The sequence below is a fragment of the Erpetoichthys calabaricus genome, chromosome 1 (assembly GCF_900747795.2).
Source record: "Erpetoichthys calabaricus chromosome 1, fErpCal1.3, whole genome shotgun sequence".
Lineage (NCBI taxonomy): Eukaryota > Metazoa > Chordata > Cladistia > Polypteriformes > Polypteridae > Erpetoichthys > Erpetoichthys calabaricus.
The window spans coordinates 33,879,840-34,021,360 of NC_041394.2; the positions used below are offsets into that span (position 1 = coordinate 33,879,840).

The following is a 141,521-nucleotide window of genomic DNA, read 5'->3' on the forward strand; positions in this document are numbered from 1 at the left end:
GATGATTTTTCATTGAATAAATTATTGCAAAGTCATATTTTCAGTTTTGTTTTCAGTTGTGTCTCCTTTATCTATAGCTACCATTTAAAGAGAGATCAAATCATGTGATATGTCCACATATGACAAAAAAACAGAAACCATTTCATGGGGTGTACTTACTTTTTCACATAACTGTACCTTATCATAAGACAGCTTTTCTTCCAAATATTCCAGATGTCTGTTTGGTTATTTGAAGAGTCTAAATCGGTTCCTTCCTTCTTCAAGCGCTGCCTGAGTCTGAACCATTGCGACCCTGAACTGGATTAAGCAGATTTGAGAGTATTATGTTGTGTTAAATGCTAATTATGTTTAAATAGTCAGAATGAATCCTTTCCAGGTTGATAAAGCTTCATACATTTTTTATTAAGTTTGGTCAATGACTCACTTTAGCATGCTTAAATTAATTCTTTTGTAAAGAAAGGAGTGCACATCAATTCCCTTGTGTCGGTCTGAAACATGCATACTGATGACAGCTAGATGGCGCAGACTCACAGACAATTGCCACTGAACTTGACGCTATATTAGACTTGACTGCAGTGCTTCTTCACCCAGTTTCCATAGCAACTGCATAATCATCCTTTTTGTCTGATCTTTCATTGTCCTGCTAAATTAATCCATTTGACCTTCACAATGCAGGACAATGGCAAAAAAATAACACAAGAACAAAAAAAAAAGAAAAAGCTGTCTCAAATTTTGCCAAACCAAAGTGTACTATCCAGCTGATGGAAAGAAAATGTAGTGTTTTTTTGAAAAAAAAAACAGTATTATCTTAAATAGATTAATTAATTAAAGAAATAAAAGTGTTTTCTTGACAGTATTTCTTGATAGTCATCGTAAAAGGAAGCTCAAGAATGGTTGCAAAAATCTAGCAATTTATGCAAAAGATTTGGGCCTGCTACTCTACACTCCAAAGACAGTAGTTGAATACATTTTTTGGTAAACTGCAAATCATTTTGCAGATTGTTTTCTTGTTTAACTATTCTGACAAATTTAAGCTCGAATCATTCAGTTTGACATATGCCATAAATGACAAAACTATTTAATAAAGTAGTGTTCTGCAGTGGATATCAAGAGTCTATGCACCTTTAATGGAATTTCCAGCTTTGCTGATAGTGAGAAGTCAAACAAAATGACACCTTTTATTGGCTAACTAAAAAGATTACAATATGCAAGCTTTCCAGGCAACTCAGGCCTCTTCTTCAGGCAAAATATAATACAGAGACTCGAGTTCCCTGTGTTTATAAAGACACCAGGACAGATACAGCATTGAAAAATCTTTAAGTGAGACATCTTAGATGTAAAAAAATAATAGACCTCTCCAGACTAAGATTCATTTAGCCAGAGAGGAGAATAATGGATAGTCAAGATCTTTCGATGAGTTTAAAGTTTTAAAGTTTTTGATGAGTGTTCCATACAATGTGGATCTGTAGACAGGTGGGTCAGTCCGAGAGATGTAAACAATCTTCATATCTGGCCATAAAACTTTTATCTCTATTTACAGTATCTCACAAAAGTGAGTACACCCCTCACATTTTTGTAAATATTTTATTATATCTTTTCATGGGAAAACAATTTTGTGAATTTCCCCTTAATAAAGTATCTATCTATCTAACAACACTGAAGATATGACACTTTGATCCAAGGTAAAGTAGTCGGTGTACAGCTTGTATCACAGTGTAAATTTGCTGTCCCCTCAAAATAACTCAACACACAGCCATTAATGTCTAAACCGCTGGCAACAAAAGTGAGTACAACCCTAAGTGAAAAATGTTCAAATTGTGCCCAATTTGCCATTTTCCCTCCCCGGTGTCATGTGACTCGTTAGTGTTACAAGGTCTCAGGTGTGAATGGCGAGCAGGTGTGTTAAATTTGGTGTTATCGATCTCTCACACTATCTCATACTGGTCACTGGAAGTTCAACATGGCACCTCATGGCAAAGAACTCTCTGAGGATCTGAAAAAAAGAATTGTTGCTCTACATAAAGATGGCCTCGGCGATAAGAAGATTGCCAACACCCTGAAACTGAGCTGCAGCACGGTGACCATACAGCGGTTTAACAAGACAGGTTCCACTCAGAACAGGCCTTGCCACGGTTGACCAAAGAAGTTGAGTGCACGTGCTCAGCGTCATATCCAGAGGTTGTCTTTTAAACATAGACGTATGAGTGCTGCCAGCATTGCTGCAGAGGTTGAAGGGGTGGGGGGTCAGCCTGTCAGTGCTCAGACCATACGCCGCACACTACATCAAATTGGTCTGCATGGCTGTCATTCCGGAAGGAAGCCTCTTCTAAAGATGATGCACAAGAAAGCCCACAAACAGTTTGCTGAAGACAAGAAGACTAAGGACATGGATTACTGGAACCATGTCCTGTGGTCTGATGAGACCAAGATAAACTTATTTGGTTCAGATGGTGTCAAGCATGTGTGGCAGCAACTAGGTGAGGAGTACAAAGACCAGTGTGTCTTGCCTACAGTCAAGCATGGTGGTGGGAGTGTCATGGTTTGGGGCTGCATGAGTGCTGCCGGCACTGGGAAGCTACAGTTCATTGAGGGAACCATGAATGCCAACATGTACTGTGACATACTGAAGCAGAGCATGATCCCCTCCCTTCGGAAACTGGGCCACAGGGTGGTATTCCAACATGATAACGACCCCAAACACACCTCCAAGATGACCACTGCCTTGCTAAAGAAACTGAGGGTAAAGGTGCTGGACTGGCCAAGCATGTCTCCAGACCTAAACCCTATTGAGCATCTGTGGGGCATCCTCAAATGGAAGGTGGAGGAGCACAAGGTCTCTAACATCCACCAGCTCTGTGATGTCATCATGGAGGAGTGGAAGAGGATTCCAGTGGCAACCTGTGAAGCTCTAGTGAACTCCATGTCCAATAGAGTTAAGGCAGTACTGGTGGCCACACAAAATATTGACACTTTGGGCACAATTTGGACATTTTTTCACTTAGGGGTGTACTCACGTTTGTGTTGCCAGCGGTTTAGACATTAATGGCTGTGTGTTGAGTTATTTTGAAGGGACAGCAAATTTACACTGTTATACAAGCTGTACACGGACTACTTTAAATTGGATCAAAGTGTCATATCTTCAGTGTTGTCCCATGAAAACATATAATCAAATATTTTCAAAAATGTGAGGGGTGTACTCACTTTTGTGAGATACTGTAAACCATGTTGTAATGTGTTCAATTTTAGCATGAGTTTAATTTCACATTCTTTTTTCTCTTCCTGTGTTCTGAAGTTGCCCATAAGCACTGGGACTTTAAAGTCCTTCTCACAGTGTAAATGGCTGTTGAAGTGAGCTGTGATATTCTAGTTGACAGTGTGGTATAACTCCACGGTCTGTGTCATAAATGTGAGCACACATTTTACATCTGTTCTGTAGGCAGAGAGACGTGCCATTATCTGTCGGTTCACTCAGGGAGCTTTGGACAGTTAGTTGCTGCAGGTTTGGTGGTTGTCTGTATGCCAGGAGGGGTGGTTCTGGGAATACATTTTTCAGCGTTTCATCATTGTTTAGCATTGGCTGAAGTTCTTTTATAATTTTTCGAAGTGCTTCAAGATGTGGGTTATAGGTGACGACAAGGGGGATGTGGTTCTTGTTGTCTTTGTTTTTATATTCCAGAAGAAAGGAGGTAAACCTAATGAACTTCAGCCAATGCTAAACAATGACAATACATTTATGATACAGATTGTGCAGTTATACCACGCTGCCGACAAGAAAATCACATAAAGAGATCATTTTCCTGCAGACCATCTAATGTGGTGTACCTAATTCTCTTTATGAACCGTCCCAACACTACACTCTATGTGGGAGAAACTGAACAGACACTCCGCCAAAGTACGAACTTACACAGGTTCCACATTAAACATGGCAACAGAGATGTTGCTGTAGCAGCTGTAGCAGCTCAAATCAACAGACATGGACACTGTGAGAGGGACTTTAAAGTCCCAGTGCTTATGGGCAACTTCAAGACACAGCAGGAGAGAAAAGAATGGGAAGTTAAACTCATGCTAAAATGTAATACTTTACAACATGGTTTAAATAGAGATAAGAGTTTTATGGCATGATATGAAGATTGTTTGCATCTCTCGAACTGACCCAGACAACCTGACTACAGATCCACATTGTATGGAAAAAAAAAAACTAATAAAAGGTGTCATTTTGCTTGGCTTTTCTCCAGAAACAGAAACAAACTCATCAGGGGCAATCAGAAACTGATTACATCTTTGCCTGAAGAAGGGGCCTGAGTTGCCTCGAAAGCTTGCATATTGTAATCTTTTTAGTTAGCCAATAAAAGGTGTCATTCTACTTGACTTCTCACTATCAACAAAGCTGGAAATTCTGTTAAAGGTGCATAGACTCCTGATATCCATTGTAGAACACTACTTTATTAAATAGTTTTGACATTTATGGCATATGTCAGACTGAATGACTCAAACTTAATTTTGGCACAATAGCTTGACTTCTCATTCCATCCATAATGGCTAACACAGTACAATACCCTATACTATACCTTTGTTGATGTAAAGGCTGTAATCAAGACTAATCACATCACCCCAAATTGTTATGGCAAAGAAACAAACAGTTAATTTTTAAGACAAAAAAGTGATGTCATGTCCTTCTCATTCATGTTCAATCTACAGTGCCTAAAGAAAGTATCCTGGCTTTTTACACATTTTGTTATGTGGCATAATTAACAGGACATAAAAGAAATTAAATGAATAACAGTATTAAAGTTAAAAAAAAATGAACACAACAAGCATAAAAGGGGCATTTGAACCCCAGCTAGGGGCAGAAGTCTGGCTGAAACATAACATGTGCCAACCGTTCTACTTCTTTAGGAAATGAGGTCGCAAAGTTTTATTTTTGGTTTCTTCAGGCAAAACACATTTTTCTACAGCTACTTGCAAGATTTAATGTATCATTATATGATGAATGGCTTTAATGTTGCCTCCATTCTTCTCTGTTCAAAATGGTTTTAATATGCAGTTATTACCATGAATTTCAGTAGCTCCTTTAAAGCTGCAGTGCCTCTCAGATGAGTGGTCTCCTTGTCAGGTCATTTATGTTTGAGGACAGCAAAGTTCTTGTGGTGCCTTCTGTCTTTTACAGTGTTTTATGCTATTTGCCATTTTTGTCCATCATTCAAAGTGAAAGGTTTGGAAACTTAGAATCACAAAACTGAAATCATTCATTTCAGTAAGTATTTAGACCCTTTGCTGTGGTGAGGTGCATTCTGTTTGCTTTAGTTATCTTTTAGATGTGTCTAGAACTTAACTGGAGTCCACCTGTGGCAAGTTCTATTGATTGGACATTATTCTGAAAGGTACAGACCAGTGTATAGAAGATCCCACAATTCAGACCAAACGGTAGGACAAAAACCAAGCCATGAAGTCCAAGGAACTTAAACAGAGCTACCAGAAGTTCCCTGCTGCAATGGGAGTACCTGTCAGAAGCAATCCAGCAACACTCCATAAATCAGACATTTTTGGTAGAGTAGCGAGACAGAAGCAACTCTTGAGTAAAAGGCAAACAGCATTTAATGGACTCTGGTCTGATGAGACAAAAATGTAACTCTTTGGGAAGAATTTCCAAGCAATGTCTGGCAAACTCCAGGCACTGCTCATCACAACATGCCTAATACCATTCCTATGAAACTGATCAGAATTGAAGAAAGGATGTATGCAGCCAAATACAGAGTGGACCTTGAAGAAAACCTGCTCCAGCATGCACACAACCTCAGACTGAGGCGACTGTTCACCTTTGAGTATGACACTGGCCAGGAGCATACAGCCAAGACAACACTGGAGTGTTTTCAAGACAAGTCTCTGACTTGTCACTGAGTAGCCCTGCCAAAGCCCAAACTTAAACCCCAGAGAGCATCATTGGAGAGACCAGGAGGTGGCAGTTTACAGGCATTTTCCATCCAATCTAATGGACCTTGAGAGGATCTGCCAGGAAAAATGGGATAAACTGTCCAGATCCAGGTGTGCAAAGCTTGTGGTAAAAGCTTCAAAAGTTCAAAATATATTTTAAATCCTCCAAGAAAAGACCAAAATACACAAAGGTTCCCCACAACTTAGAGGAACCATGACAATCCAAATCAAAATCTTTATAATAACGATGCTTAAAAACATAATATGAAGGCAACAATGCAACACCAAAAAGGGTTTGTCTAACAAAGCAATTCACAGCATCAAATTAAGATCTGCAATCCAATAATCCAAATCCAAAAACAGAAGCAAAAAGTATAAGAATACTCACAAGAATAGCACTCTCTTCCTAACATCAATCAGTGAACCTCTAAAGGAACGGCACCCTAACCTCAAATATATAGGCCGAGGATGGCCCTTCAGGACCATTCCACCCATTAAGTGCAAGAAGCACGGGCTAACAGGACAAAATTCATAGAAACTCTGTAATAAATAAGTAGAACAATATAAACAAAATGTACAAAATGAATGAAAACGCTTAAGAAAAATGCATCAGAAATAACATAAAGGACAACAGAGATGAAAATCAACATAAGCACACCCTAGCTGAAACATAACATATGGAGTCAGTTTACAATGGCCGGTTGTTATTGATGTGGGCCTACAAAACTTAGGAAGGCCTGAATGCAAAACTAGGTCTAAAATCTTGTTATGTTCTGGAAGTTCCTCCAAACGAAATCCTAAAATGAGGCCTCCAAGGTTTGACTTTCGGTGACAACCCTAGCTTGCCTTTTGATGTACTATTTCCTGGCCCTCTGCATTAAAAAATGCACCATCTCACCTTGAGTCAGTATATGCATATCTTCTGTTCCTTTTCCTCAAAAATATACTGTCTCCCTTCAAGTCAGTAAAGTTGTATGCTACAGCATTATTTTGGACACCCATCCCCAATTCAGATGTCATAAGTTTCACGTTATCCATGGAATAATGGGACTGTTCCTATGAATACAAAAGACACAAACTAGTGGAACCTGTCTGGCTCCAAGAGTCATTGCTATAAACAAAAAATGAATAATCAACTTTTAAATGAACAGTTAATATTGGTGGAAATTTCAGAATCCTTGATCTAAAAAACCAAAACTATGTATAGATCATGCCTTAGGATGTTAAAAAGCTAGAGAACAATAAACAAAAATAACCAACATGACAACTGTAATCTTTACTATCCTCTTTAATAAAAGGATAAGTGTCTGCTGTTCCAAAAGACGGCACATCACAAACATTTTTAGTAATAAAATGCATTGCATTTGTTATTCCAACAGATGGCCCATCGTAAACATTAACACTGCTTTAATGAATCTCATACCAAATGGCATGTAAAAGAAACATGTTGTGGCAAGTGGCTGGGGGTGGCACCCAGCCGGGATGCCCAGAAGGACCAGAGGAGGGATTACGCCTCCTCCAGACCATGAGGGGGCAACTGCCCTGGTGGCTTTGGGGACCATGGGAACTGAGCTTGGAAGCTCAACCCTATAGGGGCCCATGGTCGCCACCAGGAGGCGCTCCGATGCCTGGAGAATCCTGGTCCTCAGCACTTCCACCACACCCAGAAGTGCTGGAGGGAAGACGACCAGGGACACCTGGAGTGCTTCCGGGTGTGCGGCCGGTACTTCCACCACACTGGGGAGTGCCGGCGGGAGGCACCTGGAGCACACCTGGGTGATTATAAAAGGGGCCGCCTCCCTCCATTCATTGGCTTGAGTTGGGAATAGAGAAGGACGGAGCTCGGGAGGAGAGGAAAGGAGGCGGCCTGAAGAGAGAGGCATCATTGTGTATAGAGCCCGGGACTTTGGGGGTGAAAGTGGGTTGTGTGCTGTGTTTCACTATACTGTACATAGTTGTAAATAAACGTGTTGTGGTGCTGATAACAATGTCTACCTGTCTGTGTCCAGGCTATGATCCACTGCAAATATTAATACTGAGGTCTACATTGATTATTTACATTTCAACCCATTTTAGATGGATAGCACAGCTAGTAAACCGTAAATGTGAACAACACCAAAATCCTAGAAACAATAATAAAAGTCAAGAACAACAACGTAAAGTCCAAAACTTACAAAAATATTTCCAAGAGAAGAATCCAGAATGAGGTGTCAAACATGACAAGCAGGACAACTAATGTCTCCGCCCTTTTAATTGGCTTACCCAGGCAGTGTGCACAGTACTGCAGTAACAGCAGGCCCCGCCCCTTTGAGCTTGTCAAATAAGTAACTACTTAAACAATAAAAGACATTGACATAATAGGCAATTTCAAAAAAAGAATTATTAACAAATATATTTTAAAAAATCTGAAAAAATGATAATCAAACAATAATCTCAGAAAAAAAAAAACCTTGAGAGGAATCCTTGGACACTCAATAATAAGAATAAACTGCCTGATGAATTTTGGAGTATCCAGTGAAAAATACATTTAGTCATGAGGAGATCATGCACACAGACGGTACTTGGGCTGAGATTCAGACCCAGTGTTACCCTTCCTTGTATGTTTTAACAAAATATATTTATGGCTCTTTTCTTCACTAATTACTTTGTAAGAGCAGTGACATTGTTTTGATGCCATAATTAACATTCAGTAAGTTATTTACTGCTGAAGCAGATCTTATTCAGCAGACCTTCCTTCAACACACAAATGCTGCCCCTGACAGAAGTAAATAATTGCTCTTTAGAGAAATGCTGATTGCTTACATTGTAACACATTTGTTTTTTTCAGACTGCAGGCAAAGTCTGAGTTATACAAAATGTATTGATTATGGAAAATGAATTAATATTTAACATATTTGAATTATATTTTTTCATTTATAGATAGATAGATAGATAGATAGATAGATAGATAGATAGATAGATAGATAGATAGATAGATAGATAGATAGATAGATAGATAGATAGATAGATAGATACTTTATTAATCCAAAGGGGAAATTCACATACTCCAGCAGCAGCATACTGATAAAGACAATATTAAATTAAAGAGTGATAAAAAATGCAGGTAAAATAGTCAATAACATTGTATAATGTTAACGTTTACCCCCTGGGAGGAACTGAAGAGTCTCATAGTGTGGGGGAGGAATGATCTCCTCAGTCTGTCAGTGGAGCAGGACAGTGACAGCAGTCTGTCGCTGAAGCTGCTCCTCTTGAGCAAATTCAGTTTGCTGAACTTAACCATCATGACATTATAAAGTCCTTTAACATTATCATTGTGAAATGCCCTTTGAGAACAGAGGAGGGGGAAACAAACTCCAGCTGACAAAATTCTGGCCAGTTCATAGTCAGTTATAACAAAGTCCTACACAGTCAAAATTCTGGTGATTTACTGATAATTTAGAAGATATCCAGACGCCTCCACTTTCTGTACAATTTATTGAATTGTAGATTTAATGTTAAATGGATATATTTGCTATTTTTAAAAGTTGATCTGCAGGCAATAACATAATGACAAAGTGAAAACATGTTTCATGACATAATTCCTGGCTTGCCTCAGGCTTTGGAATCCCAAAAATGGGATTACACCTCAAAAATAAACTTAAATTTCCCAAAAATATAACAGAAGAACCACAAGGGGAGGGATTACCATAAAACCCTTGCATGTAAAAGAAAGGCCAAACAAAACAATCTATATAAATAAAGAATCTATTAACAACAATGGCAAAAAAGCAGGTATTAGGCTGTACAAGATAGCAAGTGAATAATGTGGGACAAGTGAAAGTTGATAATGAAAGCAAGTGTCAGAATCAGAAGATCGAGCACATGAAATAATGAAACCAAATCAAGAGACAAGGCAAGGTCAAACACCAGTAGAGGTAAGAAAATAAACAAAATAAGATTTAAAAGTAACAAAAGCCTTTTTGGTCTGCAAACTCATATAGTGAACAGTGCATGAGGATGAACTTTTAACCAATCTCATTGTTAAAGTTAGGGTCAGAAACTCTGTGCCCCCACCCCTGACAGTGATGGTGATGTCTTACGAATGGGAGCTCAAAATGGTGATGCCCATCAAAACTAAAATGCCAGTGGAACAATATGAAAAAATTATGAAGATCTACAGTAAAGAATTTATGAAATAAATGAATTCCTTCTCTTCAAAAACCCGAAATGGAAGGTCTCAAAATCATTAACTCTAATAACAAATAAGCAAAAAATGAAATAATTAATCTCTCTATTATAATAAACAAATTCTTGAGACAAGACGAGACTTTTTAGCCTGGGACGAGACATGACGTTTTCAGAGAGATACTTTTCTGTCCCGTGAGACAAGACTTTGTGCCAAGAGATTTAACCATGCCTGGGGCCAGAAATAAAAGACAAAGAGTAGATGACAAAGTAGAACATCGTAAAGAATTCAAAAGCGTTGGGGCGATACACATGATACACATTTCATAGAGATTATGAAAGTACTAAAATTCGAAAGTCTCAAAAAAATGATAGTAAAGATCACATTAGTGAAAACAAATGGAAATTATTATGAATAAGGGGACAGTGAAAAGAAATTGAATATATAGATTTAAACTTTAAGTCAGAGACTTGTAGATCGTCTAATTCATGTTAGCATCAGGGAAAAGTAGTGCTTCTTCCCAATGAAGAGGCCTATCCGTGAGAATTAAAAGATTTGTTGTTTGGTGAAAGTGAAATCCACATACGCGAGCGGCAGAGACACGAAGTGCCTGGCACGTAGCACAGGCCTCGTTGGCGAGCAAGACAAGCAGAGGGCGAAGCCCCCTAGTACTTCATAAAAACAAGTAAGTGCTCAAATTATCAAAAAGATGCAAAAAGGGATTTACCAAAAAAAAAGCAATACAAGGCAAACAAGTTCCAGAAGCATGATCTAAGAACACAAGGCAAGAATAAATAAAAAGAACAGAAACGTCCAACAAGAAAACAATACTCACAAGAACTCCACTGTAAATGAAATGATCTTTCTCTCCTGGGCCTTCCCAGCAGACCTGTATAACCAGAGGGAGGGCTCAATGGTGTGGTGATGTCAATATGGCCCCGCCTCTTTCGGCTACACCCATAAGGTACAAGGAACAAGGGGCAGTACAAAATTTTAATATTACAAATATTATATATAAAGACAAAATTTACTAAAACAACACTACAACATAAAATTCACATAAATTCAAACTGATACATAACATTGTCACCCTATGGTCTTTGGTCCCAACCCTGCTTGACCCTTTAATATATCCCTTGAGATTGTAAACCTAAAAAAAAATCAGAATCCAAAGCAAATTAAAAGGTAATCAGTTTTATCTTATTTAAGAAAAATGAAAATACAATAAAAGAGGGTTGTAATGACTGTAAAATAAAATACAATATGTTAATGCATCTGCGGTGGGTTGGCACCCTGCCCAGGATTGGTTCCTGCCTTGTGCCCTGTGTTGGCTGGGATTGGCTCCAGCAGACCCCCGTGACCCTGTGTTCGGATTCAGCGGGTTAGAAAATGGATGGATGGATGGATGTTAATGCATTTCCTATCTAACATTTAGCCGATATATAAGTTTAAGGGAATGACAAGACAACGATTAAGAGCTGGAGTAACAGCCAGGTCACCCCATATAACTGGAGAGATCAAAAATAAGAAAAACACATAATAGTGGTGGAAATGTCTTTACAGACAGGAGTTCATATTAGAACTAACTAAGATGGCAGATATTCTTCCTGCAGGAAGAGGCGGGTCCAAGTGGATGGACACTGGATTGGCGTCAGTGGTGTTATAGCTGTCAATCGTGCAGCCTGCAGAGGGAGGAGGAAAAAAGGCATTAGGATACAGCGCCAACCCCTGGAGTGGCATTAGAATTACAGTCAATAGAGCTCTTAAGCTATCTCATAGGTGCACACACATGACAACAGTTAAAGGGTAAGTATTGCCCAAAATTAAAGGGTAAGAATTGCCTAATAGCATCGACACAGAGTCTTATATTCCAGCAGCAGTGACACAGAGACACAGAACTGCTGTTTCGAAAAACGGAATGCCTGACTCAGTGAGTCTTCCACAATTTGTTTAATCTAAATCAGTTTCCTAACTAGTCTGTTCTGGGATGATTCGGTAGTCATTCTCAGTACTCCCCTTTTTCCTTATCCTTAGATAGCAAGGATACCCTTCACTACCCATGGTGGAATAAACTTCAGCACCAAACACTAAATAAATTACACAGAGAAAACAACTTTGGTCCCAAACCACAATTTCACTTACTAAACCCACTATGAGCAGCAACTTTGCCTACCTGTGCCAAGACACAAAGGTTTACATTTATGGCTGACGCTGTTATCCGAGGCCACTTAGAATATCTGAGATGCAACTGATTACATGTCTTCTGTTTTTCCATTTGGAGCACAGGCAGGTGAAGTGATTTGCTCGTGGTCACACAGTTTCAATTGCAGGTTCTGAATCCACAACCTCATGGTTTGAAAGCTGCGCTTCTGTAATAAAGCACAAGAGCTGCTAAGTAAATAAAGTTCTCTAAGGGGAAAATTTTATGAAGTAAACATAGCCAGTGGTCTTCTCCTGTTCGGATCTTTGCCAAATGTGGTGAAAATTAGTTCAGTGTTGTGGATTTGCTTACCAGACGTACAAACAATTAGTATTATATATAAGATGTTACTATATATCACATATAAAATACATAAAATAGGCACTCTTCGTATAACTAGCCTTCTTAATTACATTACTTTGTTTCTTACCCTAATTTTACTTAAATTTGCCAAAGGTCCATCCATCCATCCATTATCCAACCCGCTATATCCTAACTACAGGGTCACAGGGGTCTGCTGGAGCAACTCCCAGCCATCACAGGGTGCAAGGCAGGAAACAAACCCCGGGCAGGCTGCCAGCCCACCACAGGGCTTGCCAAAGGTCTTGATCTTGCAATTTGAAATGCATACCTATTTATTGTACCTTAGTTAATATTACTTGTTTATCACAAAATTTTTTTGGCAACTGCAGCGGTATCCATGCTGTAGTATTCATGTCCAGACCAGGAACTTTGTGGAGAATGTGAGCTGTTCCCATCGGGGTGATCTACTTTGGCTGTGTGGTATTCTGACAGCTCCTGTAAATTCATATTGAATCCTTTCTGGATGGCACCAAGAGCCCTGACCACCACAGGCACATCTCTAGTTCTGATGGCCCACATCCTGCTGATCTTGATCTCCACATCTTTATATTTATTCTGCTTTTCAGTTTCATTAAGTGCATTTATATGCTGTTTAATAATACATTTATTCACTGAAAGCTGGGAGAGAAACTGGGTTATTGGTCTCTGAGAAACCTGATTAACACACGTATAGTAAATTCCATTGTTATTAACCCAGTTCTGTGGGCACTTTGTCAGCCTGTGCATGTGTCAGCTTTGCATACACTTTCAGTGATTGGTGATGAAATGTCCAAGTAACATAAATTTCTTGAGACAAATGCACAAACAATCACATTATTCCTCTGTCTGGTTGAAATAATCTGTCTCAATATTTCAGAAATCACTAAATATGTGCTGATGAGTTGAATGTACAATCTTGGCAGCAGCAGCAGGGTAACACATTAAATGTAACCTCTGCTACGTAATCTGATTACTTTTTAAAGTATCAAGTAACCTAACACAATACTTTTATTGAAGTACAAAATATCTGCATTCAGGTCTGGCTCTAGGCATAGGCTGAGTAGGCTCCGGCCTAGGGGTGCCATGCCTTGGGAGGCACCAAAACGTCAATTTCATATGCAATCATGAGAGTGCCAATCTCCAAGAGGGACTCTTCCATCCATCCATCCATTTTCCAACCCACTATACCCTAACACAGGGTCACGGGGGTCTGCTGGAGGCAATCCCAGCCAACACAGGGCGCATGATCACGCATGAGCTGATCTACAAGGTGGACCACCTCCTCCTCATCCTCCTTCATCAATTTCAGTTACAACCATGCAGATCTTAATAGGGATTCTCTTTTGAAATTCTTTTTTTGGACACTTGCAACCAACTCCACTGAAACAGGCAATGTACCCTTGATCCAGGTCTTCCCGCATTATTATTATCCCAGAAGCACTGGGTATAAGACAAGGAGCACACGTAGAGGTATGCCGGTCCTTTAAAGGGTACAGTCACACATCCAAGAAGAAAAGAGTGTGCGTCATGCAATCTGGGAACAGAAGCATATTAACAAAGTGTCAGAAATCTTCATTTTAAAACAAGCTACTTGCTATAGATTTGTTGAAACAGTGTGGTCTGGTGACGCAGTGGCCAATGTTCATTGGTGGCTCAGGTTGAGGATGTAAAAAGTGTTAGATGATCACATGAAGGACTAAACATAATTATAAAATGGTAAAAAAAAATTACCACAGGCTTCATGTTTGTTTTTTGACTCACAGCAGCCGATGATGTTGTTTAACTCTTTTTTTGCGCAGTTTAATGGCGTTGGAGTGTTTAAGAAACCAGGTTTCTGCCTTAACTGGGTTATGTAACTCACCTTATCCCAGTTTTGTGTGTGTATGTAAACAAATTGAGCGTAATGATGTTGTCACCTGCTTCTCCTTCTTGTGATGACCACCATATTATTATTATTATTATATTTATTGAACCTATTTAGTATCTACCTATCCGTCCCTCCATTTTCTAAATTCGCTTATCCTGATCAAGGTCGCAGGGCAAGCTGAAGCAAGCATGAGCAGGAAAAGTTCCTGGACAGGGCATCGAATCATGGCAGGGAGAACACACTCACACATAAACACACACTGGAGACAATTCAGCACAGCCTCCTTCTTCTTCTTCTTTCAGCTGCTTCCGTTAGGGTTGCCACAGCGGATCATCTTCTTCCATATCTTCCTGTCCTTTGCATTTTGTTCTGTTACACCCATCACTTGCATGTCCTCTCTCACCTTACCTGGCAGCTCTATCCTTAGCACCCTTCTCCCAATATCCAGCATCTCTCCTCTGCACGTGTCCAAACCAACGCAATCTCGCCTCTCTGACTTTGTCTCCCAACCGTCCAATTTGAGCTGACCCTCTAATGTCCTCATTTCTAATCTTATCCATCCTTGTCACACCCAATGTAAATCTTAACATCTTTAACTCTGCCACCTCCAGCTCTGTCTCCTGCTTTCTGGTCAGTGGCACCATCTCCAACCCATTTAACATATCTGGTCTCACTGCCGTCCTGGAGACCATCCCTTTCACTCTTGCTGATACCTGTCTGTCACAAATCACTCCTAACACTCTTCTCCACCCATTCCACCCTGCCTGCACTCTCTTTTTCACCTCTCTTCCACAATCCCTTTTACTCTGTACTGTTGATCCCAAGTATTTAAACTCATCCATCTTGCCTCTCTGATTTTATCTCCCAACCGTCCAACCTGAGCTGACCCTCTAATGTACTCATTTCTAATCCTATCCATCCTCGTCACACCCAATGCAAATCTTAACATCTTTAACTCTGCCACCTCCAGCTCTGTCTCCTGGTTTCTGGTCAGTGTCACCATCTTTGGACTGTGGGAAAGAACCGTAGCACCAGGAGGAAACTCACGCAGACACAAGGAGTACATGCAAACTCAATGCAGGGAGCATCAACACTCTTAAAAAGGACGGTCCTGTAATGGCACTCTGTGGTTCTTTATTGGGTTGTGTGGTTGCTTATTTGGTTGTGTGGTCCCTTATATCTTCATTGCTTGATGAAACACCGCTTCATTCTGGGAAGGGTTCTTTGCATATGAAGTTAGTTCCTTGTGCTTTGAAAAACTTCCTAATATGCAGAAAAAAAATGAACTCTTTAATGTATGGTAGGCTACCTAGAAGGACACCAGCAGATTAAGAATACCTGGACTTAGCCTGTGTTATTGTATGCAGCGAGTGAGGTGAGGTGAGGTGAGGTTGGGAACATGCGCTGATAGTGAGTTGCCACACCCACCACACTGCACACCACCTGGATTGGGACCCCGAGTGCAGCGGGTGGCACCTCAGCACCACTGAGTTTTCCCTGTAAGTGGGGGGCCCTGCTTGCATACCCAGGATGGAGCAATTGGAGGTTAAGGGCATTCTTTTAAAATCACAAATCCATTGGTACTTCACAAATCTGTTACCATCTATTCAGGGTTTTTTTTACTATATGGAACCTATTACAGAAGTAAATAAACAAAGGTTCTTTTTGGAACCTTCAAGTGGATGGGTGTTCAGGGAACCACACTGGCACCTTTATTTTTAAGAGTGTAGGATGCAAAGCCATGAGTCGTGACAGGAGGATCAGATTATTTAACACAGTTTTCTTGTTGTGAGGTAACAGATCTACCACTGCGCCATCCCCAATTTATTATTTAATCAAATATTTTGCAGTGCAGCACTTTGACTATGACACATCTTAGCTCAAAAGGTTACTTAAGCTCCATATGTGGTTAAGTGCTTTTTCAATCTTTTCTGCGTAGATCTGATTTCTATTATTTAACTGAACTGTCAAAATTCTGTTGTAATTCTTTATTTTTAAGCATTCAGTAAAATTGAAAATTTTGACCCAAATTGGATCTCAGGATGAGCATTTGCTATACGGCCATGGCTGTTTGTATTCTTGACAGAGCTGAGTCTTTTATGAAGGACGTATAAGGTATTCACAGCAGATAGAGGCTTTTGCTATATACAGGTCTGAATATGTGTAGTATATACTGTAGACTCTTTAGATGTGCATGCGGAGATCGCTTATTCATCATGTTTATGCAGGCGATCATTGAAGCAGAAATGCTCCCCAAGTACATGGAAGGTTAACTGGCAAAGCTCAGCTTGTTCTGAGTGAATCATGGTGACTGTGTGCATGAGTGTGCCAAGCAATAGACTGGACACCCTTTCCAGTCTGATTCCTGCCTTATGCCCAGCAGTAGCAGGAAAGCCTGTAGTATTCCAACCCCCTGGCAGTTTCAGACAATACAAGAATATGAATCTGTGAAATAGTACATACTAACTAAATGTTAGGCCTGTAGTCTTCCAGTTTCAGTGATGTTGCTGGTGGTGATGATGACTCAGCCGCTAGTCACTGTGCTAGTGTAGAATTTGTGCTGATCAGAACTGATGCATATTCAGATTTGGTTATCATTCAAGCTGTCTTGAACAAATGTTTTGTTGCCGACCAATGCTTAGCAACAGATTTCGACAAGTAACATCGGGTTTTAAAGATTCATTAAAATGCAGGAACACTCATCAGAACATTATTTTGCAAAAAAGAGATTGCTGTGTGCTTTGCATTTACATTTACATTTATTGTATTAGCTGTAGTGACACAGTGGCGCAGTGGTAGCGCTGCTGCCTCGCAGTAAGGAGACCTGAGTTCGCTTCCCAGGTCCCCCCTATGTGGAGTTTGCATGCTCTCCCCGTGTCTGTGTGGTTTCCTCCGGGTGCTTTGGTTTCCTCCCACAGTCCAAAGACATGCAGGTTAGGTGCATTGGCGATCTTAAATTGTCGTGTGTGTGGGTGCTCTGCGGTGGGCTGGCACCCTGCCCGGGATTTGTTCCTGGCCTGTACTGGCTGGGATTGTGTTAGGATATAATGACTGATTAGCTGTGATTTTTATTCAAAGTGACTTACTGTACAAAGGAAGTCAACATAATCGAGTAAGCATCAACCTGGGGGACTGTTTGGGAACAAGTGTTACAGGACAAGGGTACAATACGGATCAGCACAGGTGAAGAGGTCAAAACAAAACACAAGCAAGTTGCACTTCCTTGGTTATAAAAGCCTAACAGCTCATATCAGTTATACAGAAATGCACCAAACGGGAGTCTGCAAACACTTCTTACACACACTGAGGGGTGAGAATTTCAAGTGGAGGTGGGCAGCTTCTTCCACAAACTCAGAATTACACATGAAGAAGTGTAAACTGAGATCTGATGCCACACAGAGGCGGCATCACCAGACACCCATTCATCAGCAGATCTGAATGGCTGAGGAGCACAGGACCTCATGAGTACCTAAATTTATATATAGATGGTGAACCATTGACTACTCTGTAGGCAAACGTCAAGGATTTGAACTTAATACATGCCTCTACAAGAAGGCAATGTAGTGATCTGAACAGAGGAGTGACGTGTGTGGCCTGCAGGGGGCGCAAAGCTCCCCAAACCCGACACAGACAAATGCAGGACACAAGTTCAGCACACATGTTTTTTATTTTTCTTTGTGGAAGACTCCACTGGCTCCCAAAATGGAGTGAGGCTGCGTCTTTTATAGGCCACCTGGAAGTGCCCCTGGTGTCCTGGAATCTGCTTCTGGGTGTGGAGGAAGTGCTGCAATAAAGAGTTCAGCCATTCCTGCAGCACACCCTGGCAGCACCCACAGAACCTAACAGGGCTGTGCCGAATTTCAACTCCCATGTTGCCCTGTGGGAATCCAAGGCACCATTGTAACTCAAGGAGACAGCCATTTAGCACTCTGGGGAAAATAATACCCTGTGTGTGTTCTCTCCCCCAGTCCTTCTATTATATACAGTAGGTGCCATAGCCTGGTAAGTGCCCTGGCTATACACCATACATATGTCTGCCTCAGCTGGTTGAACATCAGATGTGTCGCTGCATTTTAAATCATCTGCAGAGGCTTGGTGACACATGCCAGTACTCCTGCCAGCAGAGAGCTGCAGTAGTCCAGACATGACAAGACCAAAGCCTGGACCTGGAGCTGTACTGCATACCCTGCTAGATATGGTCTGATCTTGCAGACATTGTACAGGGTGAATCTGCCAGAATGAGAAACCATATCAAAATGGTCAGTGAAGGACAGCTGGTCATCGATCACCACCCCAAGGTTGTGTACGGACTTGGTGGGTGTTAGTGATAGTGAGACGAACTGATAGGGTGAACGGATGAACGGGCATAACAAGAAGGTCCATCTTGGCCAGGCTGAGCTGGAGATGGTGCTCCTTCATTCAAGTTGCAGTATCACCAAGTCTTGCAGAGTTTCTAGCTGATACGTGGTTGTCCTCGGGAGGGAATGGCATGAGCAGCTGCATATCATTGGCACAGCACTGATAAGAGAGTCCATGGGATTAGACATTTGGGCCTAGTGAAATGGTGTATAAGAGGAGAGGACCCAAAAATGATCCCACAGGCACCCCAACCCAACCCCCCAATGATTGTCTGGTGCACCCTTGACATTTCTTCACACCAGGACACACGACAGGATCTGCCCAAGAGGTGGGACTCAAACCTCCTAAGGGCAGGCCCATTGATGCTGAGGTCACAGAGTGTGGCAAAGAGGATCCGGTGGTTGAGGCAGAGGAGAGATCTAGCAGGATGAGGACAGATGACATGTTGGTAGTTATAGCCAGCTGTAATGTGTCTACAATGGTAGAGAGAATGGACCCTCTTGAAAGCCTGACTGATTAGCTTTAAAAACTGAATTGAATTGAAAATATAATATTGTGTCTTCAGAAGCGCATTCAAACATACATAACATGAAAAGACGAGAACATGAAGTTTAGCAGAGATATTAACAGTTGTTTGACTTAATATTGCACAAAAACATTTTCATCCATCTTCTAACCTACTTGTCCAATTCAGGTGCCACATCTTATTCTAGAAATATTAGGGGCTAATTGTAAGACACACTTGCACACACTAAGGAAAACTGCTTTATCCTGAGGAAACCCGTTTAGGCATGGCAAGAACATGCAAAGTTCACAGGGGGAGTACTCAAGTGAGGAACTGAATCCAGGACTTTCAAATTGTGAGGGTGTAACCAGTCAGTCACCCACAGCTAAAATATTCAGTTCTAGTTACTGATGGAAAGCAGAAAATGGAATAAAGAAAATCATTTGATGCTCCTGTTATGACTCTTGGGTTCACATCATGCACGCCTAAAAATGCTGGTTCTTTAACGGTACTTTATGGTTCTTTACTGTCTGCTGTGGTTCCCATTGCTTGTTAAAATGCCACTTCATTCTGGGAAGGATTTCCGCATATGAAGTTGGTTCATTGTGGTTTTGAAAAACATTCGAATGTGTGGGGAAGAAGCATGGTACGTCATCTTGCAGGACACTAACAGATAAAGAAAACTTAGCCTGTGTTACATACATGTGCAGCGAGGGTCCTTTTGAAATCACAACCCTTTGGAATTTCACAACTCTGTTACCGTCTGGTCATGGTTATTCACCGTATGGAGCTTCTTATGGATCTAAATAAATAAAGGTTCTTTCTGGAACTTTCATGTTGGTAGATATTTTGAGAACCAAATATGGTTCCCCTATGACATTGCTCTGACAGACCACTCTGGCACATTTAGTTTTAAGAGTGTGGGTGGTCCGTGCATGGAGTTTGCATGTTCTCCTCATGTTCTTGAAGGTTCTCCAGTTTCCTTCCACAATCCAAAGACATGTAGATTAGATGAACTGGTGATGCTACATTGGCCCCTGCTGTGTGTGCAGTGTGTGTGTAGGTGTGTGTGTGTTCACCCTGTGATGGGCTGGTGGCCCTGGCCGGGAATTGTTCCTGCTTTGCACCTATTGCTTGCTAGATAGGCTCCAGCTTCCCTGCTCAGGAAATTCGAGTTTAGAAAAGAATGGATGGATGGATGGATGGATGGATGGATTACAGCTCATCATTTGTTTGTGCAATAAGGAGTCAACATTTGTGATCAATTTGCTTTATTCTTAAAATTTTGATTATATAATCAAATATAATATATAACAAATATAAAAGAGTTATAGTCACCTAAAAATATAGAAAAAATGTTAGTATTATATAATATTTGTTGCAATAAATTGCTATAGGTAAAACTGCATTTAGCTACATTTAATTATGAAAATGATGGTGGAAATTAAAAAAAATCGTAAAATTAAATGTATTACCAGGAACACAACGTGGACGTAGCAGCTTATTGTTCCCATTACATCTTTATATTTACATGGCATGTTCAATGTTTCCACATTATTGTTAAACTGATGATAGTTATTGAAAGAATATGCATTATTGAATATTTTAATATCGTGTACACATTTATTTTTCCATGATACAGAAAATTCAGATGGTTGTTTAAATAAAATACTACTTCCGGTTGAGCAATGTTTCTCAAATTTCATTTGCTTTTTATCATTATAAATATCTCTACAAAATTTGAATCATCTATCTGTAATTATAACCATAGCTTACTTGAAAATGCGTGAAAGTATTCAATTCAAGTACCACTTTCCATTGGCAGAAGTTTCCCAAATGTTGATAAGATTCCTTATTTTTGATATAAAGCAGGTGTACAAAGTCTCACTGACCGAGGTCAAAGTGTTTTTGAGTTATTGTTTTTACAAACAGACACACAGACAGACATCATTTCAAAAATGGTATTTTCTGCACGTCAAGATTCACCAAATCTCGAGGTCGAACTTTTTCACGATTCCTATACTTTCTCTATACTATGTATACAAAAAAGTAATAACACTTGAATAAGTAAGTTTTAAGAGCCCTTGGTAGAGTGAGATGGAGGTTGGTCCATCAACAGGTAAGGACTTAGATGGAGGAGCTGCATGTCAGTAGAGTGATGAGGATGCACCTACATGGAGCATCAGCAAGATGGGATCAGACATTGGACCACCAAATTTCTTGAGCAGATCCATGGAAGGCTGAACCCCATCTCATAAAATTCCTCCTCCAGTCAAGTCTATGACATTCTTCCCAGTCCAGCAAAACTCTACTAGTGGTGCAAAATGGAAACACTGACGTGTTACTTATTGTATGCTCCAGGATGGGGACACTGGAGTATATTCATAGCAGTTGCAAGAGGCATCAGTTGCACCATAATCAAGTACTGAAGACAGCAGTGGACAGCATCAGCTCAGTCATCATTCAGCTTACCACTGGCCAGTCCAGCGAATGATTCACTTTGTTAAAGTGGAGAGAAGACCCAGGCTCAATCAGGGGTGTAGACAAAGCTTCTTAAACCTGCCAAGGACTACCAATCGAAGACTGACCTAGGGAAGCAGCTCCGGTTCCCTGAGTCATTCACTGCAGCCATCCTCAGGCCACACAAAGTCCTACTATCAAAGTCATCAAAACTGGTGGTCATACTGGACCTCACAGTCCCCTGGGTAGACAGGATGGAGGAGACCACACAGAGGAAGCAAACCAGGTATTCACACTTGGTGGAGGAGTGCCACAGATAAGGGTGGAAGATATGGTGTTTGTCCATGGAGGTGGTTTGTAGAAGGTTTGCTGGTCAATCCTTCTCCAAGGCATTCCATCCCCTGGGCATCAAGAGGGACGCAAAGAAAGCAGGCCATCAGGAAAAGCACAGTGGCAGTGGAGAGGGCCTCAAGATGGCTGTGGTTAAGGAGAAATGAGTCATGGTCTAATGCTACTCAGACACAGGTGAGGTTCTGATTAGCCTCTCTTTGGTCACCCAGTTGAAGGTGTACGTTCTTGAAAGACCCAAAGATCCTGGGCTACATCACAGATGATGTGTCTGAGTGCAATGTAAGATGTATGTATGAAATACATTAAAAATATATTATTTTTCATTCTTATTGTAGGATCAGTAGTGGGATTTCACTGAAAAGTGCCTTTATCTATCAGATATTTAGGGATTTTTCTTGGGCTTGCAGAAAAAAAGGATGATTGGCCCTGATATTGAAGAATGCACACCATTTTAGCAACATAATTCTTAATTTGATTGAAGCTATAAAACATCCCTTTCTCTGGCATCTCTCTCTGTATCTTTGTGTCCTCTACTATTTGAATTCAAGTCCTTTTCAGGTTTACCAACTGTTTCCTCCAGTAGACCAGAGTCCACTATTTCTGATTCCCGCCTTGTACCAGATGTCATACACGAGGCTTCTCATCGCATCTAAGTGCGGGTGCAGAAAATGGATGGAGGTCGAGTCTACATGGCATTACAGCGCAGACTGATATCGGAACAACTGACTGAACAAGCAATGAAGCTCTGCAGCGCCGACGCAATTCCAAACAATCTGAATAAAAAAGCTGACCCAAATACGCCGCCCAAAGGAAGGTTTAGACGTAGGATTGAACAGTCCGACTTACCTCCTCCAGTCATTGACATTAATTGCAGATCCGCGCAGTCAGCCAGCTTCGAATCTCGGGAAACACAAAGGCTCTGCATTTGGTAGAAAAAGGCAGAAAACAGCGAGGATCAGGCAAATTAACGGAATTTGAAGAAGCGGCGATTAGTCTATCGACAGGGGCACACGGGGCATTTCACTTAACAGAGGTAAGGGACGTATTGATCATTCATATACAGTTCACTCCATCTATGCATATACGGGCTAAGTATGCTTAAGGTGTACGCTTGTTAGACAGACGCGTTTATAAGCTAAACAACGCATAAAATTGAAGATGCGGCACTGGTTCCCGTAAGGGAACAGGCGATCTTTAAAAATGCATGGCGATTTTATACATGACGTATAATATTTGTGCAGTACATCGACCAATTGTCTATTCATTATACGTACTCTTTTCACAGTATTTGTTGAATTAACCAAATTATACCTTTATCTGCCTTTTCAGTCTGTAAGGCTGAAATAAACATGAATTAAACATCATTCGACAGCGAACAAAAAAAATTTGTTTTGGTAAAAAATATCGATCTGGATTTTATAATAGATTAAAGGATGAACTGACAAGTTACAATATTTTATTCGACACGGTTTTAAAATTGTGCGTAAGGCTCTTCTCTGATGTAACACATTAGGTGTAGTGGGCGTTCGAATGCGTCCTTTGGAAAGGGCGATCTCGACTCGGGTCTGCGTGTCTCTCAGGCTTTGCTTCTTCTTATTCAGCACATATCAGCTGATTTAAAACGATCGTGGTGAAAGAAAGAAAGAAAGAAAGAAAGAAAGAAAGAAAGAAAGAAAGAAAGAAAGAAAGAAAGAAAGAAAGAAAGAAAGAAAGAAAGACGTTTGTGTGTGTGTGTGTGTGTGTGTGTGTGTGTGTGTCCGCTCAATCCTACGATGGAGCTTAACTTAACATAATCAACCTGCGGTCATTTAAACAACGCAGAACTGACCACAGACAGGAAGAGACTGCACAGCGTCCTTCTTCACCAGCAATCACCCGGTGCACAGAGCGCATACGGCGGTGCACGTTCATTCATTTATCTATCTGAAATGGCCACGTCCTGTCGTTAGGAACTGATGTAATTATTTAATTTTGTCTTTTGATTCTGAAAATAGTAATGAAGAAAACAATCGAGAAAGAATTATGTATAGGACATTGTTAACTGTAAATGTAAGTAAAGACACGCAGAACTCTCTCTATATATTTATAGTGCCTTAGTGCTTTATCTATTTATCCATAGTGCCTATCATATCTATCTGTCCATCTATCATTTATTGCTTTCATATTTTTCTATCAGTTATATAGTGTCTTTCATATCTTTCTTTTATCACTAATATAGTGTCTCTATCTATCTATCTATCTATCTATCTATCTATCTATCTATCTATCTATCTATCTATCTATCTATCTATCTATCTACAGTTCCTTTCATATCTATCTGTCCGTCTATCATTTAGTGCCTTCACATCTTTCTTCTATCACTTAATATAGTGTCTTTACAGCTATCTATACTGTTTTCATAGCTATCTGTCAAACCTATCACTTAGTGATTTCATATTTTCTTCTATCAGTTAAATAGTGCCTTTTATGTCTATTATCTCTCATTTAGCACCTTCAAATCTTTCCTCTTATACTTATATAGTGCCTTTCCTATCTATCTATCTATCTATCTATCTATCTATCTATCTATCTATCTATCTATCTATCTATCTATCTATCTATCTATCTATCTATTATATAGTGCCTTTCCTATCTATCTATCTATCTATCTATCTATCTATCTATCTATCTATCTATCTATCTATCTATCTATCTATTATATAGTGCCTTTCCTATCTATCTATCTATCTATCTATCTATCTATCTATCTATCTATCTATCTATCTATCTATCTATCTATCTATCTATCTATCTATCTATCTATCTATCTATGATATAGTGCCTTTCACAGTTATATGTTCATGTACCTTCAATTTTTTCCTGTATCAGTTATATAGTGTCATTCACATCCATCTATCCATCTCTCATTCAAAACCGTAATCTTTCTGTCTATCATTTATGTCGTTCCTTTCACATCTACCTATCTATTTATCATTTATTTCTTTTCTACCTTTCTCTCTATTAATTATAGAGCTTTTTTCAGATCTCTCTGTCCATCTATCATTTAGTGCCTTCACATCTTTTTGTCTATCAGTTATATTTTGCCTTTCATGTCGCTCTATCAATCTGACCCTGATGTAATACTGACCCTGATGTTTGACCTAGTGTGTAGGTGTATCCCGTATATTTAAGGTGACCCTTCTGTTTTCTGTTGGCTGTGCCTTTATGTGCCAGTCTGTGTTGTCCATGTTGTACTCTTTTTGCCAGTCCATGTGTATCCAGTACATCTGTGATGACCCTTGGTTTTCAATTTCAATGCATCTACACTCTTAAAAGTCAAAGAGCAAAGCCATAGTGGAAACATTTTTGGTTCCCAAAAGACTCATCCACATGAAGGTTCCAGAAAGAATTTTTATTTAATTAGATCTTTAATGGACTCAATACAGTAAATGACCATGAATAGATGGTGACAGATTTGTGAAATCCCAATGGAGTCATGATTTTAAAAAGTTTCTCGCTGCAAACACTAACACAGGCTAAGTCCAGGTTTTCTTAATCCTGCACCCTACCATACAGTAAAGATTATAAATTTTTTTCTGGATTTTAGGAAGTTTTTCAAAGCAAAAACAACCAACTTCATATGCAAAGATCCCGTCCCAGAATGAAATGGTGCTTTGCCAAGCAAATGTACTACGAGGAATGACAGAAACCAATAAAGAACCATAAAGTGCCATTAAAGAATCATTATTTAAAAGAGTGTACAGTATATTTGAGGTGACCCTTCTATTTCCTGTTGGCTCTATGTGCCACTCCATGTCATTCAGGTTGTCTTGTATTTGCCAGTCTGTGTGCACTCAGGATATTTGAGATCATCCTGTGTTTTCTATTTCAATGCATCTACAGTACATTTGAGGCAGGATGGTCTTAACAGCATTATAGGCCCCCGGGCAAAGCAGTGCACTGGGGTCCCTACCTACACAACCACTCAGCATGTCACAACATACATAGATTAGCATGGGGCCCCTATGCTCGTGGGGTCCCTGGGCACTGCCATGCGTTAAGATGGCTCTGATTTGAGGTGACCCTTCTGTTTTCTGTTGGCTGTGCCATTATATGCCAGTCCATGTCCTTCACTTTGTCCTGTCTGTGTGCACCCAGTATATCTGAGGTGACTCTTACGTTTTCTATTTTTATGTGTACCCTGTTTTCTGTGCTTTTAGGTGCCAGTTTATGTTACTTCTCTTCATTTGCATTTCCATCTGTTAGCTCTTCTTAGGGCCTGCCCCATACACCACAACACAAACACATTTAATTAGATATTATTTTTCTTTCCCGTTAGCGTAACACAAACTAGGCCAGTTTGCCTGGTGGCACATCACACTGGGGATCCTTGTCAGTCCTTGCATCAGAGGCGCAGGCGTTGGTTGCTCGACTTGGTTTGCATACATATGCATATCCGGCGGGAGCCATGCTTAATCAGTTAATTCTGTTTTCATCTTCCAGCTGCAGAGAGCCATCTCATCTTCTCACAGTGGGGGAATTCCAACCACAGCTTTAAAAAAGGGAAAATGAATCGGCTGTTGTGACCAGAAGGGTCAGACGACGGGCTCTGTTACACAGACATCTGAGAACCTCTTTTGATGGACAAGACAGATACAAAGGAAAGTTGATCTTTTTATAGACTTGGATTGTTAAAATCGAATCTATCTTTCCCTCTACCAGCAGATGCCATTTTTGTGCTTGTTCCTATGTGTCACTCACTTTGCACCTTTGAGACTGTGGACATGCTCCAGCAGAACAATAACAACAATTACTTGTGCTTCGAAGCGGGGCTTAGTAGGAGGAAAATTATCTTAGCGAGCTGCAGTCGAGGCAGCGGTGGAAAAGGAGGAGGAGGAGGAGGAGGAGGAGGAGATGGCAGCACCCATCACCGGGATAATCCGCTGCAGGCCGTGTTTAAGAACAGTTTTGGTTTTCAGTACCAGGCTCACAAGATAAAGGCTTTCAGAAGCAAGGGGGGTAATAATATCTACAACAATGGAAAGAACAAGACAGGAGCTCAAAAGAAACAACGTCAGCCCTGCTTGTCAGCTCCAGATAGGATTACAACCGGAAAGACAGGTTCTGTTTCAGATTCTTTAGCGAAGGTACCCGCAAATCAGAAAATTAGTATCAGCAAGTCCCAGGAAGGAGAGAATGGCACAAGTCTGAGAACAGATCTTGGCGTGTGGAGAAGAACAGGAAACGCCAACCAGACGGGGTCAGCGGTAACTATAGCAACTTTACAAACTTCCGCACTGAGCCAACTGCAGTCGGGGAAAACAGAAGAGAACTCCAGACTGCATTCCAAGGATGGATATGAACACATGACTGGGAAAGAGGACAGCAGGACTGTTGTGTCTCCCACTTCAGTTCTGACACTAGAGAAGGAAAGAGGAGACGGCTTACCTGAAACAAAGGGGACTCTCTCAGAACTTCGCAGAAATGCAGAGATTTCTCCAAAGGACAACAAGGCAGGCACAGAGAAACTGAAACCTGATCTCCATCCTTCTGGAAACGTAGATATGAATGAACTGGACGTTACCTGTGATGTGCTTCAAAACAACAAAATGCATTTTGAAGGAAGAAGGTGGGCTGACACTTCTGGGTCACCGACAGATGACTTGTACAATGCAGTTAAAAGTGAAATTGAAGGATCTGCATGTCCTGAAGGTATATGCTATCAGTGTGACAAGGGCTCGGCTCCTGACCCTGAGGAAATGACTGACAAAACAATACATGCCTCCCAACTGCATGTCGAAGCTGAAATGGCCTCCGCAGTGCAGAGGAAGACAAGCAAAGAAGGTGGACAAATGCGATCAAAAGCAGAGGAACCAACAAGTAAGCTTGTGGAGCTTTGGACGCACACAGGAATGATACGTGAAGCTGCCGAGAAGCACATCGAGGATCATCAAAGCACTGATAGGCAGAGCTGGACAGAAAAGGCCTGTGTGAGTCCAGTGGGCACAAAACAATGTCCAGAGACGTGCTGTAGCCTGACCCCACATTGCAAGGCTGGAAATCAGATTGCAGTACCAACTAGTAGTGGTGGAGCTAAACTGTCTGATGTCATTGCCAAAGACATAATAGAGCCGGGTGAAGCCAAGAGTAAAACGGGGTGGCAGGCAATTTTTAATCAGTTTACCACCACAGAGCAAAGCGTGGAAGAGAAAACCAGCATTGCTGCAGTGCCAAATGATTCCCATTGTTTTGCACCTGCTTGGAAAGGCTCATTGACAAGAGAAGGGCCAGCGGAATTCATTTCGGGAGCCAGAGGTGAAGTACCGGACGCTGCGTCTGCACAGGAGCAACATGATGAAGGAACACACACAGACTTCCTTTCAGTATCTTTACAAAATCAGAGTTTCGACGGTCCCACTGCGGCGCCGCTGAATCTGGCAGGCCATGTAACTATGGCAACTCTTCCATCTCAGAAAGACCTGCCAACGGAGGTGAAAGGTCATGTTGCACTTGGCACGGAGCTGGAGATTAGTAATCAGGGAAGTTCCTGGTCTAATGATGGGGTAAGCCCGAGTATTGATCTGTCGGAGGAAGATGATGAATTCGGCCTTTTCGAAAAGGCAGGGAATCGCCAGCACTGGGATGAATGTTTTGCGGAATTTAACCAAATGCCTTATGGGAAGAAAAGTGATGGTGAGTGATTTTCAAGTGTTGTTGTTTTTTTCTATTTTTTATTTGCCCGTCTGAAACATTAAAGGTGTCTCCTTTGAAATATAGAATTATATTCTGAGGTGGCGATCCCATTTGGACCAAAATATGAGTGGCCCATTATGGGACCCATTAGAGTGTGCACTGAAGGGTCATATGGATGGTCCATATGGGTTAACACACTGTCACTGATTGCCTGGTAGAGGTGTGCTGGGAGCTAAACGGTTTGGGGTGGTCCATGAGGACTGGGTTGGGAAACCCCTGACTTAGATAACATGTACCTAAGCTTGAAGCAATCATTGAAAAGACTTATTAACCTATTGGGCTGACACCTTTATCCAAAGCAACTTACAACATCTGAGATGCAACTGGTTACATTTGATTTACTTTTCCAAATTCTTTGCTCTTGGTCACACAGTGTCAGTAGGGCGATTTGAACTCACAACCTCACAGGATGAACTCCAAAGCCTTAACCACTAGGCCACAATGCTAGCCTTCAAATAAGCACATCAAAACATCTTTTTTACATCTAACTGTTCTCAAATGTCAAACTTCATTTAAACTGCACCACATCTTATGCCATTAAAGTCACTCAAGTTAAAGTTTCATTTCCTGCAAATTCAATCCTGCACGAATGAAATCTGAGGTTGACAAAAGTTAAACGTAAAAAATCACAAGGGTGGTTGGTCAAATCCCACTTCTGACACTCTATAACTTCACCTGCTTTTGCTCCAATTGAAAAATGAAATATAATGATTGTATCTGAAATTCTGTAAGTCACCTTGGAGAAAGGTATCAACCAAATAAGCTAATGAATCTTTCACTATTTTAATTTATTGCTTCAAGTTTAAATGCATGTTATCTAAGACCGGCAAATCCCAAGCAAGTCCTTAGGGACCCCCAAACTGCTTGCTCCCAGCACACTTCTACCAGGCAATCAGTAACAGGCCCCATATTATCCTTGGGTTCACAATTTGACGAGTCCCGTTTGGGCCGCCGGTATGAAACCCATATTTCAGCCCATATGGGACACATTTGTAGCTCATAGGGGCTTGTTACCTGGGTTAATATAAATCTTAACATCCCCAAACTCTCCTAATCCAATTCAAGGTTGTGGTGGCTGAAGTGTACAGCAGCAGCTTCAGGTGTAAGGCAGGAAACCATCCCGAACAGGGTGCCAGTCCATTAACACCTCAGAGGCACCAGTTAGCATAACATGGATGTCTGGGAGATGAGAGAGTAGACACAAGGAGAACATGCAAACCTCATATAGCCAGTGAGCAGGCTGAGGATTCAAAGTCAGGATGCTGAAAAACAAATATGAGTTGCATATCTCATCTCTTCATAGAATTTCATTGACCTAAAATAATAAAAAATATAATTGCTGTTATATTTGTATACATATAAGAATGCTTAAAAGTTAATCCTAGTATGTTATGTCCTAGATTAAACCATAAAATATAACCTTACCTGTTTGGAGTACTATGTTTAAAAAAGAAAGCAATTACTCATATAAAGCAATGGATTTGGTCTTTATTATCTTAAACTTATCATGATAAATTTAATTTTTGCCAAGTACCAGTTTCTGTCAGAAAAGGAAAGATTTGTCTTTAGTTTATTGGTCCATTTTGAGAGCCATCTGTTCTGTGTGCTTGGGAAATGTAATGACGGCCTAAGGTAGCCTCTCTGCTTGTGCCTTTTTGTATACGGTATGTAAAAAATGTTTCCCAAAATCATAAATATGCCTAAAAGAAATAAAGTATTGCCATTTTTTTAAATTTTGGGTACTCTTGAAAACATAATATAAGAATATGGGATCATTACTTTATGTTACCCACTCATTCATGTATACATTTTTTACCACACTTCTTTAGCATTCAGCTGTAAGAGGCCAGAGCGGCAGCAGCATCAAGAGGCAACCCTGTAGTGATGGGAACTCCGGCTCTTTTCAAAGCTTCGGCTCTTTTGGATCGGCTCCCTTTAAAGAGCCGGCTCTTACGGCTCCCGAATGGCTCTTCGTTTAGTATCACTTCGATGCTTATATTTTAGCCTAATTAAGCAATTATGAATGGTTTCCATCCATCCATCCATCCATTTTCCAACCCGCTGAATCCGAACACAGGGTCACGGGGGTCTGCTGGAGCCAATCCCAGCCAACACAGGGCACAAGTCAGGGAACCAATCCCGGGCAGGGTGCCAACCCACCGCAGTATGAATGGTTTGTGTATAAGCAATTTCTTATTCATTGCTTTCAGACATTACATATTTTTATGCATTTTTTCATTACAATAAATACACAGTTACTATTGTTTAACATTTTAATAAAAGCTTTAAATGAACAACTTAACACAGCAAACAAATTAAATAAAGGCCAAACTCAACAACAACAACATAACACTATGACTCTTTGAATAAAAGTTTTTAGGCCAGGTTGGCATTCTGAAATGCCAGATGCCTCAGCTTAGATGGGCTGATGCAATTTCTCCTCTCCGTGATTATTTGTCCTGTTTTTGAGAAGACTCTTTCTGAAGGGACCGATGTAGCGACAATGCAAAGTCTTCCTAACATTACCTTAACCAGGCGTGGGTAGACTGCAGCCTTGGCCTCCCAGCAGCTCAGTGGGTCTTCAGATCTTTGGATGAGGGGCTCCTCAAGATAGGACCTCAACTCCAGCATAGCATCAGCTGTGTTGATTTCTCCTTGCAGTGTCTCCTGTTGCTCTTTCGTCAAAGAGCCTCCACACAGCAGAAGCTTGTGATTCCTGTGAACATGCCCCTGCTCCAATTTCTTCCTCTTGGCCCTCTGATGGAGGAGCAGACAGACTGCTGCTGCTGCACTTATTCTTTGAAATGCCTCATCCACAGCTCTGTTGTCATTAAATGCTACCTTTTTTCCAGAACAGTGGTTTCGGAAAGCACAGTGTTGTACTCCATCCTCAGATATATAGTTATGGAATAATTGTTTGGGACAAAGTTTTTCTGCTAGGGAGAACATACATGGGGTTTAAGGCCTGTACAAAGGTTGTAAATCATCTGTCCTCCACAATGGAAAATGGTTAAAAGTCGCTAGCTATCATTTTAGCCAGCTCCTCATCGACACTTATTTGTTTGTTTGGCGTCATTTGTTTTGGAATAAATGTGCTTATTTTGGTTTGAACTGAAGACCGTGTTATACCTGCAGTTTTCAGTAAGACAGTGGATGCTGCAGCAGAAGTACTTGGCTCTTTTCCAGGGTCAGTGGATGGCAGGAGAGAGGGCACGCTCTCCTCCAGTTGCACGGATGGGTGGGTGGTTCTTATATGTCTGTGCAGGTTTGTTGTTGACCCTGCTCTAACGGATATTTTCATATTACAAATTCTGCACTTAGCTTTGCAGTCTCCAATATCACTGAAATGCAGCCAGATGCTGCTTCTTTTTCGGCTTTCACTCATTTCTTCACTCTTCTTTTTTTCTTCACGATGCGCTTGCATTTAAATCTGGCTCCTCATCTGTCGCTGCGACAGATACACAGAGCGACAGTGTCGCTCTGTGTACCTGGCCTGTACCAACACTCGCTGTCTTCGGAGTGTCTGCCCCCCTTCCTTCTTTTACATAATGGCACGATCCTTGTCCGATGTGTTGTTCGTGAACGAGTCGGCATTATGATCCAATGTTCTGTGCGTCCATATAAGTCCCGCCCCTGCCGAATGGATTTTCAGCAGAGCGGAGCAGGAGCGGCTGAAGCTTCAGCTCTGCTAGACAGGCATCAGCTCCTCTCGTTCGCTTCAAAGCATCGGCTCTTAGAGCCGGCTCGTTTGCGAACGACACATCACTACAACCCTGGACGGCATGGCATTAAGTCAGTCACAGGGCATATTTGTAAATACACCAAGCTCACTCACACTGGGCCAATTCTGAATTGCCTTTCATTTACTAGTAGGTCCTTAGAGTGTGGGAGGGAGGCACTGTAACATCTGGAGGACATGCAGTCTCCACAAAGAAGGCACGTACCCCATATGGGAAATGGGGCCTACAAGACGGAAGCTTTACCTATTGGCAGGTTCTGTTTGGTTATAGAATAGAATAGAAGACAACATAAAATCTAGTATATAATAAAACAAAAAGGTCCGTGTGTCCAGTTCTTTAGAACAATCTGATTGGTTACTTTGGCTTTGGCTTTGGTATGGTTGGTCAGTTTGAAGAAGTGAGGAAAAGTGAAGGTGCGCACTGACAGAGTCATCTTCTTCTTTTTTTTTTTTTTTAATTTTATTTATTCATTTTATTGTAATCATTCCATACAAATAGGTCAATTTATACAAAAAAGAAGTGAAGACAAATCAAACCCCACCCTTGAGAAGGAGAGCATGGCCAAAGGAGAATTGCATTAGGGCTTTTTAATAGGGCAAAAATAAACAAAAGAAAGGAAAAAATATATATAGGTAAATTAAAAAAAATGGAGAAGGGAAAGAAATGCGGAAATAATTATTTATTCTTATTCTAAAATATTCATCTTCAAAGACAGAAAGTATTAAACTGGACAGGAGCTGAGAAAAGCGTCTCAAAGATCATTCCAGAGTCAGAGAACGAGGCTTTATGGGAACAAGCTGAAGGAAAAGAGCGCCGGTGAAAACAGGTTCAGACACACGTGAATACAGATGAAAGGCACTGAAAGTACGCATAGGACAAGAGGTAGCAAATATTTTTACATTATTTTATTACCTCTCTTTGGGAAGTTAAGCAAAATTACACCTTTTATTGGCTAACTAGAAAGATTATAATATGTACGTTTTCGTAGGCAACTCTGTCCCCTTCTTCAGGCAAGATGTGATTACATTGCCTCGAAAGCTTACATAATGTAATTTTTCTAGTTAGCCAATAAAAGGTGTCATTTTGCTTAACTTCTCACTACATCCATAATGGCTGACATGGTAAAACACCCTGTTACCTGAGTTTGAAAGGTGCCATGGATAGTAAAACATAATATTCTATTCTATTCTATTCTGTTCTTTCTAGATAGATAGATAGATAGATAGATAGATAGATAGATAGATAGATAGATAGATAGATAGATAGATAGATAGATAGATAGATAGATAGATAGATAGATAGATAGATAGATAGATAGAGTCTATTCTAATATCCATCCATCCATCGATCCATCTTCCCAACCTACTTATCCAGGTACACTATTTTCAAATATGTGTGTAGTCTTAGGACTTGAATCAATACTCAATAATATTTTTGGCTTGAAAAATAGGCATTTGTTTTTACGTTTATCCTTGTTATTATATTTCTGCTGCTGTATATGCATGTGAATTTTCTCTTGAGATTAATAAAGTTCATCTAATCTAATCTAATCTTTGGTAAATTGTAAGGTGTTTTTTACAATGGGACTCCATTATCTATTATTATTATAAAACAGAAGAGCGGCCTCTGCATTTTTTTAAATTTATAAAATGAACTTCACTTTAGAATGCAGTTTCATGTGACAAGGTAATATATGTGAAGAAATAACTTATCCTTCAAACATTTTGCAACCACCCATGACCGGCCCGGCATGAATAAGTAATTGCTTAAGCAAGGGTCCACAGTGAAGGCTCCTGACTTGCTCCTGGTGCTGTGTAGGATAGGCTTTGATACCCAGCAACCCATATTAGATTTTTTGTTGAATTAAATAACTAATGAATGGATAGATTGGTTCAGAAATGAATGAATGAATGAATGAATGAACTTTTTAATGTATATAAAGGGTTATATTTTAGTGTGAAGCAGCTTTTTTGTGATCAGACTTTTATTGATAAAATGAAAAAGGAATACAGTAAAACAAACCCACCAATAATAGCTGAGTTTTGTGATACTGCATGTAAGAAAGTACCTACAAACACTCCCAAGCCCATCTATCCCACCCTACGACAATCTGACCACGACCCAGCTAAGAAAGCTAATTAAACAGAAACACAATAAAAGAGTTGGCAAGTGAACTGGCAAACACATGGGTGCCATGCAGGAGTGCAAGATGACGTAAGGGGAAATACCAAAAAAGGTGGTCAGGAGAAACTGCCTCATGGAGCAGCCCCCTAACCAGCTCTTTACTAACTCAACAGCATGAAGCCAGTTGTGGATAGCAGAGCTAGAAGAGCTGTTGAGCCAGGGTACAGAACGTTCAAGATAAGGGTTAGATTGTAAAATGAAGATTTCCAGATTGCAGGAAAGACAAGAGCAGGAGATGAAACTAAGAGGAACTTAGCTAAAATGGTGGGAGCAGCGTTCTAAAAAAATTTAAAAAGTATTCTTAAAATAAACTTAAAAAAATCTGCAATATGTCCATTGATACTTTCTAGTTATCTTAGAGTGTCTCAAGTGTTGCAGTGTGTGTGCTTCTTCTTTACAAACTTCCAGGCTCTTTGATTTCATTTTATTGGGTCATTACATAGACATTATGGACATTATGGGGTCATTATATGGACATTATTGTTATGTGTACAGAGTACAGTTATATTTTTACTTTGTAAAAGTAATAGCAGGACAATTATATTATAATGGGTTGTGTCCAACCCAATATAATTCTGAACAATAAATGTGAAGAAAACACGTGTTATAACGCAAAATCAAGTTGTCTCGACTTCCATCTTAGGTGGACTGATTAGGACAGTGGCTCTTCTGCATTTAGGGCATTTTGGGAGGAAGGGGCGGGTCCAGGTGGATGAACCCCGGAGGTAACGTCATAAAGAACGGTGTCAATCATCCTATCTGCAGACGGGGAAGAAGAGAGGTTGTTAGTACAGAGTGCCACCTCCTGTCGTGGAGGAGAATTACCGTTACCCAAGCCTTCAAGTTGTTTCCCGTTAACACGCGAGTGAGAACTTGCATGTACTAATCAAAGATACAGAACAGTAGTATGTGTATTTTCTGTTCCTCTTGCGGTGCTTTGCTTTCACCTATCAGTTTTATTCTAACCGTTTGGCTGGTGTCTCATTGTCTTAAAGATAAATCTTCATTTGTGGCAGATCACATCCATCAAGTCTTTGAAGTAACTACGTAATCACAGCAGATGGCACACAACTTTTTAAATGACTAACAGTGCATTGTTGGCTGCTTATTACAATGTAAACACATGTTACGTGACTATAATGTGTTTTATTTTTGCTATTATAAGGTAAACACATGCTCCGTTACCATAACTTGTCACATTACCATAATGTGTTGTATTTTTAACAGACTGTCTGTATTTAGCAGTTCAAAATTGGGATGGGTTCAGTTTCGCCAGCTTTGGCAAGTTGCCTTTATCACTCAATAAAGCACAACTGCTGCAGAACTGAAGTGCTGTAACTAACTAAAGAGGAATAAATGAGTGAGAGGTAATTTGGTCTTGTGGGTTGGATATCCTCCACCATTCTTTCCAGATGGCTTTCTAAATGTGCATGTTTACATGTTTGACCCCGCGTTCCATTCTGGATAGATTCCTTCTTTGTTGACTGCATCAATACATGATTGGCCTGTGTTGGCCTTCTGCCTTTAGTTGTTTCCTGGAGAAGATGGTCGGAACTGTTTAAAGCCTGCCATCTCTCTCTGTATATAAAATCCAACGTCTGTCTGTCTGTCCGCTTTTCATGAGAGAACTACTTAACGGATTTAGATTGGATTTTTTTTTCTATAATTTGCTTGAACATTCCGGTTGATTTTATGATCTCTCTCATCGCATTAAGTATCATACTTCATTTGCGGTACCAATCTATTTGCGCGAATCCGAAAGAGACGCAGCAGGCCGAGGGGAGGGGGGCAGGGCCCTCCTCACTCACGTGCCAGCTTTGGGGCGTATCTTACATCTAGCGAACGAGAGAACTACTTAACAGATTTAGATGGGGCTCTTTTCTAGAATTTGCTTGAACATTCCGTTTGATTTTGCGACCTCTCTCATCGTTCTAAGAATCACAGTTTGCTTGCAGGAGCGATATATTCGTGCTAATCCGAGACAGAGGCTGCGGGTCAAGGGGAGGGAGAAGCATGACGTCAGGAGTCCTGTGGATAGCAGAGATGTCCTGTTTCACTTCTACATGGGGGAAGCCACGGGGGACGGCTAGTAGTGTATAAAAGCAAAACATTAGGAATGATCTTTTACCGAACCATGTTTGTTACACAGATCACCCTTAGGTAGGTAGTAGTCTTGTGTGATGAATAGTGGAAAAATCTGCCACTGAAAAGGTTCTGCTGATGGGGTTTATTCCTAAAAACTCACCAAGATTTCCTCTAGTCCGTGCATTTTAAACAGCCGTGGTGGCAGGGAGACAGCAAAAGAACCTGAAAAAAAGACTTGACTCTGAGAGAAAATAGAAAGCTAAAATTGTTGTTATCCATTCAGGAGCTCAGAAGCACAAGGTAACTGAAGCTTAATGATTCATTTGTACATCATATTGAGCGCAGCAGCAGAGAAGATAAACGGACACACAGTCACATAGACCACTGCAAGTGCTTGGCTGCACGCATTTGAGAAATGCTTCTGTCTGCTATCGTATCTTTCTGTCTCTTTGACTGTTGATAGCATAACAACAGCAAATAGTTTAGATAAGCATTGTGGTCTTCGTATATGCTACACATTAAAATGGCACGGCTATATTCTGGCATGGCATGTTTTTATTTCTAATTAGACAGTAATGTTCACTTACTTTAGTTATTTACTTGTGCGGTTAGAAGGTGGACACAGAATTTTTTATTATTATTAATCAATAAGACTCCCACCCAGGAGGACGCCAGAATTTTAACTTGGTTAATTAATTATCAGTGTTGTCTTCAGCAATACTGGTAATTAATCCAATAATTAATCAAGGCTTTTACTTCATTTGCCTAACTTTTGTCTGATGTAGGAGGTGGGTCTCCAGCCTTTAGACTTATACCTGTTCAAGAAACAGAATAATGCAATTTATTAATAAATACAAGGATTATAAAAGTATGATACATGCTGTGATGGACGGCCGGCAGCTCATCCCGGCCGACACATCCAGGACACTAGATGGTGTCTTCCCTGCAGCCTAGAGGTGCCCCGGATTCCCGCGGGGCATCATGGAAAATGGAGTTTGGTTTCACAATGCTGCTGGGTACCCTGGGGGCCACCGTGTGACACTGCAGAGAGACGAGGGGATTTTTGTTTCCCATATAGTCCAGAAGTTCTCCCAAGTCACAGGGACGGAGGAACAGAAGTACTTCCGGGCTGAAGAAAAATAAAAGTCTCCATCTGACCCAGAAGTGCTAATGAATTACATGGACAGAAGGACAAGACCACTTCTGGGTCAAGGACTATATAAAGGACTATGGGAGATCCAGCGAGTGAGCCGGAGTTGGGAGGGAGTGTGACAGAGCTGCTGGGAGGAGAGGAGGAATATTATTGTATTATTGATTATTGATTTGTTTATTGTGGTGGTGGAGGTGCTTGAAAAGCACATTATACCAAGAAATTAAAATATTCCTGGCGCTTTTACTTGGTGTCCTGGACATTTGTCTGCGGTGTTTGAGGAGCGACAGCGCCCTCTAGTGTCACAATGCATACAGACTAGACAGACATGTAACATATAGGCTGGCTGCTTACAGATATTTGGACTTCTGAATATCCAGCAGCCATACCATATGCACTTCAGAACAGGTCATCCACCTGAAGCTAAGCAAGTTCAGGCCCAGCCAATACTTGGATGAGAGACCATCTTGAGTAGAGGTGTTGGTGAGGCCAACAGGGGGCGTTAACCCCGCACTCTGAATATGGATCTCAAGGCCACAGTGCAGTGATTTGGACACTGTGCTGTAAAAATGGTGCTGTCCTTTGGATGAGATGTAAAACTGAAGTCCTGGATCTCTGTGGTCATTAGAGATCCCTGGGAATCCTTTTGAAAGAGTAAGGCATACCCTGATGTCCAGGCTAAATTGCCCCCATGGCCTAGTCATTCTGGCCCCCTAATCATTCTCTGTCTCGCTCTCACCCCTTCACCACCAAACAGCTAATGTGTGGTGAGTATGGTGGCACAATAATGGCTGCAGTCACAACATCCAGGTGGATGCTGCACATTAGTGGTGGTTGAAGTGGCTCCCCACTCACGAAAGTGCTTTGAGTAGTGAGAAAATGTGAAGAGTTGTTATTATTATTACTTTATCTCGGCACAGGTAAATAGTTATACGATACCAAGTCTTTAAAGATGATATCTGATTTTTTGTGGAAGGTCATTTTGCCTACTTCTTCCTCCCCATGAGAATCCATGAACTTCTCTCAACTTGCCATTCTCTTTTCTCTTTCTTCATTCCCTTCATTGAGAGATGGGGCACATGTGGTTTTAAAGGAAGGTTGAACCTTCTCCCGATTGGATTGGTGTCTCTTCAAGGCAAGTTCCTCTGTCCATCAAAGTTGTCATTCTTTGAATTACGGGTCTTTGTTCTTGCTTGAGTCCATTTTGTGCCTTCTGGCTCAAGAGTGATATCAGGTCACCTCTGATTTATGTTTGTTATCAGACGAAGTTCACACAGATTCTGGTGCAAGACGGAGTTCAGTCACTTAGTTTGGAATACAAGTGGGATGTTTTATGCAGCTGGATATCTGCACCCCAGTTAAATCTGCTTTCTTAACAAACTTAAGTGCCACTAAAGCCTAGCAGAATAGGCAATGCCCACATTGTCCTGCACTGTGTAGCTTTGACCGTAGTTCTGCTGGAGTGGTGTCAGTGTTGCTGGGCACATTTATTGATCTGGGAGTTTTGAGTACTGAAATCTGCATCTCCTGTGGCTCTTCATTATCAGCTTTCTAAACAGCAGTCCTTTTTATATTTTTGTGAATGTACCTGACAATTATTTCAGCTTCACATCGACTACGACACTCGTCCTAACTGTGGACAACAGAGCATGCACACGACAACTGCAACAATGTATCATTGACTTCTACCACTAGTCTATTGATGTTTTCGAATGCCAATGTATAATTCGATTTTACAGAAAGGTTTTTATGATTAACTTTAACACATTCAGTGTTCTCTCTGCACCCGCATCACATATTTATATGTTTAATAGTTGTCTTTTTAGGAGTCTTTTCAGTTGTAAACAGTTGATCATAATCTTAAACTTGCTCCCTCTCAGACCAGATTAAGAAGAGCTTCAGATTTCAAAAATCACCACCATTAGTTTAAGCACCGCCTTCATGTGGCATTGGATTGGTTTATAAATGTGATGCTCTGTAATTATGCCCACCCACGTCACTCATGGTGGTCCCCAAATGTACTGTACAGTATATATATTACATGTCTAGGCAGGAAATTCACGGCTAACTCACAGTTAAGATTACTTTTACATGTAAAAATCACAGTGCAAGAGGACTACGAGTGTGAAAAAAATAAATTAACCAGCTAAGGACACGCTTTTAAAGGTAGAAACCAAAGGAATCATTACTTCTCAAGTAGGACTCTGTTAATATGTTTGTCAAATAAGCCAATCACCAAATCCAAAACAAAGTTTGTCACCAAGCAAAGATCAATGAGCCCCCTCTTAGCCTTTCCCTGTCTGACTTAGTCTTCTTAGATTTTGCCAGTCTTCAATCTAAAGATTGAAGAAGTTTGTTAGGTACCCACCATCTTATTTAATTTGAGCATTATGATGTTATGTGCCATACCCAGCATGACATCACTACCAACACACAGATGATCTGTGATAGACATCACAACGAACAATAATTAGGAAAAACTGCCATCAAGATGGCCACATGGTGACATCACTGAGATAGCATTAACAATAAATTGTGACAAATGATAATATTGGTAATCCTTGACTTGATTTGTTCTTTTCTTGGATTTTTTCCATGTGTCAGCTTGTTTATTAATTCTAATGTTATTTTGGTTATGCCATTTTGCATTCTCCTTTTTAGTTGGTCACTGCTGTTTTGTTGACTGTTGTTGCTTAGCCAAGGCCATGTTGTTGTGGCTGTGATGCTGACCTTTGGCTGCTGAGAGAAAGAAATTATGGGGGGATGGCCAGGGATAGAAGACTTGAAGGAAAGGTGTCTGAAATGACCTCTGACCATTATGAGAATATGTCTGAAGTCATTTCTCTAGCAACTGAAGTTAACGTACATTAAGAGAAAATAGGACACCGAAGGAAACTAAATGTGTTACTGGGAATAAAAACAGATATTAGCTATAGACCAAACCCAGCGACATATCTGCCTTGATTTTCTGATTACTGGCTATTGAATCAAGGTTCTGCCTTTTGACTCTGATTTTTGGTTTTGATGACTCTCTTTTTTTTTTTTATTAAAGTGTAGGCAATCAGATGTACAGAGGAAAACAGCACTGTAACATTATATATCACATAATCACAAAACAGTGAGATTATCTCTACTTATCAATGTTACCCAAAACATTAATTAAAAGGAAAGTTAATACATGGAAATTACATAGAATAGTGAACTGTGAACTAAAAGAGAAAACTCTTCCTTAATATTAACATATACAGTTACAGTAGCAAAGGAACAACAAAAGAAAAGGAAAAAAGGGGTTAGCCTCACCTCTTCTAACCCATTGAATACTTGTTAATGTGTGCAATCATAAAGTTTAGTTTACAGTAGCTAATGAAAGTAACATCTTTATTTAATATATGGGTCTTTATTCTAGTATAATTCATATTTAGGGAAAGTATCATTTTTAATTGCAATCATTATTTCAAAAGAAACATAGAGGTCTATTTCTTCCAAGACGTCAGATATTTTTAAGGCAATAGATGATTTCCAGTGTCAAGCTATAAGCAGTCTTGCTGCAAAAAACATTTGGTTGATAGTTGTCTATCCCCATGATGACTCTCTTTTTGACTTCCAGTTTTGACCTTTGATTCCTCTTTGACTTCATTGTTTCTCCTCATCCTCACTCAGCAGTTTTTCTGGTCTGACTGCTGCAATTCAGGAGCTCTGCTGGAGAGCCAATTGGGCTACATGTTCCTGCCACATCACTTAGATAGTGAAAGTGTGGCCCAAAGCACTACACAAAACTCCTACCACATGCTATGAGAGAGACATCTGGGAGACAGTAGAATTGTTTATGGAAGGAGAAAGGCAAGAAAACCAAAGAGCAAGCTGAGGTCGGTTTTGGCAAACTCCAGGCGGGCTGCCATGTGCCTTTTACTAAGGAGTGGCTTCCATCTGGCCACTCTACCATACAGGCCTGATTGGTGGATTGCTGCAGAGATGGTTGTCCTTCTGGAAGGTTCTCTTCTCTCCACAGAGGACCTCTGGAGCTCTGACAGAGTGATCACTGGGTTCTTGGTCACCTCCCTGACTAAGGCCCTTCTCGTCCGATCGCTCAGTTTAAATGGCCGGCCAGCTCTAGGAAGAGCCCTGGTGGTTTCGAACTTCTTCCACTTATGGATGATGGAGGCCACTGTGCTCATTGGGACCTTCAAAGCAACAGAAATTTTTCTGTAACCTTCCCCAGATTTGTGCCTCGAGACAATCCTGTCTCAGAGGTCTACAGACAATTCCTTTGACTTCATGCTTGGTTTGTGCTCTGACATGAACTGTCAACTGTGGGACCTTATATAGACAGGTGTGTGCCTTTCCAAATCATGTCCAGTCAACTGAATTTACCACAGGTGGACTCCAATTAAGCTGCAGAAACATCTCAAAGATGATCAGGGGAAACAGGATGCACCTGAACTCAATTTCGAGCTTCATGGCAAAGGCTGTGAATACTTATGTACATGTGCTTTCTCAATTTTTGTATTTTTAATAAATTTGCAAAAATCTCAAGTAAACTTTTTTCATGTTGTCATTATGCGGTGTTGTGTGTAGAATTCTGAGGAAAAAAATGAATTTAATCCATTTTGCAATAAGGCTGTAATATAACAAAATGTGGAAAAAGTGATGCGCTGTGAATACTTTCCGGATGCACTGTATAAAATGTAAAGAATACTCACAATCATAAACAAAACAAACAGTAACACATACAAATACATTTAAAATGTGCAACAGGACACAAAACAAGCATTTGAACCCTGGACAGGGGAGGCACCCTGGCCGAGATATCGCACTCCCTGGGCCTGTGTGAGTTTTCTCTCTAGATATTCAGGTTTCCACTCACTGACCCAAGTGAGGGTGGCATTGTTCCGTGTCCCGTGATGGAGTGGCATTTCATCTGGGGCTAATTTATGTCTTCCGCCAGAGAGATCTTAGATAAGTTTTCTTCAGAAACGCAACAAATGCATGAACATTCCTTATGCTGTAGAAACCTTATTGATTATTTTGTAAACCAGACAATGAAAATGGATCAAATCAGCAAATGCGGAATATTTGAAGGTGCCATCTAAATGAAGCCCTTATTATGACTTGACAAAAAAACAGATCCAACCCTGATACACAAGAGCAAATCAATTTTGCAGTGCAAACAAATACATTAAAAGCTGAGGGTTTGTTGGCAGATATTTTTGAAGACATGATGTAATAGTCACTGAATCGACTAAGCATGCTCAGAGGTGGCAGGGCTTGACCTTGAAACGTAATTGTTAAAATGACACTTGCACCAACAATTCCTTGCAAGTACCTATACATCAAGCAGCTTCCTCGCTCTGGGCTTTTAGATTTGTATCACCTGTCACGAGAACCATAAAAAGTCATCCATGTATTTCACACTGACATGCATTTAATAGTCTCACGCTGTGACCCAATGCAGCCTTAGTTATCTCCCTTCCGGACTCTCTGCAGTCCAGTGTAAGCAGATTGCACTCCTTAATGTCAGCTTATGTGACTCTGATACATCTGAGTTCCTTTATTATGCGTTATTTACAGGTTCATCAATTTCTTAAACAGTTTAGAAGTCAAATCACTGATTTTGAAGATCCATCTGGCATTCTCTCTGCATAGCCACTACATTTCAGTGTAGTCACTTGTTTGTTCAAAACTACATAAGTTTTTGTTTTGTCATGGTAAGATCCTAGGGAGACCTTATACTCCTTATTACATAGACCTCAACAGAATGGCCCCAATCCCACGCTCTTATCACTCTGTCAGGGTTTACTGCTACAGTACTTGTAGTTCAGAACCTCCCGCTTTCTTTGCATCTGTAACTCCAGGCAATTAGAAGAAGAAGAGCCGGAATAGGTGGGAGAAAAGTTACACATTTATTCAAGTTTTATAGATAACATGTCTAAAAATAAAGAAGTAGAGTTGGCAATACAACAATAATATGACCTGGTTAATGCTAAATATTCAATATGCTCAGATTACTAGGTGGCTGTCTGTCTTAGTCTCTAGTCTGACTGTCATATTGCAGACAGCATGGGTTCAAAGTGGTGTTTCTGGTCTGTTGCATCTCATTTTATGCCATTTATTTGTATTTATGTTTCTTTTATGTATTATGTGCATTTTCCTTTGTGTTCTATTGTAAGTGGTAATGACCTTGGTTGTGTCCCTTGTGTTTTGTGGGTGGTTCCCCAAGGGGCGGGGCCACCTGCCCATCACCATTCATTTGGAACACGCCAGGGAGAGGAGAGTTCCTAGTGAGTATCTCTGCCTTTGTTATTGCCTTAGGATTTTACAGATTTTTGGACCTGTGGTCGGTTTTTGACGACGCCTTTGGATTTTGTATTGGGACTTTGTTTGCTGTGATTGCCTTGCCCTTTCCGACAACTCCACTGAGTTCTTCGGAACCTTCTGTATTGCAGAGCCTTTGATTAAATAAACCTTTTCATTTTTAAAGATTTTTCAAGGCTCTTTCTTGTGTCTATTTGGGGGTTTGACAGTATGTCCCTTCCTAGAGGGCAATTGTGAAAGTGTTTATGGAGCTTTTATGCCTTTGGGACTCCCCAGTCACAACACTAACGTGGTCAGGCATGGCCCTTAATCCAGCATGGCGCCTGCATAGGGTATTAATTGTAGTTCAGTCTTGTCACTTTGGATGTACCTCTTGGTCAGACAGACTTATTCACCATCCAGTTATGGCCTTTTATTTTAGACACCTGTATTCCCCCACATTAGCTGTCCAGCGGGTGGCATGTTGGTGCAGCGGATAGCACTGCTGCCTCGCAGTTAGGAGATTTGGGTTCACTTCCCGGGTCCTCCCTGCGTGGAGTTTGCATGTTCTCCCCGTGTCTGTACGGGTGCTCCGGTTTCCTCCCACAGCCCAAAGACATGCAGGTTAGGTGGATTGCCGATTCTAAATTGTCCCTAGTGTGTCTTGGTGTGTGGGTGTGTGTGTGTCCTGCTGGCGCCTTGTCCGGGTTTTGTTTCCTGCCTTGCACCCTGTGTTGGCTGGGATTGGCTCCAGCAGACCTCCATGACCCTGTAGTTAGGATATGGGTTGGATAATGGATGGATGGATAGCTGTCCAGCTTCAAAGAAAGCCCAAATGTATTTTCAAACAAAGACAAAAAGAAAGCATATTCAAGTAATTAAATCATAAGCTGCCTTCTCAAACCTGCTTCGATCTCAGACATAAATGCACTTATCCCTTCCTTGGCTCAAAGACTATGAAGTGTTCCTGGTGAACTCTCCCTCTAACAAAAGGTTTGATGTGATCTGGTAAGTCATGCAGTAAATGTCCCTGAGCAAGTTTGGCTCAAACAGCTTCTCTGCATTGCTAGACATTAACAAATGGTAACCTATATGCTAGATATTATTCTGCACTACAGTTTTGAAATAATGACCTGCAAGTAATTACCCCGATGGAACCAATTGGCTAGAACAGTCTTTACAGAGCACTGCTGCACATTTTGGACGACAGACATCCTGAGAGTCCATTATGGATGAATTGGGTTTAGGAATACAGGAATACCTGGGGGAGCTGCCACAGTTTTAATGCTAGGGGGGGTGTAATGTTTGGATTGTGGGCCACTGTGTTTGTACCAAATCTTGTTCTGGGTAACAATATCTATCCACTTTAATAAAAGTCTGTGTGTCTGTCCGGTTGCAGTATCTCTGTCATTCCTAAAGATGATGCATTTAATTAGATAGATAGATAGATAGATAGATAGATAGATAGATAGATAGATAGATAGATAGATAGATAGATAGATAGATAGATAGATAGATAGATAGATAGATAGATAGATACTTTATTAATCCCAAGGGGAAATTCACATTATATTATTATTCACATTATACAGTAATGGAGAATTTTGCCACTTTTGTCTATCAAAAGTCTATCTGTGAATTTCCCCTTGGGATTAATAAAGTATCTATCTATCTATCTATCTATCTATCTATCTATCTATCTATCTATCTATCTATCTATCTATCTATCTATCTATCTATCTATCTATACTCACTAACCCATAATGTGAAAGTGAAAATGTATTACAAATTAAAATTTGATTAAAAAATCTCATTCGTGTAAGACTCACCCTTAATTCAGTACTTTGTAAAAACCCTTTGGCAGAAATGTCTCCTTGGGTAAGTCTCAACAAGCTTTGCGCACCTGGATTTGCGCCACTGGGTCTTGTTCAAAAAGCGGACGCCATCAGTATACACCAGGGTTCAACTTTAAGATTAGGCACCCTTACACGATTTTAAGATTAGGCACCTAATCTAAATTTTAAGATTATGGACCCTGGTGTATCTGGCCTTACCCCCACGAACCTTAAGTTCACGGTTTGTAGTAGGGGCTTTTGGCGTCCGCTTTTTGAACAAGACCCACACCATTTATCTCGTGTGTTCTACTGACGGCACAACATGGGTCGTGTGCCTAGCAACCAATCCACCAATTTAGGAAGCCAAGAAGTCAAAATGGCAGTGCCCGTGGAAATCCACAATAGTGTTGCAGGACAAATGACAAAATAAATGAACAAACTAGATTGACCACAAATAACATTGCATTGAGAATCGTGACAGATGGCAGGTAACACCCAGACGTGGCACATTCCTGTAAGTCTGGTAAAGTGTTTCAAGATGATGCAGGAGTGAGCTGGTAAGTACTGCTCTGAAATGTTATAAGTCTTAATAATGAGAAGTGACTGACGCCTCATAAAGATTGCAGGCCTTCACCTCTGAAGTAAGCCAGCAAATTAAACAAAATTTCTTTTTAAAAGTAGAGCTATGCATATTGATTGAACAGTCTCACTGGGCTCTACTTCATGACAGCTCTTAATAAAGCATCTAACGGGGTCATGATGACAAGGAGTAGACCAGATGATTTTCAAATGCGTCACACAACCATTCCTCTACCCAGCCTATGCCGCCTGTGCGTATCTCAGCAGGGAGTTAAAAACGGGAGAGAGGGAGAGAGGAAGAATGATCACAAGCTTTAAGAGCACCACAACGCCGTAAAAGCAATTTCATGTTGAGTTCCCTTCTAAAAATCGGTGCCATCTTTAAACTGTACATTCTGAAATAATTGCTTTCTTGCTGTGCCTTCAGTCTCTTCTAAAAGCGATGACTCAGAAGCTTTTGAGCAAATTCATGTCAGCTAAGCACATTGTAAGTAAAAAGGATTTGACGCAGACAGAGACAGGATTTTTTTTTTTTAAGTACACAGTATTGCCTTTAGTTGATATTTCATATGTTGTGCTGATAGGGGAACAGAAATACCTCATGGATACACTCTGCATTTACAGTGTGAAATAGTACGGCCCGGACACAGACAGGCAGACACATTTAAAGCCATCACCACACGTTTATTATTTACAGTCTCTAAGTGCACCGCCACCAACAAACCCCCACAGTCTCCCAACAGTCCAGGCTTCTTCCACAGCCATCTCTCTCTTTTCTCACACACTCCAGGCCTCTCCCTGCAGCCTCCTCTCCGACCTCGTCCACTTCCTCACCCGACTCCAGCCTTGATTGAAGGGAGGCGGCCCCTTAAATAGGCAGGCGGCTGATGACCACACCCGACCACCTGCCACAACAGTAAATGTGAGAACTCTCCATTCATGCACGTTTTCAGCATGCTTAATCCAGGAAAGTAGGTAGATATCTCAGAAACATAAAGCGTCAGGCAGGAGCCAACCCTGGGTGGGACGCCACTCCATCAAAAGTCGCACTCACATCCACAGAGTTGCTTACTAACCTAATTGGCACACATGATACCCTGTATAGTGGAAAAAGGGCATCAAACTATGCTTGGAACAGGACCAGAGGGAGAGATTGAGACATTGTGCAAAAACAGTGGTGCAGTTTATTAAACAAGAGTGCGAGTAAAAATAATTGAGTGTCATGCAGGTGTTAAGACACAGTCCATCTGCAATAACACACTAAGAAAATGAGAAAGTGATTCTATACAGCTTTTACAGTGCACTTCTCAACAGCCCACCTCAACTGCTTCTCAGACAAGCTGCGAACTTGAGAAATGTCACACGGTGAGCGTAAAAGAGCTGATGGCTGCCAACATCTATGACATCAGAGAATACTGAAGACTCTAAATCAGCGTAAAGTGGGGTGTATTAAACATTCCCCTATTTACTTGTAGCACTGCGTTCAATGCCACCTAAAAGAGCCCTGTTACGCGCTATCGGAAGAGCTGCTTGTCCGTGGATGAAGTTGGGCAAAGGGGCGAATGTCTGGAGCAAGGATGGCAGTTGCAGGCAGCGTCTACAGATGGAAGAGCTGAAAATCCTAGGCAAGGACTAAAGTATGGTGGAAAGGATTCACAACAGAGCTGACTTTATTTGAATTGTTTTATCCTAATAGCGAGTTATGGTGTGTTTAGGTACTGTAATATGTATACTGTGAAGAACCAGCTTACACGTTGTTGCAAGTGGCTGGGGGTGGCACCCAGCTGGGATGCCCGGAAGGACTGGAGGAGGGATTGCGCCTCCTCCAGACCATGAGGGGGCGACTACCCTAGTGGTTTTGGGGACCACGGGAACAGAGCTTAGAAGCTCAACCCTATATGGTCTCCACCAGGGGGCGCCACGATGCATGGAGAGCCCTGGTCCTCAGCACTTCCGCCACAACAAGAAGTGCTGGGGGGAAGATGACCAGGGACACCCGGAGTGCTTCCGGGTACGCAGCCGGTACTTCCGCCACAATTGGGAGTGCCGGCGGAAGATTATCGGGAGGCACCTGGAGCACGTCCGGGTGGGGATAAAAGGGGCTGCCTCCCTCCATTCGTTGGCTTGAGTCAAGAGTGGAGAAAGATGGAGCTCAGGAGGAGAGGAAAGGAGGCGGCCTAAAGAAGGAAAAGGCATTGTTGAAGCCTGGACTTTGGGGGAGGTTTGGGGTTGTGTGGCACTTTATTGTTATAAATTATATATAATAAACGTGTCATGGCTGAACTATCGGTGTCCGCCTGTCTGTGTTCGGGCCAGCTTCCACAACGTCTTATTTCAAATGCAGTTTTAATGCTGAATGGGTTTCATCAGACTGAGCAGAAAAAGCAGGAAGAGTACTGGAGCCTTTTGTGAATGTGCAGTAATAAAAATGGAGCACAGTATAATTAAAGCTAAATGTGCGAGCCAGGCACTGAAATGCAGACTGAATCTGTCCATGTCACTGCCCCGGAGAGTAAGTTACATCATCCTGGCTGACTCAGCAATAGCAATGATTCACTCTGTGCCAATATCTTTTGATGAATCATTCTTAATGCTGGTGACTTCAAAGGAGGAATCAAGGCCTATTAGGCCTGTTCAGTCATGGACCCCGCTCTATCCAGATATTAATGACTTTATACATACTGCTCAAAAAAATTAAAGGAACACTTTTGAATCAGAGTATAGCATCAAGTCAGTGAAACCTCTGGGCTATTGATCTGGTCGGTGAAGTAGCAGAGGGGGTTGTTGATCAGTTTCAGCTGCTTTGGTGTTAATGAAATTAACAACAGGTGCACTAGAGGGGCAACAATGAGACGACCCCCAAAACAGGAATGAATGGTTTAACAGGTGGAGGGAGGCCACTGACATTTTTCCCTCCTCATCTTTTCTGACTGTTTTTTCACTCGTTTTGCATTTGTCTACAGTCAGTGTCACTACTGGAACCATGAGGTGATGCCTGGAACCTACAGAGGTGACACAGGTAGTCCAACTTCTCCAGGATGGTACATCAATATGTGCCATTTCCTGAAGGTTTGCTGTGTCTCCCAGCACAGTCTCAAGGGCATGGAGGAGATTCCAAGAGACAGGCAGTTACTCTAGGAGAGCTGGACAGGGCCGTAGAAGGTCCTTAACCCATCAGCAGGACCGGTATCTGTGCCTCTGGGCAAGGAGGAACAGGATCAGCCCTGCCAGAGCCTACAAAATGACCTCCAGCAGGCCACTGGTGTGAATCTCTCTGACTTCATGGGGGTGGCCTGAGGGCCCGATGTCCTCTAGTGGACCCTGTGCTGACTGCCCAGCACCGTGGAGCTCGATTGGCATTTGCCATAGAATACCAGAATTGGCAGGTCCACCACTGGCGCCCTGTGCTTCTCACAGATGAGAGATGGTTCACCCTGAGAACATGTGACAGACGTGAAAGGGTCTGGAGAAGCCGTGGAGAACGTTATGCTGCCTGTAACATCGTTCAGCATGACCGGTTTGGTGGTGGGTAGGGTAGTGATGGTCTGGGGAGGCATATCCATGGAGCGATGCACAGACCTCTACAGGCAAGACAACGGCACCTTGACTGCCATTAGGTATCAGGATGAAATCCTTCAACCCGTTATCAGACTTTGCACTGGTGAAGTGGGTCCTGGGTTCCTCCTGGTGCAGGACAATGCCCAGCCTCATGTGGTGAGAGTATGCAGGCAGTTCCTGGAAGATGAAGGAATTGATACCATTGACTGGCACCCACGCTCACTCACCTGACCTAAATCCAATAGAACACCTCTGGGACATTATGTTTCAGTCCATACAATGTCACCAGGTTGCACTTCAGACAGTCCAGGAGCTCAGTAATGCCCTGGTCCAGACCTGGGAGGAGATCCCCCAGGACACCATCCATCATCTCATTAGGAGCATGCGAACCCCCCGACATTGTCGGGCATTCATACAAGCACATGGGGGCCATACAAACTACTGGGTACGAGTTGCTGCAATCAAATTTAAGCAAAATGGACTAGCCTGTTTGCCACATCATTTTTTCAATTTGATTTTCGGGGTGTCTTTGAATTCAGCCCTCTGTAGGTTGATAATTTTCATTTCCATCAAGCGACGTGGCATCCTTTCGTTCCTAACACATTACCCAGTCCATACCAGTAGAGATAGCCAGCAGAATTTTTTTCCCATTGAGATCTTATGTGTTTTTAAAGTGTTCCTTTAATTTTTTTGAGCAGTTTATAAACCTGTGGCATAGTCCAAGCATGTCTGACCTCATCTTTAAGCCTGTATTGGTAGTGCCAGCTCTCTGTTATCCAAGCCAGAAGTATTTATGTTTGTTTGGATAGGTTGTTGTTTATTCTAATCATATTTTTTGGAGTAAAATTGTAATTTACCCTTGGGGACAAATAAAGTATAATCTAATCTAATCTAAACCCAAACAATGATGAAAAAACACACAAGAAAAGAAATCATCTTCTCTTAAAGCACATGGAAGAGAATGCGGCAAAGAAAAAAGTGCATATACAAAAATAATTACACCACTAAAACCAGTAACAATTCGGACGTGAGTGTCAGCAAGCTTTGTGCCTTAGGAACCAAGTTACCCAAACTATTCTATAATGTTTTAGTAATTGTTTACCGCTCTGATGCTGACGTTTCTGATCATGAAATAGGTCATTACGATAGCAACTGACGAGGAAGAATTCATAATTGATTGCAGAATTATGGTATTTGCCATAGTTCTCAAGATATTATCACAAATTCATTTGAGGGTTCATCTAGAGTGCCTCTATCTCTTGCACGATTTAGCTCAAAAACTAATCAGCACATCATCATCTCATAACAGTCTTAAGTTTCGAGTATGGCAACACACATGCATCATCGAGATATCAATGTTTTCGACATCAGGGGACACTAAAACATTGAGATCTGTCAAAAACCGGAGATCGCAATTTTTGATGAATCTAAAGCTATTGCTCCTCCTCCATAGATGATAGGTTATGGTGGGGGCACAAAGCAAAAATATACTTCCTCCAAACATAACACTAGGAAATATATAGGTTTACATTTAAAAAAATCAAGTCTGTGCTCCTACTGTTAACTCATTCACTCAACAGTTGGACTCTAATGGTCAACTGATTACCCCTGTTAGTTGGAAACTAATTTTATAAGGAACTGTAAATTTTCCAGTCAATTCTGTAGCACGTCTATTGATGCATTTGATTAAAACTTGAAAATTACATAGTCATTTCCCATCTCGAACTCATGAAAATGCAAACTCATAAACTCACAAACTCTGGCCTGGTTTCTCTGACCAGATTGTAACATCAATCCAAAATGGTGATGTACACTGCGATCTGGAAGTACAGTAACACGTTATAGGTTTATTTATTATAAGAATTTAACCCCTTGTAGCCGATTGTCACAAAATCGCTTCAAACTGCTTCCAGCTTGAATGCAGCCGAGGTAGCGTATGTATCCCGCCAATGCAGGTCGATGCATATTCGATAGGTACCAAGGATCGTATTAGAAGCACTGGTCACCCCATCTAGCAGTCATAGTGGAAGCTACATCCACCTGATGTGGCCATGCATGTGGATTTTGGCAGCTAATTTTGAGAAATTGTTCAAATTTGAGGAAAATTGTGCTGATAAAAATACGTACCAGCTTATTGTTTGCTTGTGTGCTCTATTCAAATGAACTGTCGCCCCTTAATTTAGCAACTGCTTGACAGCAAAAACACAAATTAAATTTTTTATATAATTATAATCAAATTTAGGCAACAAGGGGTTCATTTAAATGAACCACCTCAATCCATAATACTGAATATTGAGAAGTTAAACGTTAACGTTTTGTTTGTGTGCCTATTACTATTTGCTTTGGATCACTGCTAAACTCATAAAGGTGGCGAGATGAATTATGATGCGGCCTAACAGCTCCAGAGTCCTGGGTTAGAATCTCAGCCTAGGCATGAGGAGCTTGCACATTCTCACAGGGACTGTTCAGGTTTGTCTCCAGGTCTTCTGGGTTTCTTTCTGCATCCCAAAGGTGGATGTTTTAGGTTGATTGATGACAGGAAATTGGCCTTGCATATGTGGCCTGTGATGCTTTGGTACCAGGTCCAGAGTTGTCCCCTTTTTTTGTTGCCCAGGCATAGGCTCTGCCCCAGGGTCCCTGACCTGGCTTTAATAAGTTATTAAATTATAAATAATATAAAGTATAATAAATACTATATGAATATAAATATATTAGATGAATGGATAAACAACTGGCGTTGACTGCCAGGTTTGGTAGAATGTCTCCTTACCCACTTCCAAATACTACTAACCAGTTCCTTCACCTTAGAATATAAGAAATTTGACAAACGTGAGTAGTCCACGCAGTGCATTTGTTGCTCGTTTGTTTAGCTGAAAGCTAAGCCATCCCAATATCTCATCCAGATCCTTCGTAAAGGTTGTCAAGGTTTCTGCTGCAACTACAGAATCTTTCCATATCTTTCTCTCTTCTCTCTTAAATGTTCACATTGTCTCACTCTGGCATGAATTCTTATTCTTCCGTCACTGAATTCTTGTCCCAACTCACCTCAAACTGTAGGCTCATAGGCCCACTAGCTGGTAACAACCTTTAAACCCGAACATGAGGTCAATTGTGGGACAATATCTAGAATACATATTGGGGTCAGGTAAACCCTCTGAAAGTTTAGGGGAAACCAGATGAAAATCTAGGGAATTCACATTAGATTTGGGAGGAACCTTTGTTCACTCCCATCATGCTATGTGGGCCTTACTGTTGTAATTCAGTGCCTGGAACTCATTGGTGCTCAGTTACATTGTGTTCAGTTTAGGTTTATGTCCCCTGGAATATGTATATCCTGTGATGTGAGATCATTTCTGAACCATCTTACCAGCTGGTTTGAACTATGGCTGCCACAGCTCTGTGTTCGGGTTTCATGGCCATGGCCATGTTGTTAGTGTTGACTGCACACAGTTGCTAGTCACGTGTTCAAGACGTCCATGTGTGAGCCCAACAAACAAGCCCTAAATAAGATGGTAGTGTGGTTATGCGTGTACATCCAATCACTTCCTTTCTGCCCTTAACTTCTTCTCTTAGTGTTAGAGGAAGCTACAAGGTGCTTCAGAGAAGATTTTATGTTGGGACCTCTTGCTTTGTGTTTATTTTACTGGAATTTCTGTTGAACTGTTCTAGTTTTGCCTAATTTGGCTCTTGATTACTTTTCTGGTTTCTGACCCATGCCTGCTATTAGACTTATCTGGTTCCTATTCTATAAATTTCCACCTGGTGATTGTATCCACTTTCAACACCTAAATGATAAACAGCAAGAAGCCCTTACTGCCGCTCATCTGCCTGCAGCCAACTCTCCTACCGTCCCGCCAGTCACCTACATCAGTGCTCTCAGGAGGCACGCTTTGATTTTGTCATTCTAAACTCTGGTGACACCTTTTCCCGCAAGGAAACGGACATTGGGCGAGTGTAGGCCCAGTGTGAGCAAATATACAGGCAACAATTGCACACTGGCGCAACAGTGGCTCTAAAACTCTAGCCCGGTCTGGGCAACCAAATAGGGACCCCAAAACTGGTCACAAATCTGAAAAAGTCCATACCTTACTAGTCCACCTATCCCTTTTCTATATCCACTTATCCAGGGTAAGGTTGCTGAGCACCTGAGTGCCTATCCTTGCCAAGAGTGGGTGCAGGCAGGAACAACCCCTAGGCAGGGCACTAGCCCATCACAGGGTGAACACACTCACAGCATCACCAGAGCTAACTAACTTGCATGATTTTGGACTTGTGGGAGGAAACCAACATATGCACAGGGCAAACATGCAAACTCCACACAGGGGGGACCTGGGATGTGAACCTTAGTCTACCGCTGCACCACCTCTTACTCATCTATCCCTTGAAACTTTTGTTTAGTGTTTAGTTTTAGTTTTTTTTTTTTTATTAAATTAGATGATTATGAAGATTTACTATTTATTAAGTAATAAGAAAAAGAACACATCACTGATGACAAAACACAAAATGCCTTTGCATTTATTGGTACTAGTCAGGCTTATTTTTTTCGTGGTGTTACAATGCTGAACGCAAAAACATAATATATAAAAAACTGCAATAATGATACATTTTGAAGTTGTTCAAATTTTTATGTGTGCTTCTAGAATCAATATTTTAAACCTGCTGAAAATACTGAGAAGTAGGCCAGTGATTGACAGTGGCACCTTGAAGGCGGGATGTCCAGTTTCTTGGATCTTACCAGTTACCCGCTTAAATTGAACTATTTTTGAAATAAAGAGGAGGAAAGGCAATCAAAGGAAAAAGAATCTCAGCGTACGTAAATAAATTGGCAGTTGTATTGTCCATTTAAAAAACTAGGAGCCATCCAGAGACCATCTAGTTAGGTGAAGGCAGCGATATTCTTTTAACTTCTAAATCGCACTGCTTTCATCTAGTGGATCACGGGTGAGCTTGTTGAAGTTTCTTTATTAAGGCACAGTAGTGACTGTCCATGTTGACCTGATTGTATCATATAATTTCTACAGATTTGTCAGCTGCACATTCGTGCTGCAGTTCTCCCGTTCCACCACATCACAAAGATGTTCTGTTGGATTGGGAAGATCAGTGAAGAACTCTGAACTCATTGTCATGTTCTTGAACCAATCTGAGATTACTTTTGCTTTGTGACATGATGTACTATCGTGCCAGAAGTAGCTATTAGAAGATGACCATGAAGGGATGCACATGGTCAATAACAACACTCAAATAGTTTGTGGCATTCAAGCGATGCTTGATGGGTATTAGTGGCTCAGAGTGTGCCAAGAAAATATTCCCAACATCAATATACCGCAACCACCAGCCTAGACTGTTGACACAAGGCATGTTGGATGCATTGATTCAAGCTGTTGGCACCAAACTCTGAGCCTACCATCTGTGCGCCTCAGCAGAAATCGAAATTCATCAGACCAGGCTGTTTTTTCAGTCCTCAGCTGTCCACTTTTGGTGGAGTTGTGCCCACTGCAGCCTTAGTTCTCTGTTCTTGGATGACGGGAGTGAAAACTGATTTGTTCTTCTGCTGGCTCACCACAGTTGTACAGAGTGATTATTGAGTTATAGCCATTTTTGGCCATTCTCTTCTGACTTCTCTAATCAACAAGGTGTTTCTGTCTGCGGAACTGTCTCTCTGCTCACTGGATGCTTTTTGTTTTTCGCACCACTCTGAGTAGACGATGAGTAAACTCTAGGGACTGTTGTGCATGAAAATCCCAGCAGATCAGCAGTTACAGAAACACTCCAACCTGCCCGTCTGGCATCAACAATCATGGCACAGTCGAAATCACTGAGATCACATTCTGCTGTTTCATGCGAACATTAACTGAAGCTCCATACCTGTATCTGCATGATTTTGTGCATGATGCTGCTGCTGCTGCCACATGATTGGCTGATTAATTATGGAGAAGCAGCGGGACAGGTGAACTGCTCAGTGAGTGGACATTCATCTAGATTTGACAAATTTGTCTTATAACATCGCATGTTTTCTATGAGTTCAAGACGTTAACTGTTTGGGGGGTGTACGTCAAGGTGCTTTGTGGGCTGATCTTGACCTTTTTTATTTTCATTGCCTTCCAGATTAGGAAAGTAAGCAGTAGCGATCAACCAGGCTCAGTTTGTTACAGTCGTACCCCCAGCCTGGCTTGTCAGCATCAAGGACCAGTGCTCCGCATGATATTTCAAATCCTAACATCATCATTACACACACACGTGGTCTTGTATGTGGCCCCCGCTGAGCAGCTGTACCACTAGGATAAGAAGAGTAGCCTGGGGTTAAGGACTGTGAAGCTCAAGATTGCATATTGATTCCTACTGGCTGACCCCAGGCAAACTATTTAACCTTCATAAGCTCAAATTATATGTGATATGTCAGGAGATGAACGGTGGATGATATAAAGCACTTGGAAATCAAATGTGCCACATAAAATGACATTTTCTTTTGTGTTTTTGGTGCTGTGATACCTAGAGGGAAGTTTAACAGACCAAGAAATGGTTTACTGGATTGATACCGGCCTGTATTATTGAGGGTTACGTGAGGATCGCCATGTTTGTTACTACATTGGTCTACTCTCATACCATAAGATTAACACACACATACACACACATACAGATCCTAGTCAAACAATTTTGTATAAGTGATGTCTAACTGCCAGTCACTCTGATCCATTTAACATAGGATCCCATCCACATAAGTACATAAGAGTGATACCCACAGTGCCTGTTCCTCTTCATTACTCCACATGGGGACTCACTGTCACCAGCAATAACAAACATACGGGTGTCCCCAAGACACATGAAGGCTCAACACCCTTTAGTTATATGTCACTTACTCGCCAGCAATGTCTTACTTCTACTGCACTTGTTCTTCTGTTGAGGTGCAACCTTTCAGCCTTAATAAACCCTGCAGGGATGAGCAAATGGCAGTCTCCTCCAGCACCAGGGGTTCTAATATTTACTTTATTACTTCAGTCTCTCCAGATATAAAGACAAATTAAAGAAATGTAAAAGTAATGTGGTATTTATTAAAGTAAAATAATGGCTAGATAAGTATAATAGAAAATAAAAGAGATGGATATCTATAGTCTTAGAAGGCTTACTAAATTCAGCAGTGTCAAAAGATGGATGTTGTCTTGGGAAGCTTTTTGATTCAGAAATCGACGTGATGCATAAGTTGCATTCTCCAACATCCAAATGGTCACCCTCTGTCTTTTTCTATGTGTCTTGGACTCTGACGTTACTTCCTATTTTGTCTTCGGCCTCTCGGATAAGCCATTACCCATGTCAAAAATTGGAAAATGTGACATTACACATCTGCGGTGGGCTGGCGCCCTGCCCGGGGTTTGTTTCCTGCCTTGTGCCCTGTGTTGGCTGGGATTGGCTCCAGCAGACCCCCATAACCCTGTAGTTAGGATATAGCGGATTGGATAATGAATAATGGACATTACACATTACATTAACAGACTGGCTAGCTGTCCTGGTCATGGATGACTCTGCCCAAAAGCTTCCATCCCATTCTTATCTGTACAAGCTTATATTGTCCCCATTCTTTTTAACATTAAGTTGTAAAACTTGACTGACCTGGTAAACTAAAGGCATCATAAATTCCTTGAATAACAAAACAGATGCATTAAAGTTACAATATATAGAAAGAAGGTATTAGCATATTTGGGTCATAAATTACTAGTCCACAAAAGAGGATGCTTTCAATGTAAATTATCTCTGTATGTTAATTACTTAAATTGCCTTAAGGGTTCTGTAAATTCATTTGTAAATTATTTCTTCAACGTTCGTTTGAGCAAAATTGAAAACTTAATATAAGCAGTCTGGAGTTTAAAAAAGTGATAATTTTATTATCCAGGACAGTACCATAATGATTCTGTTTATTAAAGACTAGAAAGTAAGGCTGCTGAAGTTCTTAATTCTTTTTTTATCTACTAGCTGAAATACCCAGTGTTGCCCAGGAGGAAAATAAAGTGTTTTTTTTTTTTTTTTTTAATTGTTTGAGAAAAATATAATAAAAAAAACACAACTTTAAAAATAAAAATAAATTAACAAACAATGAAGACCCACTGATGTGATTGTATTGTTTACTGAAGTGCCTTGTTATATACAGTGTTTTAATTTTTCCATCTTTAGCCAATATATAAAGGTTCTTAGGACTTTGTACCATTGAACATGCCACATAAAGTTGTCCATGTGAGAAACAGGCCGTGTCCAAATTGATTCCAGCAATTTTCAACGATTGTCCAAACATTCTGAGGGCCAAATGGATGAAAACAGACATACAAGACTGAATCAGCAATTAGTTTCTTCCAACTGAAATTCTTTTATAATCAGTTAAATGTTAAATATTTTACCTATATAAATAAATATTATAAGTTAAATATCATAGCTATATTTGGTCTATACTTTATCTTCAATTTTGATAACTTAATTAAATTAGTTTTTTTGATTATGAACGTATTAAAAAAAATTCTTGTTTCTTTTTTACGAAAAAAATACATATAGTTCATTAATGAATAAACAAAAATCACAAAGAGAGCCGCTGAATCCACAAAATAAATATACAATGTTTATGGTAGATAAAAATAAGATTGCTTACTTATCTTATATATAATATAATAGATAGCATATTTTAATCAAAATATAATCGCGGAATACATTCAAGGTAGTGTAAAAACGATGGGAAAAGTGAAGCCTTTTTTAAGTGTTTTTGACAGATTCATTTTTGTTTTGTGGTGTAGTAATACGTTTTTACATGCAGAATTTTAGACAACGTAAAAAACATCAAATAAATTAGTATTACTATTAGGTTGATTTAATTCTATCACCACTACAACATTGTTACAATAAGAATAATGCATGATGAAAATATAGTTAACAAAAACTAAAAATTAAACAACAAACAAATAATATTATGGATTTTTCAGTTTTTGAGTACTGAGAAAAGCGCTATATAAATGTAATGAATTATTATTAAGAACAAAGTACTGTAGTTGTATTGTATCCCTGAAGTGATCACCCAGCTCTCTAAGGAGGATGACTTGTGTCCTGCCCTCTGTATTGTGTTGTATTTACCTAATTTTTTGACACACACTGCGCGCCCAACCTACCTGGAAAGGGGTCTTTCTCTGAATTGCCTTTCCCAAAATGTCTTCCATTTTTTTACCCTACAAGGGTAAGGAGTTTTTTTTTTGTCTTGTCTTGAGTCAACGCTTGGCTGTCAAAAAAACAGGGCCTGTTAAGGCCCATTGCGGCACTCCTTGTGTGATTTTGGGCTATACAAAAAATAAATTGTTGTTATTGTTGTAACAGAGTGGGCAGCACAGTGGCGCAGTGGGTAGCGCTGCTGCCTCGCAGTTAGGAGACCCGAGTTCGCTTCCCAGGTCCTCCCTGCGTGGAGTTTCCATGTTGTCTGCGTGGGTTTCCTCCCACAGTCCAAAGACATGCAGGCTAGGTGGATTGGTGATTCTAAATTGTGCTGTGGGCTGATTTCCTGCCTTGTGCTCTGTGTTAGCTGGGATTGGCTCCAGCAGACCCCTGTGACACTGTAGTTAGGATATAGCAGGTTAGATAATGGATGGTTGGATGTTGTAACAGAGGTGCAATTCTGGTATAATACAGAAATAAGTGATAAATTGTTCTTTTTTTAAGGCCAAATGAACACTGAACAGTTACGCTAAAGCCAATAGTCTTCAAGAAAGAATCAGCAGCTATTGCCACACGTAAAATCCTCCACTGGAATCCCAACTGTCTTTTTCGATTGGAGGTTTACATAACACTCTCCATGCTGGAGAAGTTGTGGCACATCCCAGAAATTCTGTTTCACAGTTGGTTTATATCAGTACTTCCCTTACTGGGCCCCAGTTTTGAACCCCTATGATGATGCAAGTGCTCATTGAATTATGTGCTGTGACCACCAGGTGGGCGTGCAGCCTCCCATACTCCTGATTAATACAAAGGTTTTAATCCTTTAAACACCTTCACAATGCAGGCTTCAAAAGGCACACAGCATGCACAATACGCGCTCCTTTCTTCTCCTCTTTGTCTGCTTCCTCCCGACTCTGGCTTGCCTGGATGAAGGAAGCTGCTCCTTTTATGTGAAACCTGATACCAGAGCTCATAAATCCTCTCAGCACTCTCTGGCAGCACCCAGGGGACCTAAAAGGGCTGACCAAAAAGAACTACAATTCCCAATATGCCCTGTGGGTCTCTGTAGTGGTCCCAAAGCCCAGGAGGGCTGTCACCTGACAATCTCCTGAATACATCGTCTTCCCCTGTCCTTCTACACTATTGGCATCCCAGTTCAGCTCTGGCCAGAATGCGAGTCCCAGCATGCCATCTGTCACAGTACATACTGTGACATTTATTATTTACCTTCTTCCCCTTGGCAATATTTTTCGTAAATATAACATTAACTTTCACTGTTATGCTGATGACACCCAGCTCTACCTTGTTAGTTAACCCACCTCTTCTTTTCCGCCATCTTTGCTTATTGACTGCATTGCTGACATTAAATCCTGGTTTTCTTCGAATTTTCTTAAATTAAACAGTGACAAAACTGAGGTTCTCCTCATTGGTACAAAATCATCATTATCCAAAACCAATACTCTTTCTCTTATTATTGATAACTCCTTTGTTTCTCCATCACCTCAGGTCAAGAGTCTAGCTGTCATCCTCGACAGTACTCTATTTTCCCAATGTCACATTAATAACATCACCCGGTCTGCTTACTTCCACCTACGTAATATTAATCATATCCGTCTCTCCCTCACTCCCCATACCACTGCCATTCTTGTTCACAGTCTTGTTACTTCTCGGCTGGACTATTGCAATTCACTCCTCTTTGGTCTCTCTAATAAATCTCTTCATAAGCTTCAGTTAGTCCAGAATTCTGCTGCTCACATCATTACTCGAACCTCATCTATTCACCATATTACTCCGGTCTTGCAGCAGCTTCATCGGCTTCCGATTAAGTTTCGAACTGATTTTAAGATTCTGCTATTAACATTTAAGGCCATTCATAACCTCGCCCCTCCATATCTGTCTGACCTTCTTCATGTTGCCATTCCCTCCTGTAACCTTAGATCCTCTTCCTCCATCCATCTGACCGTCCCTCTCACCTGTCTAACCACCATGGGGAGAAGAGCATTCAGCCATTCTGCTCCCAAGCTCTGGAACTCACTACCTACCGAGCTCAGAAACATCAAATCATATTCATTCTTCAAATGTAAACTTAAAACGCATCTGTTTAAAATGGCTTTTTCTTTTTCTTTATGATTACAGTGGTTTTCTTTGGTTTTAATTTTTTTTTTTTTAGATTTTCTGATGTTTTAAGTTGTTTATAATTGTGTCTTTTATTTATTTATTTATTGTTTGTTCAGTGTCCTTGAGTTCTCTGAAAGGCGCCTTGTATAAATAAAATGTATTATTATTATTATTATTAAATGTTTAGTGAACTCTCAGTGATTAAAAGCAGAGATCAGTTGCTCAAGGAAAGGGCAAAAAAAAATATACTAAAGACTCGTTTCTAGGGTCATTTTTATCCCGAGTTCAGAGTACAGTGAAAATCTTACTTCCATGTGCTAATCAACATGTTGGCACTGTGGTGAGCTAAATAGGCAAATGTTGATTCCAATACAGTGTTGCGACACCAACACTAAAATTTGTTTTGTAAGTGATATCATAATTGCAAAATGTAAAACTCGCTAAAGAGGTTTTGAGGGGTTTAAAGGTTTTTTTTGGGTGGGAAATAAGGAATATTGTTTCTAAAAGTCTTGTTCATGCTTCCATCTTTACCTGTGTTCTTTCCTGCATCTGTGTAACACATGTGATACGTACCACAGCAGTAACATCAATTCTTTTTTTGACTTTTATTCAAAACACCACAAAGAAGTTTTTTAAAATTTGTCACATGGTGCATATTTCCAACACAAAGATGCATCAAAACAAACTATTCTGCTCATTAATGGGATTTCTCCACAGCAAGATCTCACTTAGACAGAGAGCTGCCACACAGCCGGTACTGGTTAGGAATACACACACTTACTGGGATTTTCCTTTTCTTCACCACAGATTTTTATTGTAAACAATGTTTCCAGACAGGAACTAAAAACATTTCTTCTTGATGTGAACAACATTACATCTGCTGGAAATGGAACACAAGTTATTTCCCAAATTACTTTCAAAAGTTATAAGAAGAGCTTCAAAATGTTGATTAAGAATTCACTTGCAAGAGTCTGATTGGCTCAGCAGATCGATTTAGAGTACCTGCACTCATAAGAAGTGTGAAAGGTTTGAGCAGGAATCCTGTGGTTGAGCTAGTGTGGATGAGAGGAGGAGAAGTGGTCAGGGAGCCAGGGGAACATCACTCTACGGGCACATTGCTCCTGTTCACCTATGGAGCAGGAATGAACAAGGGCTCCAGAGACCTGCGGTGACCAACTGAGGTGGCAGGATTAGAGACCTGGGGTCAGTGGGTCCCAGTAGGTGCTGAATGAGGTGGCTGGAATGAGAGCCAGAAGGTGGACTGCATTCACAGCCATCTCAGCTCTGCTGCAAGACCTGGAGGGTGAGAAGGGGAGACAAGAGAGGGAAGGAAGCACTGGGTAAAAGAGAGAGATGGTTCTGTCTGTCGATATATCTATCATATAGTGCCTTTCTTATCTATCTATCTATCTATCTATCTATCTATCTATCTATCTATCTATCTATCTATCTATCTATCTATCTATCTATCTATCTATCTATCTATCTATCTATCATATAGTGCCTTTCTTATCTATCTATCTATCTATCTATCTATCTATCTATCTATCTATCTATCTATCTATCTATCTATCTATCTATCTATCTATCTATCTATCTATCATACAGTGCCTTTCACATCTATCTATCAGTTATAGGATGCACTCTGGAGGTCATAGCAAAGGAGAGACAAAACTGAGTGCCATTATAGATAATGCTGTATGTCCTCCCTCCGACATACAGACATTGAGGAGTCCAGCCAACGACTTATTCAGCAAAAGTGTGTCAAGAAATGTGACTGGGTCTCCTTTACACCAACAGCAATATGTCTGCATAATGCCTCACTGTGACTAGAAAGAGCTTCTGTAAAAAGGCAAATTTCCCTCTGGGGACAAGTAAAAGCTTTCTTTCTTTCTTTCTTTCTTTCTTTCTTTCTTTCTTTCTTTCTTTCTTTCTTTCTTTCTTTCTTTCTTTCTTTCTTTCTATCTATCTATCTATCTATCTATCTATCTATCTATCTATCTATCTATCTATCTATCTATCTATCTATCTATCTATCTATCTATCTATCCAGTTATGGTGTTTGTTAACTTCTTCACATCACCATATTATTTATTGATGAAGATTTTGACACACTGCTGCTTTGATGTTTAAATAAGTGTATTTAGCACTTTGCACCAATAACTGTTGTCTTGTTCTCACTTGCTGTTGTCCATCCTCAGTATATGACTATCGATGTACCAGATGAAGGAAGATGCCCATGGCCTCACAGTCCTCCATAAGCATGCCAGAAGTGATGTTATGGTGTGTGTTCTGCGTCAAAGAGAGAGGAGGTGGTTAGCAGTCGCTTCAGCCGTGTCCTGCAGTCAGTGTTCTTACCTCAGATGGGCTGTTTAGATGTTTCCCATGCACTCTCATGTGTAAACCTATAAAATGCCCTTAAACACTATAATTATAATGTGTGACGTGTCAGTCTGCACTCCAGGTCGTTGTCTGTGTCTTCCTAGACTTGAAATGCAATGCATAGGACAAAACTGAAATGTGGTGCAAAGCTAACTTGAAAAGGGCTAATTTGTTCAGGATATGAGGATTGATTTTTCTTAACGTTGATTTTTCATCTACATGTCATGTGTTAGAGGTGGAGGTCAAAGTATTTACAGAACCCATGACCAGTATCTAACAGCTCTTGACGTATCTTGGGAGTCATATATGCCTAAACTGGTGTAATCTTCTGTCTTCAGATGTTCCAGTTAATTCCTCGGCCAACTTGGAAGAGAGTTGGACAGCTTTTTCCTGTGAAGATGGCAGTGAGAGCTGGAATTCTGACAAATGGACACAACAGCAAACAGATGACCATGGCCAGTGGTGGGCTACCAGTGCTGTGGAGGATTCCTGGAAGCAAAGCAAAGATCTGGTAGAGTCATTCATATTAGTCACGTCCTGCGCTATTGTGTTGGTTTCCTTTTTCTGTATTCTTGTCTCTGTGTCTCTTTATCTCCCCCGTGGACACCTTTTTTTGTGACATAATCCTAATGGCTGTGTACTCAGTGTCACAGAAACCCAGATAGTCATAAAAAAAAGAAAGAAGAAGAAGCACCAGGCTGAGTCGTCTGCAATTCAGGACACTGCAGTCGCCATGGCAACATGTGCAGCGCCTGGCTCTTCTGCGTCAGATTTCTTTTTTGAAGCTCTTCTTTGATGTGGGTCATTCACGCTTTTGGATGCTTGTTACATGATGCCTCTTTGAACCTTTTTTATACTCCTTAGGCCTAAGTGGGCATCCTTTTCCTTCTACCGTACCTAAGAATGAGCGGATAGGAAACACTGAATACGCACGTAATGGGGATTGATTTCTTGTCTTTAACTTTGAACATAGTGGGTTGTTTGTTTTGCAGCCGCTAGCTCAGGATACACAAGGGCCTGATTAGCGTTCTTCGGGGAGTACGGCTGTTATAGCCATCCCAGTGTGCCTGCTTTAGATTGCATGGCAGCACCACTCCGTCCAATTTGTTTTTCAAATGGAGCTGGGAGGTGAAGAACGGATCCCATGGCACTAGGATCTTGTTTAAAACAAGAATGGTCTTAATTAGCAAAACATCAAATCGGTAAATAAAAGACTGCAATTATGAAGCCTCTAAAGCCACCACCACTGAAACACAAATGTTTACTTTGTTTTATTTTGGCTGATAGAGATTCATTTGACTATTGTGGGATTTGTAGACAGTAGAACAATTTTTGAACAATTCTTTTTTTACAGTTCTTTTAAACAAGGAAAGTTCTGGTGCTCCTAAATCATAAGCCTAGGCAGTGTGAATATATAACTTGATTTTGACACAGTATTGCTAGAATAATGTTCTAAACATTGAGTTTTTAATTTAAGAAATGATGCTATGCATCCCCTCCTTTAACCGCCACCTTATCATGGTGGAGGGGTTTGTGTGTCCCAATGATCCTAGGAGCTCTGTTGTCTGGGGCTTTATGCCCCTTGTAGGGCCACCCAAGGCAAACTGGTCCTAGGTGAGGGATGAGACAAAGAGTGGTTAAACAAACCTCCTATGATGAATGAAAACTTTGGATGGCATTTTCCCTTGCCCGGACGCGGGTCACCGGGGCCCCCCTCTGGAGCCAGGCCTGGAGGTGGAGCTCGATGGCAAGCGCCTGGTGGCCGGGCTTGTACCCATGGGGCTCGGCCGGGCACAGCCCGAAGAGGCAACGTGGGTCCCCCTTCCCATGGGCTCACCACCTATGGAAGGGGCCAAGGAGGTCGGGTGCAGTGTGAGTTGGGTGGTGGCCGAAGGCGGGGACCTTGGCGGTCCGATCCTCGGCTACAGAAGCTGGCTCCTGGGATGTGGAATGTCACCTCTCTGAAGGGGAAGGAGCCTGAGCTAGTGCGCGAGGTTGAGAGGTTCCGGCTAGATATAGTCGGGCTCACCTCGACGCACAGCTTGGACTCTGGAACCAATCTCCTTCAGAGGGGCTGGACTCTACCACTCTGGAGCTGCCCCCGGTGAGAAGTGCCGAGCGGGTGTGGTTATACTTATTGCCCCCCGACTTGGAGCCTGTTCATTGGGGTTTACCCCGGTGGACGAGAGGGTAGCCTCCCTCCACCTATGGGTGGGGGGACGGGTCCTAACTGTTGTTTGTGCGTATGCACCGAACAGCAGTTCAGAGTACCCACCCTTTTTGGAGTCTCTGGAGGGGGTGCTAGAGGGCATACCTTCTGGGGACTCCCTCGTTCTGCTGGGAGACTTCAATGCTCACGTGGGCAATGACAGTGAGACCTGGAAGGGCTGATGCCAAAAGGCGAAGCTCTCAATTTACCAGTCGATCTATGTTCCTACCCTCACCTATGGTCATGAGCTATGGGTAGTGACCGAAAGAACGAGATCGCGAATACAAGCGGCTGAAATGAGTTTCCTCCGCAGGGTGTCTGGGCTCTCCCTTAAAGATAGGGTGAGAAGCTCAGTCATCCGGGAGGGGCTCAGAGTAGAGCCGCTGCTCCTCCGCATCGAGAGGAGTCACATGAGGTAGCTCGGGCATCTGATCAGGATGCCTCCTGGACGCCTCCCTGGTGAGGTGTTCCGGGCACGTCTAACTGGGAGGAGGCCCCGAGGAAGACCCAGGACACGCTGGAGGGACTATGTCTCTCGGCTGGCCTGGGTACACCTTGGGATTCTCCCGGAAGAGCTAGAAGAAGTGGCCGGGGAGAGGGAAGTCTGGGCATCTCTGCTCAAACTGCTGCCCCCGCGACCCGACCTCGGATAAGCGGAAGAGGATGGATGGATGGATGGATGGATGCTATGCATTAAAATCTCTCAGTTTAAGGATACTGGCATGTCATTTTCAAACCTGCTTAATCCAGACCAGGGTCTCGGTGGGGGGGCTTCAGCCTACCCCCGCCAGCATTGAGCACAAGGCAGGAACAAACCCTGGACAGGGCGCCAGTCCACTGCAGGCAAATCTTCAAGCCTTATTTTATACAGCACTTTCAATCATGAATCGAAAAAGACTTTGTGGCCACTAGGGGATACAATTGAGCCCTCAGCCCCTTGACACAACTACACCGACGCAGACTTAGGAGGAGGTTAGGAGCAGACTTAGGTCATTTTATAATAATCATTTTACTGGACAGAACACCTTGTCACAGGGTTCTTCTCTCCTGACTCAGCAGGAAAACAGGAGAGCAGAATTTGAGAGTAAACCGGGAGAAGCGGCAAAAGGCCAAAACAACAGAAAATAAAAATAAGCCGTAGCGACCGTAACCCAGACAAGAGGCAAAATCAAATTAAAAGGAAACAGTAAATAAGTCGTAACCAGGCAATACAAGAAAAGAAAGGACACAACATCGCTGGATGTTTCTACATCAAAGCCAATGGGCTGCCTTTCCCAGTTCCTCTGTACCACAATTATAGAAGTTAAGGGCATTATACAGAGGATGTGTGAGACCTTCAACATGTTCATTGCACCCTCTTCCTACTCCTCTGGTAAAAGCTAATGTATCAGATATAAGCCCTCTTATTGCTGATATCATTAATCACTCTCTCCAGAGCGGCTTAGTCCCACTGGCCTTGAAAACCACAAAAAATTAGACCTTATTTAAAAAAGTCCTCTTTGCATCCTGAAGTGATAGCAAACTATCGTCCAATCTCCAACCTTCCATTTTTGTCTAAGGTTTTGGAAAAGGTTATTGTGGTTCAACTTCAGGATCACCTCAAAAAATTCAATCCGTTTGAAAAATTTCAGTCTGGTTTCCAAACTTCTCACAGCACAGAGACAGCCCTGGTCAGAGTCACCAATGACCTCCTGATGGCTGCTGAGCAGGGCTCTCCATCACTTCTTATCCTCCTGGACCTCACAGCTGCATTTGATATGGTAGATCATAATGTTCTCCTTCATCATTTTCACTATACAATTGGACGTTCTGGCATTGCTTTGGAGTGGTTCAAGTCCTATCTTACAGACAGGGCTGAGTATGTGGCCTTGGGGGATGCTAAATCTCATACCCACACTGTCAGAACTAACACCTTAACGCACACTCCAAAAGGCCAGATCACTACCTTTGGAAGAGCTAAACACATCATGACTTACTGGAACAAATACACCTTAAATCAATAAACACACCCTTTCATTTAATTATTACTTACGTTTAACCGTAGAAAAACCTGGCATTACATGTAAAAACAGAAGAAAGATCGATTTAAATCAGTGTCCGAAACAGCAATAAATTGTGTTATTAGTATTTTTATTTTTTTTTCTTTTGATGGCCCATTGTTTATAATAATAAGTGACAAAAACTAGAGCAGTTCTGTATAAGGCAATTAATATATTGCATAACTCAATGTAGAATATGTATTGCCGCTTTCTTCACATACATGTTTAAAAATATTATTTTGGCATAAATGTTTATTCTAAATTGGTTTAAAAACAATATTGCACACATGCATAGTACATTTTAAAAAATGTTATCACTTTTATTATTATATTTTTACTAAACTCTAACGTGGTGTAAACATTATAATTATATTGTATACTTTGTTTCATGAATGTAAACGAAAAACTATTTTCAATTAACACAGATCTTGATGATTCTAGTTTTGTCGACATGTTAAATGGTTCCCACAGACCTGAACACAATGTAAATGTTAATAGTGTATTTCACAGAAACGATCCGTATTGTTTAATTTGATATATGACACGACGTGATGGCAGAAACCCTCTGAACTTCACAATGATGCGTATTATTTGGTTTCTAAACGGGTCTTTGACCCGACGTTACTTTCTGGGCTTTACCGAGACCTGCCGAAACCTTCCAAAAGTAATTTTACGAAGTCAGTCCTGAAACGACGGAGACGTCACTTCCGGGTCTAAAACTGCGGGTCTACAACTGTGGGTCTAAAACTGCAGTGACGTATGGTGCTGTGGCTCTGCAAGTGGATGCTTCTCAGTGGTGGAGCTCCAACACCAGTACAGTAATCCTTCGCTATATCGCGCTTCGGCTTTTGCGGCTTCACTCTATCGCGGATTTTATATGTAAGCATATTTAAATATATATTGCAGATTTTTTGCTGGATCGCGAATTTCTGCGGACAATGGGTCTTTTAATTTCTGGTACATACTTCCTCATTTGGTTTGCCCAGTTGATTTCATACAAGGGACGCTATTGGCAGATGGCTGAGAAGCTACCCAACCAGAGCGCGTATTATGTATTAAATAAAACTACTCAAATATATTGTGAGCACGGGGGCTCTTCGCACCCCTAGAGGATACGGCCGCTCCTCAAAAAACGCTGAAAGATTACCTTCACAGTGCTCCCTTCTTTGCTGGGCTTACATATGGCTGCTTTATCAAGCGATATGCTTCCTGCACGGTGCTTCGCATACTTAAAAGATCAAACAGCACATATTGATTTTTGATTTTTACTTTTCTCTCTCTCTCTCTTGCTCTGACATTCTCTGCTCCTGACGGAGGGGGTGTGAGCAGGGGGGCTGTTCGTACCCCTAGACGATACGGATGCTCTTCTAAAAATGCTGAAAGATTACCTTCACATTGCTCCCTTCTGTGCAGCTGCTTCGTGAAGCGACATGCTGCACGGTGCTTCGCATACTTAAAAGCTCGAAGGGCACGTATTGATTTTTGATTGTTTATTTTTATCTGTCTCTCTCTCTCTCTGACATTCTCTGCTCCTGACGGAGGGGGTGTGAGCTGCCGCCTTCAACAGCTTTGTGCCGCGGTGCTTTGCATACTTAAAAGCCAAACAGCTCTATTGATTTGTTTGCTTTTCTCTCTCTCTCTGACATTCTCCGCTCCTGATGCGCACTCCTTTGAAGAGGAAGATATGTTTGAATTCTTTTAATTGTGAGATGGAACTGTCATCTCTGTCTTGTTATGGAGCACAGTTTAAACTTTTGAAAAAGAGACAAATGTTTGTTTGCAGTGTTTGAATAACGTTCCTGTCTCTCTACAACCTCCTGTGTTTCTGTGCAAATCTGTGACCCAAGCATGACAATATAAAAATAACCATATAAACATATGGTTTCTACTTCACGGATTTTTTTATTTCGCGGGTGGCTCTGGAACGCAACCCCCGCGATCGAGGAGGGATTACTGTATAGCCACTCCTATGTTTTTCCACACTGATTTGTGTTTTTCTGGTCCTTTATTAATCCCAAGGGGAAATTCACATACTCCAGCAGCAGCATACTGATAAAAATTTGTCACCCACACGCCATTTTGTTGAAGTTCGTCATAGTGGAAATTGTTTGATTTGTGAATGTTAGCCTTCTAAGGTGTTATTGATTTTTGCTGCATTATCCAATTATAATATAACAGAAGTGCACTGCTATTGTATTTCGTTAATCATTTTATATGCCATATATGCTCCAACAAACACTCTTATTGTCTCTAATAAGCGCTGGGCTTCAGAGGGGACGCGGCCAAATAGTAGCCAGTCTCTAACAGTAGCCGGGTCTTTGATATTTGCCTACTAGCGTACATTGTAAGCGTCTGTATCTTTATAGACGTGTGTAATACATGTGCATGTCAGCACGTTGCATATATAAGAAATACTGATACAGTATACCGGTTTCTAAAACTGCTTCATTTTCAAATGAAATGATTCGGGAATCTTTCAAAAATTGCGGCATCACCAATTCTACTGACGGCAGTGAGGATTCATTAATTCATTGCCTCAAAGAAAATCGAAGGAAGAGAGAAATTGTCGGCGGCCAGAATTCAAAGCATCGTGACAAACCTGGAAGAAGAGAAACACGATATTGAACTGGACAACAACGAAGCCGTCACTGCGGATTCGGACGACGAATAGCAGCGAAAGGTGCAGAAAGACATTGCCATTTATCTTTAACAGTCTTATGCAGCATGTGAAATTCAAAAAAAGTAGCTGTTTGTAATATTAGCCGATATTTTTGTGTAACTACCTGTACCGGCACGCCCAAAAAAATATTGCGTTCTGAAGGTTTTTGTTAATAATGGCCCGTCTCTAATAGCAGCCGGTCTCTATTAAGCGCTGGGAGCCCAGGCTAGTTTTGCAAATAAATGCTGGGGGCCTCTATTGGAGCATATACGGTGTTTATCTTATTTCATGTGTCTATATTTTTTCGGTTACATGATCTACGTTTTTGCTGAAAGTTAGGGTGGCAACATTGTCCGACAATGCTGGAAAGAAAAACAAAAGTTCTGGAAGAAGAAATGGAGAGAAAGGGTTTAGCCACGTTGCTGAAACTTTGACTATATAAAGTTAGCAACAGCAGATAAGTTATTAAATAAAATAACTTGTGGATGTTTGCATAGAGTACAGTCAAAGTTAAATTTAGTATGCTGTTCCTGTACGAGTATGAGTGTTTAATTGAAGATACTTTAAGTGATTGAAAGGACTGGTTCACGTGGAAAGTGACTTGGGAGCGCTTATTTTCAGGATGGTAGAAGATCATTTCACTGGAGTGGAGTGCCAACTTCTTCCATTCGTGCGGGAGAGACAGTTTCCAGTGCAGAGGCCCCTTTTCACTCAAGTGGAGTACAAAATTAGTCTGTCCACGCGAGAGAGACGCAGTGTGCTAAACGCTGGTCCACAGAGTCATTTAAGACCGTATTCCTCAGCTGAGTTGGTAACTGTACACTTGGACAGAGGTACAGTTTTTTTTTGTTCTATTTGGTTTGAGCTTGGTTGAGCAACGAGGAACTTTGATAGTTTCCTGGCCCCACGTTCACTAGCTTCAGTACAGGCCTGCAACAGGTGTGTGTGAGAATGCAGTTACCCTGCGTTTAGGAGGGAAGGGGTGTTACATAGTATTCCCGTAGTCTTCATCACACAGATTTTTCACTTAAAAGCTGAATTGACTGCTCCATGGGATGACGGGATGGAAAGTGAAAAGTATACAGAACTGTTAGCTGTGTGCTCACAAGCTGGATGGAGGCTTTCATCTTCCCAGTAGACGTAGGTTGCAGAGGCTTTACTGGAACATCCTCCCAGAGGTTCCTGACGTCTCTTGTGATTACAGGCTCAAAGCTGAGGAAGACCCTCAAAAATGTGACAGAAAAATGAAGTTTCTGGCTCTGACTAAGAAGAAAGGATAAAGCGTGGGGAAAACAAGGATCCTAAGATCTGGCTGCAGCGGTGGTAGGAAGACGTCCCTATTGCTGCTTCAACACCTCGAGGTGTTCTGGCATTAAAGGAGTGAAACAACAGTGAAGGGTGGCTCCCAGCTGATGACCCTGTAGCCAGCAAGGTGGCAGTGTCGGAGGTGCGCCAGGCAGAAATGCCCAGCAGGTGGTCCCACCTGTGCGCTCGTTTACATCTTGTCTAAAATATAATGAACAAATTAAATGTTACTAGTACAAGTTATTTAATAAACCAAAAAAAATGTTGATTTTCAAACCCCATTACCGTTTGTTTCGTATGAATTAATGAAGCACTTCTGTTTGTCAGCCTGCAAACTATTTTTCTAGTTTTAACGGCCGCTCACTTCTGGTAAAACTACTGTAACACTAGTTGGAAGGTCCATTTTCCAAAGTCTGAATGAAAAACAAAGCAAACTTCAGAAATGGTGGAGTCTGATGGGACAGCCTGGAGCGAACGGGTGCTGGACGGGGAATTGAATGCTACAGTTCTAGTACAGGTCACACACCCCGTTCTTACTGTTGCTTGAGTCTTCTTTATTTTAAAAGGGCCGCTGGCTACAGTTTAACCAGTTCTCTCTCTCTGTCTCTCTTTCCAGTCCTCCCTGTTTCAGGGCTGTTTCCCTCCAGTTTCGCCTCAGTCTGCTGATCCAGAGGAGGTCTTTCCGCTGCACCACACCTTGAACAGGAGATCTCAGAAGGAAAGCAAAGATGAAAACAGGTAGGAAAGTTTTGTCGATGACATTCACTGAAGGAGCTTATTGCCACAATTAGATTGCAGTCATGTCTTTTCGTGAATCCATTTTTAAAATGAGCCCCTCTTTGGTGTAAACACTGGACAGCCAAACAATCACTTCTTTCTCACTTCCTGTTCTTTTGATATCCATCATCCTCATGGCCACTTTCAAGCCAGGCTTCCATTTTAAATTCTTCTTCATTTTTCTTTTTTGTTTCTGTGTTCTTTGATTTTTGCCTCAAAAGATTCCCCTAAGCAATATCTCAGCCACCTACTGCACTAGTTTGTTAAAACTGGTGGACTTCTTTAAATATGTTAGACTCGCATGTTATTATTGATGAGGATTTCTTTGGAGAAACATCTCAAGCGACAAAGTTTGTCAATCTGTGTGCTGTGGTGGCAAAGCAGTGGACTGTAAACCCCAAGATGTTCCCACCTGTAACTCACTGTGTGACCCTGAGCAAGATATTTAATCCATACTTTCAGTCTGAAGAAGTCTGCAAACAACGGTGAAATATCCAGGTCTTGTAATTCACTCGGTCAAAGCTCCAGTGTACTTTGCAGAAGGCACACACTCCCTACAAATGTGTTATTTCAGCCTACTGCTTTTTCAAAAGCACCCACAAAACAGGTGGTGGATGCCAAAAACATCCCACAGAACTTTGTGGAACAACCGCAGACCGCCGTAAGAACTAGTGATCTTTTTTATATACTTCTTGAACTTTGCAAATTGTGATATACAACATTTGTTTATTTCCCCTTGTAACTGTCACATATTTTCGAAGGGATTAATATCCAAGTCAAATAAAGCTGTTTATTTTCATTTAAATGTATTTCCTTAGCAGACACTTTTATCCAAATCAGTCAGACAGACTGTTTAGGCGTGAGTGTTACAGGACAAGGGTACACAAATGGTCACCACAAGTGAAGACCTCAAAATACACTGCCTGGCCAAAAAAAAAGTCGCTACCAAAAAAAAAAGGTCACACACTCTAATATTTCGTTGGACCGCCTTTAGCTTTGATTACGGCATGCATTCGCTGTGGCATTGTTTCGATAAGCTTCTGCAATGTCACAAGATTTAGTTCCATCCAGTGTTGCATTAATTTTTCACCAAGATCTTGCATTGATGATGGTGCACTAGGCATGACGGGTGCATCACTTCATCTGCCTCTCTTCTTACCCTGATGCACCCATCACTCTGGAACAGGGTAAATTTGGACTCATCAGACCACATGACCTTCTTCCATTGCTCCAGAGTCCAATCTTTATGCTCCCTAGCAAATTGAAGCCTTTTTTTCCGGTTTGCCTCACTGATTAGTGGTTTTCTTACAGCTACACGTCTGTTCAGTCCCAATCCCTTGAGTTCCCTTCGCATTGTGCGTGTGGAAATGCTCTTGCTTTCACTATTAAACATAGACCTGAGTTCTACTGTTGTTTTTCTTCGATTTGATTGCACCAAACGTTTAAGTGATCGCTGATCACGATCATTCAGGATTTTTTTTCCGGCCACATTTCTTCCTCGAAGACGATGGGTCCCCACTATCCTTCCAGTTTTTAATAATGCGTTGGACAGTTCTTAACCCAATTTTAGTAGTTTCTGCAGTCTCCTTAGATGTTTTCTCTTCTTGATGCATGGCAATGATTTGACCCTTCTCAAACAGACTAACATCTTTTCCACGATCACGAGATGTGTCTTTCAACATGGTTGTTTAAGAAATGAGAAGCAACTCATTGCACCAGTTGGGGTTAAATAACTTGTTGCCAGCTGAAAGATAATCGCCCATGCAGTAATTATCCAATAGGAGACTCGTACCTATTTGCTTAGTTAAATCCAGGTGGCGACTTTTTTTTTGGCCAGGCAGTGTAAAATGCAAACCTAACAGCCCATATCAGAAATTCACCAAGCAAGAGGGTCTTCAAAAGCTTCTTAAACACATTGAGGAAGTCAGAAGTTCAAATGGAGGTGGGCAGCTTGTTCCACCAGCTACGATCTGCACATGAAGAGCCTGGACTGAGATATGATACCACACAGAGGTGGCATCATTAGATGCCATTCATTGGGTGGAGTGGTGGCTAAGGCTCTGGACTGGTATCTGGAAGGTTGCTGGTTCAAATCCCGGTTACTGCCAAAGAAGATCCTACTGTGTTGGGCCCTTGAGCAAGGCTCTTAACCTGCAATTACTCCAGGGGTGCTGTACAATGGCTGACCCAAAGCGATATGAGCAGAAAACTAACAAATTACTAATACAAGAGATTGCATAAGATGAAATAAAGAGCAGCATCAAACAGATGCTATTCATCAGCAGACTGAGAAGGAGCACTGGACCTCACAAGTGTCTCCATATGTATAGGCGCGGACCCAATGACTATTCTGTGAGCAAGCATCAAGGATTTTAACTTACAGAACATCATTGTAATGAAGTTAGAGGAGTGACATTTGCCCATTTTGGCGAGCTGAACACCAGACGTGCCACTAGATTTTGAATCGTCTGTAGCGGATTCGTGACACATCCCAATAATGCTGCCAGCAGAGAGTTGCAGTTGTCCACAAGTGTCAAGACCAAATCCTGGACCTGTCAGATATGGTCTGGCCTTGCAGATTCTGTACGGAGTGATTCTGCAAGACTGGGACACTGATCTGAGATGGTTTCTGAAGTACAGTGTGCATACAGACTTAATAGGTGTTCGTGATAAAGAGAAAAACTGAGCTGAAGTGGAGTGCTGAAAAGACGGACAGGCAGAACAAGAAGGTTCATCTTTGCAAGTGGAGAATTAGCCCGGACACAGACAGACGCTAAGGACACAAGTACCAAAAACACACGTGATTCATTATTATTTAGCGTCCCAACAAGCACCAACACACTTTACTCTTTCTTTCTTTCTTTCTTTCTTTCTTTCTTTCTTTCTTTCTTTCTTTCTCTCATCTCTTTCTTTCTTTTTCTTTCTTTCTTTCTTTCTTTCGTTCTTTCTTTCTTCTTTCTTTCTCTTTCTCCTCCACTCTCTCTCTGGCAAGCTTTGTCCTCCTCCTCCCGACTCTGGCTCCTGGAATGGTGTCTGCTGGCCCCTTATATAGGGCACCCAGAAGTGCTCCAGGTGTCTGATGATGTGTTTCCAACAGCACTTCCGGGTGTGTGCAGAAGAGCTGCTCTCCAGGGCTCAGCAGTAATTGTAGCACCCCCTGGCGGGGTCTGCGAATTACAACAGGGTTGCACCACACTCCAACTCCCATGAAGCCCTGCGGGACTCCGAGGCACTGCTGCAACTTAGGAGGGCTGCCATCTAACATTCCAGAGGAGGTAACGCTCTGGCCACACGTGCTCCCCCAGTGCTTCTAGCTTGGAGGCATCCCAGCCAGGCAAGGGCCGCTGCCATCCGCCACACCAGGTTGTGCTGGAGATGGTGCCTCCTTCATCCAGGATGGAAAGACAGTGAGGCATGTAGAATCTAACTGATACCGTGTGGTCTTCCGTGTGGCTCTACAGCTGTGTATCATCAGCATAGCAATGATAGGAGAAACCATGGGACATGATGATAGAGAGTAGTGAGGAGGTGTACAAAGAGAAGAGGAGAGGGCCCAGCATCCATCCTTGGGGCACACCAGTACTTGGCTAGTGCCCCCTTGATATAACTCTCTTTTTACCTTCACATGGCAGGATCTGCCCAAGAGGTGGGACTCAAACCAACTGAAGGCAGTCCCACTTAATGCCAAGGATTTGAATTTTGACCATGTAGAAGGCAGAGGAGAGATGTAACAGGAAGAAAACAGATGACATGTTGGTGGCTGTAATGCATTGACAATGCTAGGTAGTGGAATGGCTCCTGTATAAGCCTGACTGATTAGGATCAAGCAGTCGCTTCTGTAAAACAAATGCAGAGGCTTGATTTATGCCACAGCAGTGTCATGTCTGGAGGCTGTATGCATTTATTAGTCTGTACTTTGTAGCTCTTAGTTTTGTTTCTTCATAGTTTATTTTCATCTGTGGGTAGCTTGCACCTTCTCCCCGTGTCTGTCCAATTTTCCTCCCATATCACAAATAGAGGTTAATGGTTCCAGCAAAATCATCTGATTGGCAATTGTAAATTAGACCATGTATATGTGGGTGTGTAAATGTGGACTACGTATGTGATTAGCTTATTTTTTCCTTACAAGTTACTGATAAACTGACCCTCAGAGTCAGAATTCTGCTACACTAGATTATACTGGTTCTCTCATGAATACTAGCCTTTGGGCTAAAGTAGCAGCAGGACTGGGTAACTGTTTAATATGAAGGAGTTTGTAACGAGAGTATTTTAGCATAGTAGAGAGCAATACTTATCTGATAGTAGCAGAGAAGCAGCACAGCACAACGGAGTAGGTGAGACAGGAGGATGAAGATAGCAAAATTCGGAGGTTCCAACATACAGCCACAAACATATAACACTGGGTAATATAGGTGGGATCGCCCAGAGCCGCATCCAGCTGAGTGTAAACCTCAGATCAATTCTTAGTCATTAAGCATGTATAGAAGGAATCAAGAGCAATCCAGTGTATAAATTATAATCTAGAAGACAGGCCATCCCCAGCTCATAGATCGTCACGGTGCAAAGAAATGTCCATAGGGCTCATCCAGTGTGCCACAGAAAGATTTGGTTGTCCCCGAGACTACAAACCCAGTCAAGACAAAGTCCATAAAAGTAAATCCAAATCAACACAGTTCAAGTCAATTGCATCCATGAACTATACATTCAATAAAAAGAAAGTGAACAATTGCAAAAAGTTTAAGTTTAACGCAAATTTTAATGAAAAGTGTTGATAACAGGGAGGAGCAGCAGCAACATGTGTGCTCCAGCGTCTCCTCCACAGCTTTTGATGTTGGTCGAGAAGGCCTGGCTCGCTCGCAGTCTCTGCTCTACTTCATCCCAAAGGTGTTCTGTCAGGTTGAGGTCAGGTCTCTGTGCAGGCCAGTCAAGTTCCTCCACACCAAACTCACTCATCCATTTCTTTACAGACCTTGGTTTGTGCACTGGGGTGGGCGCAGTCATGTTGTCATCCCCAAACTGTTCCAACAAAGTTGGGAGGATGAAATTGTCCAAAATGGCTTTGTATGCTGAAGCATTAAGAGTTCCTTTCACTGGAACTAAGGGGCCAAGCCCAACCCCTAAAAAACAACCCCACACCATAATCCCCCCGCCACCAAGCTTTACACTTGCAACAGTGCAGTCAGGCAAGTACTGTTCCCCTGGCAAACACCAAACCGAGACTAACCCATCAGATTGCGTGATTCATCACTCCAGAGGACATGTCTGCGCTGCTCTAGAGTCCAATGGCGGTGGGCTTTACACCACTGCTTCCGACGCTTTCTATTGCACTTCATGATGTAAGGCTTGCAGCTGCTCGGCCGTGGAAAACCACTCCATGAAGCTCTCTACGCTGCACTGTTGTTGAGCTTTTGGAGGTCTGCAGCTATTGACTCTGTAGAAAGTCGGCGACTTCTGCACAGTGCACCTCAGCATGCGCTCTCCCCACTCTATGATTTTACATGGCCTACCACTTCATGGCTGAGTTGCTATTGTTCCCAGTTGGTTCCACTTTGTTATAATACCACTAACAGTTGACCGTGGAATATTTAGCAGTGAGGAAATTTCACAAATGGACTTATTGCACAGGTGGCATCCTATCACGATACCACGGTTGAATTCACTGACCTCCTGAGAGTGACCCATTCTTTCATAAATGTTTGTAGAAGCCGTCTGCATGCCTAGGTGCTTGAGTTTATACACCTGTGGCCATGGAAGTGACTGGAACACCTGAATTCAGTAATTTGGGGGGGCTTCCCAATACCTTTGGCAATACAGTGTGTAATCAAACAGTGAAAATCATATCTAACAGTAAAAATCAAGTCTCAAATAGGTAATTTGTCAATTCTAAACTACAGTCCAGGGTGGTTCCTGCCTTGCATTTGGAGTTTCTGGGATAGGCTCTGGCACCTGATGACTTTGAAGCGAAAAAGGTGAGTAAAGCCAATGTCACATTACATGACTTCTAGTTGTGGGGTATGTCAGACTTGTTGAGTGCAGTTCCTGATCTCATCACCAGACAGTGAACATGTATATGATAGAAACTCGCTGGACATGTCAAGTTTAGTAACGATGTAAGGACTTTCCAGCCCAGTTTTGTGACAGACAATGATGTGCTGCCTGACAGAGCTGGTGCTGTGTGAAGGGTTATCAGGTATGGAGGATACAGTTGCTCTTTTTTCTCTTTTTTCCATTCTGTCATGATACATAAAACACAAAACATCAGACATCTCTTCTGTCTGTGAGCTCCAAAGCCCCCGTGTTCCTTTTTCCTGATATGCATTGTGCTTCTGGTTGAGCTTTCATTGGTTGTCAGCTCCCAGGTACACATATCATGCCTCCCGAATGACTAAAGACAAAATCAAAAATTGTCTGCCTCCAGCTCGCTAAGATTATTTAAATGAAGGCTATGACTGGAAAAGACGTCTAACGTGACATTTTCTTCTGTCATCATGTCTGCTCTGATAATTGTACAGACAACAGTGATACAAACAGATAGAATTTAAATGTATGTGTTCTGTGTAACTCAGTATTCACATGATATATAATTATACAATTCCTTTCATCTCTTTTGTGATTTACTTGAATTTATTTAGGCAGGAAGTCCAGCTGTGGGAGTGTCTCCAAGAGATCCATGAAGCAACTGGCTTGAAGCACAAGTGGGCAGGCTCAGTTGCCCAAAAGGTTTTGCAGCATTCTCTTCATATTCTCCCTGTCAGTAAGGTGAGTTAACAAACTGTCAGCAGGTATTACAAGGTGTTAGACGTAGAGCATTAACCAGTACCTGCTTTCACTTTCAGTATTCATACAAGAACCTGGATCTACACAGAGTCTCCAGGTATTCATTGTAGTCAGTCTTTTAGTCAGTCTTTTAATTGGTGTCTAACTCATGGCTGTAAAGAGTGCACATTAAAATACCATTTCCAGTTAGGGTTCTGCTTGCACTTTCCTGAAATTACCATTCCACAATATACTCAACACAATTTTTCTCCTCCTGTTAAAGATTTTCCAGATGTTTGCGAAGCCAATGGAAAGACAGAATTCCTCCATCATTTATTGGCCATGAGACCTTCTCCCATGGGCCGTATACACCTGTGGTGGATGTCCAGTGAGTATGTGTTGAAGCAGGCTGACACGGCAGGGGCACCCACAGCCCCAAAGAAGGCACTCAGAGACTTCAGAACAGACAGCAGAATTAAGCTTTATTGAATGGTGCACATATGGACTCACTTAAGATGGATCAATGAGCAAACAACTAAAAGCAACTCTTACATGTATTACAATTCTTATCACACAAGTCATTATTCATCCTCATCTGACTCCACAATATTTCACTGCTCAAATTCTGCCCCTAATTAATCTACCATTATCTCTCGGCTGGGTGGGTGTCAAACTCTTCGCTGTACATCATATCTGTCTGACAGATCCTACCTGCACCCCGTTCTTTCTCAGCACTCACCAATTATTTACAACCCAAGAGTTTACACCCCCCTTCTTATCAAGGGGCCCATCTCTTCTCAAGTCTCCTGCATGTTCAGACATTAACTTGAGAGATAATGGTGGTCTGTGGCTTATACAGGGTAATAAAAATACAGTATATAGGCATGAGCTTTTTTAACTCCTAACTCTTATATCTTAATATAATATAGTGTCTACTTTTCTCATCTATACTAATAAAAGGCAAAGCCCTCACTGACTCACTCACTCACTCACTCACTCACTCACTCACTCACTCACTCACTCACTCACTCACTCACTCACTCACTCACTCACTCACTCACTCATCACTAATTGTCCAACTTCCCGTGTAGGTGGAAGGCTGAAATTTGGCAGGCTCATTCCTTACAGCTTACTTACAAAAGTTAGGCAGGTTTCATTTTGAAATTCTACGCGTAATGGTCATAACTGGAACCTCTTTTTTGTCCATATACTGTAATAGACTGCAGCTCGATGGCCGTGGGAGGCGGAGTTGCGTATCGCGTCATCACGCCTCCCACGTAATCACGTGAATTGACTGTGAACGCAGTACGTAGAAAACAAGGAAGAGCCCCAAAGAGCGCTGAAGAAAACATTCATTACACAATTGAGAAGTCAGCGAAACAATAAGAAGTGAGCGAGTGACGCATAAATTAAGTTCATAGACCTACAAAAGGTTGCCATTGATTTGAGGCAAGATTGCTTTTCTCCTGTACAACTATATGTTGCATTCTCAACAGTAAGCTTGCACAGCTTGGTCATATTACAACCGGAGTGCTGAACTGACAACATGGTATACAAAGAGAACTATAACAATCGTAATAAACGAACAATAAAACAGCGGAGAACCTGTGGATTAAATAAAAAGGCTACTTCCTTGGCGAAGCAAGGAAAAAGGATGGCCTTATATGAGCAGGCAGTCAGCTAAAGAAGGTAATCAATAAATAACTATAATCGTAATAAACGAACAAAAAATAGCAGAGAATCCGCGGATTACATAAAGGAAATGGGTACCTGAACAGAAAAGTGAGTCTCAAATAGCTACACAATAACTATAACAATCGTAAAAAACGAACAATAAAACACTACAGAACCCCGAAGCAAGGAGAAAGGACGGCCTTATATGGCGTTCGTTTATAAAACAGCGGAGAAGCTGTATAAAGGCAGCTTCACAAAAAAACAGATCCTTAACAAATTGTTATTGGTATATTTTCCCTCAGTTTAAAAAGGTTTTCTTTTCTTCTTAATAAAAATTTAAAAGCAGTACTTTGCCGCTGCAAATATAGTGGACAATGGTTTAAAGGAGTACATATTTAAAATTGGTGATAAGAGTAAAATGTTTGGCAAATGAAGCTCTTCATAAAGAGCTAAATGAACACATTGAAGAACTATTATTTGCGTACAGCCACCGAAACTTTGTAACAGCACAAGACTTCAGATAACGTGTCTGCAAAAGAACCTAATTAAGGCCACTATTTTTACTGGCAGTGGCTCAGGGGAGACGGTTTTTATTCCTTGCATCCCCATTATACCCTCTGATCTCCCATTTCAATTCAAACGCCTCCAATTTCCAGTAAGGCTCTGCTTCGCAATGACAATTAAGTCTCAGGGACAAACCCTATAAAAGGTTGGCATTGATTTGAGGCAAGACTACTTTTCACATGGCCAACTGTATGTTGCATGCTCAAGAGTAAACTCAGCGCACAGCTTGGTCATATTACAACCGGAGGGCCGAACTGACAACATGGTATATAAAGAGATCCTTAACAAATAATTATTTGTATATTTTCCCTCATTTTAAAAATGTTTACTTTTCTTCTTAATAACAATTTTAAGGCAGTACTTCGCCGCTGCGAAGCGCGGGTATTTTGCTAGTCAAAATGGATGGATCTATAATAATAAAAGGCAAGGCCCTCACTGACTGACTGACTGACTCACTGACTGACTGACTCACTCATCACTAATTCTCCAACTTCCCGTGTAGGTGGAAGGCTGAAATTTGGCAGGCTCATTCCTTACAGCTTACTTACAAAAGTTAGGCAGGTTTCATTTCGAAATTCAAAGCGTAATGGTCATAACTGGAACATATTTTTTGTCCATACACTGTAATGGAGGAGGCGGAGTCACGTATCGCGTCATCACGCCTCCTACGTAATCACGTGAACTAAAAACAAGGAAGACATTTACAGCACGAGTCACACGCGGGAACGAAGGTAAATGACGTTAATTTTTGACTGTCTTTTAATACTGTGTGAGCATACATATTAACACATGTGCAATTAAACGTGTGCATTTACGGGGTGATTTCTGAGGCTTAAAAGCTCACCTTTTATCAAACGCGGGAAGAAAGGTAACTGACGTTGTTCACTGTCTTTTAATACTGTGTAACCATACATATTAACACATGTCCAATTAAACGTGTGCATTTACGGGGTGATTTCTCAGGCTTAAAAGCTCGCCTTTTACTAAAAAGGTAAATGCAAAACTATTTTCAATCAGTTTATTGAAACGCTCCCGTTAAGGATTGCAATAACATATTCGTGAGATAAAAGAACGAAGTAGGGGGAAATGGAGGAACAGCCGCAAACAGCGAAGAGCAAAAAATTAATTAAACAATTGAGAACGGAGCGAGTTAAGCATACAAGCATGTTCATAAGGGAAACAAAGCACGGTGTAAAACGTAAGTTTAAATTAAGTTTATAGAAACGCTCCCGCTGCGGATTGCAATAACATATTCGCGAGATAAAAGTTTCATGAGAAGACACGAGGTATAAACGAAGCACACGCCGTGGCGCAACGTTAGGGGCAACAGTTTCAACCATTCTATGATCTGCTTCTCGCAACTGAAAGACGGCACATGGCGGATGTTAGCCGACTTGCTGACCGCAACGTTAGGGGCTTCAACTATGGCGCTGACGCAACATCTCAGTGCCAACACTTTGCAGACTGTACTTAAAAGACACGCCCTCCTCACTGGACAGTTAAAAACACCAATCAAACTAACGATGACATCAAGTATTACCCAATCAAAAGTAGGAAAGGAGGCATCTTCATAAAATGCGTGTGGGATGATTTGCATGAGACGCTGCTTTAAAAAAAAATGATAAAAAAAATACGGGATAAATCCCGTCCAGTATTGATTCAAAACGGGACGCGCAATTTCATTCTCAAACGCGGCACGATTCCGTATTTTAAAGGACGGGTGGGAACCCTACAGTGCCAGGTAACCACCCATACAATCAGATTGTGATTCAGACTAGGAATGCAATGAATGTAATTACCCCGATCTACATACAAGGCGAAAGTCTTGCAACATTCAAAGATGATGGTTTGGGATAATTAGTACTTATTAAGTACAACATTGAACATAAAAGAGCTTATGAAGCCTTGAACCGAAAAAAGCAAGATCTCAGAGATCGTAAAAAAAAAAAGGAGGTAATGTCCTTTTACTCGCTGTAGATTTTAGTCAAACATTACCAGTTATTCCACGAGGGAGACCAGCAGATGAACTCAACGCGTGTTTAAAATCCATGCTTCTCCCACGGTCGGTTATATGTCGCGTGTTCTCGGGTAGGTACACCAAAAAATTTATACATTTAAGAATGTAATGGGCAAAGAAAAAATGAGGTATACCCGAAGGCACTGCAGTAGTACTCAATGTAACTTTACTTCTTAAATGTTAATGTTTTACTGTTTAATAATTTATACACTTCTTATATATTGTTCAAATTCTTTTATCAAAATACCAGTGACAGCGCAATGCACGATAACATGGAGTGAATACACCATACGCATCTGCCCACGGCCGCCCTGGTGTGCGCAGATAGGAGTTGATTCTAAAATAAAATAAACATAAAAAGAGTAATACATTCATCACCCATAAAGCGGATAGCAGACGTGACGTATTATATGTGTACCACATTTCAAGTCAATACGTGAAACGGTTTGCAAGCTACATGTGATTTAAAATCCTGGACAGACCAACGAAAAGCCACGGTAGCAAATTATACAAGAAGATTTTACTGTTTAATAATTTATATTTATATGAAATGTGCTTCTTATATATTACTTCATATTCTCATATGATAATGATGTTAATGTTGTTTATATTGATTTCTATGTTATTGTAAGTGCATCTATGTGTGTATATGTATGTATGTATGTGTATATATATATGACAGAAACACTCATAACAATGACAACACAATTACATTGACAATCATGTTACGTTATTTTTAAAATGTTTCCTTTACTTTTTCATAACCTCTTTAACACACTACTTCTCCGCTGCGAAGCGCGGGTATTTTGCTAGTATACTAATAAAAGGCAATGCCCTCACTGACTCACTCATCACTAACTCTCCAACTTCCCGTGTAGGTAGAAGGCTGAAATTTGGCAGGCTCATTCCTTACAGCTTACTTACAAATGTTAAGCAGGTTTCATTTCGAAATTCTACGCATAACGGTCATAACGGTTGACAACATCCGCCATGTTAAACTTTCTTATTTATGGCCCCATCTTCACGAAATTTGGTAGGCGACTTCCCTGTGCTAACCGAAACCGATGTACATACTTATTTCGGTGGTATGACGCCACTGTCAGCCGCCATATTGAACTTTCCAAAGGTCTTTGTTACTTATGGGCCCATCTTCAAGAAATTTGGTACACGGGTTCCCAACGCTAACTGAATCCTACTTACGTACATATATACGTCCATAGCCTGCAGCTCGGTCGCCGTGTGAGGCGGCGTTGGGTCCCCCATCCCCACGCCTCCCACGTAGTTGGCTGCCTGCCTATATAAGGCCGTCTGTCGCGCCTGTCTCTTCATTCCCTTCTTTGCTTCGCCACGGTATTCACGTCTCCCTGCTGATAACTGCAGCCTTTTTATTTAATCCACAGCTTCTCCGCTGTTTCATTGTTCGTTTATTACGATTATAGTTATTGTGTAGATATTTTAGACTTAGTTTACATTGTTCAGGTACCCATTTCCTTTATCGTTCCAACCGTACCCCCATTAACATGTCTATTGAGGTGATCACCATCGATCAAAGAACTGTCACTTACCGAGTGGTTTCCATGCCCAGAGATGGCGACTGCCTTTTCCATGCTCTGTGTTACATATTGCACAGCCATATCAGGCTCACTCTTGATATCCGGAGGAACATTGTGTCTTATGTATTGAATGACTGGGACAGGTTCAAGGTGTGGACTGATGACAGTACAGGAGATAATTATACTACACAGGAGCACTATAAGAGTGAAATGCTTAAGCCCTTCACCTATGGTTCTGCATGTGAGTTGATGGCTGCCACTGAATTGTTCGGTTGTTGCTTTCAAGTGTACTGAAATGGCCAAATATTTTACACCTTTGGACAACCGTCAATGCCTCTTAAACATCTTAGATTCACAGGTGACGATTTGAGTAGTGGACACTTTGATGTTTATGAATGTTTAAACTCTCAAAAGCTGGATGCGAAGTTATCGATGAAACCCATTTCAATTCAAACGCCTCCAATTTCCAGTAAGGCTCTGCTTCACAATGACAATTAATAAGTCTCAGGGACAGACCCTACAAAAGGTTGGCATTGATTTGAGGCAAGATTGCTTTTCACAAGGCCAACTATACGTTGCATGCTCAAGAGTAAGCTCAGTGCACAGCTTGGTCATATTACAACCGGAGGGCCGAATTGACAATGTGGTATACAAAAAGATCCTTAACAAATAATTATTGGTATATTTTCCCTCAGTTTAAAAAGGTTTACTTTTCTTCTTAATAAAAATCTTAAAGCAGTACTTCGCCGCTGCGAAGCACGGGTATTTTGCTAGTGTGCTTATAATACTTTTCTAATACGTGGAAATTACCAATTTTAAGAATACATTTTTCTGTATAGGTTAGATAAGGGGCCAGACCATCTCACTGGCACCTCTTCATCCAGAGAAGCACTGCTGAACTCCTTACCCAGATACTGAAAGTGACCCAAAAAACTGGTAATCCAAATTATGTGAAGTGAGGGTAATCAAACATCTGGATATTACATTAGAGCAATTTAGAAGAGAAAAGGCCACTCAGCCCAACAAAGCTCATCAATCATCTTCATCTAATTTATCTAAAATGATTTCAAGTCAACTTTTGAAGGTCCTAAAGTCTTACGGTCTACCTCACTTCTTCTTAAGTTACCCCATGTGTCCATATTTCTCTCTATGAAGCAAAATCTTCTGAGTCTTATCCAGAATTTACCTTATCAAGTTTCCACCTGTGCCCTCGTGGTCTTGTTGAGCTCACTTTAAAGTGACAGCTGGGGGTCCAGTAGACTAATTCCCTTCATAGTTTTAAACAAGTCAATCATGCCCTCCTCTTAATCTGTTTGCTTTAATCTTTCCTCATAATTCATCCCCTGCAGGTTTGGAATCAGCCTAGCAGGTCTTCTGTTGACTTTCTCTGGGGCTGCTGTGTCTTTTTTGTAATATGGAGACCTCCCTTGACTTGTACTTGATACATCAACGGCGATATATAATCTAACATTCATTTAGCCTTCTATATTGTGAGCTACTTTTGAAGCCCATTCTTATATTATTGCTCATTCAATATTTTAAAATAAATAGGATCATATGTGAAAAGAATGTTTTGTCAAATTTTTTATAACTACATTCGATGGCTTTATTTTTGGTTCCAATTATTTGACTAAAATAAGTAGTTTGTTGCTTAAAGCCAGAAGCAGCTCTTTTTATAGCTTCACTTTTCTCATCAGAGTTTTTAAACGTGGTCTGATGTTTAGTTTGATAATGTCTTTGTACACTTGATGTACGACACGCAACACTTTCACAGCATAACGCACACATGGAACGATCCTTTTGTTGTACAAATCCATATTCATTAGTCCAAGAGTCTGGAAAAGAGTGATTATCAAGTTTTTGTCTTTTATGAGTCGTTTTAGGGCAGTATATTACTTAATAATAACAAGAGGTTTGTTTTAATGTACAGTTAGGTCCATAAATATTTGGACAGAGGCAACTTTTTTCTAATTTTGGTTCTGTACATTACCACAATGAATTTGAAATGAAACAACTCAGATGCAGTTGAAGTGCAGCCTTTCAGCTTTAATTCAGTGGGGTGAACAAAACAATTGTATAAAAATGTGAGGCAACTAAAGGATTTTTTAACACAATCCCTTCATTTCAGGGGCTCAAAAGTAATTGGACAAATTAAATAACTGGAAATAAAATGTTCATTTCTAATACTTGGTTGAAAACCCTTTGCTGGCAATGACAGCCTGAAGTCTTGAACTCCTGGACATCACCAGATGCTGGGTTTCCTCCTTTTTAATGCTCTGCCAGGCCTTTACTGCAGCGGCTTTCAGTTGGTTTGTTTGTGGGCCTTTCTGTCTGAAGTTTAGTCTTCAACAAGTGAAATGCATGCTCAGTTGGGTTAAGATAAGGTGACTGACTTGGCCATTCAAGAATTTTCCACTTCTTTGCTTTAATAAACTCCTGGGTTGCTTTGGCTGTATGTTTTGGGTCATTGTCCATTTGTATCATGAAACGCCGCCCAATCAATTTGACTGCATTTAGCTGGATTTGAGCAGACAGTATGTCTCTGAACACCTCAGAATTCATTCAGCTGCTTCTGTCCTGTGTCACATCATCAATAAACACTAGTGTCCCAGTGCCACTGGCAGCCATGCACACCCAAGCAATCACACTGCATCCACCGTGTTTTTCAGATGATGTGGTATGCTTTGGATAATGAGCTGTTCCACGCCTTCTCCATACTTTTTTCTTGCCATCATTCTGGTAGAGGTTGATCTTGGTTTCATCTGTCCATAGAATTTTTTTCCAGAACTGTGCTGGCATTTTTAGATGTTCTTTAGCAAAGTCCATTCTAGCCCTCCTATTCTTGAGGCTTATGAGTGGCTTTCACCTTGCAGTGCACCCTCTGTATTTACTTTCCTGCAATCTTCTCTTTATGGTAGACTTGGATATCGATACGCCTACCCCCTGGAGAGTGTTGTTCACTTGGTTGGCTGTTGTGAAGGGGTTTCTCTTCACCATGGAAATGATTCTGCGATCATCCACCACTGTTGTCTTCCGTGGACGTCCAGGTCTTTTTGCGTTGCTGAGTTCACCAGTGCTTGCTTTCTTCTCAGGATGTACCAAACTGTAGATTTTGCCACTCATAATATTGTAGCAATTTCTCGGATGGGTTTTTTCTGTTTTCACAGATTAAGGATGGCTTCTTTCATCTGCATGGAGAGCTCCTTTGACCGCATGTTGTCTGTTCACAGTAAAATCTTCCACATGCAAGCGCCACACCTCAAATCAACTCCAGGCCTTTTATCTGCTTAATTGATAATGACATAACGATGGACTTGCCCACACCTGCCCATGAAATAGCCTTTGAGTCAATTATCCAATTACTTTTGAGCCCCTGAAATGAAGGGATTGTGTTAAAAAAATGCTTTAGTTGCCTCACATTTTTATGCAATCGTTTTGTTCACCCCACTGAATTAAAGCTGAAAGTCTGCACTTCAACTGCATTTGAGTTGTTTCATTTAAAATTCATTGTGGTAAGGTACAGAACAAAAATTAGAAAAAAGTTGTCTCTGCCCAAATATTTATGGACCTAACTGTATCACAGCCTGCGCTGAACACATGCTTTCTCTTTACACGTGAGTCGCACACGCAAAACAGAGGTGGGGGCGTGAATCGCAAACAAATGCGCTGTAATTAAAATATAATAACGAGATTTGTTTTAACGTTCCACGGCCTGCACTGAACACATGGTTTCCATTTACATGTGAGTTACATATGCAAAACATAGGTGAGGGCGCGAACACATGCACTGCAATTAAAATTGAATTTTTTACTATATTTTAATTCAATCAGAGGGCCATTGAAAATCATTCCGTGTGCCACACCCACATCCCTGGCTTACAGTATTATCTGTTGGGAGCACTTCTGGGTCGGAAACTAGGGCTGTGGTCCCCCAGGTAGCACCCTCTGGTGGCAGCCAAGGATCTTGAAGTCCCATGCAACCCTGCAGATGTCCAGACTGACACCTTTTGTATGGGAGAATGAACTGCTCCTGGTACTTAGCTTCACCCAGTCCATCCATTAGTCTTTTATCCCCTCAGGGATGAGGATCATAAGACATCCCAGCTGAGTTGCACCTCCATTTACAGAGTCTTTCCATTAGGGGAAGGCCAGCAAAGAATCACCTTCCATGCCCAACGGGATGCTTGTCCATCTTCCATGGCCCTCACAATAGATAATACTTTGACACCAAGGAAAAGTAAGACTTTACAGATGTTCAAGAAAAAAATAATAATCCCACCCTGACCCCCCAACACACACAAGAACATTTGGCTTGGCTAATGACGACAGAGATGTTAAGGTCTAATAACAGGCTTAGAGGTAAGAGCAGGACAGTTCAGATTGTGGTCAAATCTGTCCAAAGGAGCCACAGGTTTACATTCAAAGGATTTTTTAACATGTAAATAAAGCAGGTCAATTTGGTATTATTCATGAGTAATTTTGCTGTTGTTCCTTCCAAAGTCATATTGTTGCACTCACCACATATTATAACTCTGGACTGATTCATCATTAGATTCTTGGTAGCCAATTGAACCCCATTTTCTAAAGGAGGAATATAAACATTACATATGATGTTGTAACTTATTACCTTAGGCAGAAACATTGGACCAGTTCCTACAGCCAATATTTCAATATCCATATTACACATCTTAGTTTAATCGTAACAGGCTTCCTTTTTACATTCCTCATTCACATAGATAATCAGTCCCTCTCCTGCCTTTTTCCACTCTGTCTGATTCCATCAGGTAAAATCCATCCAGGATTAAAACAGAATCTAATAAAATAAGTATAAGACATCTGTCTGTAAAACAAAACGTCATAGTACCTGAACACACCATGACACGACATGAGAGCTGACAATTCATCCATCTTATTTCAAAGTGATCCAATATTCCCCAGTATAGTGAAAGCAGATCAGTTCTGAAACCATTTTGGCTCTTCACCCTCTCCATCTTTGGATGAACTGCTCCTCCAGTAAGGTGAAACAGAGCTGCCCAGGTACTCAGGAATATTTAATATTAGCTACCTGAAGATTTTTGGTGTTGCCAACGTAAGGTAGCCTTCAGATCCTCTTGGCCATCCCTTAGACTTTGCCAGAGTTCATAGGTTGTCTCAAAGGTATTTGATACAAGTCATCCAGAGCTCAGGTTTTTGACGAGAGCAGCAGATTATTTCTAAATTTAAAATCCATTCTTATATGATTTCTCCTGTCCATCTAATTTTAACATTGATTTTTAAAATGTTAATCAAAAACTAGTAACTAGTAAGAAAAAACAGAGAGGTCTTTTTACTGAAGTTGTCATACAGGAGTGATATTGGTGGAATGGTGTTGAGGATGCTGCAGCTCCCTCTATTGGACCGCATGCCAGTAGTAGCTGGTGACCAGTAATGTTGTTAAGATGACTTAAAGTGATTCAGACGTTGTTTACAATGGTGCAGCCTAGAGAGTTAACTTTTTTTATCTTAAATGTGCGGAAGGGCTTCTGCTCTGATTTATTGGCCATTAGAATTTGAGAGTTGGCTTGTGGTGCACAGTAGCTGTAGATTTGTCACTTTGATGCCACACATATAATAATGATTTGGCATATCCAAAAAGCACAGCAAATGTTGGTTCACTATTAATTACACAACAACAGATGGTCAACACATTGTTTCAAATAAACACATAGACATATTTTTTTTCCTCAAAAAACAAAACTAAAACCAATTAATCATTAGTCATAAGGAGTTAAATAATGATCTATAATCGATACTGGACAGTATTCATGGCACTGGAGAGTGTTGTTTGTTGCTTGGACATGCAAGTAAGAATTTCACTGCACTCTGCAGACGTTATACTTTAATGATTATAATTAAAAAGTAATTTCTATCTGTGTGGGTGTCCAGTCCCCTCGAGCAATCTGATTGGTTAGTTTTGCTGTGGTTGTTCAGTCAAATGTGACCAAAACAGGAAGCACCGGGCAAGAGAAATTGACACTCACAAGAATACCGAAGAAAAGCGTAGGAGGAATGCTGAGAGTCGCCTTCAGACATGAGAAGTATTCACAAGAATACGAGTGATGTTTTCACAGTGGATTTATCACGGGTGGTAGTCAAAAAGCAGAGAGGAGGAGAGCATTGTGCTCTAAAATAAGAGAAGCAAGATTTATAGAAATGAGATCAAGAGAGGCAAGACAGGTTGAGACAAAAAAAATAGGAGTAGGACAAATGTTGAGGGTACACGTAATGCAAAAATATCAAATATCAAAAATGTTTACATTTATTCTATGACTCGTCTTTGACAGGTAGCACAGCAAGTGATTAACGTTTTGTCAAATTTATGAACTGTAGAATACCCTGTTTGGAGGGGTGCGGTTTGCATTCCACCCTATTCTCCCTGGAACCCACCCTCACATTGGCTTGAGTTTTTGTTTTCTTCTCCTCTCTCTGGGCATCTGACACTGCGTATGTAATCATATTGGACTCTGACTTTTGCATTAATAACTATTACAGATTTACTGTAAACACTAAATTCGGTACAGTCAATAATAATTTAATTTCTGCCTAATTTTGTTAATCTTCAATTTTTCACTTTGTAATTGTAATTTTTCAGGAAATAAGTTATTTAGATAGGGGTAGAATCTACACAGACAGGGACTGGGCTGATATTCAAACTCAAGTCTGAATGGCCTAAATTCATGACATGAAAATTTCACCTAAATCATTGTCTGAGACGCTTCCTCAATTATTAGAGCCATTAACAGGAAAAATATAACCATAAGAAAATATATGAGAGAACAAGTAAGCCATTCACGTACAGTGCCTATAAAAAGTATTCATCTCTTTGGAAGTTTTCACATTTGATTGTTGTATAACATTGAATCCTAGTGGATTTAATTTGGCTTTCTTCACACAGATCAACAGAAAAAGACTCTTTAATGTCAATGTAAAAACAGATCTCTGCAAAGTGAACTAAATTAATTACTGTATATACTCATGTATAAGTCGGGTCTTAAAACCCGAAAAATCAATCATAAAATCAGACCCCGACTTATACGCCCGATCAAAAATGTGACAGTTACATTTTTTTTTACATCTTCTTGCTTCCTCAAATCTCGCATCAGTTTCTCAGACGCATCTAATTTTGTTGCAGCAGTGCAGTTACCAATTTCTTTTGCTACTTCAACGACTTTTAATTTAAAACCAGCTTCATATTTTCTTCTGATCGAACGCTTCACCATAGATAAGGGATGCTCTTACGATAAAGGTGTATGAGGGTGTGAGATACAAAAAACACAAATCAGTGCAAATGTGGTCACGTAGGCTCAATACATAGAAAAAAAAAGTCAGTGTGCTCCTTGGTTAGGTTCTCAGGTTGGTGTTAGCAAATCATAATCTCTTGGACCAACAATGTGAGTTTTCCAAATTCAACTTATAAGACCGACATTATAAAATACCAGAAATTATATGATAAAATCAAGTCACGACTTATCCGCAAGTATAAACGGTACAAATATAAAACACTAAATAATTGACCACTTATTTTGACACCCCTAAATCCTTACTGGTGCAGCCAATTAGTTTTAGAAGTCACAGAATTAGTTCAATGATGATCACCTGTTTGGGATTTTAATTGATTGGAGTATAAATGCAGCTTAGCTTGATGGTCCATCTTGTAGTGAGTCAATATGGTGGCCTAACCAATACCATGAAGATAAAGGAACACTCCAAGTAACTCTACTGAAAGTCAAGGGATGGAGACAAGAAAATCTCCAAGTCACTGAATATCCCTTGGAGTCCAGTTAATTAAATCATGAAGGAATTGAAAGAGTATGGCACAGCTGTAAATCTGCCAGAGCAGACCATCCACAAAAACCGAGTGATCATGCAGGAACAAGACTAGTAAGAGAGGCCATCAAGAGACCTTTTAGAACTCTGAAGGAGTCACCAGCTACAGCGGCTCAGCGAGGAGAGACTGTGCAGACAACATGATACCTGGGTGCATCACCAGTCACAGCTTCATGGAACAGTGGCAAAGAGAAAGTTACTGTTAAAAAAATGCAGAAGGCACGTGAGAGACTCTCATAGCTAGAAGAAGGTTATATGGCCTGATAAGACCAAAATTCAGCTTTTTGGCCATCAGGTTAAACACCATGTCTGAACTCCACATATTATTATAAGCACACTATTCCTACTTTGAAGCATGCCGGTGGCAGCATCGTGAGGGATGCTTCTCTGCAGCAGGCCTTGGAAGACGTGTGAGGGTAAAAATGAATGCAGCAACATATGGGAAATCCTGGAGGAAAACCTGATGGAGTCTGCAAGAAACATATGCCCTGGGAGAAGATTTGTTTTCTAGTATAACAAGGACCTCAAGCCTAAAGCTAAAGCTACACACAGGAATGACTTGAAAACAATGTGAATGTCCTGGGGTGCCTGAGTCACAGTTCATATGTCAATCCAATTGAGGATTTGTGGTTGGACTTGACAAAGGCTGTTCACTCAAGATCAATGTGCCACCAGAAAGAGCATGAGCAGTTTGGCAATGAATGGGAAGAAACTGCCCGAAAGACCGTGGGTCTGAAGGGTGCAGTTATCCCTCACAAGTAGAGTAGTGCAGCAGTGTCCCTAATAAATAAGTCAATTCAGATTTCTATACATTCAACAAAAAAGAATAAAAACAAGTAAGCCCCCATCTCACACTACAATCATTCTCAGCCACACACATTCTGTTCTGACGCTCAATGTCTCCAACCCTCTTGCACTGCTCCAATCCACAGAGCTCACTCCAGCCTCTTACTATAGAATTTGGTGTGTTAACATCCTGCCCAGGGTTGACAATTGCATTGTCTCTTATTGCCAAGATGGGTAACCGCCCCAGATTCTGAGGACATTACGTTAAGAAAAATAATTTGTTATTTTTTGTGCCTTACAGGAAAATGAAACCCAGTCACAACCAAGTGGGTGCAGCCCCCCTCATCACCTGAAAACTTCATATCAGCAGTCACCATGTGAATGGCAGACCTGGGCAAAAGCTGCCTTTGACATCAACAGGAACTTGCTGGCTTGAATTCTCCTTCTCTGTCTTATTTTCTATTCTAATCTTCATGCAAAATTTAAAATAATGAGCGATTTTATTTTTGTACTGTATATGGAAACTTACTCAGCAAAGACTATTGTCACAATAGGCTGGAAGCCTGTTGTTAGATTGATGGCGGTGGAGGAGACATGTCATAGTAGAAGGTGGGAAGATCTGTAGAAGCCCTTTAACTTTTCCCGATTCACTCCGACCCCTGGGGTCAAAACCAGCCTGCCTGCTCTAAAAAAAAATGAAGCTCACTCTCTGTTGTGTGAATTTCAGTTTAAGGCACTTCTGTTTTCAGTCTGCAGTGGAGGATTCTGTCCAAGGCAGGGAGGACTGAGCTATGTGCATTCAAGCCAACTGCATAGCCACCATTACAAACACAAATTGATGGTATACAACACTGCACATTTCTTTTTAAGATTATGTAAAATGGGAACAAACTGACCTGTTGGGAATGTGTGTAATGGTAACAGCTGGACGTATGCTTCTCATAAGAGGATTTCCACAATCTGAGTCACCCAAAAATTCACAATGTTTGGTACGAAATTTAGCAAAAAAAAAAAAAAGAAAAATAAGTACAAGAAATTATATAATTAGCACAGAGTGCTGTTTTCCTAAAAAAAAGGAAAAAAATTGTTCTTTTACCAGAACCTTTCTAGATGCAGGGTTATTTTTATGAAGAACAATCCTGTTTCTTATTCACTCCAGGTCAGGAGGTCCTCAGGTCTTCTAGGCCCACAGTGGCTGCAGGTTTTTGTTCCAACCCAACTTCTGAATCAGAAGCCCATCCTTGCTAATAAGAGAACTTGTTATTTAATTTTATAGCTTTCATTCGGCCGTGTCAGGTCATTCTTATACTGTAGGGTTTTCCTTTCCAAGCTTATCATGCAAATGATTTGTGGCACAGAAGGGATCATTAATTCTAAATGTTCACTTTCTTCTCTTTCATTTTTTTTCCCATATCCATATTACTAACCGAGAATGGTAAACCGGATGGCATGGACGCAGGTACACGGCGATGGGACCATGAGACATACTGTGTAGGCACGTACAGCACGCATCTCATAAACCGCAAGCGAAGTCGTATCCACCGCGAACGAAGGAGTCACGGCCCAAAAACGAAAGAGCTCAACTGACGTGAATGAGAAATGAAGCAACAACGCGCCCATAGCTAATGACACAGCCACACAAAAAAGAGGATTCTGTGCTGCAGCCCAGATTCAAACAGAAGAGGCTACAAAGGCCCCACAGGTCCACAAAGATAGTACGGAAGGCGCGGGAAAGTACGAAAGGCAAAGGCACCTATACAGCATAGTGAAACCCGACATAGTACGGAAGGCGCAGGCGTCACCGCCATATTATGAGTGGCACTACTGCAGAGTGAAGTTAGGAATAATGTGCTGCTTGGGATTGTACAAACCGCTGAACGCTTTACACCAAATTCAAACACAATACAGCTCAACGATACAAACACGAGCCCACCTGGATAAGATCAATGAACGCAGGTGCCTACAACGTGCGTCTGAAACTGCGGAAGCAAAGCAGGCACGGGTTCAAAACGAACGAGCTCGACTGACGGATATACAAACACGAGCCCGCCTGGATAAAATCAAAGAACGCAGGTGCCTACAACACGCGTCTGAAATGCCGCGGGCACGGCTCCAAAACGAACGAGCTCAACTAATGTATTTCAGGATACCCAACACCAGGGGTAGGCAAGCGAAGTGAGCAGGGGGTGGAGCCCCCTTGTATTCTATTAAACAGACACCAGATGAAAACAAGTTATTTGACCCAACAAGTTTGCCAATCCTACCCACTTAATTCCACAAAATAACATCAAGTGGAGTTTTGAAAGTCTCTAAAGTCCAACTGTCTAATTTATTCCATGTGTCTATGGTTCTCTGAGTGAAGAAAAACCTCCTAATGTTTGTGTGAAATTCACCAGTTATACGTTTCCAGCTGTGTCTCCATGCTCCTGATGAACTCATTTTAAAATAACAGCCTGGATCCACTGCACTAATTCCATTCATAATTTTAAACACTTCAATCATGTCTTCTCTTAATCTCCTTTTGCTTAAACTGAAAAACTTTGCAACATTTGTGCAAAATTTACTGATAGCAAGTTTCCAACTGTGTCCCCGTGTTCTTGATGAACTCATTTTAAAAAAACAGCCTGGATCCACTGTATTAATTTCCTTTCAATATTCTTAAACACTTCAATCATGTCCATTTGCTTAATCTAAAAAGCTTCAACTCCTTCAATCTCTCCTCATACCTTTTAGTCCCGTGAAGCAGCCCAGTCACTCATCATCTGGACATTTTCTAGTGCTGTTTTATCTTTTTTGTAATATGGAGACCAGAACTGAACACAATACATCAGTTGAGGTCTTACCAGGGCATTATATAACTTAACCATAACCTCCCTTGGCTTGTACTCCACGTCTCATGATTTATAACCTAACATCCTATTAGCGTTCTTGATCATTTCTGTAGACTGCTCTGATCTTTATAGTGATGAGTCCACTTTGACTCCCAGGTCCTTCCCATAAGCAGTATCAACAAGTTTGAGACTGTCCGTTGTGTACTTCAAAATGAGCACACAGAATGGTGGGAATGGGACCAGGTTAACTGGTGAACTGCTGCCTGTTTTGTCATTTGCATCTCATTTTTAATTAGCAGCTGGCTAAGAAAATGAGAAGCAATTTTATATAATATGGAGAATGCAGCTGGTTCAGACTAAAAGAAGCAAGTAAAGGTCAGGAATCTCAACAAGTGAGTAATTGCTTCAGCATCACTCACTACCTTCTATTTAAGACACTGGGTTTGACCAAAAACTAGCAGCTACTGGGACCTCCAGGAATGAACTTGAGGACCACTGCCTAAGAGGCTGCATTACACTCCTTTCATCAGCTTGTAGCAAATCCTTACCTCTCTGTTTACAACGCCCAGTTGATCCTTTGGGAGTGAATAGCCATTGAGAACTTTTATGAAAGTGGAGGGACAAGAAGCACCAGCAGTATTATAATTTGACAAAGCCATAGCGAATCTTGCAGAAAAAAAGTTTGTAAGCTGGTACCAGAGAGCAAATAAAACTGTAGAAAGGTGTAAGCTGGCAGGCTGCTAAGGGTAACGTAACATTGCAGAGTGTTAACATCATGGCATTGATTTATCCCACAACACCAGGAATGCAATATATGAATGCAGCCAATTATCTCAATATAACTTGTCGACAGTTAGATGGGTTCTGTACTGCCAAGTGGTGGTACAACAGCAGGCCACAAGGGCAAAAAGTAAAGGATGGAAGATACCAAACCATACCTCCCGGGGAAGGTTGTGGGGAGCTGGAGCCTAATCCAGCATACATAGGATGCAGGGCAGGAATAATCCATGCAAGTGTCAAAACCAGAAAGTTAATCCCATCTTTTGGTCAAAACCAAATGTTAACCAAAGCTTGTTGTCAGAAAAACAAAGTCTTGAGATCCTTTGCCTTAAATCAAATCCTGAAGCACTGAGAAACAATGGCTAGAACTCAAAAGCTTGAATGACATTTGTTGTGTGCTGCCAGAATGCACATCGCCGCTCCAATGATCCCACCAGATGCAACCACCGTGACTGTGTCCCCTAGCTGTACTAGCACTGAGAAGGTAGTAAAGAAATTTTAAATAAAGGATCAGAAGAAGAGATGACCATCAGAAAAACCAGCAAAGAAACATAACCAGGGAGTCAATGAAGCACAATCATGAATCTAAAATCAAACTGAAAATATGAAGTACAGAAAGTACACGTTATTCTTTTGTTAGTTTTTTTTCCACAGACTCAGATATAAAATGTCCATCGAGACAACTGTTTCAGCTTTCAACAATTGACCTCTTGGAGTTGTCACCCCCAAGTTTACAATCCTGGCAACAGACCTATATCATAACGATGGAATTCATAAAATGGTGGCACCCAAAAAAAAAAATTAAATGCAGTTATGGAATATTACTAACAAATCATAAGACCCTTAAAATTACCTAAAAACTGACATTTTAGCTTTGGAATTAGAATTGCTAAGTATGAGAACCTCAGAAAATAGGCCTAAATCACCAGAATCCATTCAGGATAAGACACAAAAAAATTAAAGAAAAATGAAAAATTTAGGGGTGTCACAGTGGTGCAGTGGGTAGCGCTGGTGCCTCTCAGTTAGGAGACCCGAGTTCACTTCCTGGGTCCTCCCTGCGTGGAGTTTGCATGTTCTCTCCGTGTCTGCTTGGGTTTCCCCCCACAGTCCAAAGACATGCAGGTTAGGTGCATTGGTGATTCTAAATTGTGCTTGGTGTGAGTGTGTGTGTGTGCCCTGTGGTGGGCTGGCGCCCTGCCCAGGGTTTGTTTCTTGCCTTGCGCCCTGTAGTTAGGATATAGCAGGATGGATGAAAATTTTAACACCGGCAGCCACACAACACTTTGTGGCAATGAGACCACAAAATAGTGAAGCCTGCAACGTAAACGTAATGGTAATTCTAAAAACAAATAATACTTTAAATTAACAAAATGAGATATTCCCAACAGGTTCTTCAGTGTACTCACCTACTAATTTACTTTTTTAATGGGATAATGCTCAATGACTAAACGTCTTAGGACATTCCAGGAACGTGACACAAACTTTAGTTTAATTTAGGGGTCTCATTGTTAACCAGCTTATAAGGCAGTGGAGCATATGGGCGAGGAGATGGAATGTGAAGGGATCTAACACCAGCTAATTTGTAGAAACCGTACATTAGAGCTGACACAGGCCAGCAACCCAGTGCAACACTTCTGACACCCACTTGGTGTCATTCCACAATGAATGAAGGCATTTCTGAAAGCAAATGGGGGACAAACAAGCCATTAGGCCACTTGATACATAACCACCATAGGAAGTCTACGAGAATGATCTACTGTGTTACTTATAATCTTTTTTGTTTTCTCATACATAGCAAGTAGCACAACAGCTTCCTCTTGAGGTGACAAGCAGAAAGAAATCTTTATGACCTTTCTTTTTTAGATTATGTTATGTCATATACTTAACTCTGCAGATCAGACAGAAGTTGTATGTATTCCCCTGCTAAGCACTGTGCAATGTTTTAGAATGAGGGGACTTGGAGCACAAAACCCCTTTTAGTTTGTGCAGTAGGCTACTTTGATTTGTTAACCTTTCATGGTAGCTTAAGCCTACGTTTTTACATCAAGGATGACATGACGGGACAGCAGTTAGTGGTGTTGTTTCACAGCTCCAGTCCCGGTCTGTACGGAGCTTGTACATTGTCTTCGTGTCTGTGTAGCTTTTTCTCCTACATCCTAAAGGTATGCATATTTGATCAATGGGAGTCTCTAAATTTACTCTGTGTGGGTGCATGTGAGCGTATCGTGGTGTCCCATCCAGGGTTTTTTATTGCCGTGCTTCTGATGCTACCAGAATAAGCTCAGATCTCTAGTACTCTGATGTTGATTAAACAGAAACGAAAATGGAGGAAGGTTCCATCAGCTGATTTAATTCCAGTCATGAATTGTGAAAGGTTGTGACATTTAACAACTACAGTGAACAAACACAGCTAACACAGGTGGATGTTCTGCACCATGGTTAGGGCAGATCAGACTTTTCAGGGCTGGATGAAGCACAATTAAAGACCTGAGTGGAAACATCTTTAGGACTGCAGGGAGACGGAGCCTATCTCAGAAGCTTTGTGTTCAAAGCAGGAGGCAACACTGGATGGGTGCTGATCCATCATATCCAATGGGAACAGTTTTTTGAAATTCAAACTGGGCCAGACAAGGACTATTGTTAAAAACCTTTTTTTTTTATTGTGATCTATCTGACAATCTTGTTTTCTTTGTATTTAGGAATAACTGACTAACACTGATATCTCCTCAACTGCAGGCACCCAGGATCAATTCATGGCCTGTCGTGTTTTTCTGTGGAGTTTGCATGTTCTCCAGATGTCCAAATGTTTGTTTTAATGGCCAATTCTCACACATTCCAAAAATGTGTGGATAAAATTATTGACAAATCTAAACTGTGAAAGAATGTGGGTGTGTGGAAGAGCGTGTAACATCTACCATTACTTCCTACCTTCCTTCCTTCCATTTGGTGTTTCCAGGACAGGCACCAACTCTTTGAGACCTTAAACTGAACAAGTGAGTTTAGAAAATCAACAGATGTTCATGGAAATGAAACTTGGCTTTTAAACCATTACAATAATCTAAAAGGGGTAAATGATTTACTACACAGTATATGAGTGAACTTGAGGTTTTCTTTGGATTGGTTACGAGTAGACGCTGCATTAACCTGGACAGGAAATGTTCAAAGAAAATATTGTACGGTTTAGTTTAATTGTTTATTAACCATAAGTAATCTCACTTGCAACTAAATATGTCAGTACTGACAAAAAACAACTATTTTTTGGCAATATTCATTAGAAAATTAAAATCTGTAAAAGTTTGAAGATCTTGTAACCTTAATAAAAAAGACAATAAACTGCTAATAGGCAAAGAGACTGATTTTTCTTGGGAGGTGGGTGGGAACTGTTGACTGTCAATAAGATGTACGATACGTTAAAACTGTAAAATACTGTGAAATGAAAATTTCTGCATTTGTCAATCACAGAAACATTGAACACTGCTCATCAAAATAATAAGAGTTCTACCAAAGTAGAGTGAATGTCTCCTCCTGCATATGCTATTAATTCTTCCAGAGGAGAACATCAAGCTTATTGTCTGACTAACATTAAATGAGACATCATAATATTAAGATGATTCTGCAGAATAATAAAAAAGAGACATAAGGATTCAGCATCATACTTGGAAGAAGGATCAACCTGGCAAAGGAAATTGGAAATGGCCGCTTCTATATAAATGTGTCTATTGGCTGACTAATCTGTAATCTGTTCATTTGTCTGGTCGCCTATCACACAAGAACGGCTGAACAGATTTTCATGACATTTTGCATGTGCGATGCCACTGGTCCAACTTAAAATATCAACTATATGCAGTACTGGGGAGAGGTTGTAAGAAGGGGTGGAGCAATCCAAAAAACATTGCTGACGTGGGGACTACAGTTCCCATCAGGCTGCAGCAAAGTACTATGTGGCTGATGGGAGGACACCATTATCAATGCACAAAGAGCTTTGTACTGGCCATAATGGGATCTAATCTAAGACACTAGGTACTGAGTTTTATTCAAAACTAATTTGGATAACAATTTTATTGCCTTGCTGAGTTATTGATTTTGTCTCATCAAAGGAATGTAGCCATTGTCACACACGTGTGCGTGGGAGGCAGCTAAAGGGTCTAAATGAGAGTAATTCCACCCCAGACCAGGGGGTGGCATAGTGCACTGACATTTTTCCTCACTTTCCTGCAGACCGTTCATGAGAAATTCCACCTGGCCTTAATGACGTCACTTCCAGTTCCAGGTCCTTGGATGGTGTCACTTCCGGTGAAGAACCCTTGACCAAAGAGACTTCCTGTTCCAGCCCTTTTGATGATGTCACATCCGGGTTTGAACCTGTGGAAGAGGACCCTTCCGTTTCCGCCCTTTATGACTTAATTTCCTTTACTGGCCTTTAAAGCTGCCATATTTGACTAACCTAATCAGTTCTGTTTTGGACTCCGTTCTGAGCACATCGGTGCTAGTAATTTACCCATTTGTAGGCAGGGAATATTATATGGCTGGCTGCCCCAAACCTTTTCATGACTCTTGAGTCTGCTTTTTGTGACACACTTTTGACAGCTTTTTACCATTTATTTTCATCTAGACCCTCTTCTGGAAAATTTGCTTGTCCAAATGGGTTCTACGGTGCTGTAAACCCTTAAGGAGGACTGTTCCTTTCTTTCAAACCCCTGTAAGAGAACAGACAGACCACGATAAACAGCTGGGTACCACTCTGGTCACACTGTAAATCTGAAGTGCAATAAACACAAAAGAAACCCACACTAATTGCAGAGGCGTCGTTCCAGACATGAGTTCCCAATTCTACTGTCTCAAGGTGGTGGATCTTCCGGTCTTAAGTTCACAGTCAGGTCCAGGCAGACTGACATCGGAAGTGGCGTCAGAGGTGTTACAGCTCTCAATCTTCCTGTCTGCAGAGGGAGAAAGAGAAAAGGCATTTGGACACAGCGCCAACCCCTGGAGCGGCGGGGAATTACAATCACCAGTGGTCTTAAGCTGTCCCCTATGGGTACATGCGTGACACTCCCAAGAAATACTTAAAACACCAAAACACCCTTTTTAGTGAGATTAGATGTTCCAAAATCACATGCAATACAAATATATTAGCAGATGCCAAGCCACTGTTTAGAATATGACAGAAAGAGAACTGTAAATTTTACAGTTTCATCATGATACACATTTAAGTCCATTTTATGATGAGATGCAGCACAGCATTGTGAATTTTAGCAATCTGAAATCAACAGTGAATGAATTAACTTTAGATGATCTTTATGACATTACTGAACACGGCTACTGGTGCTCTCTCCTGTAATAATATGGAGACCTGAAGCAATATCTGTGATGCACATTCCCCCATCTAGACCCTCTACTGTAGATGTATTCTACGGTCCATGGATTCAATTACTTAAAAAGCTATCTAGTTTATTAATGTGGGAGTAAACATCCATTTGTGAAACCGCAGTAAAGCACGACATACAAAAGAAGTCATTTTCATGGTTCAGACCTAGCAAGGAGTTACTCTGGAATCTAAACATACACAAAAAAAAAAAAACAAGGGCAGACAAACTGATAGAACTAATAGAGAGGTAGTGTGGGTGATGAAGATGATTAAATTTCAGCAAGCAATGACAAAAGAGTCAACATTTATAAAGCTCAAACATTTGCGTTCTTACCTTAACCCATTACACACACACTAGCTGTGCTATCTGTCTAAATCAAAGTAATTAATGTAGACCTCAGCGTTAATGTTTGCAGTGCACCAGCTGTTGGAATGCACAGTATTTCATAACGCATGTAGTGCTAAAGTGCATTGCATTTGTCATTCCAACAGATGGCACATTTGCTATGGATTCATAAAAGCAGTGCTGTCTATTGTTTGTGTTGTGCTGTGCCATCGGTTGGATAACAGACACAGCAACTGGACAGATACATAGAGGCACAGACACACAGACACTTGCCCTTTAATTAAGGTGGATACCCAAGCAATGACAGGCCCTTGCAGTATTTAAAAAATAATACAAAAAATTAGCAGTACACTGTGCATTTACTGGCAAATTCCAAAAGCGGAAATAGCAGATTAAGAGGAGAACTCACTGTCACGCATGCACGCCTAAGGATCACCATCCAAGCTCTTCTCAGGTATATGATACCATGCTGGGACTGCCTTGTTGTTTTCTTCCTCCATAGTTTTGAGAAACTTCTGAGAGTTCAAGTCTTTTCTGAAGGAATTGGGAAAACATTTAGAGAGATGAAACTCTGGTCCTACTCTCAGGAATAGGAGTCAAAGTATTTTCTCAATTCAGTTCCAATTCAGGAGACTACTTCTAACTTCCCCAGGATTTAGGAGAACTTGTAAGTTGTCCTAACTCGATAGAAGCTGCCAGAAGATGGCATTCAGGCAGAGATCAACATGCACATCCCAGGAAATGCTGAATTTTTCTGAAACACTGGACTACAATGAACTTGTAAAAAAAAATATTGATTTGACAGAGAATGAAAAATATTTGTAACGTGGAGAAGACATGCACTAGCAGTTGAAATGAAAGTGTTGGTAATGTTACTTTTTAGACTACAGGGGAAATGCAGGTTTGTAATACAGTAGTTCTGATTTGGGTATGTCACCACCAACCATTTCTCAAATTTTGTACCAAACTTTGAACACTCTTATAAAGCTTGAGGTAATAAACAGATTTTTTCCATTTCCCAAACACTCCATGTAAGGTAATGTTAAAGCAAGACATTTATATCCTCTTTGTCTTTAACGCATATATTGTCGTGGCATGAGTGGAACTCACAAAGTTCATTAATGGATTGGTTTACTCTTACAACCGAAGACTGACACACGTAGCAAGACGCACATACACAGATCCTATCCACTTAAGTACTGATCATGAGGGATGCGTACAATGCCTGTCACTCCTCAGTACACCCCACAAGGACTCACTCTGTTTGGCGTTAACAACATACAGGTACCCCTGGATATAACCCAGACCTAAATATTACTTTGGTCCTATCCTAAACACATGAAGCCGGGTACACCTTTTGGTTATATGCCACTTACCAATCAACAATGTTTAACTTATACCGCGCTGTTCTTATATTGGCAACGTCTTTCCTCAGCCTGATAACCCTGTAGGAAAAAATAGTGGCAATCCCCCTACTTGTTTTTACTTTATTATTTCAATCACTCTAGATATAAAGGCAAAGCACAGAGATTTAGTACGACTAATGTGGTATTTATTAAAATGCAGTGATACCAGTAAAAGAAAATATAACTAGATAGCAAAATCTGGATGTTTTCATAGTGTAAGAGACGGCCGGCAGCTCAACCCGGCGGGATGCTCCTGAGATCGAAGGATGGGTGAAGGCAGCTTTTTTAGGACACTGCCTATCCCAAGACGCTAGATGGCAGCTTCCCTGGACTGCAGCGGTGCCCCAGAATCCATGAGTACCATGTGTGCCACCAGGGAACACTGCAAGAGAACCTGGGTAGTCATGTTTCACCCATAGCCCAGAAGTACTACCAAGTCACGGGGACAAAAGCACAGAAGTACTTCAGGGTTGAAGAAAATTCAAGTCCTCCACCTGACCCAGAAGTGCTGGCAAGTCACGTGGACTGAAAGGCAGAAGCACTACCAGGTCGGGCACTATTTAAAGGACTGCTGTGAACCCAGCAAGCGAGCCAGAATCAGGTGGAGATGGACGAAGCGTTGCTGGGAGGTGTGGAGGAGACAGAAAGAGATTTGTGATTGTGATATTTGATTATGTGCCTGTTTATTTGTGGCTGTGGTTCTTAGGGGCACTGAACAAAGAAGACAAAATATTAAAAATACTTCTTGTTGTTTTTACCTGGTGTCCCGAGTGTCTGTCTGTCTGTTGGGTTTAAAGGGGCAACAGTGCCACCTAAAGTCCACAATAGTCTTAGAAAGCATACTGAAGATTAGCAGCAGTGTCAAAAGAGGACGTTGTCCTGAGTGGCTTATAGATTCGGCAGTCGGAGTGTTGCATGAATTGAGTTCCCCGATGTCCACATGGACTGCTATCGATTTCTCTGATGTATCTCTGTCCCTGATGTCACTCTCTGGTCTCTTGGATAGACCGTTATTTACTTAAAACATTCACATGGTATTCTGAACTTAGTGATACTAAACACACAATTGCTTATTGACCCTGTTGATGGATGGCTCTGCCCAAAAGCTTTCATTTTTGCACTTTATCTGCAATATTTTGCTGTCTGTCATTCTTTTACAATCAAGTCGTATATTGTTTTCTCATTTTAAAAAAAGAGTACCATAAATTATTTAGGTAGCAATAATGAAAGAATGGACAGATATAGTTAGATAAACATGAACAAAAGAATACACACATGCATTAAAGTCAAAAATTACTGGTCACTGGAAAGAAAGAATGCAGATGTAGCCAGACAAATTGTCTTCAGGAGTAGTTTAAAGTCCATTGCAGTCTGTTTGAACCAAAGCTAGTAATTCAGGCACTTTCAGCTTATTTTTAAAATAGTATCAGTAGTTACAAAATTCTGATTTCTATCACTCTAGGACAGTGCGTTTTAAAGATTAAAGACCATACAACAAAGAGAAGTCACTGTTATTCCTGCCCTCCTCTTATACCTCACACGCTGTTTCAGTTTCAGGCCTTCTAGTAATAATGTGCTTCTTGGCACAACTATCAGGCTCTTTTCTGAAGCTCAACTTGGCTACTTTTTATCCTTAATACCATTAGTTGTTTGGTCCTGCCTTTTTCTGGAAATGCCCCCCGCTTCAAAAATAATCCCTTAATGGTAACTATTTTAGTTTATTCCTGATAAGATTTTTTGGAGTATTGTACATTTTCTTTAAGTACAAACATTCTAAAACAAATTTATTGTTCATTTTAGTAGTGTTAAAATATTTTAATGTCATTTTGAGTTTCTGGAAGCCACTATGTTGTTTTAGCAATCAGGTCTCATTGCTTTCACAACACTGGAAGTGATGCGGCCCTGGACTTCATCAACTGCTGGTGCATCTAAAAGACGCTAGCCTGGAGTTAATTTATTACAACACTTAAATGCTTGTTGACTTTTTCCTTTTGCATAGTGAAAGTGGTTACCTTTCACCATATGTTTATTTCTGGAAATTTTAAATTGTTTTACATTAACCTTGGGGACAAATAAAGTTGTTCACTTGTTTGTTTTTCGTTCATTTGTTCCATCTTTCTGTCTATTGGATTTCAGGGTTTTCCTTTGGTGAAAACTGATTTCATCACCAAACCTCATGATATGGTGGAATGCGGTATATTTCTTTTGTATTTGCTATTAAATTACTCTAAATTGCTCGCCCAGCTTTCTATTCCTGCCTCCACCTGTCACTCACCTCTAGCCACCATACAAGCAGCACTGGTGCCCTCCAGGGATGTCTGCTTTCCCTGCTGTTTTTTTCCATCTATTCTGAAGACTGCAACTCTAAAGACCTCTTTATCAAAATCTTCAAATATGTGGATGACACAATCATTATTGGACTCATCAGGAATGGTGACAAGTCTGCATACAGAAGGGAGGTTGAGCAGCTGGCCCTTTGATGTGCTGAGAACAATCTGGAACTAAACACGTTCAAAACCGTTCATTCATTCTATCTATCTATTGGATTTGTGGGTTTTCCTTTGGTGAAAACTGTTTTCATCAACAGAGCTCATGATATGGTGGAATGCAGTATATTTCTCTTGTATGTGCCATTAAATTACTCTAAATTTCTCTTTATAGTAAACAAACCAATATTCAAAATCCACGTTGGTGTTCCTGGGCTTCCCACAGCACGTTGTTAATACATCTGGACTGTCACAGTCTGGGCCTAACACTTACAGTTAGGTCCATAAATATTTGGACAGAGACATTTTTTTTCTAATTTTTGTTCTGTACCTTACCACAATGAATTTTAAATGAAACAACTCAGATGTAGTTGAAGTGCAGACTTTCAGCTTTAATTCAGTGGGGTGAACAAAACGATTGCATAAAAATGTGAGGCAACTAAAGCATTTTTTTAACACAATCCCTTCATTTCAGGGACTCAAAAGTAATTGCACAATTGACTCAAAGGCTATTTCATGGGCAGGTGTGGGCAAGTCCATCGTTATGTCATTATCAATTAAGCAGATCAAAGGCCTGGAGTTGATTTGAGGTGTGGTGCTTGCATGTGGAAGATTGTGCTGTGAACAGACAACATGCGGTCAAAGGAGCTCTCCATGCAGGTGAAAGAAGCCATCTTTAAGCTGCGTAAACAGAAAAAACCCATCCGAGAAATTGTTACAATATTACGAGTGGCAAAATCTACAGTTTGGTACATCCTGAGAAAGAAAGCCAGCACTGGTGAACTCAGCATCGCAAAAAGACCTGGACGTCCACAGAAGACAACAGTGGTGGACGATCGCAGAATCATTTCCATGGTGAAGAGAAACCCCTTCACAACAGCCAACCAAGTGAATAACACTCTCCGGGGTGTAGGCGTATCGATATCCAAGTCTACCATAAAGAGGAGACTGCATGAAAGTAAATACAGAGGGTGCACTGCAAGGTGCAAGCCACTCATAAGCCTCAAGAATAGAAAGGCTAGATTGGACTTTGCTAAAGAACATCTAAAAAAGCCAGCACAGTTCTAGAAAAACATTCTTTGGACAGATGAAACTAAGATCAACCTCTACCAGAATGATGGCAAGAAAAAAGTATGGAGAAGGCGTGGAACAGCTCATTATCCAAAGCATACCACATCATCTAAAACACGGTGGAGACAGTGTGATGGCTTGGGCGTGCATGGCTGCCAGTGGCACTGGGACACTAGTGTTTATTGATGATGTGACACAAGACAGAAGCAGCCGAATGAATTCTGAGGTGTTCAGAGACATACTGTCTGCTCAAATCCAGCTAAATGCAGTCAAATTGATTGGGCGGCGTTTCATGATACAGATGGACAATGACCCAAAAACATACAGCCAAAGTAACCCAGGAGTTTATTAAAGCAAAGAAGTGGAACATTCTTGACTGGCCAAGTCAGTCACCTGATCTTAACCCAACTGAGCATGCATTTCACTTGTTGAAGACTAAACTTCAGACAGAAAGGCCCACAAACAAACAGCAACTGAAAGCCGCTGCAGTAAAGGCCTGGCAGAGCATTAAAAAGGAGGAAACCCAGCAACTGGTGATGTCCATGAGTTCAAGACTTCAGGCTGTCATTGCCAGCAAAGGGTTTTCAACCAAGTATTAGAAATGAACATTTTATTTCCAGTTATTTAATTTGTCCAATTACTTTTGAGCCCCTGAAATGAAGGGATTGTGTTAAAAAAATGCTTTAGTTGCCTCACATTTTTATGCAATCGTTTTGTTCACCCCACTGAATTAAAGCTGAAAGGCTGCACTTCAACTGCATCTGAGTTGTTTCATTTCAAATTCATTGTGGTAATGTACAGAACCAAAATTAGAAAAAAGTTGTCTCTGTCCAAATATTTATGGACCTAACTGTAAGTATGCTCAAGTTACCCAAGTCAAAAGACACTTAAACTCCTCAAAAATGGCAAAAGCTTTACATTAAATATTATTCCTTCTTCATTTCAGGCATATTCTTCCTCAGCCAGAACAGTATAAATTTCCTTGCTTTAAATTTGCACATATTGTCTTAAAGTGTTTTCATTAATGCAAAGTGCAATCCTTAGTCAATTTGTCAATTACATTTCAAGGATTATTCCAGTGAATGAGGAACACATCTGCTTACCTGTTTATTCTGCCCTATGAGAATTTTAATTTTTTTTCCCCACAAAGACAACAATAGCAATTAAACTAAAATATTTAGACAGTATATAAGAGTCAAGTATACAATGAACTGAAGCCACAATAGATGCTAAACTAAAGCGCCCTCTGCTGGTGATTCCTGCTGCTGTCTTTAGCTTCTGAAACATGAGAGTCACACTCAGATCCTGGAAGGCTGTAGGTTTTCGGTCCAACCAAACGCTTTATTAGTAACCAATTAATGCTGCTAATGGAACACACTTCAATTGCCCCAGGTTTTATTTGCAACTTGTTATTTTCTTTCTTATCAAACAATGGCAATGGATAACCTAATCCAAATGAATAACTATGTCAATAAAATATCTGAAAAGAAAAAAGTGAAGGCCTGAGAAATATTGTTCTGCTTAGGTCCACAAAATATGCTGAAAAATGAACAGTATGGTAAATGTTTGGTGTGGCAACATGAGAGCAACAAGAAGCCAAAGTACTAAAAATGGGGGTCATTAAAAGCAAGAACTGGCTTCTAATTAAAAAAAACTGGTCGCAGCAAACATGGGGGCCTCCATTAGCTGAGTCTGAGAGCCCTGAGTTAACAGGTCATCTGTTTGCTTGGATTGCAATTCTTGATTGTTCAGCTGCTGACCAAGAAAAAAATCTCAATCTTAGAAGGCAAGTTAATTAAAAGTATGTCAGAAGACTTATGCTGCATTAGCAGGGGTACAACATTTCACTGTAAAAAGTACTTCAATTATGCACTTACACTCCCCGGCCACTTTATTAGGTACAACTGCTCGTTAATGCAAATATCTAATCAGCCAACTACATGGCAGTAACTCAATGCATTTAGGTCTGTAGACAATGTCAAGATGACCTGTTGAAGTTCAAACCGAGCATCAGAATGGGGAAGAAAGATGATTTTGAGTGTGGCATGGTTGTTGCCAGAAACTGCTCACCTACTGGGATTTCCATGCACAACCATCTCTTTAGTTTACAGAAAATATCTACTGATTGCCAGTTCTCTGGACAAAAATGCCTTTTTGATTCCAGAGGTCAGAGGAGAATGGCTAGACTGGTTCAAGCTGATAGAACAGCAAAGTAACTCACATAACCACTTGTGACTACCAAGGTATGCAGAAAAGCATCTCTGAATGTCAAACCTTGAAGCAGATGGGCTACAGCAGAAGAAGACCACACTGGGTGCCACTCCTGTCAGCTAAGAACAGGCAACTGAGGCTATTATTACCATGGTCTCACCAAAATTGGATGATAGAAGATTGGAAAAATATTGCCTGGCCTGAAAGTCTCTGCTGCAACATTCGGCTGGTAGGGTCAGAATTTAGTATCAACAACATGAAAGCACGGATCCATCCTGCCTTGTATCAACTGTGAGGCGGGTGGTGGTGATGTAATGTTGTGGGGAAAATTTTCTTGGCACACTTTGGGTCCCTTTTTAATCAAATGAGCATCATTTAAATGTCACAGCCTATCTAAGTATTGTTGCTGATCATGACCATATTCTTACATATAACTAATGTCCCGTTATGACTGCAGTGTACCCATCATCTGTTGGCTACTTCCAGCAAGATGTTGCGAAGCTCAGATCATCTCAAACTGGTTTCATGAACATGACAATGAATTCACTGTACTCAAATGGCCTCCACAATCACCAGATCTCAATCCAATGGAGCACCTCTTGGATGTGGTGGAATGGGAGATTCGCATCATGGATGTGCAACTGACAAATCTGCAGCAGCTGTATGATGCTATCATGTCAATATGGACCAAAATCCCTGAGGAATGTTTCCAGCATCGTGCTGAATCTATGACACATAGGATTACGGCAGTTGTGAAGGCAAAAAGGGGGTCCAACCAGGTACTAGCAAGTTGTACCTAATAAAGTGGCTGGTAAGTGTATAATTTTATTTTTAAGATAATTTAAAATAGATAGAGTGTCTGTTTGAAAAACTCAGAAGTGACTTTTAGATCACGAAATCAGTTTAAAGTATCTTAAAATGCATACAAAATCTCACATAGCCAGACTGAATGACTATAGGCCTGTTGCTTTGACATTGAGGTCATGAACACCTTTGAGAGGCTGGTGTTAGCTCACCTGAGCGACATCACAATTCCCCTGTTGGACCACCTTAGGTTTGCCTACTGAGCAAACAGGTCAGTGGATGATGTAGTTGATATGGGTCTGCACCACATCCTGCAACATCTTGACAACCCATGGACCTCTGTGAGGGTTCTGTGTGTGGACTTCAGCTCAGAGTTTAACACAATTATCCCTGAACTCCTCCACTCTAAACTCGCCCAGTTTTCTGTTCCTGCCTCCACCTGTCACTCACCTCTAAACTCACCTCTAGCCCCCATACAATCAGCAATGGTAACCCCAGGGATGTGTGCTTTCCCTGCTGCTCTTTTCCATCTATTCTAAACACTGCACCACTAAGGACCTCTTTGTCAAACTGTTCAAATATACGAATGACACAATCATTATTGGACTCATCAGGAATGGTGACAAGTCTGCATACAGAAGGGAGGTTGAGCAGCTGGGCTGAGAACAATCTGGAGCTAAACACGTTCAAAACTGTGGAGTTGACAGTGGACTTCAGGAGCCAACCCCACCCATCTCACCCCCTCTCCAAATTTTAAATTAAGGTGTCAGTTGTGGAAACATTCATAGTTTTAGGCTCTATAATCACCCAGGACTTGACATGAAAGACCAACATAGTCTCCATGATACAAAAAAGGCATAGTGGCAGATGTACGTCCTGCGAAAACTGAGGGAGTTCAGTGAATCAACAACTAAAGAAGACAAGAACAGGCTACAATGAATAGGCAGATCTGCTGAATAGATCACTGGCACCAGTCTTCCCACCTTACAGGACCTGTACTGCTCCAGAGTCGCAAAGTGGGCAGGGAAAATGATTACCAACCCATGACATTCAGGCCACAACCTCTTTGTGCCAATTCCTCCCATCTGCCAGGCATTATAAACTATACCAAAACAAGCAGATACAAGAAGTTTCTTTCCACAGGCCATTAAGCTCACAATGTAGCTGTCCTTATTCAGTATAGGCGCACTCCCAATATTTCACAATATTCATACATATACCTAACATGTTTTGTGACCTCTAGGGAGCATTGCAGCACTTCAGCCCTCGATACAACTGGCACAATAACAGTCATGGTTTCAAATGCAATCATTTTTATTCTTTCCAGTACCTATACAGGCCCTTCCAGAATCATCCCGCACAGCACAGCACAACAGTAAGAATAAAAGTCGTCCTCCTTCTCTGTCCTACTCCTCTTCTCCAAACAAGTGTTATCCTCTGCTGCCTGAATCTGACTCATTCCTTTTATTTAGGACCTGGGAGTACCTCCAGGGGCGGCACGGTGGCGCAGTGGGTAGCGCTGCTGCCTCGCAGTTGGGAGACCTGGGGACCCGGGTTCGCTTCCCGGGTCCTCCCTGCGTGGAGTTTGCATGTTCTCCCCGTGTCTGCGTGGGTTTCCTCCGGGCACTCCGGTTTCCTCCCACAGTCCAAAGACATGCAGGTTAGGTGGATTGGCGATTCTAAATTGGCCGTAGTGTGTGCTTGGTGTGTGGGTGTGTTTGTGTGTGTCCTGCGGTGGGTTGGCACCCTGCCCGGGATTGATTCCTGCCTTGTGCCCTGTGTTGGCTGGGATTGGCTCCAGCAGACCCCCGTGACCCTGTGTTTGGATTCAGCGGGTTGGAAAATGGATGGATGGAGTACCTCCAGTGTTAGGACATGGTCCATTGGAAGCACTTACGGGTTACCAAGAAGTCCTACAAAGTAAGGTTCACAGATCTGTGCAGCACAAGCAGTACCCAACAGGGCCACCCTGCTGAACTACAGATCCCAGCATACCCTGTGGGTGTCCATGCCAATGCCATAGAACTTTAGATGCTGTCATCGTGTAACTTGGTGTAGCAAATAGTTCACACATTTTATCTCTCCCTGTCCTTCCAGTATAATGGCCTCCTGGCCAGTCAGGAGCCCTCAACTGAGCCATTCTGGGATGTCAGCATCTCCACTGTGTTGGTGCCACCTTCTGCTCATCTCTTGGTTGAGAAAGGGAATTTCTTCATTCCTGTCCCAGTATTGCTTTTGCTTCCTGGCTGGACAAGGGTCCTCGAACCACCCTGGCTGGGTCATCAGCTCATGCTTGCCATCCTTTACAGTACATATTTCAGGATTGCATGCACTGTACTTTGTATACATATGTTTACACTGTATGTCTTGTATTTATTTTAGGTGCAAACTTATCAATTGTGAGTATATCTGTCATGTAGCTATTCTTGGAGCGTCATCAAAGAACTGGAGCCAAATTCCTTGTATGTATGCATACATGGCCAATAAATATGATATGACATTGGTTTGAGAGATCTGAAAATGTAATTTAAGATATCTTCAAAAGCAGGGCTAGTGGATGTACGTAGCATTTGCCCTTTCAGTTAACAAAATGGAGACCCTTGATGTTCATAGCACCACAGGCTGGGAGGGTGCCTTGGGGAGATTCTTTAGCTTTCATAATCCGCGCTTCTCAGGTGGTGGTGCCCTACAAGGTCTCCTAAATTGCCTAACTGATTGACCAGCTCTGTATAAAATATACTTATCTTAATATCTGTGATGGACTGGCACCCTGTCCTGGGACTGTTTTTGCTCTGCTTGCTGTGACAGGCTCCAACTTCTCCACAAACCTGCACAGAATAAAGCAGATTTGGAAAATGAATGGATGTATACCTTAACACATTTCAAAAAACTTTAAATAAAAAAGGAGGTATTTTGAGATCTTTAAATAACTTTCAGTTATCAGAAAAGCTAAATTACATTTAAGATATTTGATACTCAATTTGAGATAACTCCAAATGTTAATTTTGGCTCTCAAAAGACTGAATATTTTTACAGCCATGTACTTCTGCAAGTTCAGTCACACAAAGTTCTACTAAAATCACAGGATCAATGACAATTTTAATCCCACATTTCCTAGTAGGTTTCTCAACAACAGCATGGCGTTAAAGCCTGATAGAGCCTCCTATGAAAAGGCCATAGCTGTCAAGGCCAACTCCACAAAAAACAAATCAGGCTAATCCTTAAAAAACTAAAATATTATAATTGATCCCTAAAACATGAGAATAATGAACAGGTCCATGGGATGATCAAAAAGAAAAAGACAGGTACAGTCAAAACAAAGGGGGGGGGGGGGGGTCAAAACTGATTAAAATAAAAACTGGCAACGATACCCAAGGGACAAGACGAGAATCAAACATCTGGGACAAAACAAAGTTGAAACTAAAAGTACAAATGTAGCACTAGGGCCTCTTGAAATCAAAACTAATTACTGATAAAGAAAGTTTTCTTTGACATGTATCCATACTGAGGCTGTCGTGTAAATACTGTTGCATTCACAATATCATCAGAATGATCAATTTGGTTACATGATGCCTCCAATAGGCACTACTGTACATACATAAAACAAAACAAGATGTGAGCAAAAATAAATCTTTGGGTTAAAAAAAAAGAACACCAAAATATGTGTATAACAATCCAATATTATAAAACAATCCTTGTATTCAAACACAATTAACAGCTGTGAGTGCCATGGAGTACAGATGGGCATCCCTGCTGGATGACCACATGATCTCCTTCCAGGATGGAAGATATGTGAGGATAGACGAGCAAAAGCTGGAGGCCAGGAACAGATCCATCCCCCATATGTTAGGTGGCAGTGGTCTGCTGGAGGTCTCCTACCTTGGACACCCACAGGGGTTCATGGGAAATTGAGTCTGGAAATGTAGTCCTGTCGAGGTCCCCAAATGCTGCAAGGGGGTGCTGTCGGATGAGGACTGCCCTGGTTCCCAAACAACTTGTAAGTGCTCTCTACAAGTCATTCCGGATCACCAGAAACTGTTCTGGGTCCAACATGAAAGGAGCCCTCTGCCTTAACTCAAGGAGTCGGGAGGTGGAAGGAATGAAATGAGGTTCATTGTTTTGTGTAATTACTGGATTTGCTTTATTGTAAAAAGTGCTTGGTGGATTAAAAATCCATTATGCGAACATGTGACTGCGTTTGGCATTATTGGGTGTGGGATTTAGGGCTCAGTGGTGCCCCCTACTGATTCCACAGCCAATGTGCAGACATACTCGCAATTTACCAAGTCAACATAAAGTCTACAGACAGCCCAACAGGACAGAGAGTGAGACGTGTTAAAGACACAAATCAAGTCCAGTGATAGTCTATATACAGTATATGTCAATCACTTAGTATACCCTATATATATTTTATGATTGATTGTTGTCTGTTATTTTTGAATGATTCTTTTTCATATATTTTGTCTTTTATGTTATTTTTGTAATTGTGTACTGTTTCTTTAAATTTCCCAATTCTCCATGTCCTTTGTGAGTAGAGCCCCAGGACCACCCTGACGTTACTGCTACTGATCACTCCCCTCTGGCTAGTTAAAGTTCAAAGAAAAGGAGCTCAGGCTGCGAAATTTTGGTATAATTACTTATGTGTTTGGCTCCAATGTACCTACAGCATTTCTGCTGTTCCTTCATTGTTTTTCCCACTATTGGGTGGATTTAAGTATTCAGGAAAAAAATGTTGTATTTCACTGGTACAAATGGTCACTCGCTATGTAGAAGACAACATTGTGATGCACTATACTTTGTAATGGATGGCATGCATAGGCTGGCATTCCAGCTGGGACGGAAAAGGAATCTGAACCGGGCCGCAAGGCAAATGCAGCAGAAGGAAAGGGAGAGGCCACAACATACAAGTACTTTCTCCTCCAATATGATAGATTGGAGCATCCCTGTTTTAAGATTTCCACACGGACACCAGCAGGGCATGCTGAAACCTGTAATCCCATGGGGGGCTGCCCTTTTTTTGGTTTCTGTGGGGGCCACCAGGGGGAGCTGCCAGGATTCACACTTCTTGCTTTCAGGGACTTCTGTTTGACCCAGAATTGCTTCTAGTGGGCTATTCATAGCAAAAAGAGTTGTTGCTGGTGTGCTGCCATATAGGACTCAGCATTACCTGGAGTGCTGCTGGCAGTAAATCCGGTCCTGGGCTGAATCAAAAGGCTTTATTTAGACTTCATCCTGAGTTGTGCTCAATTGTGTCTAGGATTTGGGATACAAAGCACCCCCTAATGACCATACATAAAACAGCAATGCCTGATCTCTCCCATTCTGCTAATAAAGCTTCAACAACTGGGGCAGCTTTGTCTGTATCCATTAAATACTTAAAATACTAACATTTTAGTAGGGATATCAGCACCTTTATTCAAAAGTTATCAAATGTTTCTTTTATATATACATCTAATGTTATTAATCCAATTGTATTTTTTATTAATAATATATAAATATATTTATTTAAATAATGTTATTATTATTCAAATTCTTCCTTGCTGGCTTTCCTAGGAAATCAGTAGAAGCAGGGACCCCTGTCCTCAGTTCTGGAGGTGTGCAGTGATTGCAGTTCATTACTCTCACCCAACTCCAAATCAGAAGCCAGTCCTTGCTGTTAATGGCACATGCTTTTATTTTTCTTGCAAAGCCAGTTATTTCTGAAATTGTAGATTTTGCTTGTTTTTGAGGCTCTCATTAAAGCAGGCTCTTCAATCTTACTCCTGCAGGGCTGTAGAGCCTTCTGGTTTTCATTCTGGTCATTTTTTTTTATTAAACAGCAAATACAACTGCTAATGGAAAATTATTTTGGACTTACTATGATTCATAACCTTTCATTGTTTCTTTAACTCATAGAACAAATGCATTCACAGTTTTAATTGTCTCCCCTATTGCTTAACCAGATGCCATTAAAACAAAAAAGCTTACTAGCTAAGTTGGTCCCACTTGCACGTATGCATGTTCATCATGAAATTTTTTTGTTGAAGCACTTAAAAATAAAATAAGAAAATAAATGAAGGTCCAAGAAGTGATAATCTACTTTGCACTACAAAAAACCTCAATGGCATTCTTAGAAAACCAACATGTACAAAATCAAAAATATTTGTTATGGCAGGACCACAGCACTAATGAAACATTCTTCTTTTAGCTGCTCCAATTAGGGGTCGCCACAACGGATCATCTTCTTCCATATCTTTCTGTCCTCGTCATCTTGCTCTGTCACGCCCATCACCTGCATGTCCTCTCTCACCACATCCATAAACCTTCTCTTAGGCCTTCCTCTTTTCCTCTTACCTGGCAGCTCTATCCTAACATCCTTCTCCCAATATACCCAGCGTCTCTTCTCTGCACATGTCCAAACTAACGCAATAATGAGACACTGATGCTTCAAAAATCTACAACAGCTACAGACGTACAGGCCTGAAACTGAAGACTCCTAGACTAGAAGAAGCTACTGAGAAATGTCACCTCCTGCTGGTCAGAAAAAGAAAAACTATAAGGCTCCATTATTCTCAAGCAGTCTTCTATTTGGACAAAGTAAATGTGCTTAGGGTGTTATGATAATAAGTAAGAGTTACTGTTTTTTGCTCCTCTTTACAAACATACGACTGAAGCTACAGACATTTAACTAAGCAAAATTGTAACTTAAATGCAAATATCAATATATATAAAATTCTTTTCGTGTTTGAAACGGAAATTACGTATGATCACGCGATATGGAAATTACGTATAAAACGGAAATTACGTATGACCATGCAATATGGAAATTACGTATAAAACGGAAATTACGTATGACCACGCAATATGGAAATTACGTATGACCACAGAACATATTATAATACAGGACAGAACATATTATAATACAGGAACTAATCACTTCGTTTGTGGACGCCATTTTTATATCGTCTTTACGAATTGTTATTATTTGTGTGAGAGTTATTTTACTGATATTAAAAAGAACACAAACACGCTGAGAAGTTTTATTTATTCGTCCACGTGACTGTCGCGGAAACTGACACATTGTAACCTTTTTTTAGTTGGCAGTACTTGATAGTAGAAGAGATGAGGAAAACAGCTTTGCGTCTTTCTACTTTTTAACTGCGCCGAGCTGTAAACAACGGGTCGGGCAGCGTCCTCTCTTCTTGCATTGTTTGTGACACTTCAAGTGCCCTGTCCGCTCCTGGGAGAGTGAAAATCTTTGTGAATGAGTGTAATTGGCGCCATCGAAGCAGGACTCTGTTTATCCCTTAAGGTGAGTTCAGGTCACTAAAACCCCGCAACATTCAAGGTTGCTGTTGTGATCAATTATTTTAAGAAGATGGAGAGTTTACATCTAATAAGATGTACAGACCTCTTCATGTAAAGTGCTGGACTTGGGAATTGTTTGGACCTTCTGCCCGTTAAGCACGGAAGGGCAGCGTCCACATTTATCAGAATTATTTTTCTCTTAAATCACAGGCACATAGTGCAAGGTTGTCAGACATGTAAATGTAATTTCTATACCACAGTGGTCGTGTAGCACCTTACAAAACAGATCTACTACTGACAGATGATCCAAATACATTTTAGCTGCTGTTACTAATACTTACCTGCTTTGTTATACCGCCTTTAAAATGTAGTTTACCCGAAACCACTCCAGTAGTGCTCAATGTATCTTTACTTCTTAAAATGTTAATGTTTTACTGTTTAATAACTTGTAGACTACATTTTATTTTTCCCCTTGCACTCAGTGAGCGAAGCCACTGGGTAATCAACTAGTACTGAATAAAAATAATTAAAAAAATAGCAAAGGCCAATAGGTGGTGCCACAGACCTGCGATTTCTTTTTTACCTATTAACAGTGTAATGGATGGCAATCAGGGACTGGTGTCCTTGCCAGGATGGACTCCCTTCTCTTACCTGACTGTATGGACCATATGGCAAATGGACAGGAAGAGTGGCAGGGTGTTCCCTCCCTCAGCCAGGAGAGTAGCAGAGGATGCCAGTGCAGAAGTTGGTACGCTGGCACCCTGGCAGGGATGAGCTGAGGAAAAATACCCGGCCAGGAAGCCAGTGGGATGGAAGAGCAAGGGGAGACAACTTGTCAGAGATACAGTGCATCCGGAAAGTATTCACAGGGCATCACTTTTTCCACATTTTGTTATGTTACAGCCTTATTCCAAAATGGATTAAATTCATTTTTTTCCTCAGAATTCTACACACAACACCCCATAATGACAATGTGAAAAAAGTTTACTTGAGGTTTTTGCAAATTTATTAAAAATAAAAAAAACTGAGAAATCCTATGTACATAAGTATTCACAGCCTTTGCTCAATACTTTGTCGATGCACCTTTGGCAGCAATTACAGCCTCAAGCCTTTTGGAATATGATGCCACAAGCTTGGCACACCTATCCTTGGCCAGTTTCACCCATTTCTCTTTGCAGCACCTCTCAAGCTCCATCAGGTTGGATGGGAAGCGTCGGTGCACAGCCATTTTAAGATCTCTCCAGAGATGTTCAATCGGATTCAAGTCTGGGCTCTAGCTGGGCCACTCAAGGACATTCACAGAGCTGTCCTGAAGCCACTCCTTTGATATCTTGGCTGTGTCCTTAGGGTCGTTGTCCTGCTGAAAGATGAACTGTCGCCCCAGTCTGAGGTCAAGAGCGCTCTGGAGCAGGTTTTCATCCAGGTTGTCTCTGTACATTGCTGCAGTCATCTTTCCCTTTATCCTGACTAGTCTCCCAGTCCCTGCCACTGAAAAACATCCCCACAGCATGATGCTGCCACCACCATGCTTCACTGAAGGGATGGTATTGGCCTGGTGATGAGCGGTGCCTGGTTTCCTCCAAACGTGACGCCTGGCATTCACACCAAACAGTTCAATCTTTGTCTCATCAGACCAGAGAATTTTGTTTCTCGTGGTCCGAGAGTCCTTCAGGTGCCTTTTGGCAAACTCCAGGCGGGCTGCCATGTGCCTTTTACTAAGGAGTGGCTTCCGTCTGGCCACTCTACCATACAGGCCTGATTGGTGGATTGCTGCAGATGGTTGTCCTTCTGGAAGGTTCTCCTCTCTCCACAGAGGACCTCTGCAGCTCTGACAGAGTGATCATCAGGTTCTTAGTCACCTCCCTGACTAAGGCCCTTCTCCCCTGATCGCTCAGTTTAGATGCCCGACCAGCTCTAGGAAGAGTCCTGGTGGTTTCGAGCTTCTTCCACTTACGGATGATGGAGGCCACTGTGCTCATTGGGACCTTCAAAGCAGCAGAAATTTTTCGGTAACCTTCCGCACATTTGTGCCTCGAGACAATCCTGTCTCGGAGGTCTACATACAATTCCTTTGACTTCATGCTTGGTTTGTGCTCTGACATGAACTGTCAACTGTGGGACCTTATATAGACAGGTGTGTGCCTTTCCAAATCATGTCCAGTCAACTGAATTTACCACAGGTGGACTCCAATTAAGCTGCAGAAACATCTCAAGGATGATCAGGGGAAACAGGATGCACCTGAGCTCAATTTTGAGCTTCATGGCAAAGGCTGTGAATACTTATGTATATGTGCTTTCTCAATCTGTTTATTTTTAATAAATTTGCAAAAACCTCAAGTAAACTTTTTTTCACGTTGTCATTATAGGGTGTTGTGTGTAGAATTCGGAGGAAAAAAATGAATTTAACCCATTTTGGAATAAGGCTGTAACATAACAAAATGTGGAAAAAGTGATGCGCTGTGAATACTTTCCGGATGCACTGTACATGCTCCCCTGAGAAAAGAGAAGATTACTTTTGTAAGGTATTGGTGTTAATAAACCTTTTATTTGAACCCAGAACTTATGTGAATGCAGTTATGTCTGGGGTTTGAGGTGCTGCAACTCCCCTAATTGGTCACATCAGGTTAGAATATGTAGACATGGCTTAACATTCAGGTGCTTTCATTGGCATAGCTGTTTTAAAAGTTGAAATATTTTTCATTTTTGCTCATTAATTCAATCGAAGAGGCAGATATTACATTTTTGTTTATAATACATTAACAGTGTAAGCCTATGCTGTAAAAATGCCAGGGTCCTAGAAACTATTGAAATCATCAGAAAAAAAATTGAAATGTAGAGATGTCAGGTAATTGAAAGGAACTACTCTAGGCATCTCTCTCCTAGAAGGTTTTGTTTTGCCGACATGCTCACATTGCTTGTGCATTAGCGGCAGGAGGAAAAGTAAAAGGGATACCATTTTGCCAATGTTAGCAGCTAAGTGACTTTGTCTTTCTTCTGAGGTTTCATTTTGCTGACGTGCTGGCCTCGCTTGTGTTATTAGTGGCTAAGCGAGTCATTCGTTTCCTCAGAGGTGGATGCCTTACCCCGACTCCACCTCTCACTTCCGGGCTGGACAGACACACACACGTCCACGCATACACATTTATATATAAGATTCTTATAACAATGAGTTGCATCCAGAAAATACCAATGACAAAAGAATGTACAGAACAAAAAACAAGTTTTATGTCATCTTACAATAACTAATAGGCAAAAACTAAGACCAAATAGGGTTGTTGTGGCTGAAACACCTTTCATAGACACCAAATTCCAACTCCAGTGATATAAAAATTGCAATGATTGATGTCCTGTTGTTAGTTATTGGTTGTGGATGGTCCATGGTGAACTGTAGTTTGTATATTTTAATCATAACATTTATGAAAGAAATACCCAACAAAGAGTTAAAATCTACATTGAAGTTTTAAGATAAAATAGACCATGATCATTTAACTCCCTTCTCCATCTCTTATTTACATAGATATTTACTTCTCCCTTTCTTTTGTTTAATGTTGCCTTATTAAAAAGCCTAAAGCAATTTTCCTTTAGCTAAGCTCTCCTTCTCAGGGGTGGGGTTTGATTAGTCTTCAAATTTGTTGGGTTATAAATTGATCTGTTTGTATGGAATGATTACAATGAAAATTAATAAAATAAAAATATTAAAAAAAAAAAAAAAAATAGACCATGACATATAGAGGGTCATTGTGGTTGTTTTGTGAGTTGTGTGTTGAGAAACAGGACCCCCCCCCCCCCTTTTTAAAATAGGAGAAAGCAGGTTAAGCAGTTGAAAAGTCGCCCAGATCAGTAGGGGAAGTTATGCAGTCCTGTGAAAGGCACCTGTCGCCCAGAATAATTCACACAGCAGAGCAGAACGGTGCAGTAACTTGGGAGTCTGTCTTCCTCTTGTTCTGCAGTTAGCAGCTTATATTGCAGGTGGTGTTTTGGCATTAAGTGTCACTGGAGCAAAACCCCAGCAGATGTTGTGCAAGTAATTAACTTCCCTCAATAATTTAACTTATTAAAATGTTTATAACAACCCTCATCATTGCCTTCTTTTTTCACATTTTCTACCATATGCTTAATGTAATTACTTCTTTATAAAAATCATTCTCCTTGCAGTCTGTGAATTGTCCATGCCTGGAGCTGCAAGCATTTTTCCCACTGTGTTACTGGGAACTACAGATAGCAGATTTCAGTTCTGCACTCAATCAAAGGGATGGTTTTTACTGGGGAATTGAAATGACTGACATAAGTCCATTTACAAGCAGATAACAACCTTCATTAAGAAAGCCAACAAACAAACAAGGACTTTGGTAAATGCTGAGACTCAAACCACCTACACCTGAACACCAGCAAAACCAAAGAGCTGGTGGTGGATTTTAGGAGGCCCAGGCCCCTCACGGACCCCGTGATTATCAGAGGTGACTGTGTGCAGACGGTGCAGACCTATAAATACCTGGGAGTGCAGCTAGATGATAAACTGGACTGGACTGCCAATACTGATGCTCTGTGCAAGAGAGGACAGAGCCGACTATACTTCCTTAGAAGGCTGGCGTCCTTCAACATCTGCAATAAGATGCTGCAGATGTTCTATCAGACGGTTGTGGCGAGCGCCCTCTTCTACGCGGTGGTGTGCTGGGGAGGCAGCATAAAGAAGAGAGATGCCTCACGCCTGGACAAACTGGTGAGGAAAGCAGGCTCTATTGTAGGCACAGAGCTGAACAGTTTGACATCTGTGGCAGAGTGACGGGCGCTGAGCAGGATCCTGTCAATCATGGAAAATCCACTACATCCACTAAACAGTATCATCTCCAGACAGAGGAGCAGCTTCAGTGACAGACTGCTGTCACTGTCCTGCTCCACTGACAGACTGAGGAGATCATTCATCCCCCACACTATGCGACTCTTCAATTCCACTTGGGGGGTAAATGTTAACATTTTACAAAGTTATTGTCTGTTATACCTACCTCACACTCTCCACCTTGCATTTTTTAACTTGCACTGTGTTTTTATCACTCTTTAATTTAATATTGTTTTTATCAGAATGCTGCAGCTGGAGTATGTGAATTTACCCTTGGGTATTAATAAAGTATCTATCTATCTATCTATCTATCTATCTATGGACAACTTCCTCAAATGCTCACAGGGCATCATCCACTCATGACTTTTCCAATCCTGTATCAGCCTCATAAAATTCATCCTAAAATACAGAGGACTGTTCAAAGAACACACAACCCAGATGTTCGATCTACTTTTACCATGAGGCAAGGTGAGCAATGGCCTGTGTGCGTTAGCAGAGGTGTAGTACTACCAAATAAAAGCATGAAGCCTTTGGTTATAAAAACACATTTGGAGAATAAGCATGCTACTTGCACAAGTAAATAATTGGACTTTTTTAAATGAAGAAATGAATCTTGAGGCTTCACAAAAATCATCCTAAACACATTTGTACAACAAGCCAGCAGGCACTATGGGCATCGTCTCATTGCACATCAAACTGCCAAATATAATTAAAGTGCCTTGTGCAATAGATGTGTCCACTGAAATTCTAGACGAGTCAGATGTTTGAAAACTCAGACATATTCCTCTCGCACTCTGCTCACTTACCCCTGATTTAGACAAACTTGTGAAATTCAGAAAAGCCCAGGTTACCAATTAAAAAGACAAATAGAAATTGAATTTGATTCTGTATTAAACAGCAATATGTCAAGTTAGTTTTGGATGAGTACCATGCATGTTTCATCCATTATGTACTGTGTATTTAAATATTGAATATGCATTTACTGTTATTTGTTAATGTGTGCCGTTCAGAGGAAAATGTGGGCTAATTTACATTAAAGTTACTGCTACTAAAGGGTTATCACTGAACAAAAATAGAAAAAACTGGGTCCAAAGGCCAAACATTTGAGAACCACTGTGCAATATCCTGTGGGTGTGCTAGTGCATGTGAAACGTGACTTTTTCATTTTTGTGATGGGGTTTGAAAGCAATCACTTGTATTAAAATGAGAAATGCCCATTGTTGTTTTTTAAATTGCACGTTTGCACTGGGGCTTTTCCTAGTCATGGACATGCAGCACACACACACAAAGAGGTACAGAAAAGCTCAGTTGTATTTGCTCCTTTAAAGGTAGACATCAATATGAGGAATGCGTTTTTCACAAGACACTGAATCTTGATTTCCACCCACCACTAAGGAAGACTAAATATGAAATAGGCCACCAAAGAAGTCAACAGGTGTTCATTACACTGCGTGGAAAAGAAGCCACCAGTCTTATAGTCCTGCTTCAAAGAAGTCTTAATGTAGAAAGAACTTTTAATGTATGATAGTAGTGTATGTAAAAATTAGTTTTTTCATGCTGACCCAGCAAACACCTGGCCACACGATAGTTGGCACTGCTGTTGGATATGTTGTGTGCAATTTGAGTTCTGCAGGCTGTGTAATATGCATTCTTTCCATGTTACTTTGGCTTGTCCTACCAGAACTTTCCTTTATGTGTTCAGACTTTTCTAATGTAATCATGAACTTACCTTATTAATAGTGTCTGTCTTTCTTTTGCTATGGAGTAACGAGACACACAAGTTCACACGTCTTTCATATCATAAAAAAATCAATCATACTATGGGATGCTGGTGACTGGTCTGTCTCAGTTGGCATCAGATCATTGTGATACCCTCTGACATCATGATAATTGGACAAAATACAGCCATATAGGTTTAAATGTTAAATAAGCTGAGTCCCCGACAGGAAAATCTGTTAACTACGAACACCCTAAAGTGGGGGCTGCAGCACCTCAAGTTCAGAATCAAACAACTTTGAGCTTTCTTTCTTAACTTACTGTGGCCACCTTCAAGGGATGAAGTAGTTTCAGACTTTTAATATTTCTTTCCTGGTGTATGCTACATAACAATCAAAAAGACTGACACGAAAGTGAAAAGAAGTGATTAAAATACCTCAAGTTCAGAATGAAACAGTTTTAAGGTGAAAAAGGACAAATCAGAAAAACATGGAGAAAACATGTGGACTACCATGACTTGAATTGAACACTGCATGTCCTGTAGCAGCGCAGCCTACAGTTTGGACAGGTGTTTGCCAGCACAAGAATTGGAAAAATCATTTTCTACACACATACCTGTAACACATGTGGGCATCCTTGGTGGCTTTTCAAATTTAGCAGAGTCCTCTTCAGTGGTGTAAGAAAATCAAGATACAATGTAATATCTTGTGAATAATGTATTCCCGGTATGTACAGTATGTGTGCATCTATCTATCTGTCAGATAGTGCCTCACATACTCTTTCTTTCTTTCTTTCTTTCTTTCTTTCTTTCTTTCTTTCTTTCTTTCTTTCTTTCTTTCTTTCTTTCTTTCTCTTTCTTTCTTTCTTAAATTACTGTGGTTACCTTTAAGGGATGAAGTAGTTTCAGACCTTTAATATTTCTTTGCTGGTGCATGCTACATAAATATCGAAAAGACTGAAGTTTTTTAAGAAGTGATTAAAAAAATGTGAAATACCAACATTTCAAGTGCAGAATCATACAGTTTTGTGGTGAAAAGGGACAAATCAGAAAAACATGGAGAAAACATGCAAACTACCATGACTTGAATTGAACACTGCATGTCCTGTAGCAGCGCTACCTACTGTGTGCACAGGTGTTTTTGCTAGCAAACAATAGAAAAAAAACATTTTCTGCCTAAATACCTGTAACATGTGCAGGCTTCCTTGGTGGCTTTTTCAAGTTTAGCACAATCTCCTTGTGATATCCCGTGTAGTGAGAAGTGTCCCCAGCCTACACTCTGGACATCTAATAGTTTATGAACCGAACAGGATCAGTGGAGAGATGAGACACAGACAAAAAGTGAAAGGTGAATGGTGCAAGTTTACTTACAAAAGTGCTGTACAACCAAAAATGCAGTAGTGTCAGGTGGGCTTTGAGACACAGTCCTTCAGCACTGACACTTCTTCAGAAATAAATAAAAACAACAAAAAAAAGGAAAAATATGGCGTATTTACAAAAACAGTGCACTCCTACAAAAACTACACACACACTCCAACGATGAAGGTTGTCTTCTTTTATCTCTGGCTCAAGTACTAGGGTGTTGTACCGTGTTAGCCATTATGAATGTAGAGAAAAGCCAAGCAAAATGACACCTTTTATTGGCTAACTAGAAAGATTGTATATTGTAATCTTTCTAGTTAGCCAATAAAAGGTGTCATTTTGCTTGGCTTTTCTCTGGCTCAAGAAATTCCTCCAGCAGGAAAGAAAAAAAAATGCACAAGAACAAAAACAAGTGTGTGTATATACAAAAATAATTGCATCAAATCCAAAAATCTAAATTATCCCAGCACCAAATAAGTATATAGACCTCCACCAAAAATGATCACTAGGAGATATATACAAAGGAATATTTACAAAGCCGCCAAAATCACAACTGCTCCTCCAGTAGCTCAGCAGTGCTTACTCCTACCTCGCCTTTAGGTCCACTGACGACCCCTGTTGGCCGGTAACTCCTTAAATATAACCGGCAAGACTGTCCAGCCAATCTACCACCCCGTCTACCTCACGCACCTATCCAGGTAGACGCTAGCGCGTTCACGCCACGCCCCGAGCAACTATGTCTTCTTCTTCTTCTTTCGGCTGTTCCCGTTAGGGGTTGCCACAGCGGATCATCTTCTTGCATACCTTTCTGTCTTTTGCATCTTGTCCTGTTACACCCATCACCTGCATGTCCTCTCTCACCACATCCATGCTGCCAACATTCAAAGTGCCTACCGTACCCTCAGTTCCACTCTCTACTTTCCTCCTCTCCTCCTGCCTCCGGACTCGTCCCCCAACCTCTTTTCCTTCTTCGGCCAACAGTAGCCCAATTTCCGCCAGCACCCTGTTGGCGGTCGTTGTTAACCCGGGGCGCGACCGATCCGGTATGGAAATTTGTATTGTTGTCCGCATATTGCTTTGGCAAAATTTTACACCGGGATGCCCCCGAGCAACTATGTACACCGTATTTAAAATCGAACCCCTGTCGGTCGCGCGCGTAAGCCCCCCTGGACGGCCAACGGTTATGCTGAACTGGAGCACAACCGCTTCCGCCTCACCAGTAAGCAAACTCATTTATTTACAATATGGGATCCCAATCTCGGACTCAATCCTGTTTCAGGCGTGCGGCACCTCAAACCGCCTGAGCTGGGCAGGTTGCGAGGACACCGGCGTATAAAAATGAACACGTGCGGTGGAGCCTGTAGTGGCCGTTATGGCGGCTCCACGTGTGTCCAGACACACCGCGCCTCACAGCGGTCACGCGCTTGACGGCCCCGCGTTCCCGCAGCAGCGCCCTCAACACACAAACGGCAAGCGCACTCCCTTACAACCTTATAAATACCGCTGCTTCAAGTTTAAGTCTTCTTCAACTTAAATTTGAATTTGGTAATGCGCGAAATCAAGTTGCAACATAATGTCTTGTGAATAATGCATTCCTGGTATAGCTTTCCTTTCTTCTTCTATTTCAAACTGCTATGCCTACATTTACGGAGGTCTAAAAGACTGAATCAAAAGTGCAAACAAGTGACTAAAAAAATAAAAAACAGGTTGTCCTCATTGTAATATAAGCAATGACCTTCAAGCCTCAACATTAAGGTAGAAAGTTCAGGCTGTACATGCACACACACCCACACTGAAAGGTATAGAGAACACTGCAGGGCCAGTTGGATCAGACACTCATCTTGAAACTGATACTACAAAAAGCAATATTTTTAGTAATTACATTAAGCATATAATGGGAAACTGGAAAAGAGTATCTTAAAGAGACAAAGCTGAGGGTTGCTATTAGCATTTTAATAATAAAATTCAATTACTGAGGGAAGCATATTAATTATTTGCATAAACCCTGGTGGGACAGTGTCCCACTGGCCCTTAATGCAGAAACTCCACTGTTAGCAAGTCATAAAATTAAATAAGTTCTGCTATGTGTGAGGATTGACTTATAATTATTTAAACTGGATTAGAACAAAAACCCTGGAGCCAGTGCAGTCCTCCAGGACTGAACCTGACACCCCTTAATAAAGAAGTAGCTGCAAACACATAGCTAGTTTTAGCCCTCTGTAAATACAGGTACAGTATGTACTGCACATGTTCTGTATATGTACCGTCAGGGTGTGTGCAGCTACGTGTCTAATGACATTTTTTATATATTAGACATCTTGTAAAGGGGACGTTTTGTACTTTGTACTGAATTAGAACCCATAGTGCTTTAAGTGGTTCTGATAAAGGATGGATGAATGGAGTTCAAAACTTGTGTCAGTGATCAAGTCCTCTGCTAACACTTTAGAATTTCCAAGTGTCAAGTCCAATGCAAGTTCAGTGTGATGTACACACAGGGTGAGCACTTAGTAACTGGAAATATCATTTTGTCAGAAAGCACCATGCACTGACCCAGAACTCAAGAGTAATTGGTGCGAGTCTGCAAGTCAGGGAAGTTTGCAGTATGCGACAGTCTTCAAATTGTGTGACAGTCTGCATACACCATTCAGAGAGTGACTTTGTCAGTCTTTGAAGGCTTCCTCTCAAAAACTTCAAAAAAGGCAGAACATATCGGAACATAATGGGTTTGCCATAAAATGATCACGTGGTCTATGTGAACAATGATGCTAAGATTGTACTAATGTAGTGCAGGTTCAATAAAATCGGTACAAATAATATCAGGAGCAATGACAAAAATTGTTGTAGAATGTTGCTACAGCACCAAGGTTCCTGACCATATCCAACTGCAAGAGGACACCTCTGTTGAGAACAATGCTGGGTCCAACAATGCAAAAATCTATTAAATCTATTAACAGAATGCAGAACCAATTCTGTGAATTTTTCCTTTTCCAAGTAAAGGACAGTGATTTATGCCAGGAGACAAAGAAAGACTGGTTAGAAGGGTTGGACTTAAACCAGTCTGACGCAGACTCCACAATTTTAGGTTTATAGAGGGAAGAGGTAAGAGGTGAATAGTCAAACTGAGTCTATGGCTGATGAAATGTCAGACAAAGGAGGTAGATAGATAGATAGATAGATAGATAGATAGATAGATAGATAGATAGATAGATAGATAGATAGATAGATGTGAAGGATCTCACTGCTTACATTAAAGAACTGTTGTGGGGTACAAAATCTGTAAATTTTGGACTATATTTTCATTATATTTTGTTCAAGACAAAACAACAGATTAACTTAATACTTGCATGGACAGTTAAGATCAAAGGCAATCTGTTTTCCTAAATCACAGTACCATTTGTTTGAACTGACCAGCAATTCAGGAGATTCCTCAGGTTATTGATTACTTTAAAACCTGAGATCTGGGACAATAACTTGCTAAACTGGTTTACAGCATGGGAAAGGAAGACATGCCAGTAGTACTAAACAACATCAAAGGTTTTATTGTTTGGGAAAAAAGGTTGAGTGAATTCATTCATCATATTGACAACCAGCCAATCGGAATATCTAAAAATCACATCTTGCAAACCCCTCCCCCACTGTAGAATTTTATAATAAATATGCCTCAGCTGAAGAACGATATCAGAAGAAGAGACAAAGTCATCAGAACAGAACAGAGCGATGTCAAAAGGCGTGTGGTATAGCGGGTCCACAGCTCCCGTTCTAAGGCCAGTTTTTAAAATAAATAATCACCACGCTTGCAGCTTAGCGAGGGGGCGTGGTGGTTGTGTGGCTGAAGCAGTTCTCAGGGAAATTCGCGATGTGGCCGTTTCTCACCTACAGTGCATCCGGAAAGTATTCACAGCGCATCAGTTTTTCCACATTTTGTTATGTTAAAGCCTTATTCCAAAATGGATTAAATTCATTTTTTTCCTCAGAATTCTACACACAACACCCCATAATGACATGAAAAAAGTTTGAGATTTTTGCAAATTTATTAAAAATAAAAAAATTGAGAAAGCACATGTACGTAAGTATTCACAGCCTTTGCCATGAAGCTCAAAATTGAGCTCAGGTGCATCCTGTTTCCCCTGATCATCCTTGAGAAGTTTCTGCAGCTTAATTGGAGTCCATCTGTGATAAATTCAGTTGATTGGACATGATTTGGATAGGCACACGCCTGTCTATATAAGGTCCCACAGTTGACAGTTCATGTCAGAGCACAAACCAAGCATGAAGTCAAAGTAATGGTCTGTAGACCTCCGAGACAGGATTGTCTCGAGGCACAAATCTGGGGAAGGTTACAGAAAAATTTCTGCTGCTTTGAAGGTCCCAATGAGCACAGTGGCTTCCATCATCCATAAGTGAAAGAAGTTTGAAACCACAAGGACTCTTCCTAGAGCTGGCCGGCCATCTAAACTGAGCAATTCGGGGTGAAGGGCCGTAGTCAGGGTGGTGACCAAGAACCAATGGTCACTCTGTCAGAGCTCCAGATGTCCTCTGTGGAGAGAGGAGAACCTTCCAGAAGGACAACCATCTTTGCAGCAATCCACCAATCAGGCCTGTATGGTAGAGTGGCCAGACGGAAGCCACTCCTTAGTAAAAGGCACATGGCAGCCCGCCTGGAGTTTGCCAAAAGGCACCTGAAGGACTCTCAGACCATGAGAAAGAAAATTCTCTGGTCTGATGAGACAAAAATTGAACTCTTTGGTGTGAATGCCAGGCATCATGTTTGAAGGAAACCTGGAACCATCCCTACAGTGAAGCATGGTGGTGGCAGCATCATGCTGTGGGGGTGTTTTTTCAGCGGCAGGGACTGGGAGACTAGTCAGGATAAAGGGAAAGATGACTGCAGCAATGTACAGAGACATCCTGGATGAAAACCTGCTCCAGAGCGCTCTTGACCTCAGACTGGGGCGACGGTTCATCTTTCAACAGGACAACGACCCTAAGCACACAGCCAAGATATCAAAGGAGTGGCTTCAGGACAACTCTGTGAATGTCCTTGAGTGGCCCAGCCAGAGCCCAGACTTGAATCCGATTGAACATCTCTGGAGAAATCTTAAAATGGCTGTGCACCAACGCTTCCCATCCAACCTGATGGAGCTTGAGAGGTGCTGCAAAGAGGAATGGGCGAAACTGGCCAAGGATAGGTGTGCCAAGCTTGTGGCATCATATTCAAAAAGACTTGAGGCTGTAATTGCTGCCAAAGGTGCATCGACAAAGTATTGAGCAAAGGCTGTGAATACTTATGTACATGTGATTTCTCCGTTTTTTTAATTTTAATAATTTTGCAAAAACCTCAAGTAAACTTTTTCATGTTGTCATTATGGGGTGTTGTGTGTAAAATTCTGAGGAAAAAAATTAATTTAATCCATTTTGGAATAAGGCTGTAACATAACAATATGTGGAAAAAGTGATGCGCTGTGAATACTTTCCGGATGCACTGTAAGTGCACAGGTGAGAGACCGCCCGCACCAGTGATTGTTCCTGGGGCTGCTAATTGCTACAGCTGCCATGCCCTCTTGATAAAATAGAAGCGCTAGTCAGCTAGAGGGAGAAGAAAAAGAAAGAGGAAAAAAGAGAAAATAAAAAAGGAAAGAGAAAGAATAAACGGAGGTTGTAGGAGAAAGCAGGACGCAGGGGAGAGAGAGAGAGAGCCGGTGTGGGAGAGCGAGCGAGTGGAGGCTCGCACATGCAGCTGTACAGGAAGCCCTGGTGTTGTGCCGACACCCGGGGAGTAGTTGTAGTGGTCGCTCCTGCTGAGTGATCATGTAGCAGGAGTGACCAGTGATGAAGGGCGGATGACTCTCCGCGGAAGGCAGCGGGAATTCGGGACGTGGATTTCTCCAGCATAAGAGCCCTGGTCGTTGGGGAATCCTAAGTCACTGTTTGGCGGGGCCTACCATAGCCAGGGATCGGTAAGGCGAACCGAACAGTAGGACAGTGGAGAGAAGGCCAGCTGCTGAGAGGGCAACTCTCCTGTTGCAGGGCCCAGACGGGTGAAGCAGGGGAGCCGCCAGAGGAAAGGAGACACCGGGCTTGTTGTTGTTTTTTTAAAAAGGAATGCTTCCCGCATTGTGTTTTAACCTCGTTTTTAAAGGATTGTTTTTTTCTAAGGGTTTTTAACCTCCATGTTTTCACTACTGTTTTTATGGATTATTTATTTAATGAAGAGATTATGAAGCACTGCACTTAATTTGAACACTGTATTGTTCTGTTTTTAATAAAAGCACTTGACAGTTTTGCACCATCTCCTTGCTATGTTGTTGCCTCACTGCTTAGCTCATCGGTAACATTACTGACGGTGCAGGGTTTAAGGGCTCCCGGACAGAAGATGGGAGCATGCACAAACCTGCATCGTCACAAGGCGGCACCAGAAATGTGGGGCCGTTTCTATCTGATCGTCAGTAAAGCATCTAATGAACAACTACAAGTTCTAGATCACAAGTCGCCTGTGACATTCATCCTTGTCATGTTTACTTTTTCGTAAGCTTTTTCTAAAGACTATATACTGTATATCCAGACTTTACTATCAGTCCTATTTTCTATTATTCTTTGTTCTACTGGTATTATTATTCCTGTAATAAATACCATGCTGCTTTTAACTTTCCATGCTTTGTCTTAATGTTTAGAGTGATTGAAGTAATAAGGTAGATTTCTTTGAGCACCTGGTGCAGCCGGAGGTTTGCCATTACCTCTGTGCTGCGAGGTTTATTAAGGCTGTGGGTGAGAGCTCCACCTTAATAGTAGGGAACTTTCCTTAAAGTAAGGCATTCACGGCTGATAAATGGTCTATAGTCAGGGATGCTGAGCCTTTGTATGTTTAAATTTAGGTCTGAGATATACTTAAAATATCGTATGTTGTTCATGCCGATAATAAGCAAGTCTCTTGAAGTGCTTAGAGAGTGACAGGCTGTGTTATTCCTAAGGTACTTGTGTGGTTTAAAGTGCTAGTGGTTAACCAGCTGTTTGTGTGTCATTCATGGGGCACTGTTGTGGTTAGAGTTTGTGTGTATGTGTATATCTATGCATGTGTGTGATAATCTTAAGGTGCGACAGTAGACCAACCCAGTAACGAATCTGATGAGCACACTTACCCCTAAGTAAAGGAATATACCACGATAATATAGGAATGCAGTCTCCTAAGGAAAATGATCCTGCCCTTTTTTGTATAGTTCTTTTGTGTTATGAGATCAATTCAAGCTGTCATTAATGTGGACCCCCAAGTGCTTGTAGAAGTAAACCACCTCTACAACCACTCCTTGAATAATGAACGGACATAGTAGGTCTTTGGTCAATAACCAATTCCTTGGTTTTGCTGATGTTAAGTTGTAATTCTTTCTGCACCAACAAACCAAGTTCTCCACCTGACTCCTCCCCTCTGCCTCATCTCCTTTATGAAAATGCTCCATAAGTGCAGAATCATTTGAGAATATCTGTAAGTGAAATTACTTGCTGTTATATTTATACTCTGAAGTGCAGAGATCAAAGAGAATAGGAGAAAGGCCTGTTCCTTGTGGTGCTCTATTGCTACTCATATCTGTATCAGAGACACTGGCCTTGAGTCTCACAAACTGTTAGAGTGAAGTCATTGTCTATCTGTATTTTCCTGGCACACTGGTTTTCTTACCACACTCCTAAAATGTGTAGATGGCACTATTATTATTTTTAATTGGCACAATGCAGGTGACTTTGGGGGAGTATTCTTCACTATAGAGTGCCCTGAACTTAAACAACTCTAATATGGTATTTACTATTTTTTGGAATATTTCAGGAAATGTACATGGTTGTATTAATGATGAGCAAAATGATTTACACAAAACTCAATGTTTATATTAAAAAAAATTAAAGAAACAAATGGTGTTTCGCTTTCAGTAAAAGTCATACAATTGACACAAGTTGAAAGGAGTTAAGTTCCTGTTTTAGGAGTATTTTTATGCATTATGCATTTTATGCATTTAGTATTCTGGACTCAAGTCTTGTAATGTGCACACATTTTGTGGACCTGTCAGCTGTTTGTTGAGGTTATTCTACTTGAACATCTAGGCAATCACAGTCATCAAGATGCATCAGGGACAAAAACAAAAAAGAAACATGAAAGCGTGGTTAACAGATAATGTCTGGCATGGGTGTGAGAGGGGGGCCAGCAGCTTTCTGTGTAATTAGTTTTTCTATGGAGAAAAAATAGTACAGTGCATGATGGTGTTTTTGTGTGTCATCATGTGGGAAATATGCAGCACGTCACATTTTTACAAAATGAACCTTAGTGTCAGTTTCACAAAACTGCATGCAAATCTAAACCCGGCTGTTTCATTTATCACTAGATTGTACTATATATGGCACCTGTTTATAAGCTACTCCATTTTTGTGTGAGTAATTACATAATATACCAGTTTTCCATACTGTATCCAGAGTTCAAGGTTTTACACAAACATGCTATCCATTCTGTTGTAATCCATATCTACTTTGAACAAGGCAAAGTTTAATACCTGATGCATTCTCTAGGACATCACATCCAAGCTGGGAACAGATGGGCTGCACAGCAGAATGTAGAAAACAAAGTAAACTTAGAGAATCTTGCAAACCTCCCATGAGTTAACAAGCACTGTTTGTGTGGATTGTTCCTGGAGATGACATTCTGATGACAATTTAACCTTCAAGCCTTTTCACCCTGGTGTGCTCACACTGGTAAGCAGAGAGGCTATGTTTTTGAGGCTACCCTTGTCCATTATTACCATGGCGCCACATATGCATCTGGCAACCCTTGCCATCTGGATAACACACTGCATGTTGCTAACCCATACGCTAAATTGAATACTAATGTTATGCTGATGCAAGAAATGTTTTTAATAATCAGGAGCAAATAGACAGGGTTGAGAGAAAGCTGAATGGAGGAAAGTACAGAGATATCCTTAATACACTCTGTCTGAACCACGGATTCAACTTCCAACCGGGCAATGACTCTAAGAACAAAGTAAAGCCATTAAAGGAGTAGCTTAGGGACAGGACAACCCTTGGTGTGTCCCAGACAAAACCCAGACCTGAACCTAATTGAACATCTCTGGAGAGACCTAAAATAGCTGTCCACTGATGGTGTCCATCAGACATGACAGAGCTTCAGAGGATCTACATTGGAAGAATGTCAGAAAATGCAGGTGTGCAAAGCTTGTCACATCAGATCCAAGAAGACTCTAGGCCAAGAGTTCCCAAACTTTTTTCGGCCGCAGACCCCTTTACCAAAAACTTTTAAAACTGTTGACCCTCTAGTCATTTACTTTTCTTACTCAAATTAATAAATTTGTACAGTACTCAATATTAAAAATTTCACTAGATATCAAACTTTTCATTTTAATCACTTGTAATTAATGATTGAAAAATATAAAAGGACTGCGGAATATGGCATTATCTTGTGCAACATTTAATATTGAAACCTGAACTAACGAAAATTGATGCAAAAAAATGAGTTTTTTTACATTTTTGACATTTATGAAATAAATATGTAAAATCAAAATAAGTACAAATATTGAAATCACTTTATTAAACATAAAAATGAAGTGAAAAAATCAACATATTCAGACAGAATTAAACATCAACAAAATTACAACAACGAAAGATTTTAATCAGAATTATAAAAATAAGAATACCAAATAAATTAGCTTGGAAAACTGAATTTAATGAGATGGGTGCATGTGATCTGTCAACAATTTATCTATGTCCAGTTTTAAATTAGTGAGTTGTATTCTCAAATCTCTACGTTCAGTGATATGCAATCGATGTCTGTTCTGAAGCAGGTTTAAAACTACACTGAAGCCTCTCTCTACGAGATACGACTATGGAAATGCCAGCAAATACTTTTGTACAACAGTTCATAGAGCCGGGTACAGAAGTGGAATATCTTGTTGTAGCCAAAACTTTTGATAACCCTGTTTGAATTGTACCTTGAGATCCTCATTCGTGCTGATGGTTATCAGCTCATCTTGCAAAATTATATTTGGTTCTGCACTAGTAGTGTATGGATTTATTATCCAGTCCAGTATTTCCAATGATAGAATATCTTCAAACTTAGTTTTGAAATCTAAGTGAAGAGCCTCCAAGTGGTTGACGTACAGCAAGATGTTTTCTTCTTGGATTGTGCCTATCTTAAATAAGTTGGGGAACTGAGAAAGCTCAGATCTTGCAATATTTTGCTTAAAAAACATTAATCTGGCAACAAAAGCTGATATGAACGATTTTGCTTTGATGAGATTCATATTGTCTCCTTGCAGTTGTAAATTAACATCATTAAATTTGCCAAATAAGTCAGTTAAATAAGCAATATCTGTTTTACTCTTAAGTAAATTTTCTTTCAAACTGGAATCCTTGTCTTCCAAAAACTCTAAAACAGATTGAAAAAGTGCAAAAAATCTTGCCAAACATAAACCTTTTGAAAGCCAGCGGACTTCGGTATGGAGAACCAATCGATAGAAATCTTCGTCGCTTTCCTCGCATAATCGTGCGAACACTCTAGTGTTCAAAGCGTTACTTTGAATTTTGTTCACAGCTGTTATAACAAACTGAAGCGATTGATGCAATTTGTCGCCAAAGTTCTTGGCTACTAAATGTTGCCTATGGATTACGCAGTGAACTGCAAGCACCTCAGGTACGTGTTGTTCCAGGTAACTTATGAAACCGCGATAACGACCAACCATAGCTGGTGTTCCATCTGTCTCAACAGATATTATATTTGTCAATGGAATCGCTTTTCCCCTGAAAAATAGCTCCATTAAATTAAGATCGATTCACCTCTGGTGTCAGTTTCTAAAGTTCTAGCAAAAAGCAGCTCTTCATGTACTTCCTGATCTTGAATAAAGCGAACGTATGCCAGCAACAAAGCTTCATTACTGGGTAATGTTGACTCGTCCAATTGGAGGGAAAAAAACGTTTTTTTGCAAATGATTACACAAACAGTTTTCCACGTCATGACTCATTTCGTCGATATGTCTTTGAACTGTGTTATTGCTCAAAGGAATCCTTTTTACAACATCTTGTGCAGGTTTGTGGAGTACAGTGTTCAATACCTCCGCGACGGCCGGTATAATCAGTTTCTCCCCTATGGTGTGCGGCTCGCCAGACTTCGCGATGAGTAGGGATATGTTGTATGATGCCCTTAATCTATCATTATTTTGCTTCGATGATGAAACAATCAAATTATCTATCGTAGTTATCTTCAGAATTTTATGTTTAAGTGATTAAAAGTATGACAAATCTTTTTTTTTTGTCAGGGTGAATTCTGTTCAAGTGATCTGCTAGTTTTGATGGTTTCATAGCATCATTGCTAAAGACTTTTTCGCATAAGAGGCACATTGGTAAATATTTGTTTGGTAATGACGGGACTAATCCTAGCTTCAAATAGTCCAAGCTGTACTGTCTGCAATTCTTTTTTGGTTCAGTCATATTATCTGAAAAAATACAAACTTTTATTAAAAAACAATTTCGACAGCCCCTGTGATAAAAAAAAACAATAAAGTATGTACTTACTTGAAACAGCAGATTTTTGTTGAAACTCAAATAAATAAACTGTGTCCTCTGATTTTCTTTTACGTAGTACTGCTCCTCAATAAATAATTATATTCAAAGTTCAAATCACAAATAAGTACATGTCACATCAAATGAACCAATTTATAGTGTTTTATGAAAGCATGACTGTACAAGACCGATAGATTCTGCTAATATCGAATATCGTCTCATCCCACCGCGAGCAAGTGCGGACATGCAATGTTTTTTTATGTCCGCACTTGCTTTGATACGTTTGATAAGACAATGCACAGACATGTTTGTGCTACATGTATTTTCATGCATTCTTACGTGTGACTCTTTTAATGACACATTTTACCTTTTCGTTCGCAAGTTTGGTATGTAATGTGTTTTTATCAAAAAAATGTTTTTTTGAATTATTTTACTTCTTAATTAGGTACCTATTGGAATTATAGATATTTTGAAGTAACAAACAAATAGCAGTATTAAGGGGGTCTATTTTTGCTGTTGTCGACCCCCAAATTTTTTTATTGAAACTATCGACCCCTAGAAAGTTCAAATCGACCCCAGGGGGTCGATATCGACCACTTTAGGAACTCTTGCTCTAGGCCATAGTCGCTGCCTAAGGAGCTTTAACAAAGTACTGAGTAAAGGGTCTGAATACCTGTGTCAATGTGATGTTTCATTTTTTTATTTTTAATAAGTTTTCAAAAATTTCTAAAGTCCTGTTTATGCTTTGCCAGTCTGGGGTATTGAGTGTTGCTTGATGAGGGAAAAATTAATTTACAGTAATTGGTTTTAGCACAAGGTTGCAACATATTGTATCTTACATGCAACTGAGAGCTTACTGGATTAAACTTACATTTCTTATGTTGTGATATGTAACAATAAAATTCCTTCTTGAGACAGGCCCTAGAAACACTTGGTCTTGCCAGGAGCAGACTTCCAGTCATTGTGATTCCAGGATATGTCTCATTGTACCTTCCTTTGAATGAACGTGGCAAGTGTCCAGAGGTGTTTCTGCATTAAGTTGGTGCGGTGCAAAAATAAGTCATACGTTTTCCTCAGTAATTTTCCTAATTCTGAAAACGTTTAAAATAACCCCCACCTTCATCTTCAACTGAGGGGCTGGTTCAAATGGCCCTGCTGCATTCTCTTTACCCTTTTATGTCAGTGTACAAGTGAAATCTGATCTTTCCAATTTAGTGATGGGGACTGAAGATCATCACCCACATTAAAATTAGGCCCATCTGTTGTAGCTTTTTAAATCATTATTTGCACAATGACTTTAAGCTTTTTCCAGTTGAGGCCCAGCAGCACATACCAGTGAAGAGGATTAGGATTTTCAAATGGACACCCACAGGGCATGCTAGGACCTGTTGTCCACTGGGGTAGGCATTTTGTGTTCCGTGGGGGCCGCCAAGGGGAGCTGTTGGGATCAGCAGTCCCTACATTCAGGGACTTTTGTCCTTCCAGCAGGCTAACTCCTAGCACCAGAAGTGGTTCCGGGATATAGATAAAAGAAGCCACTCATCCAAGCGAGTTAAGTCAGGAGGCAGAGGACAACACTTGCTTGGAGGATGAGGAGTAGGACAGAGAAGGAGGAAAATCTTTATTTTGTGGTGTGTTATGTTATACAGACGATTCTAGATGAGCCTGTAAAGGTTCTGGAAAGAATAAATTCACTGTACTTGAAGGTGACTGTGTCCGTGTTAGTTGTGTCCAGGGTTTGGGAATCAGTGACGCCTCCTACCTTTCACAGGGGGTAAAGATAACCTCTACAATAGAAAAATGAAAAATCCCAAAATCTAAAAAATGCTTTGACTGCTTTGATTGAAATTTGCCGATGTTATAGAAAAAAGAAAATTAGCAGAGACACATTTTCTTTTGTGAATAATAATACTGTACTGAGCTGGCTATTCTAACATGCAGCAGCCTTTTTTTGGCTTAGAGCTGGGTCAAAGCTGGGACAGATAAAGTGCCAGTCTGCCGTATGATACTTTCTGGTTTACACAAATAAAAGCCACCAGCCCAAGGGATAGGAGAGGCATGCAAAAAACAGCACTGAACAATAGGGTGGACAAACAAGTGAAAAGGGAAAAAGACACAGCAGGATACGTAGTGCAGAATGTGAGCATGAGGAAGGTTCGGCGAAACTCAAGTAAGACGTGGTTAGCAGTCAAATTGTACAAATAGAGTCTGGGTACCAAGGAGGTGGCTGTGAGTGTAGGTGCAGTGAAGAAGTCACTACAATATGTTTACAAGAACAAAACAACCCCACAATCAAAAATACTCAAGGCCACGTAAATCTGCAGTCTGTAAATATTATTGCCGTTTGTAATAAGTTTAAATAAAAGACGATTCAGTGGTAATAATATTCTTTACATTATCACACTACAAATTTAAATTATATGCAACTCTTCTGTACAGTATGTTAAATTGTTTAGAAATTGTAAAACAGCATGCTGCTTTAAAGCCTCATCACAAAGGTGCATTCATTTTGACGGTCTTCCATCATATTGTAGTGTTGGGCCGCTGGTGTGCTTCCTGATGCCAAATGCCAATGGATTATTGCTCTTTTAGGAAACTCGCTCGCCATTGCTGCAGAAGTTGGAAGAAGGATTTAATACCAAATGATGGCCAGTGAAATGTGCAGTTTTACATACAAAAGAAGAAAAATTAACACAAATATAATGCAGTGTTTGTAACACATTACATTTTATAATAAGTAATTATTTAACATATTTAGCTACTTTTTTTTTTGAGAAAGAAAAACCCATTCTGGCACTCGACACCAACAGTACAAAAAAGTTTCCTAAGGTCAGTCACTAGGAAAAGCAAGAATTCATTAATGGCAGGATTGTTTTACTCATGGGAAATTAGGGATGTCAAATGTATCAAAATACCATTAAGTATCAATTGTAGGCTCACAGGTGTTAATAAGATGGCAACATCAGCAGCTTCTGAGCCTTCATCAGCAAGCTTATTTTATAAAGAGGGAAGCCAGACTGGAGTCTGGAAATATTTTTCAGTAGGTAGGTGCTAAATTACAAAAACATGAATCAGTATAAGCCTGTAAACAGCTACAGTATGTCTGAAGTAGGGATTTGATGTTTATTTTTTTGAACAGCTTAAAATGTTTTCAAAGTCAGTTAAATGTTTAATGCATTTAATGAACTGAATTGAAGGATGGTGACTAACATGAAGTTGATTGGATTTGGCTGGCTAGCCTGTGATGGCAACTTTATGGAT

The 141,521-nt window shown here is 40.9% G+C and overlaps 1 protein-coding gene and 1 pseudogene across 1 annotated transcript; one reads left to right on the top strand and one right to left on the bottom strand.

Annotated features, from left to right (window-relative positions):
* The first annotated feature begins 22,859 nt into the window (after positions 1–22,859).
* On the top strand, positions 22,860–101,167 carry LOC114648469 (uncharacterized). Its single transcript, XM_028797529.2, has 6 exons — positions 22,860–23,213; positions 26,663–28,852; positions 64,350–64,522; positions 72,840–72,961; positions 79,633–79,759; positions 94,518–101,167. The coding sequence occupies exons 2-6, from the start codon at positions 26,908–26,910 to the stop codon at positions 94,650–94,652; spliced, it is 2,502 nt and encodes an 833-aa protein (XP_028653362.2). The 5' UTR covers positions 22,860–23,213; positions 26,663–26,907; the 3' UTR covers positions 94,653–101,167.
* A 35,259-nt stretch (positions 101,168–136,426) lies between these two features.
* LOC114648478 (SCAN domain-containing protein 3-like) lies at positions 136,427–137,445 on the bottom strand (annotated as a pseudogene).
* Between the last annotated feature and the right edge of the window lie 4,076 nt (positions 137,446–141,521).

Excerpts from the sequence above, each read along its gene's own strand:
- LOC114648469 (XM_028797529.2), top strand. The coding sequence starts at position 26,908 with ATGTGTCACTCACTTTGCACCTTTGAGACTGTGGACATGCTCCAGCAG. Across the intron at positions 28,853-64,349 it reads TTATGGGAAGAAAAGTGATG|ATGTTCCAGTTAATTCCTCG; the intron begins GTGAGTGATTTT and ends TTCTGTCTTCAG. Across the intron at positions 72,962-79,632 it reads GAAAGCAAAGATGAAAACAG|GCAGGAAGTCCAGCTGTGGG; the intron begins GTAGGAAAGTTT and ends GAATTTATTTAG.